We start from the raw sequence: 144,179 nt of genomic DNA on the forward strand, positions 1-144,179 counted from the left end.
TAAGAATGACCAGAGTCATGGGACTTGGGGGGAACCCCCAGAAGAACCGTGGGTCTGAACCTGGTCTTTCCACCAGCTGCAACGCCATCATCCTGGGGTAGTCAACCGTCACCTTTCGCTGAGGTCCCTCCCTACAGTGGCTGCCTTGGTCAGAACTGGCCTTCCTTCTATGCACGCTCTGTACACACAGCAGCCAGAATGGTTCTCAAAATGTACAGATTAGACCATGCCTCCCTTGGAGAATATTCTTCAGCAACTTCCTCTCTGCTTAGCGAGTAGCCCCCATTCTTACCATGCAGTCCACACTTGTCAAAGCTCAGCCCATTGTCCTGGAATTACATAGGCCTTATCCCACAGCTCCACTAGGTTTCCAACCTGTGTGAAAACCTTATCCTATCCTGATCTACTTAGAGATACTCTCTAGACCCATCCCTCTTTCCAGGGTCTCTCCTCTCTTGACTCAAGCATGGCTTCTTCACGGGTCACTTCCCGATCATCCTACTTAAAAAAGACTTCTGTTTTTGAAACAGAGTCTTGCTAGGCAGCCCAGGATGGCCTTTAGCCAGACACCTCTTCGTGTCATTCATCTCTCCTTTTTTTTGTTCTTCTTGTTTCTTTGACATTAAGTCTCATGATGACCTCAAACTGCCTATGCAAAGATGAGCGTGAACTCCAGAACTGCCTGCCTAGGGTGACCTTAAGTTCCTGATGCTCCTGCCTCCACTTCCCAAGTGATGCTGTCACGTTTTAATTAATTTATTTTAAAATATTTATTTACATACTCTCTCTCTCTCTCTCTCTCTCTCTCTCTCTCTCTCTCTCTCTCTCTCTCTCTCTGTGTGTGTGTGTGTGTGTGTGTGTGTGTATACATATGCTATGACACACGTACAGAGATCAGAGGACAACTTACTGGGGGTCAGTTCTCCTCTTCTATCATACGGGTTTGGAGCTCAACTTCAGGTCATCGGTTTTGGTGACAAGCACCTTTACCTACTGAACAATCTTGCTAGTCCTCAAATTTCAATTTTATTAAACTGTGTATGACATGCTGAAGTGTAAAAATCATCTACTTTCAGAATGACTTGCTTTTTTTTCCTCATCCACTTCCTTGTATCCACTGGGGATGGGGAGTCAATTCCTCATACTTCGTTGTCTTGTCCTTTATGAGTTCCGTGGACATGAACGTATGCTTCATCTCATCTGTTCTGATACTGCTGTCTCTTCAGTGCTTAGCATATGGCAGGTGTTCCCTGAGTTTTAGCCGCCATGGCAAAGCTTCCCAGGTAGAAATTTCTAAGTTGACTCAGCGCTCTGACTACAAACCCCGGCACGGTGGTTCCTCCAGAGTTTGCGAAGTCTCAGGCTGTCAGTTCCAAGTGTCTCACAGAGGTGTCCTGTTTAACCTCGGGGATGGTAGAACTTGTCTTAAACCACTTTCCAGGATTTGAAGCTTAAAGGGTTCATATAAAAATCCCAGTGCCCACTTTCCTCAAGAAGTCGGGGTCTAGCTGGGTCAAGGCCGTGCTGCCGTGTGATCTGGTGGACTAGGGCTCCAAACAAGCCCTCCCTGTTGTTCTTTGCTTTTGCTTTCTTTCCTTCCTCCCTCTCCCTTCCCCTCCCCTCCCCTTTCTCTTTCCCTCCTTCTTTCCCTCTCTCCCTTCTTTTCCTCCTCTTTATCTCTTTTACTTTATTTTGATGCTGGAGTTCAAACTCAGGGCCTTGTATATCCTAAACAAGCGCTCTACCGCTGAGCTACTTTCCAGCTTCCATTGACTTCTAACACATAGTGTTGCGGGGATAACACCATCCTACTACAGCCATCCTGAAAATTTTAGTGGAAAATGGTTTTTTGTTTCTTTGTTTGTTTTTGTTTTTGTTTTTGTTTTTTTTTTGCAAATGGGTCTTATTATGTAGCCCTGGCTGTCCTGGAACTCACAATGTAGAGCAGGCTGACCTCGAACTCACGGAGACCCATCTGCCTCTGTCTCTCGAGTGCTGGAATTAAAGGCTTGCACCACTGTGCTCTGTTAGTGGGGGCGGAGGGGGGGGTTAAAAGCTAGATGAGTAAAGAATCCTATCTAAAAGGATCTCATAGATGAAGAATGAACTCAGAAAATGTTTATGCAAGACTGAGATGGCTCCAGGCTGGAGATGTCCTTCAGAAACTCGTTAAAAATCTCTCTGCAAGTGGTGCCCTCAAGTAGCGTCAGGAATGAAAATGACTAACCCTCGATATCGTCTATATTGAAGTCTGGACATAGAGCAAGACACATAAGTAAGTTGATTTCTTCCTCTCAGGACCAAGCTAACTTGGTTCATAATTATTCAGCAACATCACACTGTTAATTTCCAAAGAAAAGTGTGAACAGAACAAAGGCAATGTTTAAATCGTACCCTGGACTGTATCCTTGAAAGTTAGCAAACAACTGATACCTGATGAGGAACTTCAAGCAGCTGAGGAATGGTCGGGGTGTCATGGCAGCTTATGTAGCATCCCCATCATCATCTCCCCCATCCTTCCCATCGTATCTATCATCAGAAATCATCACCCCCACCATTATCCCAATCAAGCCCATCATCCCCACCATCATCTGCATCATCCCCCACCATCATCAACATTCCTGCCACACTCCCTCCATCACCCCAATCAAGTCCGTATCCCCACCATCAACCACGTCATTCTTGTTATCATCCTCCTCAACCCCATCACTATCCCTGCCGTTATCCCCACCGTCACCATTGTACCCCCATCATCATCATAGACATTTTAATAGGAATGTTTGACAACACCCCCCCCCCAATGTAAAAGCATATTGTTTATGTTTGCTAGAGAAGGGTTAGCGTTATATGTCATCAGAAAATACTCTAGCTATGTGGATAACAGGGTGGAAATCAGAAGAAATGAGTTTGCTCCCAGGCAAATCTGCATCAATTTCAAAATGATAATTAAGTTTATTGTAAGCGTTTGCCTTTTGCCTCTATTCACTTGTTTTGGTCACTGTGGGGGAAAAAATAGATCTGATGGGGATAAAAACATCCAGTGCTACTGAGTTTGATTTAGCCTAGCAATTAGATACATTTTTATAAGTACTAATTGTCCCTTAAAATAAACTGGAATGCTGTGAAAGTGGATGGCACACTCTAAAATTACTCATCTATTTTGAAATCTAATTCATAGCTTCCACTTAAATGTTTACAAATTATAGCAAAAAAAATAAGAACTATCAAAATTATAAAAATGTTTAAGTATAATTTATGAGGAATTTGTCATTCACGATTTAATTGAGTAGTTCTCTGCAGCTGTTCAGGTTCATGCCTGAATAAAAATATCTCCTCCTCAGTTCTACTGAAAACCAGAAGTTTCACCTCAACATACTTTGCTCACTATTTTTTTTAAATCTTTTATTTTTTTAAATTACATTTGTGTGTGTGTGTGTGTGACGGGAGCCATAAGCCTAAGTGACCCTTGACACACATGCCACCATATTTGGGCTTCTCTCCTCTCTTCTTAGATCTAGGTCTTGCTTAAGTCTCCATAGCACCAGAACCTCTTCCCACAGATACCAGAACCTCTTCTCAGAAATCAGGTGACCGAGCTGCAGTTAGGCAGTTAGGCAATTAGGCAAGAGTAGATAACCCCCAAAGCAACATTCCCTGCTGGCCAAACAACCCATGATTAAAGTCCCCTCCCTGCTTGCACCCCCCTTTGCCCCTGCCTACATATGCCTTAAGAGGAAAATAAAATTTTGGAGCTTGATCAGACATCCTGGCTTGCTCTCATTCTTTGTGTCTCTTGTCCCTCTCATTCACCAGCCCTCCCTTCAGGTCCCCGTTGAAGACCCCGCTGGCCGAGGCGTGTGTGTGTGTGTGTGTGTGTGTGTGTGTGTGTGTGTGTGTGTATTCGAGAAAAGGGAACTCCTGTGGCATGGCATGCACATAGGGTCCCAGGACAGTTTGCAGGAGTCAGTGCTCTCATTTCACCATGGGGATCCTGGGGATTGAACTCAGGTCATCAGGCTTGGCAGCAAGCACCTTTGCCCACTGAGCCATCTCATTGGCCCAATTTTTTTTTTCTTTAAAAATATGGGATATTGGAAAAACTCATTTCCTTTTCTTCCTTTTTTTGGTTTTTGTTTTTGTTTGTTTGTTTAAAGGCAGGGTCTCACTATAGACATGGTGATATTTTATTTGTGCTGAAATGTGATTTTATTCATATGTTAATAAATAAAGTTTCCTAGGGGTCAGAGCTAATAGCAAGCCATAGCAGAAGTCTGGCAGTGGTAGCACATGCCCTTAATCCCAATCACATGACAGGCAGATCTCTGTGTGTTCAAGGATACAGCCAGCATGGAGACACACGCCTTTAATCTCAATACCATAGAGGACCTGGAGGTCTGTATAGACAGGCAGTGACGAGGAGGTCATGTGGTTGGGTTTACAACCAATGAGAAGGCAGAACAGAAAGTCAATAAAAAGACAGATACACAGGAAGTAGGTCTCTTTCTCAGGGGAAGGACTGCAGCGGCAGCGAAGGGTAAGAAGGCAGTTTTAAGTCTCAGCTCTTAGCTACTGCTCTGACCTCTTGGGCTTTTAACTCTGCATTTGGCTCTGTGTTTCTTATTTAAAAGACCATTACATCTACATATAGAGCTCTGGCTGGCTGGCCTAGAACTCAGTAGTACATAGACCAGACTCCTTTCAAATTCACAGAGATCCAACTGCCTCTACCTTGCAAGTGTTGAGATTAAAGTTGTGTGCCATCACCTGTGGATGTTATGTATCCCAGGTTATCCTTAACTTGGTTATGTAGCCTAGGATGACTTTGAACTATTAATTTTCCTGCTTCCACCTCCCAAGTGCTAGCATTACAGGCATACATCACAACCATTACTACCGACCTCTTGTGGTATTAGGGATGAAATCCAGGGCTTCCTGCAAGTTAAGCAAGCTCTCTACCAACTGAACTACATCCCCAGCCCATGGGAAATAATCAATTTTTGTTGTTTGTAGCTCTGGCTGTCCTGGAACTTACTATGTAGAACAGACTGGCCTCGAACACAGAGATCTGCCTGCCTCTGCCTCCCCGGTGTTGGGGTTAAAGGCGTGCACCACCACTGCCTGGCTAAAGAATTATTTTTAAAAGATAAAAAACTTAACAAGTGGTTTCTTACTGGGACAAGCACACAACTTGGATGGGGGTTAATCTGAGGTTTGGACATTTTCTTCCCAGCCTGGAGTGGCCACGCTTCAAGGTGGCTTGTAGGAATTTGCCTATTTATTTCTTTAGAAATGGGATCTTGCTATGCTTCCTAAACTGTCCCTGAACTGCTGGGCTGAAGTCTCCTAGGGAGCTGGCACTACAGGTATTACCACCAAGCCAGGCTGACAAGTGTTCCCTATTGATGTCCTTGGTGATTCTGATTCCTTGGTTCTCATTTGGATTCTAGACGTCCGTATATTGTAAAGCTCCTTGGGTATATCTGATCAGTAAAACTAGGGAACCAGTTGTCTTATTCTTGATAATTTTAGGCACATGATATCTACCCATAATGGAACTGTCATTTTGTTTTCCCACTCAGGTGAGACTAGAATCTATGAATACCCTGAAAGAGCTTCCCATCCGCAGGCTGATTTGGTCCTACTATTCCAATCATCTCAGACTCTGCACCTAATCTAGGGTGTGTGGTCTTAAGAGGGACTGGCTGTCATGGAATATTATTTTAACTATGTAAAATGTGTTGAATGTGTTCATGCTGTGGAATATCACTTGAACTGTGTAAAGTTGTGTTACTTTTGTTTATGCTGCATTTCTTTAGTTATGTAAAGATGTGTTGCATTTGTTCACCCTGTCTGCCTAAGGCACTTGATTGGTCTAATGAAGAGCTGAATGGCCAATAGCTAGGCAGAAGAAAGGATAGGCAGGCAGAGAGAATAAAGAGGAGGAGAAATCTCGGCTCAAGAAGAGAGAGAAGAAAAAGAAGAGAATGAGGAGAAAGAGAGGGAGACGCCTGGGGTAAGAAGCAAGGCAGCTGCCAGCCAGACACAAGAAGCAGTGAAAGTAAGATAAACAGAAGGAAAGAAAAGTAAAAAGCCCTGAGGCAAAAGGTAGATAAAGAGAAACAGACTAATTTAAGTTAAAAGAGCTAGCCAGAAATGAGCCTAAGCTAGGCCAAGCATTCATAACTAATAAGTCTCCATGTCATGATTTGGGAGCTGGTTGGTAGCCTAAAAGAAAAAGCCTGGTACAACTGGCAATCAGAAGACTTGGGCTCCAGGTACCATCTTGTAACTGGCCGAGTGAAATCAATTTCATCATTGTGTTGTGTCCATAAAATGATGACAATGAGACAAATAAAATAGCTCATACAAAGATTACAAACTGGTGACCCTAGGTCCCATCCAACATGCCAACTGGTTTTACCTGGTTTTGTATGACGTTTGAATGTAAATTATAATTAGGTACAAAACTAGGATATTTTACTATTGAAATTCCAGATGTTTCATCTTTTCTCAGAAAGTTGTAAATTCTTATCAACACTTGGCATCCCATTCTTTCAGTAACTGTCACTTGGGTAGAGCAGCATTCATGCCTTTAAAAAGGACCATGAGTGGGGTTCTTATATCGAAATGCCCACAAGCCTGCTCATACATCCATGTTTTCTGCTTGGTGTCTGAAATTGCTGGAGCTGTTGACTCTTGTTCCAAGGTCATTTTCAGGGCTACCATCTCTTGGTTCTCTGGGTTGTGTAGAGGGCTGAGATCTTTTTAACCAAGCTGGTACCAGCTGTGCATCCTCTGTGGCTTCAGTTCCTGCTCAATCTTTGATCAGGAAAGCCAGTTCTGCTGGAGTAGAGAGAAGGGATATGATGTCTACTTCTTCAGAAAGGACCCAGGCACTGAAATCTCAATGTTTACAAATCCCTGATACAATAGTGGGTCATCATGCATCTTTGTACAACCGGTTACATGCAGTTCCAGCAAGAGAAACAACATGACTAAATTGCCAGGTTTGTGCAGGCTATAATGAAAATTATATAGCACCAAGTCCAATATCTTTGTACCAATATAATAATTACTGTGTGGCTAGCGTTATGAAAATAAGTGGCTTTTCAGGTAAAACAAACAGGGAATTTTTCAGAAGCACTATAGGTCTTGGGGTGGGGTGGCTAAGGATGAGGGATTTGAGTTCTGGATGCCCGAGAACTGAGAAAGCTGTTTGTGAATGAATCCAGCCTCACAGCTATCAGAGGGATGGATAGTCTTAGTTCCATTCTGTGGAAAAACAACAACAACAACAACAACAACAAACAAAAAAACCCAACTATGACCTAAAGCAACTTGGGGAGGAAAGGGTTTATTTACTTTTACACTTCCAGACCACAATCAGTCATTGAAAAAAGCCAGGGTAGGAAATCAAGGCAGGAGCATGGAGGCAGGAAACGTAGAGGGATGCTGCTCACTGGCTTGCTTTCTGGCTCATTAACTGGTTCATGCTTAGCTAGCTTTCTTATACAACTCAGGACCACCCGCCATGGGATGGTGGTGCTCACAGTGGGCTGGGCCTCCCCCTCACCCCAAGACAGGTTTCTCTGTGTAGCTTTGGAGTCTGTCCCTAAACTCGCTCTGTAGACCAGGCTGACCTCATACTCACAGAGATCTGCCTGCCTCTGCCTCCCAAGTACTGGGATTAAAGATGTTTGTCACCACCCCCCAGCTGAGCCCTCTTATATTAATTAATAATCAAGATAATCTCTCATAGATATGTCCACACAGACTAATCTGATCTACACAATTTCTCAAATGACTCTTGGCTGTGTTTCGTTAACAATTAAGACTAACCAGAACACTGACCAAGTCAGAATGGATTTATCATACCACTTCAGTCCGAATTCCCTCAACATATGCAACATGCCAAGAGTGGCCAGTACAGACAATATTATGAGCTTCCCAAGGTTAGTGTGTCAAAAGCATATTCCCAATGATCACTGAGTCAAACCAAAATATTTGTGGATCTACAATTACAGGTTTTGGTTTGGTTTGGTTTGGATTTTTTTTTTTTTTTGAGACAGGGTTTCTCTATGTAACTCTGGCTGTCCTGGAACTCACTTTGTAGACCAGGCTGGGCTTGAACTCAGAGATCCACCTGCCTCTGCCTCTCAATTGCTAGGATTAAATGCGTGTGCCACTGCTGTTAGGCTGTTACGTTTTTTAAAAATTCTTATTTTATGTGTGTGGGTATTTGCCTGCATGTATGTCTGTGCACCACTGTGTGTCTAGTGCTCATGGAGGCCAGAAGAAAGAAGACATTGAATCCCCTGGAACTGGAGTTACACATGCTGTGTGGGTGCTGGGAATTGAACTCAGGTTCTCTGGAAGAACAGTTCATATGCTTAACCACCAACCCACCTCTCCAGCTTCTATTTTTTAAAAAATTCATTTATACTTACATGGGTATGTGTGTTTGTATATATGTGTATGACATGCATGTATAAGTGCCCATAGGAGCCTGAAGAAGGCATTAGATCCCTTGGAGCTGGAGTCACAGGAGGTTATGAGCTACCTGGTGTGAGAGCTGGGAACCAAACTCTGATCTTCTGGGAGAACAGCAAGTGTTCTTAACTGCTGATCCACTTTTCTCGCCCCATGATTCTGTGTTGGAAAAGAAAGATAATATTTTAGCCTATAAAATAGCAAAGGATATTTAAAGGATATCTATGTGTGAGGAAAATATCCACTCTGTGCAAGTGTGGTGATTTGAAAGAAAATGCCCCTGAAGGGAGTGGCATTTTTAGGAGATGTGGCCTTGTTGGAGTGGGTGTGGTCTTGTTGGAGGAAGTATGTCATTGTGGAGGCGGGCTTTGAGGACTCAAATATGCTCAAGCCATGCCCAGTGAGACAGACCACTTCCTGCCTGCATAAGATGTAGAACTCTCAGCTACCTCTCCAGTACCATGTCTGCCTGCACACTGCCGGGTCCTACCATGATAATGGACTGAACCTCTGGACTGTAGTTCACCCAGTTAAATGATTTCCTTTATAAATGTTGCTGCTGTGGACATAGTGTCTCTTCACAGCAATAGAAACCCTAAGACTGTGTGTGTGTGTGTGTGTGTGTGTGTGTGTGTGTGTGTGTGTGTGTGTGTGTGCGCACGTACATACACATAGATGTAAGCACACCACATATGTGTGAAGTCAGAAGGCAACTTTCTGGATGGTTCCCACTTCCATGCTGAGGCACGGTCTCTCTTGTTTCTGCTGCTGTGCTGTGCACTCCAGTCTAGCTGGCCCGTGAGCTTCCAGGTGATTCTCTCTCCATTTCACATCTCTCATTAGAAGTGTTGGGATTACAGATGTGCACCACTGGGTCCAGCTCTTTACCTAGGTTCAAGGAGTCAAACTCAAGTAGTCAGGCTTGAGGTATTAGCATGGTTACCCACTGAGCCATCTCCTGGGCCACATCTGGATGTTTTAAAGTAGCCTATTGTTGAGAGATAAGCAATGTGCTGTGGGAAATTGGGTGTGGTACCATTGTGACTGGACCTGGAAAGCTGATTTAGTTGAGGGGTGAAATAGTGAAGAACATTTACGCAGAAGAGTTTAGCAATGCTCACCACATGATCCAGGTCTGCTGTGACTGGCGTTAATGCTTCATGGGAGCTGAGAGAAGCGAAAGGAAGCAGGAATTGGCAAGAAATGAGGCTAGAAAGCTACGCTCCAGCCAAATCAGAACGGTCCCGAGTGCCAAGGGCCCCACGCGGTCAGATAGTATTTTTAGATAAGAGTGAACTGTTTAAGGCTTTTGCATAAGGCATCAGAATAATCACATTTTTATTTTAGTCAGATAACTGTCACCACAATGTCCAGCATTCACTAGAGAGGTGAGGAAGATTGGGATAGAGAGAGCGAGAGCGAGAGCGAGAGCGAGAGCGAGAGCGAGAGCGAGAGCGAGAGAGAGAGAGAGAGAGAGAGAGAGAGAGAGAGAGAGAGAGAGAGAGAAGAATCGGTTATTTTGAGGTTTCTAACCTGGGTTTGTCTTCATCTTTCATCTTACAAAATGCAAAATATTAATTAATTTATATTTTGTTTAATGGTCTTCTTGAATGTTAACTTAGGGGTAGGCTTCAACAACACACCTCCCAGTAAAGTGATTTGTCTTTGTTCTTTAATTGAAGGGGTAGATATTCTGTGTCGGGGGAGGAGGGGGTGGCTGTGTGCCCATGGATTGAACTTGGGGCCTGGGTCATGCTAGGAAGTGCTTAGCCACTCTGCTCTAATCCTAATTCTCAAATTATTATTATTTTCCATTAGAATTTATAGGGTTGGGGTAGACTTGCCTCCCTTCCATGCATGGGTTCATCACTAGCATTGTATAAAACTAGATGTGTTGGTGCACATCTGTAATCCTAGCACTGGGGAGGTAAATGGAGATAGCTAAGAAGTCTACAGAAAAAAAGAAAGAAAAAAAAAAAGCCAGGCAGTGGTGGAACCTTTAATCCCAGCACTCTGGAGGCAGAGGCAGGCAGATCTCTGTGAGTTCGAGGTCAGCCTGGGCTACAGAGTGAGTTCCAGGATAGCTGGGACTTTATAGAGAAACCCTGTCTCAAAAAACAAAAACAAAAACAAACAAACAAAAAAGAAATCTGAAGTATGCTGGGGACACTGTGGCTAAAGCCTTTAATCTTAGCATCTGGTAAGGGAGGCAGAGGCAGATGGGTGGGTGCGAGTTTGAGACCAGTCTTTTCTCAAAAGCAAAAACAAGAAAAGAAAAGACTGTTCAAGGTCATTTTCAGCTACATAAAGAGTTCAAGGACCCCTAGGTTGCACTGACTCTGTCTTAAAAAGAGAGAGAAGAAAAAGAAGTGTATTATTTTACCCTAATATACTTCATTGTTAAACCACATATCAAAAACTAACCACATTTGATTAAGGATTGCGTGAGACACATGAGATGGAAAGGACATAATCTTTCTTTCTCTCTTCCTTCGTTCCTTCGTTCTTTCCTTCCTTCCTTCCTTCCTTCCTTCCTTTCTTTCTTTCTTTCTTTCTTTCTTTCTTTCTTTCTTTCTTTCTTTCTTTCTTTCTTTCTTTCTTTCGACAAGGTCTTGCTATGTAGCCCTGGCTGTACTGGAAACGTCTGTGTAGACCAGGCTGGCTTCAAACTTAGAAAGATCTACCTGCCTCTGTCTCCTGAGTGCAGAATGGAAACTATTAAGTAAAATGTAGTACTAAGTAAGAAATCCAATTAGGACAGGCTATGGGAAAGTAAATGAAGCATGACTCATTGAGATAACAACAGAGTGTGTTCACGTCCTGATATATTCTCTGTACTGCTCACGCTGGCTCATTATATACAGAACCTGTTTCAGCCTGACAGAAAACAGGTGATTGGGGGTAATGACTACGGATGACTATCCTTTGGGGCCTTTGAAGGGAAAAGAGAGATCCTCAGTAGAAAATAAAATCACAATTGTGTGAAGGATCTTTTTGCCGAGACTGAGGTTAGTATACTGCTCTGGCAGAGACATCACTTAGTGTCCAATGCCTACGAACATGCAAAGTGACAGTTGAAAAGGGATATAGGACTGTTTCATGAATGTCACATAACGTGGGACCCGTTCTGGTACCAGTAGGAATAGCTGGAGAAAAAGCAGTGGAATTTGACAATGCCCTGGGACATTTTGAATTGTCAGGGCTTGGAGAGAAGGGGATATGGGGAAGTGATAGAGGTAGTGAATGAATGGGCCAGGCTTGTGGGCACTGCTCAACTTTCCACGAAACACAGGACAGCCACAAAACACCCACAGCAAAGGCAAGGCTGAACCTGATATTTCATTATCTTGCTAATACTTTTATTATTTTGGGGAACTACTCACAAACTCCTTTATGAATATTTTCATTAAATATGACTATTTCTAATTATAGATCAATATTATCTTAATAAAAATAATCCAATGTCAGGATGCTTTAGTTGGGAAAGGTGACACAGAGTTGGCGTTTTTATTTTAAAGTTTAATTTTTACTTATTTATTTTTCACAGGGGTGGAAAAAATGTATTTTGATCAAAAGAAGGCAGAGATGAAGCCATCTGCTTCCAAGTCCCTAGAACGGGACATTGGTGGACATAAAGAATGTTTTGTGAACAGGCCAGTTATTTAATGTGACAAGCAAGGGCTTGGTCATGGACCACCTTCCTCATGGTCACTCACAGTCCGTCCCTAGGGTAAGAGCTCTGGACCCAGACAGGTTTGGGCTGGAAAATAGTCACTGCTATGAGGTTCAGAGTAAGTTACTGATCTTGTGCCTCGCTTTCCATATCTGCAAATGAAAGCAAGAATCTTCAAGGCATGTGTACGTGTGTGTGTGTGTGTGTGTGTGTGTGTGTGTGTGTGTGTGTGTGTGTGAGAGAGAGAGAGAGAGAGAGAGAGAGAGAGAGAGGAGGTAATTCACCAACAACAGGCTTCATTACCTCTTGAACTGATGGTGTTGGGACCAGTCTTTGCAATAGGTGTCTGTTCTGTGCTTTGGAGAAAGTTGAACAGTGTCCCTGACTTATCCACTCAATGCCTGTATCAGTTCCCAATTTCCCTCTCTCCTAGCCCTGACAATTCAAAAGGCCCCAGATATATTTGCCAAATGTCCCCCTGGTGGACAAAACCACCCCCCAACCAAACCTCTGACTTTAAGAATTGATCTGGTGAGCCAGGAAGCAGAGGCAGGTGGATCTCTGTGAGTTCAAGGCCGGCTTGGTCTACAGAGTAAGATCCAGGACAGCCAGCCAGGGCTACAAAGAGAAACTCTTTCAAATAACCAAAAAAAAAAAAAAAGAAAGAAAGAAAGAAAGAGAGAAAGAAAGAAAGGAAGGAAGGAAGGATGGAAGAAAGAAAAGAAAAGAGAAAGAATTTTCTGGTGCATAATAAATGCTCAAAAAAGAGATTAGCTGTTGCTATCATCATCATCATCATCTTCATCATCATTGGTACTGCTTTCAGGAGCAGCAATTTTGTACTCACAAAAACCTTTGTTCCTTTTGTTGGACTTCATAAGAATGTGAAAAAAAAATGGTCAAATACAAGCAGGACAGAAAGAATGGCCTGAAAAGTGTAATCATCTCCCAAACACTTCTCTAAACACAGTGATTTTCTCTCCTTCTTTTGTGAGAAGACAGTGACCTGTGTGCAACCTTTTGGATGCTTCTCAATATTTCCCAAATTTCACCAGGTCCCGCAGCTGCCTGAGTAAAGAGAATGTTGTCCCCGCACGGAGCTTGCTCTGCGAGGAAGGGGGAAAGACAGCCTGGTTAAATCACTGGCTTGCTATTATACAAGTTTCGCTCTGGTGAGCCAAGCCGTCCTCGAATGTAATTTCCGTGTATTTCTTCACCTCTCACCTTCCTCCACAGTTATTACTTAACCCACTGACCCAGATAGCTGCTTATTAACATTTAATACATGTCGAAGTGTTAGTGGGCTTTGAACAAAACACGAGGAAGTTTCTGATTTGCTTTCAGCTCGCTGCCCTTGAACCATTACGTGAGTACATCTGTACAACTCTGCCCTGCCATGGCTCTAAGCAGGGCGTATATTACGAAGAAGACTCAGGCCCTCCCCCACTCGTGCAAGCTTTCATTCATTTACCAGATAGTGATGAGCTTCTATTGTCATGGCCATGTGGCAGAAAGGAGGTCACAGTGCAGAGTCACAGCGCAGAACAGAGTTGATTCTCCTGTTGCTGCTAATGGGGGAAGGCAGGAGAGTGGGAGACCAAAGGAGCCAAAGACATATACATTCAGAAAGATCCTAGGAGCCCCTAATCCTGTCTTCAGGGCTCAGCAATATTTTTGTGCTGGTTTTGTGTCAACTTGACACAAACCTAGACATATCTGGGAAGAAGGAATCTCAACTCAGGGATTGCCTCCATCAGATTGGCCCGTAGGCAAGTCTGTGGGGGCATTTTCTTGGTTAATGACTAATGTGGGTGGGCCCAGCTCACTGTGGGTGGTGCCACCGTTTAGACATGTGGTTCTGGGTGGTATTAGAAAGCAGGCTGAAAGCAGGGCGGTGGTGGTGCATGCCTTGAATTCCAGCACTCGGGAGGCAGAGGCAGGAGGATCTCTGTGAGTTCAAGGCCAACCTGGTCTACAGAGGGAGTTCCAGAATAGCCAAGGCTACACAAAGAAACCCTGTGTGTCGGGAGAGGAGGCGGGGGAGTAACAAAGAAAACTGAGCAAGCCATAGTATTTGGTGTTCCTGTATGGCATTTGCTTCAGTTTGCCTCTAGGTTCTGCCTTGAGTTCCTGTCCTGACTACTCAAAGATAGACTGTAATTTTTGAGGTAAAATAAGCTCTTTTCTCCCCAAGTTGTTTATGATTATGGTATTTATCATAGCAACCGAAACCCCGACTAAGACAGTTTCCTGCATTTAAAAATCAAGAGAAAGGTGACTGTGGTGATACTCACCTGTAAACCTAGCACTCAGGAGGCTGAGGCAGGAGTATGGAGGGCTGAAATATAGCCTGGTAAATTACGTAGTAAATTCAAGGCAAGGTGCACACTAGAAAAGAACTTCCTTACCTGCTCTCCGTTCCCCAGTTTCACCCTACCATCCGAAGAGGAGCAATGAGTGTTTCTTTCATGCACATTCTTTCAATGACCACGTAGAACTGTGGGATTCTTCCTATTCCCAGTCAAAGCTTGTTGACTCATCCACAGCTCTGCAGTGTTCAATTTAACATCTGAGCCCATTTAAATCACCCTGCACGTACTTATGTGCACTCCTTTTAGCTTATAACAACTCCTGCCAGTAAACATACTTAGTGTTCATGTGGACAAACAGATCATTCTTATTTACCAGGCACAGACAATCTCTAAACATACTAATAAAATGAATCTTGAGAGGGTAGATGAAGGCTAGAAAGAAGAGGAGATTCTGCCTTGATGGAGATAGGGAAAAAAATCTTCACCACAAGCTACGTTAAAAAAAAAAAAAGATAGTGCCTGGTCACCTGAGGTCAGTGTATTGAAAAGGTAGAGATTGTCCCAAGGAGCCAGTGTGCTCAGTTACAAAGCTTCTCAGTGTGCAAACAAAAGAACACCGGAGTCCCCTTTCCTGAGCTGGGCTGGCTCTTGCTGGCTGGTGTAATTTACCGCCCAGTCACCCAGTGCTCTCCAACTGCTCTGAGCTGGGCTCCAAGCTGTCTGGGAGAGAGGCCGGCTGGCTCCACGACCATAGAGCTGCAGTCTGTGATGCAGACTGAGTTTTTGTGTTAATAACAAACATTAACTTATTTTTTGGTGTTGTTGGACTCTTTGGGCACTACCAGATCCTCCAAGATCACTGCCTAGCTTAATCTGTCACCTTTACTGCTTTTCATAACAATGCCCTCAGAGGACAATTGGAGTGGAAACAAGCCTGGATTTACGGCCAGAAACTTGCATTTAAATGTCTGCGTAGCTGTTTATTAAAACAGATAGACTTTAGCCAAACCACTTATCCTCACTGAGCCACAATTAGTTTTCATAGCCATTAAATGGAGTTAGGAAAAGATATATCTGCCATGGACGGGGTGCTGAGTATACGCTGGACACAGCTAGCTCTCTGCACTCCATATGAATTATTTTACTCATGAGATTGTCGTCATAGCCTTTGGGGGTGGTTAATGCCCTATTCATACCCCATTTTACAGAGCAGAAAACTGACAGGTAGTAGAGAGGTTAAATAAGGACCCAAAATTATGTTGCTATCAGAGCAAAGAAATACAAGCCAGTGGTCCAACTATGAAGAGGGATAGACAGAGGAAGGGGTGGTTTCCACAGCTCTTCTTAAAAATCACTTTCTCATGACGAACTCACAAATAAAAAGACCATGCAGCTAGACTAAGGTAGCCACTCAAGCACACTCTTGCCACATCCTAAACTCTATGTGTCTACACAGTGAACTTCTGTGTAGTTCAAATGACCATTCTGAAGCCGGGGAGCGTTCCTAGGGTTTTACACTTTCCCTATCAATTACATTTTTATAGAGTTATCCAACATACACAGAAGGAAGGAAAGAAGGATGGAAGGAAGGAAGGGAGGGAGAGAGACAGGGAGGGAGGGAGGGAGGGAGGGAGGAAGGAAAGAAGGAAGGAAGGAAGGAAGGAAGGAAGGAAGGAAGGAAAGAAAGAAGGGAGGGAGGGAAGGAGGGAGGAAGGGAGGAAGGAAGGAAGGAAGGAAGGAAAAAGGGAAGGAAAGAAAAAAAAACTACTAACATACTCACCTACCTTACTCCTGGGTGTATACGCAGAGAACTCCATATCTACCCATAGAGATTATTTGCATATCCATATTTATTGCTGCTCTACTTATGACAGCAAGAAAATGGAGCCAGCCTGGATATCTCTCAACAGACGAATGGATCATGAAAGCACGGTACATGTACAGAATGGGGTATTATTCAGCTGTATAGAAAAATGAAGTCTACAAAAAATGGATAGATTTAAAATGTGAGATTACCCAGACAATCAGAAGAAGAAAAAAAAACATTTTCTCTTCATATGTGTATCCTCCACTATGGTGTACACGTGCTTATATATAAACAAGACGGAAGGAAGCATGGGTTTACTGTGGCATTTAGAAAAGAGACCCAGAAAGGGTAAGATGACGAGGAAGCACACAGTGTAGGCAGAGATGTGAGTCATGAAGGACGATATAAAGTCAATTGTTTTTCTAGGTTCCATTCTCTCATAATTTTTTCTTCTCTTTTTCTTAGCAGATAAGGCTTACTGTTTTTTTAAGGACTGGTCCATGTGATCTATCCCTGAGGCCACTAAGTACAGACGTGACAGAGATACTTTAAAAATATGGAACGTAATAAATTTGAACGCCATGCTTGCTCCGAGACCACACTAACTTTCTCTGTGTTGTTCCAACTGTAGTATGTATGCTGCTGGAGCAAGCAGGCTCATTTCGTCTCCTTCCTTCTTTCCTTTCTTTCTTCCCTCCTTCCTTCCCTCCTTCCCTTCTTTCTTCCTCTATGGATAAACCCACAACTCCTCTTAAGACAGAGCTGGCCAGCGCAGAGGTGGTTGGTCAACACTTCTCCTCCTCAGCTGTTTTCCCTTAGGTGAGGACTACTAAAATTCTAGAGCTGGATGGAACCTCAGGGAGTGTCAAGGACAAACCTCTCATCTTCAGACAGGTTGATTCTAGACCCAGGATATCCAGGGGGCTTGAGTGCCAAGCATAGATTTTTAGCTGCCCACATCTGGTTGTTCCCATGATTTTCTCCATTTGGTCAAAAACCACAATTTTAAAATTCCCCAAACCGTTTATTTCGGATAAAGGTAAACATCCACAGTAATATAATGTCCCCCAGGGCCTCCCACACAGCTTCAACAACCACTTGGCTAATCCTGCTTCATCCACATTCCCCCCATTCTGCACCTCCTTCTCCTGACTCCCTCCCACCGGAAAATTTTCAAGTGATTCTCCGGCATCAAAATACTTTGTCATAAAAACAGTACACATCTTTAAACTGTAAGCTCTCTAGGTTTTGATGTTAGTACCACACTGTTATCACACCAGGTAGTCAATCTTGACTTTAAATTTGACAGGATTTAAAATAACCTAGGAGACAAATCCCTGGGGCAGGTATTTGAGGGAGTTCCCAGGGAGATTTGACTGATGTGGGCTGGGGTCCAGGACTGAACAAGGAGCAAGTAAACCAAGCACCAGCCTCCACCTCTCCCTGCTTCTTGACTGATGATCCAATATGACCAATCTCCTCAAGGCCTTCTGCCTTGACATCCCCGCTACAATGGACTGCATCTTCAAACTGTGAGCCAACACCAACTCTTTCTCTCATAAGGTGATTTTGTTCATGATCCAACACCTTAAAAACAACAAAGTTTTGTTTCAAGGACTGTTAAGAGCATTTGTTAGTCTTGGAGAGGACCCAGGTTCAATTCCCAGGACACACATAGGGGTCATAGCCATCTGTAATTTCAATTCCAGTGGCTCTGACACCTTCTTCTGACCTCCTTGGGCATCGGGTGCACATGTGGTATTTAGACATACATCCAGGCAAAACACTCATACACATAAAGTAATAATCTAAAACCAAAAATAACTAAAAAGAGCTGGGAGTGTGGTGGCTCACGCCTTTGACTTCAGCACCGGGAGGCAGAGGCCGGTGGATCTCTGTGAGTTTGAGGCCAGCTTGCTCTATGCAGTGAGTTTCAGGACAGCCATAGCTACATAGGGAGACCCTGTCTCAAAACAAACAAATAATAGGACAGCCATAGCTACATAGGGAGACCCTGTCTCAAAACAAACAAATAATGTACAACTTTGTTCAAAATCATCAAACATGATTTCAAGGTTCAAATTGTTTCATTTGTCACAGATTAAAAAAAAAATAGTTGTTTTGTAGTAAGAGAATACTGAACTTTTCTCCTTCAGCATATGATACTGTGGGGGTTACAGGGGTGATGCTTTAAAGTGGTCCTGCCCTTTGGTTCTAAGCAGTTACATATGAAGCTGGAAACATAATCAATGTGCAGAGCCGGGCAGCCCACATAGAGGCTATTTAGGCTGTCAGGGTCCCAAGACTGCTCTGTTACTTCCTAGTCATGTGACCTGTGAATGAGTGTCTTCCTTTTCTTGTTGACCTGGGCTACTAACAGACCTGTCTGAAAGAGCTGTGTGAAGAACTCTTGTAATACAGGCAGTTGGATCCATACATGGAACTTCATAATTACTCAGGAAATATCAGCAGGGTTATGTCCATAACAGGTTTTGACCTGTTAATAAGTCCTATGGGTGATGGTAATAGGTGAGCCTCTCCAGTGATTATGTCACAAAGAATAACCATTACTATACGCCATTTAATAATAATGATGATCTGGACCAGGAACTGATTTTTGGTTGTCATTTTTTGAAAACAGCCTTTCTATGAAGCCCAGGCTGGCCTGGTATTTCCTATGTATCCCAGGAAGGTGTGTGTATTCATCTTAAGCTAAGCTAAAGAGGTGGGAGGCATAATTAGCCTGCTAAATAAGACAATATTCTTTTCCTTTCCAAAATTCCCTTAGAGCCAGAGTCACACTGGTTTGTATAACTTTTTCTTTCCTTATTTCTTATAGACGAATTTTTATTTTATGTGCATTGGTGTTTTGCCTGCAGATATGTCTATATGAGGGCATCAGGTCCCCTGGAACAGAAGTTACAGACAGCTGTGAGCTGCCACGTGGGTGCTGGGAATTGAACTCAGGTCTTCTGGAAGAACAGCCAGTGCTCTTAACTGCTGAGCCATCTCTCCAGCACTGCCCCGCCCCAATTACTAAGCACACTTTCCCTAACACTTGGGATTCACTTTCTCCAAAACTCGCACCCCTACTATGTGGATGCTTTTCTGCCCTGTGACTAACTTCCTTGCCTGGCTAACTCATCCCATGCCCTTTTCTCTTTCTCCTCTCCATTTTCCTCTTCTGGGAAGCTTACCGCTTGCTTACTCTGGGGTGTTTTTTGTTTCTAAGCTCAAAGAAGATTGTCCTCGACTTTCCATTTGAATTTGTCCTTAAATTCTTTTATTAATAAAACTAAGAACCGAAGAGGGAATCCTGATTTTCCTAGTGACACTGTCTCAGCCTTCGTAGTGCTGGGATTACAGCCCCTCCACTCTGAGCTTTGATAGGATGCCCCTTTCTTCCTTCCTTCCTTCCTTTCTTCCTTCCTTCCTTCCTTCCTTCCTTCCTTCCTTCCTTCCTTCCTTCCTTCTTTCTTTCTTTCTTTCTTTCTTTCTTTCTTTCTTTCTCTCTTTCTCTCTCTGTTTCTGTCTCTCTCCCTCGCTCCCTCTTTTCCTTCCTTTTTTTCTTTTTCTTTCCTTTTTCATTTTCTCTTTTTCCTTTTGGACGTGATTTCATGTATCCCAAGATGGCCTTGAACTTGTCTGCAAAGAATGACCTTGAACTTCCAACTCTCCACTTCTTTCTACCATCTGTCAGTGCTTAGGATTACAGGCGTGTGCCATGCCAGGTTTATGCCAGGGTGGGTGTCAAGCCCAGTGTTTACCTGAGACAGTTAAGTACTCTACTGACTGAGCTAGAACTGCCTCTGTCGAGTTTTTTAAACTGTGTGCGTGCGGGTTTGTGAATGATATATGGGAGAGGTGGAGGAGGCTGTCTAGCTCAGAGGTCAACTTTCTGGAACTGGTTCTCTCCTCTCACCTTTACACAAGTTCCAAGCATCAAACTCAGGTTGCCAGGTTTTGGGGGCAAATGTCTTTGGCTGCTGAGCCATCTTTCAGGTTCTGAAATTGCTTTCCTTGTACAAGCCAATGCTATTGGTGTCTCTGCAGAGGTTGGATGGAGCATTTGGATCCCCTCCCCACCCCACCCCCAGCCTCCCCCAGGCAGAATTCAGAAGCATTCAGCCTGTTTAGTCACAGTTCTGAGGTGTTTGTTCCCACAGAGGCTCAAATCTCAGAAGAGAGCTCATGATTGACACAGGAATTCTAGGTTGTCTCTGTCTATAAACTCAGGAGGCTGAGGCAGGGGGATCTTGAGTTGTAAACCAGCCTGGACTGGAAAATGGGTTCAAGACTACGTAGTGAGATCCTGTCTCAAGATAAAAGAGAACAGATAAACAGTCCTCATAGCAATGAAAAGCAGCAGAGGCATCCTGTTATTGGGGGGGACACCCCCAGAAATGTCCCAGGATGGACGATAAATTATGTAACCCCCCCACCCACAGCCAATGCAAAACATCAGACTTGTTTTTAAAGAGCACAAAGTTTATTCATCTTTCCCCCATTTATCTCCATTCTCTTGCCTCTCTTCCCCGGGGCCATAAATAACCCCACCCCCAGGCACTTAGCCTCCCAAGCCTGGGGACAAGCCATGAGCTGAATGGTTGCATCTGGCAATGGTCTAAGCTACCCTACAGCATAGACTTTTCCTTGGTAGAAATAGTGTGTGCCAATTAAGAATGAGAGGTAGACCCTAGCGTGAGTTGTTCACTTGCAAGGTTTAGGAACTGCTCAAAGTGTGCAGACAATTGTGCCTCCCTGTCTCCCACCCCTCAGGGAACCAGTTGATCTGAACTCTTTCTTAGTTAAATGCATATTTACTTCTCGTATTTACTCAACCATTTGAGACTTGCAAACTTAAAATGTTTCTAACTCCTGTGGCAGCAGCGTGACTTCTTTATTGGATGAGAAGGAGAATATAAAATGATGAAGAGGTTATGATATTTATGGTGCAATTAACATAGATTTAGTCTGCATACATTTATCAAAATAATAATGATGGTAATAACATTGGATTTTTTGGGTACAAAGCAAACCCTGATGAAATTTTTTAAAAGTCAAAGAAAGAGCACTAAGATGCATGGTCATGAATTCAGTTTTGCACACAGGCGGTGCCTACTAGGTACACAGGCTTTGTCTGAGTAAGCCTTCTTGTGAGACCCACAGTTGAATTATAGTGCAGTTTCCCCAAAGAATTGTTATTTAGTGGAGAGACTATGACAAGGTTACAGATAATTCTCACACAAGCCAAAGAAAAATGTGTGACTTAAGAGGCGTCCCAGCCATGTTCTGAGGGGATTTATGAACTCCGAATGTCTCTCTTCTCTGCAGGAGACAACAAGGATTTAGATAATAGGCCTACTCTTGTTTATTTACTTTCCTGCAGTGCTTGGGATCAAATCCAGGCCATACACATGGCAGGCAAGAGCTCTTCCACTGAAATAAGTCCCCAGCCTCATTTTTACTTTTAAAAAATACTGAAGACAGCATTTCACTAAATGGTTCGGGCTGTAACACAGATCAGCCTTAATTTTGTGGTCTTCCTCACTCAGTTTCCTAAGTAGCTGGGATCACAGGCCTGCGCTACTAGGTCTGCAGGAAGTGAGATGCAATGGCGCGCACCTTTAATCCCAGCACTAGTGGGGCAGAGGCAGGCAGATCTCTGTGAGTTCGAGGCCAGTGCAGTTTACATAGGGAGTTCCAGTTCCGGGTCAGCCAGGGGTTACAAGGTAAGACTTCATCTCAAAAATAACTAAGTAAGTAATAAGAGATGGATCCAGGAAGCTCCCAGGAATGACCAAGGTTTGTTAAGGTGACAGCACTACCTCAGTGTGTGGGTGTGACTCCAGGGTTGTTTGTGTTTTCCAGAGACAGCGCCTTACTAAGTAGCGCAGGTTTCTCTAGAGTTCACAGTCCTCCTGCCTGCTTCAAACCTTTTGAGTGTGGGTGGGAGAGGCTTGTGCCGCTTAGCCTGGGTCTGACTCTAGGCTTTCTGATATTAGACATCTGGTGGGTGGCAGTGCTAGGGATGGAATTTAGGGCCTTGCTCATGCTACATCCTTGGGCCTCCCTTTTCATTTTTGCCCCATTGCTCAATCCCCTGTGGTAGAAATTCTGTCTCCACAAACTCAGTGTGGAACAGGTATATAGATTCACCTCAAACTTCCACGTTGGGCTGGGGGTGTTAGTAGGTTAATGGAGGACTTGTCTAGCTAGCATACATGAAGCCCTGGGTTTGATACCAGCGGGCCATAAAACCAGGCATGATGGCATACACCTGGAAGATGAGGCAGGGGGCTAGAAGTTGTCAAAACAAACAGCCCCCTCCAATTTCCCTGGGGTTACAGCAATTGAGCACAGGGTAGTCAGTCTCTCCAGGGGTCCAATTCTGCTTCAAATTTTCTGCAAGTTATTGGGTTACTTTGGGCCTCAGTTCCCTCATCTGCACCATAAGGAGAACAAGAGTGTCTGCCCCAAGGGTTTAAATGAGTCAATGGTAGTGGTGATGAGTTTTAGGAGTTCGTGAGGAGCGGCAGGGATTGTCAAAGCTTGTCAAGTTTTCTGTTGTTGTCTTGTGTGACCTTCCTCAGGGGTATGGCACTGTTGACACTCCTATGCTCCTGGAGGTCTCCTCGTGTTACAGCTCCTTAGTGTTTCTGATCCACTCCTAATTATTGGGTTACTTTTCAGGGCTCTTCTTTTCTACCTGCCAAAGGACAGAATTACAATAATTTATTTTAAAGTTATTATTATTATTATTATTATTATTATTATTTCTTTCAGATTCTTTGAGACAGGGTTTCTCTGTGTAGCCCTGGCTGTCCTGGAATTCTGTAGAACAGGCTGGCCTTGAACTCAGAGATCTGCCTGTCTGCTTGGCTTAAAAGTTATTTTTTTAAAAAAATATTTATTTATTTATTATGTATACAGCGTTCTATCTGCATGCATGTCTGCATGCCAGAAGAAGATCTCATTACAGATGGTTGTGAGCCACCATGTGGTTGCTGGGAATTGAACTCAGGACCTCTGGGAGAACAGGCAGTGCTCTTAACCTCTGTGCCATCTCTCCAGCCTCTAAAGTTATTTTTATTTTAGAATGTTTGCACGTGTGAGAGTGTATGATGTGTATGTGTGTGGGACAGAGAGGCGGGGGAGGGGAGAGGTTGGTTATATGCAGGCATGCGTAAGCCAGAGTGTACATATGGAGGTCAGAGGACAACTTCAGCGAGTCAGTTCTCTCTGCATTTTCGTGGCAAGGTCTCTTTGTGTCCACTGTGGTTTGTTTTCCAGGCCAGCTGGTCCGTGAGCTTTGGGGGACTCCCCTGTCTCCACCTTTTATCTCACTTTAGGAGTCCTGGGATTACAGATGCATGCCACTTTTTCCAGCTTCCTTCTGTGGGTTCTGTCAGGCTCCCGTGGAAATGCTGTGCCCGCTCTGGCATCTTGCTGGCCCCTGTTTTTATTTTTATTCTTGGCTGGGGAGCAGATGCAGGTTTTGAGAGAGTATAGAGGTTTCCATTGGCTTTACCTTCAATGCTAGACTGGGGGCAACACAGAGGTCCGTAAAAATCAAAGACGTGTTCTGAAGAGCTAAGCCAAGGGGGCTTTGTTTTCTAGACAGAAAAAGACTGAAGAAAGTGAAAAATAAAAATCAGGTTTGTCAACCCAGTGTGACTGTTCTTGCAAGGTAAGGACAGGAAGTCAGAATGGCAGAAAACATGGCGAGCGGTAGGTTGCTTCAGGTTATCTTTGTATGATGGGAGTAGAGGGTACTTTGTTAACATGGCTGAAACAACCGGTATGAAACTTAGATGGTCACCTCTCTACGCTTTTCCTACGGGTCACTCAAACAGCCTAGCTTAAGTCCGGTAATGCTGGATTTTAGCATGAGTGGCTCCATTTTGATTTCTTTAGTCTGGTCTGTCAGCAGAGTCTGATTCAAAGCAATGGTTTCCTGTGATTTTCATTTAATATGCCTGTCCTTTCCATGTGGGTAACTCCCTAAGGAGACAACATCTGCCCTCTGCTCTCCTTGTCACACACTCTCAATGGAGTGAGCTCAGCCAGATCCAGGCTGCAGCTGTCTCTCTGTGGCTACTCTCATGCTGAGCCCCAGGCCTGCGTGTCTGGCTGGATGCATTACACTCCTCACTACCGTCTTCCTACTGAGCTTGCCATCTTTGAACTCATCCTTCCCTGAGCTTCCTCACTCCCTTTTCAAAATCTTATCCCATCTGGCCACTTTAGAGTCTTTAGTAACTGTCCTCCAGAGGATGTGGGTCGTATTTCTTGGTTTGTAAAGAGTGTCACCCACAAGGCTCCATTTCCCTACCTGTGCTGTCTCTCCTGTTCTTCACCTTCCACAAGCTGTTTCTTGTCTCAAGCCCTTTACAGGGGTGCTTCCCACTGTTTGCCCAGTCTGCCTCTCTCCTCTCTTTTCCCCTTGCCTGCTTCCTGGTCCCGAAGAACCGAATGGCCGCTTCTTGAGGAAGTCTCTTGAGATCACTGCATGTATGGTTTAGATGCTCCTTTGGCTTCAAATGTCATCCAGTGAGTAACGATGAGAAGACATGTCGATGGCGTTCTTGCCACTCCCACGTGGTCGTCTTCTTCTGCTGGAAGTTTCCCGGGGTCAGCCTCTGAGGTTCATCTAACTTTGTTTTCCGTGTAACCAACACAGTACATTTGGCACACCAAAGTTGTTCAGTACGTACTGAGTGAAAGCTGCGTCCGAGACCATCCTCACAAACCATGAGGTGTTCGGTTAACAGGTGTCTCACAGTGAGGGTCATCTATGCATGTCCTTAACTCATGGCCAGAAGACTTTCAGATGACCGTTGACAAAACAAGGAATATTAAGTAACAAAGTCAGAAAGGCTTATCCTGTTGGTGGAGGGGGCACAGCAGCGTTCAAGGTCCCTTAGGGAAATGTTCTTGTCTTGAAGATGAAATCGCTGGCCTGGGTAGAGACCTAACATTCCAGTTGGGCATGGTCAATGACCTGGCTAAGGGGCCACCACACAGGAATGTGGAACTGCTCCTAGGAAAGCAGGACCATCGCCAGGAAGGTAGGAACATCTCCAAGAAGGCAGGACCAGCCCTAGGAAGGAGGGTTCTTCCTAAGCCATGCTAAGGAGATAGATAGAATAATTATCCCTTTAGTGAGATAATGTACTTTTCCTTCCTAGAATTCTCACCCCCTAGCTCAGTCCCTACAGGGTCAGAGACATGTAGCTTTGTAAGTCTGCCAGAAAAACATTTTTTGTTGTTGTTGTTGGCTTGTTCTTCCTTCCTTTCTTTCTTTCTTTCTTTCTTTCTTTCTTTCTTTCTTTCTTTCTTCCTTCCTTCCTTCCTTCCTTCCTTCCTTCCTTCCTTCCTTCCTTCCTTTCTTTCTTTTTTTTTTAAGCTATCCTGTAACTCTCTGTAGACCAGGCTGGCCTTGAACTCACAGAGATCTGCCTGCCTCTGCCTCCGGAGTGCTGGGATTAAAGGCGTGCGCCACCACCGCCCAGTCACCACTTTTATAGAAGAGGCTGATGGGGCAGAAAAGCTGTGTCTCCATTGGCAGTAGGAAGCTGTAAGTCTAGCTGCCTTCTACACACAACACCAACTTGAGCAACACAGAAAAGTATCCGATGGAGGTGAAGGGGGGGACAACCATTTCCATCCAACACATGTACATCACTGTCACTACCACTTTTCAAATCCTGACAACTTTGAGCCCTTGGATGCGAGAAAGTCTGGAGTGCAAGCATCCCGGAGCCTTTCAGGTACAAGCACCAATAAATTCCGTTTCTTTGTTTGCTTAAGTCGGTTTGAAATGTATTCCCACAGGCTGCAGTCAATAGCCCCTCACTAAAATAATGACCAAGACAGTAAAATATATAAAAACACAATCATAATAGCAGCTATGGCTATCACAAAATACACTATAAAACTGACCCATCTCCTCTCTCTGAGCAATAGAACAGTTCCATCTTTGAAAATGATCAGTTGGACAGTGCTCATCTATAATATGCTTCATTCCCATAGCCCTGGGCTAATGGCACCTTACACACACATCTTCTTGCAGTACAGAACAGGCAGGGGGTACTATTGAAAATAGCTAACCACCCTAAAAGCACAGATACTGGAGGCTCTCTGCTGTGCTCAGCATTCAACCTGTAATTGCTGGATCTAAGAAGACGTGAGACGTCTCAGGAGTAGGTTGGAATAGGGCGGCACTTAGGATGTGTTTCGGGAATGACTTTTTTTTTTAAATCAGAACAGTAAGATTTCAATATTCTACCAGCCAGCCAATATGGCCTTGTTGGGGTGTACTGGCCCAATGGGAGCTCTGTTCTCAGATGTTATTGTTTCTTATTTGAGAGACTGTTTTCACAGTTGCACTGTGAATTCCTATAGGTAGGGATTTTGTCTTATTAATTTGTGCATAGGTCTTGGTGCCTACAGGCAAGTCCTGGCCATTCGAAAATGTTTGCTGAGTGACAAATAGGAATGACAGTTCAGAGTTGTATAATTCTCCATTCTGCTTTTATTTTTTTTTTTTCTGATAGAAATTTCTTGCTGGGATTAAATTGCAATATGTCTTCTTTTCACCATACTTCTGAGATGTTATCCTCTCTAATGTCAGGTGATTGAAGAAGAAAATTGTAATTTTTCTCTCTCAGGCATAATGCTGATATTTTAACTCATAGTGGCTTTTTTTTCCCCTCAACACAGGATGGATTTAGAAATAAATCAAGATCCCAGAAATTTAGGATTGTTTGAGTGGTATTGCTTACCTCTGCCATCCTAAGAATAAAGTGTAGCTTGATGCCTCTCTGCAAATGTGTGACCGGAACTATCCACTAGGACATTGGGCATGGGATTCTACCTGGACACTAAGAATTGTGAGAATAAGGCCATGTCTACTAATAGTGCCTAGCTCCTCCTTGCTGCCCAGTAGGCGCTTCAAACAATGCTTTGGCTGGCGGTGGTGGCACACGCCTTTAATCTCAGCACTCTGGAGGCAGATCCAGGTGGATTTCTGTGAGTTCGAGGCCAGCCTGGTCTACAGAGAGATCCAGGACAGGCACCAAAACTACCTAGAGAAACCAACCAAACAAGAAAAAACCGCTTTGAATGAAGGGACAACTGAAATGGTTTCAGGACAGGCAGTTATACCTGGATGACTTGATCGTCCTCTAGTACTGATAAGTTTTTAAGTGAATAGCTTTGAAATATATTTTCTTAAGCCAACATAGGTCCTGTCAATATCCAAAAGCACAGCTTCAATATTAAATGAAGTCAGAGAGCTGGGAAGTGACATATTATTCTTGATTACTCAGAGTAAGTGATTACTCAAAGAGGCCACATGTATTTAAATTGTTATCTTTCCTGATGATCACCTCCCTTTTATTTTCCTGCTTGTGGGCATGTGTCCACCCTATTTTACTCTCTTAAACTCTCTGTAGGGGTGTTTTATCCACTTATCAGAACGCCAGTGAGACCACTCTGGGCCCTTGCCACCAAGCTAGATGACTTGAGTTTGACCCAGGATCTACACAGTGGAAAGAGAGAACACACTCTCCAAAGTTGTTCTCTGACATACACACGTGGCACCTTCAATAAGTAAATTAGCAAACAAATAAACATTATAAAAGTAATAAAGGGTATGTGGGGAAAGCACAATACCCAGAGGAAGTCTTAGAAGGAGGCCTCAGACTCTAAGTCTCCCACTACTAGGTATGTAACCTTGGGTCACTTTAAGAAGTAAAATAATAAACGTTTACTCTCCCTATTTCACAAGTTAATTGTAAGCCTGGATAATGGGGTACAGAACTATGAAAACCCTGTACAGGGGGATTGTTACCATCCACCCACGGATAGCCACAGTGACCGTAAAATGCTCCCAAGTAGATGTTGTCTTAACAGCATCACTTTAGGAGCTGGAGAGATGGGTCAGTGGTTAAGAACAAGAGTTCAGAGCAGTCGGGCTCCTAGCACCCACAAGGTGATCCACAACCATCTGTAACTCCAGTTTCAGGGGATCTGACGCCTTCTTCTGCCCTCCCTGGGCACTAGTCACACACGGGGTGCACAGATATACATGTAGGCCACGCATTCATACACATTAAAAAAGAATCTTTAAAAGAAAAGAGAATGATTTTACTTTTATCTTGCCCCTAAGGCTGGCCAGAACAGGAGAGAGGTTGCGGGGGAGTGTGGGGGTGGGGTGCGGGGTGGGGTGGTGGTGGGTTAGATTAAAAAAAAAAAACCCACAAGAGAAAAGGCACCCAAATTCGAGTGGGCTTTTAAAACCGTATTTCCAAAGCTAACTACTTTACAAGGAGCCTCTCCACACTCCACTGGCCCAGTTTCCACAAGTCTCAGCAGGAGCTTGGTTGGGCGGAGGTCCACGCTGGCCAATAGAAATCATCTGTGTTCTTACAGGTTTCGCAGCAGGTGGAGAAACTGAGCAAGAAAAATTACTTAAACGTGGACTCAGCCTTTTCACCGCGGTGCGGGGCGCCACAATTGGTCCCCCTCTACTAGCAGGAACGGAGAACCATGTTGGGGACTCAATTTCCTAATCCTTTCGCCCATCAATCCCGACTCCTATCAGTTCCACTGCGGGCTGAGTCGAGCCTTCCCGAGCCACAGCGTGCTGGGGGATGGCGGGGGGGGGGGGAACCCCTGGGGTTGTCCTTTATTGTCTAGGGAGCACCTGCCAGGTGGCTGGCCGGTGCTTAATGCGCTCGTGGCGCCAGGCAGGCTTCACAAAGCGCGGGCAGCACCTGCGTGGCCAGCGAGTCGCCTGGGGCTGGAGGACCACCGCTGTCGGGAGAGGGCCGGGAGGAAGAGGACCCAAGGATGGAGGGCCTAGGGGTGCTCCAGGTCTCGGAGGGCACAGCGCCCCCGGGATCAGCATATCCCGAGAGTCCCGGGCACCAGGCAGCGGGAGGGAGTGCGACCCGGGAGGGAGGAGGGAGGGGCGTGGCCGCGCGCTGGGGGAGGGCTGGAGGAGGGGCTGTCGCGCGCCGCTAGTGGCTCTGGGGGCTCGGCTTTGCCGCGCTCGGTGCACTTGGGCGAGAGCTGTAGCCGAGAGAGGAGCGTCGGGTCTAGCGCAGCCACCGCGATGAGAGGCGCTCGCGGCGCCTGGGATCTGCTCTGCGTCCTGTTTGTCCTGCTCCGGGGCCAGACAGGTGGGAGAGCGCGGCAGACAAGAGGAGGGCACCCTCCACCCGGTGGGCGCAGTCCTGGGTCCGGGAGGGGTGCCACCAGCCGGGCTGCGTCCAGAGTGGTGGCTGTTGGCTTTGCCTCAGCCTGTGCGTTACCGCCAGTGCGAAGGTGGCGGGCGGCGGCGGGACTCTGTTGGCCCGCCTCGCTCACCTGCGCCAGGAGCCGGCGGCAGCGGCGGGCGGTGGAGACCCGGAGCCGGGAGTCTTCCGGGGAGCCGGGGCCGCGGGGCTGCAGGCTGCGGGCGAGTTTGGCGATGCTTTTGTGCCGGCTGAGCCCGGGTGGCAGTGGCGGCGGCCTCGGGCTTCGCACCGAGAGCGTCCCCTTTCCGTGCGAGGCGCGGCCGCGGCTTCCTTTTGTTAAAAGTTGCGTGTGGGTGACCGGCACCCGCGAGGACCAGCCCACGGGTCCCCGGACGCGCGCCGGGCAAAGTTGGAGAGCCTTTTTCTCTGCTCTGCAGACGCTGCTTCCCCTCCGCGGGCGCTCTTTGTGCCTAGGGCTGGGGATCCAGCCGCAGTTGCACTGGTCGTGCGCGGCGCCACCCGCGGAGACGAATCTCGGGCTTGCTTGTGCTCCCCCCCCCTTTTTTTTTTTTTTTTTGCACGGGGAGCACGCGGCGTGCGGCTCTGGGGCAGGACCCCGCGAGCCTGTAGGTGGCGGCTACGGGGACAACTTGAGCCAGGCGTGTGGCGAGCAGCCGCTAGGTTGCAGACTTTTTCCTTTTGTAAATCTCGTGCTAAAGGCTCGCCCCTCTCTGCAGTCGCTCGGTGTTCATTGCTGCCACGCGCCGGGGAGCTGCTGCAGCCTACGTTGGCCGCCAGCTCCTGGGAAGCAGGGACCTCGTGCGGGGACGCAGCTGTTCCTTGCCACCTCGTGCGCGCAGTATGAGAGAAGAGCCAGGCCGTCCTGGCTTTGGAACCCCCGGGTCTCAGTGTATGAGACTTGTAATCGCAGGTGGCCGCTTTCTTTGGGAATCCCGAGATCTAGACACCCCCTCCCACGTGATAGCCACCCTCTGGCCGCCTGGGGTGGGGTAGGGGAAGAAGGGGTGAACTTCCTGCAAATCCCATTTGTTTCTTCAAGCTGTTAGAGAAACCGTGGTACCTCTCTCTGCACGGGAACTTGGGTCTCAAGGTGGAGGAGGATCTGCAGGCTCCTGGTGCTCCTTAGCCCTGCCCCTTTCTGCCAGGTGTCGCTGGTGCGCTGCCTGTGCGGGTCGCCTGGCTAGTCCCTGAATCCTTGGTCTCTCCCGGGTCGTTTCCAAAACAAAACCCAGAAACCCCTTAAGGTTACCCTGATGCTGTGGGCTAGAGAGTCTGCTCTCTGGAATGAAGCGTCCAATGGCCAGCAACGCCGTGTGACCTGTTTGGACAGCCCACCGCTGTTTGCATTTCCCAGATCCCACTCCCCCCTGATGCTTTTGAAAGGACTGGGAGGGCTTTCCTGTGGGGAAGGCCTTGCATCTGGAGTCCACCCTTGTGCCGGAGGAGGGGTCACCAGGGATCACAAATGAGTGTCCAGATTCCTAGGCGTATTTGACCGCTTAGCTGAAACTGACTCCAGCGATTTTTATATTTTCCACCTTGTTCTGCTTTAGACCAAGGTGGAACACCAGAAAGATCATAGTTCCTCATTAAAAAACTGAAACGAATCAATGGTTTGCATCTTCCTCCTGATTAGTGTGCTCTGACCAATAACTTTTTGGCAAAGGGAATTGGAAGTCTGTTTCCTGCCTGGCAGGCAGAGTGTTGTAATGACAAACCCTTGCTCTGCCCCTCCAGTTTCAGGCCCCAGTTTGAGGCCCCCCTTTCAGACCTACAGCCTCCTTGGTTATGTGCCCTTGGGCGGGTCGTTTAAATTTGGAGTGTGTGTGTGTGGGGGGGGGCTTCAGTTTCTCTGAAGGTACTAGAAGACATTGCATCATGAAGGATGGGGGGGGGGCATGTTTCAGAATTCCAGAAAGCTGCTTTCTTGTTTAAGGGTCTCTTGGGTGTGTGTGTGTGTGTGTGTGTGTGTGTGTGTGTGTGTGTGTGTGTGTCTGTTCTGCTCCCGGCTTAGCAGGAAGCGGTTGTGTGTTTTTGTTTATGTTGTGATCTCCTTTTGGAGGGCTAGCAAGTGCCTGCTCTGTAGTAACCCCTCCTCCTTCCCGGGGCATTCACAGCATCGACAGCTCAACAGGATGGTCCCCAAACAGTGAATCAGATCTTCCCCCTGTTCCTGCAGGTGCAAGACCCTAGTCATTCATGCACCTGGCATTCTGGCTTATGATCCTACTGGCAATAATCTGATAGTTCTGTACTAAAGAGATCCCAGATAATTTCACTTCCCCCACCCATCCACACATTCTTTTTTCTTGTGACGTTTTAAATCATGCACGCCTTGCTTTTGCAACACGCTTTCTAGTGTGCCTTAAATATATCATGGATGTGCTTTGTGCGTCCGTGGGGCTTTATAATGAGCAAATGTCTGCCAGGCCCCGAACTGAGGGCTTTCCCCTGCCTTTCACTACTCAGAGGACCCAGGAGATTGGACCACTACAGCCAGCCTCTAGTATTTTCCTATTGGAGAACAAGTCACTTGCCCAAAATAATCCGTGAAGGAGCCTGAGCTCAGCTCCATATGCCCACTGTGTATCCATTTATACAACTCGCCAGAATCTGTTGTAAAGTAAGACACATACAAAAATATTTAATGAGTGCTTACTATAAGCCCAGCCCTGTTCTGAGATTCTGAGGCTACAGGACTGCTGATTTGGGTAAAAGGGCTTCAGGCTACCTGCCTTAGAACATTTGGGTTAGTTTTTTTTTTTTTTTTTTTTTTTTTTTCAATTTAAGTGAATTAATCCGCCAGGAGGATTCACTGCTGTGTAGCTTGGGCAGGGGCATTTGAGCCTATCATATGAGGTTTTGGGGGGCGGTTAGCTGGATCCATCCAGTCAGGCTTCCTCAGAAAGGAAGATAAGTTATCTCTAAAACGAAGTTGAAAACCATTCCCGGCCCCCCCTCAAATGAAGATGATTATGAGTGTTAGGTATTTGTCCCTGTTAACTGGCGGATCTCAGAAGTGGTTTACTCTGGCCGAGCACGGTGAAATACAGTGACCATTTACCGAACTCCCAGAAGAAATTCTCATCAGAAATGTGCCAAGTGTTCTGTGGGCTTCCCTTGTCCTGCACCGAGGTTGCAGATGTTGTTTTGGTGATGGATTTTGCCACTGTTGTTGACTGACGGCCCTGAGAAGCTACTCCTAGGGTTTTGACTCATTTCCTCCAGCCGATTAAAGGACACAAGGAAATGAGGCAAACCAGCCCGGGTGTCCAGAGCAGCATTCTTAGCTGGATCTAGGTGTGGGGTTACCCCATGGAAGCAGGGGGCCACGGTCTCATTTCTCCAGAATGAATTAGGTTCAAGAGTTGGCGGGCGGGCGGGCAGGGTTGTGGGAAGTGCTGTAGTCATGTGTGGTAACTTTTCCAAAAGTGGGATTAAAAGACATTTGTAGGGATCCAAATATGCAAAATTTCATATGCAGCCTCAGCAGCACCCGTCGCTATTTTCACGGTTACAGCTCTGGGGTGAGCGGAGCTTGGAAGGGAGTCAGTGGTAGGAAAGTGTTTGAATCAAGGACAAATCCAGCATGGATCTTGCTGAAAGTAGGAGAGACCTGGGTGCAAGCCTGGCCTCCTGGCTCGGATTGCTGCCGTTATGGGGGCATGGGTGGGTATGTGGTTCATCTTTGGACTTCAGTCTCCAATAAATGAGTAGTTTTAAGCCAGTAGCCAGCTCGTGGGCATGCTTGATTGGCTGGCTGGATGCTTCTAGGAAACATGGAAGATGGTACCAACTAAAATGCTCCAGCCTGATCATTTCCCATCCGTCTTAGGGTTCGGCTTCCATTTTGGCCGCGAGAGACACCTTGACAGAATGTAACGTTTAAGTTCAGTTATTATTTAGGGCGGATGGCATCAGAGTTCAGAGCTTGGTGTCTGGAACTGACATCTCATTCTGCCACTCACTCACCCGCCACTATGAGATCAGGTACCAGATGCTTACCCTCTGTGTGTGGGAGGGGTAACGGGGTCAAGGTGCAGAGGCTCGGGGATTGAGTGCAGGAGGTTCTGTACATGGTGCGCTAAGCATGGAGCCGTGGTCTCCACTGTGCTGGGATTTTACAGCCCCCCTTTCAACTTAGTCTCTTAGGGGAAAAAAAATGCAGCTGGTATAAAACCAGATTGCACTGGTTGTTTTACCTTTTTGATTAAGATGAAGTTCATTCATTGAATGACTAGGCTTTGCTGCCAGTGGTGATACGTGCTGCTTTTCCTGGCTCTGTAGTTGACCTCACCTGACTTCCCCGCCAAAGGGCATACAGAGTTGGGGATAAAAGTTTCGGGAGCGAGAATCCAGGTGAATAAGCCCCTCCTCTGGTCTCAGGAGCCCCTTTCTCTACTCAAAGGGGCTGTGCAAACACAGGACCATAGGGGCTTTCTGGAGGGGCTTTCCTGGACTCACTTCCCCGGAGTACCCTCTGGATGGGTGGCGGGGTAACGGGGGTCTTGTAAACCTGCCCTTGGCTGGGTTCCGACCCACAGCAGCCTGGAAAGCACTGCTTTAACAGCCGGACCACGCTTTGAGCACAGGCAAGGCTGGCGAACGCTGGATCAGTTGAACGAAGTTTATCAGTCCCTCGCTGTGTCCTCACAGGGACAGCAGATAGGGGCCCCGGTGGGAGGGACATGCTCAGAGTCAAACTGGGGGTGCAGAGGCGTGGTGGGTGGGCAGTGCTTTCAAAGAGAGGCACCTCAAGTCTCATCGGGAGGGTGGGTGTTAGCAGAGACCGGGGGACTGTGGGTGTCCACAGAGATCTTACTTTGAGATAAGATTGAACACCACAGAAGGGGAGCAGAATATCTGTAGTTGTGTTAGTTAGGAGAATCAAGAGGAGCGTGAAGCAGGATATTCAGATCTTACTTGAGGCCCATCCAATCTTTGGTCAGATGGCTGAGGGTAAGGAAGTGCAGGATACGAAGGTAGAAATATTAGATAAGTCTCAAGGAAGAGGGGAAGGAGGGGGAAGGACAGACGGACGGACGGACGGACGGATGGAGGGAGGGAGGGAGGGAAGGAAGGGAGGAGGGAGTGTATTTAATGTTGAGCTTGGTCCAGATTGTGAAGAAGGCCTTGAAGGCCAGGCCAAGGTGGACGTGACAGGGAACAAGGTCACCAGTCCAGGGCCACCTGCTTTACCTTCTGTTCCGTTAAGCACAGCACGGAAACCAGTGTCCCCTCCTGCCCCCAGACGTGGGATAGCCTTACTCTAGGCAGTCAAGAAGAAGGGAGAGTCTTCATTTATTTTTAAAGTAAAATTGTATATCCTAAAACTGACCGCTTTACCACTTTGGAATGCACAGTTCAAGGGTATTAAGTACATTCACATTGTTATGAAACCAGCCTTATCGCTTCATCTTGCAAAACTGGAACCCTGTACCCATTAGAGAACTTCTCCCCACCCCATCCCTTGGCTGTTACTGCCTCTGGACTGTTCTCTGTGTCTGCTGTGAGTAGACCCCACAATGTTTACCTTCTTCTGGTTGGCTTATTTTAGTTACCATAATGTCCCCAGGGGTCTTCTGTGTTGTGTAGGGCCAGAATTTCATGTTTGCTTGTTTGTATTTTTGAGACAGATCTTGCCATGTAGACCAAACTGACTTCTTAACTCTTGATCACCTTGCCTCTGACCCTCTGTCTGTCTGGTGCCACCATACCTGGCAGGATTTCCCCCTTTTAGGGCTGGCTAGTATTTGTCCCATTGTATGTATACTTTGCTTGTTGTTTCTCCAGTCACCACTGATGGGCAAGGGTGTCTCACCTCAGAATGAGAGCCCTGTGTTAGTGGAGAGCTGTAGAGAAGTACAATTCATTTAGGCTCTTCAGCAGTACTGGACAAAGGGGTGGGAAGCCCTACAGGCTAGGTATATTCTGGAGACAAGGGAGAGTGCCCAAGAGACCAAGGTGGATAAAGATGGCATGCATTTGGCACCACCTGCCAGGCATAAAGCTTTGGAAAGGAGAGTTGGAGCTCTGCTGGGTGTAGGTGCCTGGGAGTAATGGTGGGTGTGGGATTCACAGGACAGGCTGGGAGTGGGCTCTTGGTGGGAATGAGCATGGTGTCCGGCTTGTTCATTCATCACCTCTGGGTTGCATTTACGGGAAACTCAATTTCACAGACACGAAGCTCTGTATCAATGAAGTTCTTTTTTCGGGTCAGGTCCATGTAAGAAATAAAATTAAACCCCAAAGTCTCAAACTCTGGCTCAGCACCATTATGAAAGGATTTGGGGGATTATAAAGGATTCTGTGTTAAGTGTGCACCAGCCATACGATGAAGAGAAAGATGTCGTGAAAGGAACTGTCCGGTGGAAAGGTGAATAAAATGGATGTTTTGGGGTGGAGGCGCAGACACAGCTGATGAGCACTTTGGGGAAACAAGGACTTTGAAAGCAACTTAAAGAAATTGGATTTATTAGACCTGGAGACGATAAGGTAAGGGAGGCTGAGTGACTGTCAGTCTTCAAGTATTTGTAGTCTGTGACAGGAATGGGCAAGTTGTCAGTGGGCATGTAGTGCTCTGGAAGGAAACTGGGATTTTTGTTTTGTTTTGGTTTTTTTTAGAAAAAAAAATTCTTTAATTGTGGGCTGAAAAAGACTACCACGGCTGGCTAATGGATCTCTGCAGGAGATATGAGAAAAGCCAAGTGCCATTTTGATATGGTCCCATCCCACCTAACTCAGTTGGCTTGATGTCCCTTTTATGGTCAGCAGCCCTTGTGATGTTAATTTGGAAATGAGAAAATAACTGGCCATGCTTGTTTCCTCCCTCTGTTGGTGTGGAGTGGAGTACTTCTCATATGTGCCGTGTGGCCTCATAGGTTTGGGCTCTATGGAAAACAGCCAGTGAGGAAGCCACAGCCTAAAAATAGGTTATTGATCTGTTGGGGTAGGTCATCTAACCACAGAGCAAATTGTGCTGTGCAGTGAATGGAGTGCCAAGATAAGAGAACTGAGGAAGTCTGAGGTCTAGAGAGATCCATCCTCACCTAAGGGTGGTTGGTGTGCTGTGGGGTCCCATGTGCTATGGGACCACCCTGCCCTGTGGCTAGGTAGAAAGCTTAAATGGGATGCAGAATGCTCAGCGGAGATGAAGGATGCAACACCGCCCTCCTTTCTCCTTGACTACTCAGGGTGGATTGCTCCTTCTGTGGCTCACCCACCACTCTTCCTTCCCATCTGCCCATTCCCTGTGGGCATTTCACAGTCCTGGTTCAAAGGCACCCATCAGACCAGCCAGGGATCTGGAGGAAGGTGGTAGAAACCGCGGGGTGGCTCACCAGCTTCTGTCGGTCAGTAATGTCATGTAAGAGAGGATGGTGTGAGCCGGGCGGTGGTGGCGCACGCCTTTAATCCCAGCACTCAGGAGGCAGAGCCAGGTGGATCTCTGTGAGTTCAAGGCCAGCCTGGTCTACAGAGCAAGATCCAGGAAAGGGGCAAAGCTACACAGAGAAACCCTGTCTCGAAAAACAAAAACAAAAAAAAAAAGGAAAAAAGAACAAATAAAGAGAGAGGATGACGTATAAGGTGGGATTCCTGGCTCCAGGAGCTAAACTCTATAGGAAGGTCAGCGCTAGCAGACCCGCTGGAATGTCATGTGTCATGAGATTTAGTTGACAGTCTGGTCATGTGTCTTACATTGGGGTTGGAGGACGAGGCATCAGTCCTTGAGTAGAATGGTGGGTTCAAAGGCATTTTGGGGACCAGAAATAAATCTTGAAGAGTGGGCTGTGATTCAGTCAGGGTCTGAAGAGCAAAAGTGAAGCGGTGAGTGAGCCCAAAGGCTCCCATAGAAAGAGGCTCTGGAGAGTGGAGTACAAGGTGACATGGGCTAATCTTTAGGGCACCTGGATTCTTCAGAATTCTTCAGAAATTGAAGCGTTTCCCCCAATGCCATATGTGATGAGATTTTTGTAAATGAAATCCGGTCAAGTAATTGCCTATTCAGAGAAATAGCTTTAAAAAATGGAAAAGCATGCATCTCACTTTTGTGTGTGATTATGTCTGTGTGTGCATCATGCAAATCCAGTTCAGGTATGAACCGAGTTGTTTTGAAGTCCAAGGCTAATTACACTACTCCTTTTCCCTCCCTGGCACCCTCCGCAAGCCACTCCCAGCCATGATTCCAAATATCTGAACATCTTTCAAGTGGCAAGAGATGACTTCCCATTCTTCACTCGTTGACAATTTAAATCTTCAGTGAAATGAGAAGCAGGGTATTCAACAGGCTCCCAAAGCCCCCCCCCTTTTTATGTAAATTCTCTTGATCTAGCAAAACCAGGGATGAGCAAGACCTCGGCGAGGTCTCTGCTTGGGCTGGGACACACAGGTTCTTTCCAGATTCTGTGGCCACTGCTGCGTTAAAGGCTCTTAGATCTACTGGTGGGCCCCAGTATAGGAACAATATTGAAAGAGCATCAGGTAGCCCATATATTCAAGAACGAACTCATTTCTGGATATATGGACTACGCTTATGGAGCTCGGGAAATCAGAGTTTCCTTTGGCCCTCACAAGGAGCAGGTGGCTGTGGTGGGCAGAGTACTGTCACCTAAGGGGAGGCGTAGGTCCTTGACCAAATGGGGGAAAGACTCACCTCCTTTGCCTGTGTGAGGCAAAATATTCAGCCTGCCTCAAGTGACTTGGGGTGTTTCAAAGGATTAGGAAGGGGGGACTCCCTGATGTTCTGAAACGACCAGTAATTTGAAAATAATAGTCTACTCTGAAGCGGTTTCTCTATGTGTTGAGAACAAAGGAATGGTGGTCACAGTGGATTGGGCAGGGACTCTGTCTCTTTGGGGAGGAAGTACTCACACAGCGGAATCCAACGCCTGTATCAGATTCAGGGGGAAAGATGTCCTGGAGATATTAGAAGTGTTCAGGGTGGTGGCACTGGCTGTCATTCGACAAGGCCAGCGTATGCTTAAAAAGGGAGCAGAACTGTATTTTCAAAGCAGAGAAACGAGACGGGGATTTTTAAGGTGGTCCTTAGGTCGTAGAATATTTTAAATGCATTTCCACTTGCATCCTAATTGTCCCGGAGTAGATTGCCTTCATGGTTTGGATCCACAAGAGCTCACTGTGGAGCTCAGGCTAGCCTGGTACTTACTGTGCTGCCCAGGTGGACCTCAAACGCTTGATCTTCCTGCCTCACCCTCCCCAGGTCTGGGATTGCAGGCATGCACCACAGCTTTGTTTTTCTTAATGTGCAGGCCTTAGAGTAGCTAGTAACAAATTTGTCCTTGAACGTTCTTGTATTTATTTTCTTTTCATATGTATGTTTATTGCAGGGAAACAGTAGGTGCGTTTTCAGCTGAACCAGACCCAGAAAGCACCATTTTGATAGGAGAGGACCCCCCCCCAAATCCCCGTCCCAGTTTTAAAATAAGCTAGCATATGTAGAAAGGGTTGTGAGTTTTTTTTCTTCAGATCCGAATGTGTTGCCTAATTTACATTTCAGCATTTTTAAGGGACATTATTTCAAATGATCATCCAGTTTAGAACCACTGTCTCCTGAAGGGGCTGGGCGAGTGAGGTGCCCGTGGGCGAGGGGCCCCTCCTGACATGGGATGCCTGGTGGGAGCGGGGTCTCTCCGTTGGACTGTGCTTAACTGAGCCTGTATGAGGAGCTGTTAAGTGTCGGGTGGCGGTGTAGCAGTGAACATCCTTGACCTGGGGCTTATGTCCTGGTGAATTCTTTTCTTCTCCAGAGCCCAGAAAAGCAGAGAAGGAAAGAGAGTTGAGAAAGAAGTTTGAAGGCCTGTTTTACAAAAATCCATTGATTTTTTTAGACTTAATGACCAGCGGCTTCTGGCCAATGAAGGGATAAGCAGAGAAAGGTCAGAGAAGGTAGCCGGGAGGGCAGGAAAAAGAGATGGGGAGGGGACAGGATAGGAACCAGGTCAGCGGGACGTTTTGGGTGATTGGGGGCCATTGCCTTCCCAGGAAGGACTGACCGTGGGCTGTGGTCCCAGTGGATCAGGGTTCTTAATTCAGCTGGCGCTCATTTGACGGGGACCAAATCAGAACTGAAACACTGGGTCAGCCCTCAGCTTCAGGATTTGGGGGCATCTTTACTGTGCCAGGGTGCCTTGCCAGTCTGAAGGTTTGGAACCCTTTGTTGGAGAACATTCCAGAGTGTTCTTCTTTCACAGCCGAGGGAGGTGTTTCAGGGGCCTAAACACACTGCTCTTTGGATCTCTCAGAGGCTGGAGGGACTGGTTCTGTACCACAGTTAAAAACCCTTTTTTTCGCCGGGCGGTGGTGGCGCACGCCTTTAATCCCAGCACTCGGGAGGCAGAGCCAGGCGGATCTCTGTGAGTTCGAGGCCAGCCTGGGCTACCAAGTGAGTCCCAGGAAAGGCGCAAAGCTGCACAGAGAAACCCTGTCTCGAAAAACCAAAAAAAAAAAAAAAACAAAAAAAACAAAAAAACCCTTTTTTTCATCTTTTTATTAAGAACTTTGGCATAACCATATTAAAACCTGTAAGACTGTACTTGGACGATGTACGGGTTAGGCATGACAGCCCTGAAGTTCCACTCTTGTGGCTGTGTCTGGTTTGGGTGCAGTTACCTGCAAGGAGATGACGCAGGAGGGAACAGAGTGTGCTTGATTGATTGATTGATTTTTTTTTTTTTTTTTTTTTTGCATCCTAGCCTTTAGAGTGAGTGGCCTTTCCGACATCCAGAAAGTGATCGTCTCTGAGCTAGCTCTTCAGTTTTAGAAATGGGACCCAGTGAACAGAGAATCGAGACTGGGAAATGAGGACTAGCAGCTCTTCTCTGTCTGCCCTTGGATGGTGGATATGTGGTCCTCATGGAGGGATCTAGGGACAGATAATGCCCCACCCCCTGCTGGAACTGGGAAGGACACCCCTGAGTTGATGGACCTAGTTGAAGGTTTTAGGGAGGAAGTCTGAGGCACTTGACCTGTGGCATCCAGCAGTGTTGATAAAAGTCACTGGCTTCGGACATGCACGCATGGGCTTTTACTGGTTCACAACAACATTTGTTCGAAACGCTTGTTCCTTTTGATCCAGCATAATCATCATGGGTTAGACTACTGTTTGGGGTGAGAATTCCAGGCCCTGTGTTTAACCTGACCTTTCTTCTCGCTTTCTCTTGTGATAAACTTGGGGAGGAACGGGACAGGTTAACAGTCCGTCATCCAGGGAAGTCAAGGCAGGAACCTGGAGACAGGAACGGAAGCAGGGACTGGGGAGGGATGCTGCTTCCTGGCTTGCTCAGCCTGCTTTCCTTACATCTCAGACCCACCTGCCTAGGAATGGCACCACTCACATACAGCTCCTGGGCCTTCCACATCAATTGCCAATTAAGAAAAGCCTTGCAGACACATCCACAAAGACAATTCCTCTGTCTAGGTTTCCTCTCCCCAGGTGACCACCCTAGGTTGTGGCAAGTGGGTAATAAAAACTAGCCAGTATAACCATGTTTACATTTATTGTCTCTTGACTGGGAGAGAGCAAAGACATTTTAAAAAGCAGCAGGGAGTCAGCCTCCGATTTGTACTGTTCCCTGGCCTGTTTGAAAACCTCTTGGCAACCATTTTTCTTTCAACACGGAGGAGCAGGCATTATCTTTATGGTTGCATTGTTGCTGGCATTTTAAGACGTTGTTTTGTGTAACCCAGGCTGGCTTCAAACTCAGTAGGTAGCCAAGGATACCTCAAACTCCTCATCTTCCTGCCCTCACCCCTCTCAAATGTTGGGAGCACAGGTGTGTGTCACCATACCTGGGTAACGTGTTTTTTTATCAAAGGGACATCTCAAGGACGACATGGAGCCGTGAGCTCTCAGATCCACAAGACCAGTCTTGGATCTTTGCTCCCTCCCAGCTCACCTGCTCATTCCTATAAAGCACGATTTCATCTATAAATATTCTCAGTATGTAGCTCTAAAATCCCGATTCCCTCTTCTGAACAATAACAGTGCCATGCCATCTCTGACCATTGCACTGCCACCCCAAGCCTTCAAGACATGGGGGAGGGACACTTTATTCAGACTGGAACACAAGCCATATCTCTACCCTGCTGTGGAGTATTCAGTACCCACCTTTGTCCGGTTGGAAATAAGTAAGATTAAAAATATAAACAAGTGTGTGAATGTTTGACTGAATTGAAGCGCAAGCCTCGGTTGGGAGGTTCGCGCCATTGCTTCTTGGTAGGGTTGAGCCTTGCGCGCCTGCCGAAGGGGTTGTATGTTTGCCCTGTCACCGTCTGTCAGTGGGAATTATGCTGATTGCATTCCTGCAACAATTAGCGTGTTTCAGTCCCTGCATTTCCGCAAATTGATGATTGAGTGGTTCGAGCATGATCAGACTTTGTTTTTAAAGAGAATGCTGGATAGATAGTGTGTTAGTGTTTTCGATGACAATAATGTTCTTCTAATAGGTACCTTTAGACAGATACCTTAGGTAGCCTTCTTGTCTGCTTTTTCTGGGAGCTGTTTTCTATTCGTTTCCTACCATGAGTGACATTTAAATTAGCAACTAGTCTGCTCGCGTTCCTTTTGTGCCAGGAGCCGGGGATTTGAAGGAGTAAGTACCCATTTTGCCCTCAGCTAATATCTGTTTGCAGAACTTGCTCTCTCCCGTTTTCCAATCAACTCCGTCAGTGACAAGGACTCACCTCTTCTCCACCATCACTTACTTTTGGTTCTGCAGGGGCCCGTGTGCACCTGGCGCTGGTGGAGATGTTCTGTTGAGCTCCTCTCTTTCTGAAGGGATGCCCCGGCAGCCATCCCCATGGTATGTTCATGGCAGCTTGCCTGCAGTCTTTATTCTAAAGGTCAGATGTCTGATAGGAAGCCTCGGCCATCCCGTCTTTGCTCAGTGTTTTTGCTGTATTGTCATTTTTGGCCACAAAGTGCTGTCGAAGTCAGGTGCACTAATGTCCTTGCCTGTGACTTGGCCACACCTTTACCTAGACACCCACGGGAATGCTTTATTTTACCCTTTGCAGCCCAGTAGTTCTGAGTGGTGGCCTCTCCCGAGATGTGATTGCTGCCTTGAGGAAGAATCCCAAGCGAGGCTTTCGTTTTCCCTCACTGGAGAGTTGTTGAAGATCAGAGGTTTCTATTCGTTCTATTCTCCACTGGCTTCGGAGCCTCCAGCGTGTGTATGTTGGATCTTCTTTGTCTGTCTTCTAGACCTACTATCTTCTTGGAAATTCTTTTAGTTCCTTTATAATTTGTTTAGATTCAAATCATTCAGTTTGTTTGAGGTACCCTGCCACCCTGCTCCTGCTGCTTCCTCAGTATTTAAAACACACACACACACATACACACACACCTTACCACACACACCGCACATATACACACATACACCAAACACACACACACACGCACACTGCCACACACATACACATACACCACACACACATACCGCACATACCGCACACATTCCCTGCCACACACACACACACACACACACACACACACACACACACACACAGACACACGCATACACCTTGCCACACACACACTGCACATATACACACATACCCTGCCCCCCATACACACTGCCACATACATACACCACACACACACACACACACACACACACACACACACACACACACACAGACACACGCACACACCTTGCCACACACACACTGCACATATACACATATACCCTGCCCCCCCACATACACCTTGCCACACACATACACCATACATACACACACACACCCTGCCACACATACACACACCACACACATTCACACTGCCACACACAAACATACACATTGCCACACACCACACACACACACACACACACACACACACACACACACACACACACACAGCCCCTGCCACTACTATTTTGCTGCCACCATCACCACCACCACCAAAACAAAACAAAAAACCCCAGGGTCTTTCTGTGTAGTCCAGGATGGCCTCAAATTCTGGGATTACAGGAAGGGCCACACTGTACTCTGTGACACATTCACTTTTATTTGTTCTTGTGTTTTGTATTTTATTTCTGATTTTTTTTTTTAGTTCTTTCATGTCCACTTTTTAAATTTTCATTTTTCTCAATAACCTTCCAAGTTTTAAAGTTATTTGCTTGTGTGTGTCTGTGAGTATATGCACACCTACATGTGTGCACATGCACATGTATGCTTGTGAGTGAGATCAGATGATGGCACCGGGTGTTCTCTATTGTTCTTCATCTGTTTATTCCTTTGAGGCAGGGTCTCTCCCTGAGTGCATAGCTTGGGTTTTCTCAGCTGGACTGCAGTAAGCCTCAGTGATCCTGTCTCCTTCCATCCCCCGTTAGGCTGGGATTACAGGTGTGTGCTGGATGGCAACTGTTACTTCTCTAGAGGTGGTGGGACCTGGGAGTGTGGAGCTGATATGAAATGAGGCAGACCAGAGTCACATGCAATAGTCAGCTTGCTTCAGAGCCTCGGTGACATGGGTAAAGTTCTCATAAGTTCAAGCTGTATCAATCACAGGACAAGATCTGGCTTTCCTTACCTCCTGAGTGCTAGGATTAAAACCACGCTCTACTATGCCAGCCGTGTGTGTGTGTGTGTGTGTGTGTGTGTGTGTGTGTGTGTGTGTGTGTGTGTGTTTTAAAGATAGGGTCTTATGTTTCCGTGGCTGGCCTCAAACCCACTATTTAGACGTGGCTGGCTTTGAACTCTCGATTCTTCTCCCCTCACCTGCTGCATACTGGGATTACAGGGGTGTGCCGCCAGCTGAAAGACTTTATTTTCTACACTAGAGATGTTACTCTGCTTTTCAGTTTTTCTCTCTCCCGCTCTTTGAAACGGGCAGGCCAGTACTGTGTCCTAAGTATTGCGGGCCCAGCTATCCGCTCTTGTCACTCAACAGTAACCTTACTGCCCTCCGTGCCTGTCCCCAGCTGCTCTGTCCAGGCCTCTCTTTCTATTTCTTGTCCCTCTTCTGTTAGATCCCATCCCCACCACTGCCTCTCTTGTTGGGCTTCATCTGGGGTTGTTAGTTCGTAGGGATGGAACCTCCCTCCCTCCGGAATACCCCGGCGCATTGGACATGGCTTCCCAGTCTTCTCCCTGCGCTCACTGTGTCTTCTCAGAATGAGCTGTGTGGTGAGCTACGTTTGCTGCTGGTAGTTCATCCCCACTCTGCACACTCTGGGCACCACACACCAGATCACACAGGGCTGTGATGTCATACTCTGGGCACCACACACCAGATCACAAGGGCTGTGATGTCACACTCTGGGTGCCCTGTCCACCGGGTCACGCAGGGCTGTGATGTCATACTCTGGGCATCACACACCAAATCACACAGGGCTGTGATGTCACACTCTGGGTGCCCTGCCCACCGGGTCACACAGGGCTGTGATGTCATCTGAAGTCTTGGCTTCTGCTCTCTACCCAGTTTTGTGATTACCACCCCTGAAGCCGACTCTGGGGCCCCCTTTTACCCTACGGCTTGTTAATTTATGGATTTGCCAGGCCTGGACCAAAGTGAAACATTAAAAGACTGGCTGATGCCTTTGAAAACACAATCTCCTTTTTAAAGTACAATTTAAAAACATTTGTTGTGGAGACAAGAGTTGCGTTTGTTAAACTATCTGAAAACAGATTAGTGTGGAAACAAATACTTCCTGGCCTCCTGACATCAGCTGTCTAAGCTTATTGTTTACGACAAAACATGGCAGTGGAACCCATCAAGGACCAGGAAGCTCATTACGGAGCTGTTGTCTTTGAGGAACATTTGTAAGAACTGACACGCTGTGCTGTTTGTTGGTCTGTCTGGGAGCTCTGAAGGAGACAGAGTCATTTTATAGTCTTGAAAGCATTAATGCCACATCTATACTTTTAATGCCATCGAATACAGCTATCACTGCTACCTAATTGGGTGCATTTTTCTCTCCCCCTCCCCCCCCCCCAGTGGAAAATATTTGTGTATTTCTAATTATAGTCATTTGAAAAAAATTGTTGCCAGGACTTGAAATATTAATTTATATTTCAAAAAAATCACCAAATTTTCTCCTTCCAACGTGAGTTTCTCCTAATTGTCAATTGATTTCAATCATCATATGAACAGGTAACTAGCCAGGCATCGGGGGATTGGTGCATGCACCCTTGCACGCCTTTAACCCCAGCACTTGAGAGGCAGAGTCAGGAGGATCTCTGTGAGTTGGAGGCCAGCCTGGTCTACACAGGGAGTGGCAGGACTGAATAGAGAGTCTATATCTCAAACAAACAAAAGCTTGCTGTTTCAGAATTGGCCTCTCTTCCCAACCCTCAGTCTATAAACAGCCATAGTCCGAAGCAGTGTAGGAAGTGAAACTTTCTCAGTGGACATACTGGAAGGTTTTGTTGTTGTTTATTGTTGTTTTTCTCGATTCTGGAAAACAGTAGGACCAGTTTCAGGCATTTGCTCTTGTTTCCTGCAGGCGCTGAGATCATTTTACACAAGGGACCCACCCATTAAGAATCCCTTCCAGAAGGGAAGCAGGCTTTAATGCGTTGCTCCGAGAGAATGTCACCCCAGAAAATTTAAGAGAAAAGTGAACACTCATTAAGCAAATTGACCGGCAAGCCTCCCTGATGAATGTTGAATCAAATTTGAATACACCAATTTTGTCCATTAGTGTGCTTTTAAACCAATGCAATTGTTTGGGTCTAATTATTTTCTATTTTGTGTATTTGAATGTAGACTGGCTGTAGAATTAACTGTTGCAGGAGAGTTATCTGATTAGCAGTGGAGGAAAGCAGTGACGGGTATCTGCCTAACCAAGAAACGCTTGCTAGGTGATGAAAGGTGTCGGAGTAGAGTTCTGAATGGACAGAGACAGATTGTTGTGGGCAAGAAGTTTATTAGAAAGGCTAGCAATGCTACGGACAGACAGACAACCACTTGGCAAGGGCTCTGAGGAGAGTTCAGGCCCCGGTGTTATAGACCAGCACGATGGGGCTCTGAAAAGAGATGAGTTCCACATGGCAGCCAGGGTCCCTCTGAGGAAAGCGGCAACTCGGGTTCTGCTTTTCCAGCAGGTAGCAATCGTTCCTATTTGCAAGAGGTAATGGTCCTGTTCAAGAGCATGGTCTATGTAAGGGACCCCCTGTCCTCCTTGATGCACGAGAATGGGCTCGGAGGTCCCCGGGGCGGGGGGTGGGGCATGGGAGGATTGAGTGCCAGGCCCTCTGACTCACTGAGCCAGATTGAGGTCTGATGCGCTGCAGAAGTTGTCTTCGTCACCAGTGGCACTGTTCTGGAGTCCTGTAGCTGTGACTGGTGCATTCTGCAACATTTCCCACTTGAAAGCTTGGGGATTTGAGAAATCTGTGCACGGCTGGCTGCCAAGGCTTGTCAGGGGGACCCAGCGCGAGGCCGATTTCTAGGTGTAAAAGCCAGGCAGATTCGCTCACTCAAGAAAATCTGTTTCTGCAGGTTTGACTTGAGCTCCAAGATAGAGATCCTGGTACAGTTTCTTGCTTCGCTCATGTCCCGAGTCTGGGTTGCTTCTTCTGCTAGCTGTCTTGACTACTGTGTAGGGCAGGGGGCTACCAGTTCTCCAGCTGCCGTCAGGACCGGCCACATTAGTAGCCCCTTGGCACCAGGTAAAGATGCCAGCATCCCCCACCCCCAAAGCTGCTGCATTGGAAATGTGAGAGCATGGCTCCCCAGGCCCTTCAACAAGGCCATGGGGGAAGCTGTTGCAGGCTGAAGGCTGAGAACCGCTGACGACGGGTGTCAGGATGGCTGGACTTCATCGCAGCACGAAGCTCCGGGCCTCTTGAGTCCCTTGAAGTTCAGACAGGGTGCGACTCTCAGTTCTTCTTCTGTCAGCCTAAGAAAGATAGATAGGAGTTTCAGTTTGTCCAGACAGGAAGACAGAAAACTGCAGCACTGAGCACCGTGTACGCACAGGTTCCAGAAGCATGCATGTGCGGTGCCGGAGAAGCCAAGACCTTTCTAGCAGTGATATTTTCAGAGGATAAATAAGATTGACACCTGCCTTGATTACAAGCTTTCGGAGACCCCTCCCTCCCCCCCAGAACTGCTCACATACATGGGAGACTACAGACATCCTCTTGGGTAGCCTGGTTCTATACTGCCACACCTGCCTCCTGCTTTACACTCAGAGGTCCCTTGGCTTCCTCTAAGGTATGCGGCTTCCTGCCCTCTGCTCACGGCCTGGGGCACAGAGGGCACAGGGCTTCTCCCTGGCCTCCTGGTGCACCCCAGTTTCCATCCCATGCATCTCATCTCCCCTTGCTCTTCCACCCCTAGGGTGGGTCAGGCCAGCTCACTTGTGCTGCCTGATTCTTCACACTTTATCGCAGAGTAATTATACAAACGTGTAATTATCGGTCCATTGCCCAACCAGGAGCTCAGTGTAACCTGCACTGGCGGGGGTGGCGAGGGCTTGGGCACTGTTGTTCCACGGGCCTAGCCCGTAGCAAGACTTCAGTGTGGTATTTTTGCAGGATTGAATGATGGGAATGGAGGTGAAGTACAGTCTTCACAGTTATTTCAAGGACACCTGAATTTAAGGCTATGTGATAACCATCTGATTTTGCTGAGTTTCTTAGGAAAGCTGGTCTAGCTTAACTGGCAGCTGGCCCCACTGCAGTAGCATTTTTTTGCTTGGTTTTAACCTTGGTTCTGGCCGTGGAATACCCAAGAGAGCAGGTTCTGGAGTGTTAGTCTTCCAGGGAGAGGCTACTCTTGAGGATGACAGAGCAAGTTCCAGGTCAGCCAGGTCAGCCAGGGCTGTTACACAGAGGAACCCTGTCTCCAACAACAACAACCCCCCCCCCCCCCAAATCCCACTGAACAAGCCACTGGAATAAGTTAGAGGTGTGCTGGTGTTTGCCCAGTATGTGCTGGCCACAACTACATGTTCCTCTTGTGCAGCTAAAAGCACAGAGGCAGAGAGTTACAGCCTAAGGGAGAGCCGTACCTGGACACACCTGCAGTTCCACCAACACCAGAGCTTTAAGAAACAGTCATGACACAGGGTCAGAGGCCAGCAGTCTGCCCCGGAAAAGGTGTGGGGCAAGTTTTCATAGAAATGAGTGCTGTCTTGTCTCTCCCAGGGCTTCTGAGCACCGCTTCCTCCTTTGTGCACAGAAGTGGGGTGTTGGGGTGTCCTGTTCTTCCCACACAGCAATAGAAGAGACATGCAGGGGCTGGAGAGATGGCTCAATGGTTAAAAGTACATAATGCTTTCCCAGAGGACTCAGCTGGATCCCAGCAACCAGCTCTGGTGCTCACAACCACCTTAGCTTCAGGGGATCCAATGCCCTCTTCTGGCTTCTGAGGGTGCCTGCACACAGACACAGACACAGACACACACACACAGACAGATACACACATACACCAGAGACAGACAGATACACACACAGACACACACAAACTATACACAGACAGACAGGCACACACACACACACACACACACACACACACACACACACACACACACACACACACACACACAAATAAAAATGAAAAGAAGAAAGATACACTTCCTGGCCTTAGTTTGTTTTGCCCTGGCCAAAGCTTTGTGTTCCCTTCCTAGAAGGTGAAAACTTGTGAGCTACATCCCAGCAACAGCAGCAGCTCGAGATGGGGGCATTTGTCTAAAATAAGAGACTCAGCTTCATTGGTCTTCTTTATGCGAAGAGTTGCAGTAACATTCATACGCATCATTTACAAAAACAGTGTAGCCTTAAGCCTGTTTTTTGAAGATTTGGTATTTCAAGACCTATAGAGTAAAAATGCTCATGTGCTTGTGGGAATCTTGCTTTGGGTAGAGAAACTAGGAATCTGTTGACTATTTGAAAATGACTGGAGTGTGTGTATACGCGTGCATTTTACATTGCGGCTTCTGTATACTCTGTTTTTGCAATGCTGAGGATCGAACCAAGGGCCTTTAGAGTGCTAGCCAAGCCCTCTGCCACTGACTTACACATCATAGTCACCTCACCACACTTTCTTATACCTGTTGTAAACCTCTGCTTGATTGAGTAAATTTAGGAACGAAAGCTCAAGTTTTTAAGAATTGTGTGAGAATAACTGTAGCATACATCGCTGACTAGGGACATTGTTACCCCAGAGGCATGTGATTTTGGTTCCTGTGTCCTTTGTTTTAGTGGCTTCGTCGTCAGGTACCATTTCCCGCCTGACCTCAGTGCACTCTGAACCACCGTTCCCTCCCCCTGTCTTCCTGCTTGTCCTGGACTCCGGGTTTTCAGGTTTTCTTGGTGCTTTTTGTGAGACTTCAGGTCCCTTAGGTCCTTAGCCTCTGGCTGCCACATTAGTGATCCCAGCAGCAAGAGCAGGGAGCTTTATCAAGAATAGGTTCTTAAAGGACTTAGGGATGATGGAAGGATCCTGAACAGCCCCATGCGTGACTCCCAGACATCGCCATTGAGGCCGGGAGAGGCCAGTGGGCTTCCCCAAAGCTTCATTGCCTTGGCTTGGGACCCCTGTGTTTGGCTTGAAAACCCTCCTACCCTGAGTCACACTATATTTCTGTGGTGTCACCTGCCATCCCAAGCTTAGGGCAGCACCTGTCACTTAGACCCTCTGGTCTAGACTTTAAAACGTGCTGTATAAAGTTACACAGTTGGACCCCGCCCCCACCCCCACCCAACGGTCTTTACTTAGGTGGGGTGAGGTGGATAATTGCAAACGTGCAGAGAAGCTGCAAGATGAGTGCAGAGAACCCCAGGCTACGACTGCTACCGTCTGATACTTGCTTTTCTTTTTCCCCGGGTGTCACGGGCACATGCAGGCCACCCAGGCTGACCCATCCCCGCCCTCGACTAGAGGGCTGCTTTTCTTCTCTCTGGGAAGGACCAAGAAGGGGGCTTCCCGTTTCCTTCGGGAGCCCCTTAACTTCTGTAGGTTCTGATCAGGCTCACTGTCTTCCTAGAAATCTCTCTAGCACCGACAAAACAGATTCTCCTCCTTGGCAAGATAACAGGAAGGAAGAGTAGAGAGGGGCTGCCCAATGGGTTCCCCGGGGAGTCGCCCCAGCCTGTTAGCCGGCTCCGCAGGACACTGTTGCCCTTCCAGGAACTGAAGTCTGGTGGCAGAGCAGCCGCCACGGCCTCTGCCCTCCTCTTCAGCAGCTGCCTCAGATAAAATTTCTTGTCGAAAACATTACCGCTTTCTCCCCCGCTTCTGGAGAGATGACATCTTGACGGTAGCAGTAGAAGGGAAATTTCCTGTTTGCTGTAGTGTGCAGGAACAGGGAAGACGCACTTTTCCTTATTTGACAGGTCCCTTAAAAGTAGATTTCAGAGTACGTTTGTGAGTCAAATGTATTGACTTACCCCTTATGAAGAAAATTAGCATATTCATCTAGTTAAGTCAAGTATAATTAATTCCTAGCATCTTTTCGAAAGCTAGAAAAATCAGAGAGGCGTTTCCAAAGTGTTGATCATAGTTGAAAATGCCTCGGGGAAACCGTCCAAACGTCAGGATGAGTAGGAAGGAAGAAGCGTGGCACTTACATACATACGCGCAACGGAACATTATTCGGCCTTGAACAGGGATAGAGTTCTGACACGCCACAGTGTAACCACTAGGGAAACGTGTAAGTCCCACAAGGACAAGTAGTGTAGGAGTACTCTTCCTCAGGGTCCCTGGAATGCCAAATTCATGGAGATGGAAAGTGGCCTCATGAAGCTAGGGGAGAAAGGAGTTGGGAGTTAGTGGTTAGTGGTTAGCGGGCAGTGTTTCTGTGTGAGAAGATGAAAATTTGTAAAAATGAACGATGATAACTGCCCAGCAATGGGAATGCACTTAATGCCCCTCAACCTCATGCTTACAAATGGTTAAACACCATTAATCAGTACGCATATTTTATCTAATAAATTTCTGAAATGCCCCAGCTGCCATATGCATGTGCATATGCATGTGTGCACACACATACACACGGATGTGTGAAAATGTTAATCGTTTCTTCCCTAATGTCTCCTTGGACACCATTAGAACTTGATGCCGTAGGACTGGAACTAGAGCCTGGGGTCTCCAAAGCTTTATTTGCAAAAGTTTTTGTTTGTCACGGTCACCACCCTTGCTTTTTCCCTCCTGGGCCTGCAGAATTGGAATTGAGCAGGGTTCTAAGACTCCCGAGAGAGCGCAGCATGCCGGGAGGATACGAGCAGTGCTGTGTCCGTGTGCACAGGCCACTCCTGCCACAGTGAAGACAGAGCGAGCACTCCTGACCTGGATCTGTGGCAGCGGCTACATAGATCCCTGCGGGCGAGTTTGTGCTGCTTGGGAGGCCGCCGGCAGCAGGGCTGTGCTGAGCTGCCTGTGGCTTGGAGTCCCACTGTCCTGCCACTGTCCTGCTCTTGAGTGTGGCCGACCCTTGCCTCTCTTCTTGACCTGTCTCCTGCTTTGCACTTTAAGTTAAGGAAGTTAATGTTGAAAGAAGTGGACAGCCCCGGACGCCACCCCCAGCTCTGGCTGAGCAGATGGCTGGGTCTCTTTTTTCGGGTGTTTACTAGAGACCGCTCCTAGTGCTTCTTATCTGGTTCACGTTTCAGTGAGTGCTTTCCAGAAATCAAAACACGGAAACCTCCATATTTACAGCAGGAGCTGGGCTGGATGGGGGGGAAACCCAGTGGAAGTGAGAAAGTTCCTCCTCGTCGCTCTGTGATACAGCCACACATGTCGTCCTTGTCAAACCCGGGGCTTATCTGACTCCCCAAAGACCACGCTCATAATGACTGAGGAAGCTTCCTCTCTTTGAGTCTTTAAGATGGGGGTGGGGGGGATCCTGCTTCCTCAGACGCTCAGTTGGATTTTTCTTAGGATGAGTGAGCAGGGACTATTTTAAAGGAAAATATTTTCCTAGGAAAGCCTGTACTTCTGGTAACTGTATATTTGGAAGGAGTTCTAAAAAAAACAATTAAGAATCTTCGCTGAAGTGTGGGTGTGGACCAGGAATTACTGACCTGTGGCCTTTAGCTGTGCCACAAGGCATTTGAGGACCTTCTGTGTCCAGCCCCTAAGTCTTTAAGGAGAGTTCTTTACCTTTACCCCTTAGGTTCTAAGTATTTGATTATAGGTCCTGGACTTTCCAAAAAAAAATTTTTAAATTATACTTATTTTAAATTTTTATTTATTTACTTTGTGTGTGGTGTAAGGGCATGTGTGCGCCACAGCACACACGTGTGGAGGTCAGAAGAGAATTTCCAGAGTTGATCCCTTCCATCATGTGGGTCCCAGGACTGGATTCAGCTCACCAGGTTCCTGCAAAGTTCCTTACCTGCTGAGCTGTCTTGCTAGCCCCTGGAATTTTAGGCAAACACCTCAAGAGCAACGATCTAAGTTTTCTGTAGTGGTGGGAGTGTTGAGACAAGCCCTCAACAAGCCCAAGGTGGGCCAAGGGCTGGTTGAGGTCAGGGATGACCTTGAACTCCTGACTCTCCTGCTCAGCCTATTGGAGGGACTGGGATTACAGACTTCTCTGCCCCGCTCTAGTATAAGAGGTACTCAGGAGTCGAACCCAGGACCTTTGGCGAACTAGACTGACTTTACCCACCGAGCTGTGTCCCCAGCAGGCCCCGGACTTTCCTTAGTGCTCCTGAGACTTTTGAACTTTTAATTCTCAGGTGAGGAGACTTCCGGTCAGGAAAGTTCAGAACGTCTGTATGTCTCTCTACCTGGTGCGCTCCCCTTTATCCTTCGCTAGTTGCTTGAAAACAGACAGAGGCAGTTATGTGTTTTATTTAAAATGTACAAATGTTAAATCACAGCGAGACCAAGCAGTTCACATTTTTTGCCCATGTCCTTCAGTCAGCGCGAAGCTGTGCTGAATGCCACAGATTGTAGAAACCTCCTCCCCGGGCGTCCTTGTCGTCCCTGGGTAGCAGCAGAACATGTGACGTCGCTTTGATCTCGGGTCTGCTTTTCAGAAGGCGCAGGCGGCCCCAGGGCGGCGTCTTTGCCACCAGATAGCTCACTTAGGATTTTGGGGTGGGGCACATCCCGCTCGCTCGGATGAAGCGCTGCTCCACAGGGCTCTGCAGAGGAATCTGAGTGCAGAAATACTTAGCAGCAGAGTAGGCGGTCACTCTGCCCGGGGATCAGGGATGTCATAGCCAGGAGCTCGGCCCAGTGGTGCCCGCCTGTAGTCAGTCCCTGTTGCTCAAGACCAGCCTGAGCAACATAGCGAGATTTCCTCTCAAAAGATTGAAACAACAACAGAAACAAAGCCCCAGATCCCCCAGAACCAGAGATGCAAGACTACATGAACCTTACAGGAAAGGCGATTTATTAGCCCCGGGCTTGTTCATGTGGTTGAAACTGGGGGGTGGGGAGGGGGCTGCTGAAGCCGAGTTCCTTCCCTCAGCAGCCGAGGCAGGAAGGGCCCAAGCTGCAGGTGGACCCACCTGGCTGAACCCCATGCAGCCGAGCGGGTAGGAGGGAGGGTGGAGAAGGTAGCCTCCTAGCCCTACCTCCCCAGAGCAAGGGCACTCCTGTTTGTCCGTGTATGGGGTGGGGGGCTTCCTTTTCTAGCCCTGGGGAAACTATGCTTCTTCCAAGATCCTTGGGTTCCCCCATCTCAGCCTCTTAAGCAGTGGGACAGCAGGCTGGCCCCACTGGGCCCACCAGCTCCCCGCTATTTTATGAAATCTGGGTACAGCAGCCAGGCCTCATTCTCCACTGTTATTTCTCCACCTGGACTCCTCTGTGGGACCCGGCAGAGAGCCTCACCTCCCTTGTACCACAGATATTTTCCTGAAAAGACTGGGTCTAAACGGTGGGAGGCTTGACACAGTGTCGCACCCTGACTTTGGTGTCCTTGAGCCGTTATGGGCTCCTGTACCACTGGGCCTCATGCGGCAGCCCGGGAACCACTCTTTCCCAGCTGCCCCTGGAGTGTCTCCTCCATGTGCACCATCCACCCGAAATGTCCCATCCTCAGTCTCTTCCCGCCTTCAGTGACCTTGGGTCCTGTCCTTGATAGCTTGGGCCTTTGTAGTCCACCCCCTCACCCCCGGTGATTTCACAGATACCAATACCCCTAGTTACTATGTGGGCCAGTAAGAATGAGTGTGTCCCTGGCCCTCACCTCTCCTGTGCTCGAATCTCTAGGGCCTGGCCATCACACTGGTTCAAATGTCCTTAAGTCTGTTTTGTTTTTTTTTTCTAATCACTTGGCACAGCCATCATCCCATCACAGAGGCCTAAAACATGAGTCTCGTCTTGTTTCTTCACCGTCCAGGGCCAGCCCGCCTGGAGTCCCCTCAAGCACCCAGAAATACCCACCTCACCTGGCTGTCCTCCTATGGCCTGCTCATGTCTCACCGGCTGTTGGCTAGGCCCTTTCTTGTTTCTAAGCTGGCTTTGTTCTAGTCCTGATCCTGGCGTGGCAGCCAGGCTTGCCTCCCTACCCCTCCTGTGGAGAGAGGCAGGCCCTGGGCTGGTCTTGCCAGCCCTAACCTCCAGCGGAAGCGCTCTTCTTCTCGAGGCTCACACTCGAGCCCACCGTTGCCCTCTCTCATCCCACCCGCAGCCTGGCCATTTGCTTTCTTCACCTTGAACCCTGAACGCCAGGGACCCCTTTCTGATTGTTGCTGACACTCCGTTTCTCAGATCAGTTCTCCTGAGTGTAGCTGTTCCTCAAGTTACAGTAGTATCAGCACTTACAAAACTGTGAGAAGTTTCAAATGTACCTGATTAATAGGCTCAACCTCTCATACGTCTAGCTTAGCCCATCCTATTTGAGACTAAGAACGCTGTTAGCCCACAGTTGGGCAAAATGATCTAATACAAAGCCTGTTTGATTTTCAACAAAAAAATGGTTTGTCTGTGTCAGGTGAGTCCCTGTAGGACAGTACCCTACTAAAATCCAAGGCTCGGTTTCCACCGAGGATTGCTTCTGACCCCTCCTAAGGTGAACCACCGACCACGCACAATCCTTTGGCCAGCACTAGCTTCGTGGTACGGTAATGATCTCTGGCTGGTGAGTCTGCCTCCTGCCGGGTGGGGTGTGGGCGGGGGTGTTCTTGGCCCTCAGCATTCCCCTAGTTAAACAGAGTCACTGTGGGTCTGTGGAGACACAGCTCACACCTGGTGCGTTAATGACCGACGTGCCCATTTTATTATGTTTAATTTCTCCCCCTTCAGTTCTCTTCTGCAAACAGGCTCGTCTTTAGGCCAACCTTGACGTAGGAGCTGCTTTTAAAAGTATCCTGCCAAGATGCCTTGTCGTTTTTTGTGAGGTTTAAGCCGACTTGCAAGTGGTTGCATTTCTATTGCTTGAAACATCAATTTGGCTCATAAATCTGACAGACTTGGGTACAGACTCTAAATATCCCACCTCTAAAAGCTAAACAGAAATTTGCTTTAAACAAAAGGGGTTGTTTTCAGGGCCTGGGCCTAGGAGATGATGTCAAAGTTTGTTTACAGTATTGTCTAAACCTGTGTGACCTTAACGATGATTCTGCCAGTTATCACTATTATCTTTGTATGACGGGGTTGAATATTACTCAGAAAGTCCTTTGGGGATCTTGGAGTGGGTGTGTCCGTGTGTAATGCCTGTGTGAGTGTGTTCTGACTTGACCGGGAAGATACTTTGAAAGGTGACTGACTAGTCCTAGGAGTTTGGGCATAAAGTAGTTTGTTCTCTTTCAAAGTGCAAGCTACCCCCAAGTACATTTGATTTTTTTAAATCTTTTATTGCATAATATGTACAACAAGATAAAAGAATAAAGTTATTCACCACAAATTGGAGCTGACCTTCAATAAAACGTGAGCAAACACACGCACTGTGATGTGGTTAGAGATGGTGTTCTCAGTTAACAGCCCTTCTCCTGGATGGGGCGCCTTCTCATTCCCTACCCCCCCTCGCATTTATTGAGCACATTCTTGTCCCCGATCTCTAAGAATCTTGAGGCTGCAGAGGCAGATCTTGAGAGGCTGATCTTGAGAGGCTGAGGGCTAATTGCTGAGGGGTGCTGCCCGTTCAGGCCCTCGTAGGAGTAGCTGACCCTGAGTCCCTGATGTCATCTACTTTGAGAAGTTACTCTTTTCCTCACACATATGTGCCGATTCCCCGGACTCAGGTGTCATGGCCCCTCCCCCTGGAGCCTTTCTTGGCCTATCTGGGACAGCGTAATAGTCTTCATTCAGTGTGTGACATGTAGCTCATTTACCTCCCCCACTGTCTTGATTTCATTCATATTGTCTGGCTCCCCACAAGCCTCTGGGGTCCCCATCGGCACCGAGTTTTAGTTATGCGGCAGATCTGTGCCGAAGGAGTTGGCCTCTGCATAGCGCATGCGGAGTCTAGGCCTTGTGTGGCCTGGGTTCCCTGAGTGTGTGGGTGAACCAGAGTCCCCCTACCCCTGGGAGTGGATGGAAGGTCCGGGTGACATTCGCTGAGCCCTTTCTCACCGCCCCCAGCTTTGTTCTATTCCCAGTATGGACTTTGTAAGGTCTCCAGGGTGTTGTGGGCAATTACTAGGATCCTTCCATCTCGGTTCTTATCATGATATTCCTATGGGGCCGTAAAAGTATGTCAGAAACAGTATGACACACACACATCATTAGTGTTTCTTTTTATCATAAATTGTAACCAAACAGTACAGAAACTGAGGGGCAGTTGAACTACAAGGTAGAGGCTCTGTCTTCTCTTGGCCTACTTCCCCAAAACCAGACTGGGCCCCTCTGCGTGGGTTTCCTTCCAAACCATGGTTTTACCTGGTTCCTTATATTCACCTCCAAAGGTGGAAAGGCTTTGAAATGACTTCCCCACTTTTAACCCCAGCTAGAAATCCAGGCTTTGCAGGGATGGTCCTTTGTCCACGAATAAGGCCCTAGAAGTCAAGGCTAGTAGGAGCCAATCACTACTGTAGGGGCCGGACCGGGGACCAGCAGGCTTGGTCAGCCCATGCGGACAGTCTGGACTCGGTTTGGTTAACTGACACATTGTAGCAAATGCAGCTATGCCTTAGGCATTTTGTTTTTCTTAAGGAAAGAAAAAATGAAAGTTGGTGTCCGACATACTGTATCTTCAATAGAGGACGCAATAGAGGAACAATTTCTTTTCTTTGAGATTTGGGTTGCTTTCGAGTTCCAGAGGAGTCCTCAGGAGCATTCTGAGTGAATAGCCATCCTCACTGTACACACACCAGGCTCTGGATTTTAATTTCGTTCCCCCAAGTCCTCTGCAGACACGCTGAATGCAGGCTGCAAGTTGGAGGCCCCTCTAATCGTAATCTAATCTAAACGTTTCACCCACATTAAATCCAACAGTAGATCTGCTAATAGAGGCGCCTCTGACAGTTTCTACTAATCACGAGCCTTCAGCTGTTTCCCCCTTACACGCATGCCCGTGTGTGTGTGTGTGTGTGTGTGTGTGTGTGTGTGTGTGTGTGTGTGTGTTTTCACAGCACGTATGTCGTACACGTAATTGATACACTATCAATACACATCCTAAGGAGTTTGGGGATAAAGAGCAAGTGACTCGGGCAGTGTGAGTAGCAGTTGGCTACCTTGGGGCACAAACGCTTTGGGCTCCAGCCTGTTGCAGGGTCCTCAGCTCAGAGGATCAACACTGGCTGCTTCCTGGAAGGTGCAGTGTGGACATATCTGGGCAGAACAGCAGGCTATGGGCAATGTTTTTTGCTTTTGTTTTTAATGACACAATGGAAGCCACACTGGGGGCCTCATCAGGCTCCACCAGAGGTGGCAATGTCATGGAGGAAAGAGGCAGGGCCGCCGGAGAAGGCTTAGGTGGTGCTTGTCGAGGGTTTTTTCTTGTTTTGTTTTTTATTTTAATTTTATGTTTTTGTTTGTTTTTCAAGACAAGATTTCCCTGTGTAACCCTGGCTGTCCTGAAACTGACTGTAGACCAGGCTGGCCTCGAACTCAGAGATCTGCCTGCCTCTGCCTCCTAAGTGCTGGGATTTAAGGTGTGTGCCACCACCACCCGGCTTGATTTTAGGGTTTTAAAAGAGCGAGGATACACTATTTATGACGTAGAGTGTGCTACTTTAAGTTATCTAGTTCAGCGATGATGAGAGCGAGTACACAGTGTGGGAGAGTCACCATTCCATCTCATTTCCAGAGCCTCTTCAACCTCTGAACAGAGCTGCCGTCTGTTAAATGGTCTCTTCATCCCCCAAACCAACTCCATGCTACGGTCTGTCTCTGAACTGCCCTGCTCCGTGTGCATCACATAAGGGAGGTCAGGCATCCATTTGTGTCCTCTCCTGTGTTGTAGCGTGCGTCAGAGCTGTGTTCTTTTTTACGGCTTACTAATATTTCGTTGCGCCAACACCCAACATTTTACCTGTTGGTAGACAATTGTGGTCTTTTTTGCCTTTTGGCTCTGCTGAATAATAGTGATAGGGATGTTGCCGTGGGGCACGTTTGAGCCCCTGCCTTCAGCTGCTGCCTTGATTTTGGACAAATTTGACACAGGTAACAGGGAAGACACCGGAAGCACTTGAAGAGGCTGTGAGCAGAGGAGGTGCTGACCTTCCTTTTGCACTGGTGTCTTTTCATGGCTGTCTGTTTATGTACAAACCCCACCCCCCACCCCCACCCCCCGTCGGCCCCTAGGGTGGTGAGTTTTATCATCGTAGGTCATTTTCTTTTGGTTCATTAACATGTTCCAGGACAAGAGCATAACTCCTACTCCTATTCACAGCCACATAAAACTAAGGAAGTATCACATTTGGTGATACAAAAAATCGCAGTGTAGACAAAAGATGGCCAAGTCGACAAGGCATACATTTGAAAATGTGTATTTCAGAGTGGTTTCACCGCTCAGTTGAAATTGTGTGTGTGTGTGTGTGTGTGTGTGCGCGCGCGCGCGCGCGTGTGTGTGTGTGTGCGCGCGCGCGCGTGTGTGTGTGTGTGTGTGTGTGTGTGTGTGTGTGTGTGTGTGTGTGTGTAAATGGGCACACACACCCCTGTGCACAGAGGTCAGAGGAGGACCTCAGGTGTTGCCTTTGCTGTTTGTCATCCACTCCCCTGAGACGGGTCTCTCACTGACCTGGAGCGGCTGCCTGGGCTAGGCCAGCCGAAGAGTGAGCTCCTGGGTGGGATCTCTCTGCCTGCCCGGCTGGAGCTACAGGGCACTCTTTCATGCCTGGCTTTTTATGTTGTGCCGAGGACCCAAACTCGGGCTCTCAGGCTTGTTCTACAAGCCCTCTTATCCCTGAGCATCCCTATAACCCTGGAGTACCTTTCTGAGGGATGCTCCTTTAATGTGAATCTCTATTTCTCTAAATCTGAATCTCTGTTACTACTATTATTATTTTTGGAGAGGCCATGATAACAACATGGAAGATAGTTTGGAAACAAGGCCGTAAATATTACCTTCGCTTGTACCCTAATAAAACTATTTTTGTTTTATATTGTTTATGCAGGTTGAACTTACAAGTCATTTTTGGAAATAAAGCCCGAATACTTCTAGTGGCAATGATTTTTAAATTTCACAAAAGGATGTAAGGCATCAACTAAATTTCTGGATTAAATTTGGTGTCAGCGTCTGAAGCATGCATATTCCATTCACTAGAACTAGTTCCTCCCTCCCTCCCTCTTTTCCTCCCTTCCTCCCTCCCTCCCTCCCTTCCTCCAGAGACTACATAAATTGGGATATAAGTAACGGAAACCAATAGTTTGTGGCTACCTCCACTTTTCTTTTTGAACGCTCCCCAGGCCTCTGAAAACCATCCCCACTGCCCCATGTCCTTAAGCAGGCTGCGCCCCATTGAGGTGTGAAGCCTGGTGGCCCAGGTAGGCTTTGTCACCCTAGAACAGCTCTCTGGTTGCTGATGCTTAGTGACATTTGATGGCTGTAATCCCTGTCATTGTTGTTCTGTGCAGAGTCTTTTGCTCTGGGGTGACCCGGGCTTGACACAATGGGACCCACAGTTGCTCTTCCAGGTGAACCGCTGGCCTGGATTTAGACAGGGATTGAAGCTGATCATGCATTCATAAGCCCGTGGAGTACAATTTGAGCCTTTCTCTACAGTGCCTTCCTTCCTTCTGCCCCATTCTCCCGGCCCTCCGCCTTCTGTGTGCACATGTGCATAGCTCCCCTGCGTTCCTTACTTTACAGACTTCTTTGCCTGTTCATTTATTTTTTTTCTCCCATCTCCTGCCATAAGGAGAGCTCCACACTTGAAGCTGCCTGCCCCGGAACAGGCAGAAATTCCCACTCCACGGAAATTGTGCCCTTGAATTCCAGGAGTGTCAGGTTGTGTGTGTGTGTGTGTGTGTGTGTGTGTGTGTGTGTGTGGTGTATTTATTTTTGTTGTTCTGTTGTTCTATGTAGACCAGGCAGGCCTCAAATTTACAGACATCCTCCTGCCCCTGCCTCCCAAGTGCTGGGATGAAAGGTGTGTGCCTGGCCAGCTCCCAGGAGTCTCTGTAACTGTCTTAGAGGATGAGTCTCTTGTCTGTGGTCTCACCATGGGGTATCTGCCTCAACCCCACCCTTTTTTTTTTTTTCTGGCACTTTCTAAAGCACAATCTTGCCTTGGCCTCTCTTCTCTTCTTTGCTTCTCTTCCCCACCTCCTTCCCTCCCTCCCTCTTCCCCCCTCCTTCCTTCCTCCTTCTACCCCCCCCCCCATCCTTGGTGATTTAAAAACAGTGACAACAAAACCAGCCTTTTCATGACTTTCCCCCCTGTTTTTGTCTGGTAGAACCCTTGCTGTTAGGGGTTCCATCCTGAAGTCATGCCTGTCCAGTGAGCGATCGTCCTGCAGGTTGGACCAGGCTTATGCCAAGGTGTGGCTCTTCCAAGCTCTTCAGCCTTCCCTGTCAGGGACTGTTTTCCAGCCAGGTGCCTCACACATTGGCTGCCTTGCGGCTTTTCCCTTGCAGCCTCGTCCTCTGCAGTCTCGTCCTCCACCTCATCCAATGCGGTCAAGGTCCAGTCCACCTCCTTTTCTTCAGTCTGAACTTACAGCTGAATTTCACTTAGTCTGGGCTTGAGCAGAGTCCTTTTAAAACATTTTTATTCATTATTACTGTGTGTGTGTGTGTGTGTGTGTGTGTGTGTGTGTGTGTGTGTGTGTGTGTATGTATGTGTGTATGTGTACATGCATGTACCTTCAGAGGTCAGAGAGCAACTTTTAGGGATTGGTTCTACCCCACCACTTTCAGTTCCGATGGCCAGGGTTGCTTGACGGTGCTTCTCACCCTGGCTTCTGGAGCGGAGAGTTTTTTCCTTAACTCTGAAATGTGTGTCAAAATCGTGTGCCGCACCGATGTGGCCTTCCTGGGCATTGGGTGGATCAGATTGGAAGCCAACATATGAGGTAAACTGTCTCAGGGTCTAATCCGCAAGGTGCGGTCATCATTTTTTTACCTTGACATTTGGAGATATGTGGATATTTACTTCTGTGAGCATTGTCACATGAGGAGTGTTGTATGAAAATAGGTGAATTCCAAAGCTTGAAAAACAGAAGGATGTCTTCCTGTCATGTACGCTCTTATTTTTAATGTACTTTTTCACAGATGCAAATGCACACACACACACACATGTGTCTTTGGTGACCCACTGACTTTAATGAGGACTGCCTGCATGAGCAGCGCTCGCTCGTGGCTCATCTCCTTGAGTGAGGGCCGCGTACCAGCGGTTATACCACTGAGGACGAAGTCATGCCCATGCCACCCAGGAGGTGGGCGACGGATCATTTTTGTTTCTGGTTCCCACTGTGTGAGATGTTGCTGTGTTTTCTAAGGTGAGCGTTAGCGTAGCAGCGCCATGAGGACAGACCGTCAGAAGTGCGAGGCCTGTGCGTGATTGACCCAAAGAAAGCACGTCCAGCTCGGCAGCTTGTACACCAGATATGACCCGCAGGACTAATTGAAGGCTGCAGAAAATAGCTTTATAGATGAATTTAAACTTTAGACAGAATTTCCTTTTCAGCCACAAATAGCAGGGCTATTTTTATTGTGGCGTATACAGAAGATGGAACTCAATATTAGAAGAACTGCTTTATTTCGCCAAGACAGCTCACACTCAACACAGTCCTTGTTTTTCTTGGCAGGGACTTCCCAGCCATCTGTGAGTCCAGGGGAGCCGTCTCCACCATCCATCCATCCAGCACAACCAGAGTTAATCGTCGAAGCTGGCGACACAGTCAGGCTGATGTGTGTTGATCCCGCCTTCATCAAATGGACTTTCGAGACCATCAAACGAATGAGTGAGAGTCAGCACCATGAGTGGGTTCAGGAAAAAGCCGAGGCCACTCACACGGGCAAATACACGTGTATCAACAGCGCTGGACTCCGAAACTCTATTTATGTGTTTGTTAGAGGTAAGTGCAGGGCTTCCTGGGCCGCTGTGTCGTAGAGTGTCCGGTACCCTGTTCCTACTTTAAGGTGACAGGTTCTAGAAGGCTCAACGTAAATGTTTTCCTTGGCTGGCTTCCCCCATCTTTAGATTCACAGTGGCTTTGAGTGTGACCCCAGCTGGGGGTCTGCAAGGCCATAACTGGATTACAATCTGGTTAGCCCATTTGTCCTGGTGCTTGGAGTCAACCCTAAGAATAAATTAGGCCCTTTGGGAAAACTGCATTTTAATGCCTTGAGATACTAAATATTCCCGCTTTAGTAAAAACACTTCAGGGAACCAAAGGCCTCCAAAGGCCTAAACAGACTAGCACTTCAAAAGACTTGGCCCACTCTTCAGGGAGTAAACCCCAGAAAAACAATTCAGACAACTAAGCGTCCTTTATCAGCCGTAAGTTCTTCTGGGGTCGGTTCTTAACAGTTACAACCTCTCAGAAACAGAAGACAAAGAGACGTGACAGTTATGTTGCTCTACCTCATTTTCTAGACCAGTTCAGCAATTTGTGTGTGTGCTTTTGCCGGGATGTCAAGAACCCCTGGCAGGGCCGTCTCCTTCGGGTGATGTAAAAACGAAGCTAATGACAGTTTAAGGGAGACATGAGAAGGCAGGAAATGGAAGTCCTGGTTCCAGCACCGGTTGAATTGGGACTGGGCCTGCCATTTATAACATGCTCTCGGTTCTGTGAGCATAGAGCAGATGTATTTCCTGTGCCTGGGAGATGTGCTGCCTAGTGAGCGCCGCCCCCATTTCTCACTGTGGTCTTTAGATAAGATGAGCAGCCTCCCTTAGGGAATTGTTAGGGAGACACAATTATACAAATCTTTGCACGCTCCAACAGGGGTTAATAAAGCTGCCTCGGAAGATTGCCATGAAATTGACTGTGCCTCTGCCTGCTTTATCACTTGTCCTTCCATAAGTGGGCAGCTGAGGAGACATGCTCCGCTGAGAAGCCCCAGTTGAGCTTCTGGGTTCAGCTCCGGAGTTGTTAAGCCCACCCCCCGAGCTGCTGGTGACATTGGAGAAGGTGGTCCGTAATTTCCAGGTGGTAATGGGAGCACCATTAGGCTTAATGATGGGCCGCACAGACACTCACACCCTCCCTTCATGTTTAGACCCTTAACTAGTCTATGCCACTGTGAGGAAAGAAAAATGGCACCGTGTTGGAGGCCCTCCACCCTGGTGATAAAGTGTAAGCAGAAAACCAGCTGTGGCTTCTGATCATAGTTCGGTCACGATGGTTTGATTTTTTTTTCCCCTCTTAATTAAATGATTAAACAAATATATTTCAGTGGCAACAGAGTCATCTGTGTGTTTGTAACATTTGATTTCCAGGTGGACAGGATAATTTTTCAACAGTAGTTCAGGGGGCTGGCTGGGATGGTGATAGCTTGCTTAGTCAAATGAGTGCTTGCCACATAAGCTTAAGGACCTGCCTTTGATCCATAGGACCCACAGCAAAGGCCAGTGTGTTGGAGGCCGGAGAGGAAGCTCCGTCTTTAAGAGCACACGCTGGTTTTTACTGGGCACGCAGTTTGGGTCTCAGCACCCACACTGGGCAACTCACACCACTGACCACAGCTCTAGGAGATCTGACACCCCCTTCCAGGCTTCAGTCTGTGTGCACATGGTCCACACACAGACAAGCTACCACATACTCCTACACGTAAATTAAAGTTAAAAAAAAAAATTGAAAGCCATTGTGTTAACATAAGCTTGTAGTGCTTTAAAAGTCTTTTAAGCCGGGCGGTGGTGGCGCACGCCTTTAATCCCAGCACTCGGGAGGCAGAGCCAGGCGGATCTCTGTGAGTTCGAGGCCAGCCTGGGCTACCAAGTGAGTTCCAGGAAAGGCGCAAAGCTACACAGAGAAACCCTGTCTCAAAAAACCAAAAAAAAAAAAAAAAAAAAAAAAAAAAAAGTCTTTTAAAAAATGTTTTCCCGTGGTGGCGCCTGCCTTCAATCCCAGCCGAGTCAGGTAGATCTCTGTGATTTCGAAGCCGCCCTGGTCTACATACAAGTTCCAGGCCAGCATAGTAAGGCCCTGCCTAACGAACAAACGTGTCCACGTGCAGCCATGCCACGGCTGACTTTCTGTTCTGCTGCTTCACAGACCCTGCCGTTCTTTTCCTGGTCGACCCGCCCTTGTACGGTAAAGAAGACAACGACGCGCTGGTCCGCTGCCCTCTGACAGACCCGCAGGTGTCCAACTATTCCCTCAGGGAGTGTGACGGGAAACCTCTCCCCAAGGACCTGACATTCGCCCCCAACCCCAAGGCTGGCATCACCATCAAAAACGTGAAGCGGGCCTACCACCGGCTCTGCCTCCGCTGTGCCGCCCAGAGAGAAGGCCGATGGGTGATGTCGGACAAATTCATCCTGAAAGTGAGGGCAGGTATGGCGCCTTGCTTACATCTTGTGGGAGATGGAGAACCCTGTTCACGGGGCCAACCTCTCTCCTCCCCCTTAGCCTATCGCCGCATCAGGACACAAGCGACTAGTAAGATTACCAGTTTCCAAAGTCATGCCGGACATTGGTGGGTTCCCCCCGCGGAGTAACAGGTCCATGGCTGTTGCTGGCTAAGATGGTCACTAAACTTGCTGGTTTAGGGCATCCCAAAGCGACATCCTTGCCCTAAGTGTCGGACTCAATGGGAAGATTTAATTTGCGATTAGTCTACAAGGGGTTTATTTTTTAATTTGCTGTGGACAAATGACTGATTTTTTTTTTTTTTCCTTTAGCTGATTGATTCTAATGCATTCCCAAGCCATTCAAGCTCTGGGAAAGAAAGTGCCCACAACCCGTGGAACTTTAGTGTGGCGTCACATGAACCTCTCAGTAGCTGGAAGATAAACTAGGCCTTGTATTTGAGATTATCTAATTCAGCCTCACTTTGGGATTCAACTGATGAGCATTTTTAATCTGCTTTTGAAAAACTGTATTCATTAAAATGAAGGGAATTTTCATTATTTAAAACCTGGAGTTTTCAGAAATAAGCAAGGTGTGATTGTATAATATATGGGAAAGAGACTCATTGGCTAGGAGAATATTTGTAGTTGTAGGCTAGGGCCTCAAGAAATCATCAAGTGTGTTCCAGGTAAAGGATTCAGTCTGCTTCACTGTGTTAACGTCTTCCACCTGATTGGAAAAGCCACAAGTATTTATAATCTCCTAGTGGACACTCCTATCTTTTTTCACTCAGCGTGGATGAATATACTTGTGAGATGAATGACTTAATTGATGGTATACTTAGATATGTAAGCAATACAGATAGGTTAGTATGTATTGTGTTTGGTATGTTATTTAATGATATAATGTGAGCTATGCACAGTCAAGAAAAAGCAAGTTTGGGCCTAGAGAGGTGACGCAGAAATTAAAGGGCTTGCTGCTCTTCCAAAAGATCAGTTCAAATCCCAACACTGACCTTGAGTGGCTTACATCTGTCTATCACTCTAGCTCCAGGGTATTCTATACCCTCCTTTTGGCTTTCTCAGACACCCACACATGGCATACATTTACACACACACACAGACACACACACACACACACACAGACACACACACACACACACAGACACACAGACACACGTTAAACCAAAAGAAGTTAAAATTCATGCTGTAACAGATCAACTGACTCCAGGTACATATTTCTTTTAATTCTAGCCATCAAAGCTATTCCAGCTGTGTCTGTGTCCGAAACAAGTCATCTCCTTAGGGAAGGGGACAAATTTACAGTGACATGCACCATCAAAGATGTGTCTAGTTCCGTGGGCTCAATGTGGATAAAGGGGAACACTCAGGTAAGGAGCTCTGTTCATTCCTCATGGTTTGTGGCTGTCCCCATGTGGGAGATTGTATAGGTTCTCTACAAAACTGGCCTGTGGATAACTCTGCTGGTAGACATGGCTATTAGCAGCTGGCTAGAGTGTGTTTCCATGCTATTTGCCCAAATATATATTACAACATAGGCATTTATTATTAGTGGCAAATAATGGCCACATCCTCACTGTATTTTGAGAAAAGAGTGGGCACTAGCCTCGGGTTATTACTTAACACTTTTTTTTTATTAAAATGACGTTAGTAAGGAGATTTAAAAAAACAACAAAACAGAGGAATAACTGTATAACCTTCAGGTGAATATTGTCTGTGTAAGGCCAGATGATAGCAAGGGTGGTCAGCAACCTTCTCCCCTCTTCTTGCGAAGAATAAATGTGTCATGTGTGGCCCACAAGACTCTTCTGATCCCCAAAAGAATGACTGGGGATGGGGTTCTCTTTTTGTGCAGCTCAGATTTCCTCCTTTGAGGCTGGTTACCTGAGAACAAGTTGGTAATGGTTTTCTGTTTGTTTTGCTTGCTATTAATGTACTGGTTATCTTGAATGTGAAACATTTAGACATGATTGTGTTCTCATTCGGTTGACAAATATATATTGAATGCCCACTATATATCAGATGCTGTGTGGGGCATATCTTAAATAAATTTTAGCCAGGTACTCCACCCCCCACCCCCCAATCTCTTTTCTTCCCATGCTAAGGCTTGAACCCAAAGGTGTCATGCTAAGCAAGGGCACTGTCTAACCAATTTTAGACAGTTTTATGTGGCTACTTTATTTTGGCTTTTTTTTTGTCTCAATAACTTAATAACAAGGGTTTTAAAATGCTTAATTTTCCTAATATTTTGCATTAAAATTCCCATTGACTGAGTTCCTTTTCTATTTTTAAGTAATTTTAGTGAGATGATTACCTAGCCATCAGCAGCTCCTCTTCACTTCACATATGGGAATGTGAGGTGAAAAAAAAAAGAAAAGCATTTTATTCCTCCTCTTCCTCCTCCTCTTGGCCAATGTTCAACATTGGCAATTTCATGCCTGCATAAAGAGCCTTGTGCTAAACGCATAACCATGGTGATCCGCATAATGATGGTGTTTGTGCAGACCTTGATGGATGATATCTTTCTTCGTCTATGAAGCCTGCCACTGGTCTGGAGAATGGATTGTACTGGAGGCTCATTCTTTTAAACCAATGTCTCAGAGATACAAGTTTTAGTTTTTAGATCATCTAATGTAATAAAAATAATAGCTTCTGTATGGATTTTGGGCTAACCTTACAGAGCACAATCCCATATTAATTGGCTTTCTATAATCCTTGATTTCAGATGAGAGAACCATTTAGACTGTGTGTGTGTATTTGAGCCTGTGTATACTTGAAAATTACCCCTTTTAAGATGAGAAATTCAATTGCCCCAGGTGGTTTTGTTCTGAGCTGGGGTTCCCAGGAGCCCTGCATGCCATTCCCAATTAACCCACTGGCGATGGTAGCTAAGTCTTTAGTGTTAGGAACTCTTTGGGGAGATCCCAGTGTGTGCCTCCAAGGGTTAAAGAAAACTAAATCATGTGCAGACAGCATGCAATGTGTGACTTGCAGATGGGACTCTTGGCCCTCCGCCAGGGTTCACCATGAATCTTTTATTGATCCTTTTGCATAATTTGGAATGCTGTTAGCACTATCAGATTATTTAAAAAAAAATCTATAATGTTTGATCCTGACCATTTAGAGGAAGTTTCACTCATGAGAAATTAGATCCAATGAGATCTTCAGAATGACTGTGATTATTTGTTCAAGCCTAAGTCTTAGGCTTTCTATAATGGTTTTCATCTCGGCTGGCTCTCCCAGTGTTTCCAAACGCTAACATTTCTATTCACTTTCACTTCTGAGCTTGGTGGGATGCTAATTATGATCTTTGACTTAGGGCATTGTTAGAACATCATTTTTGACCAAGCTGTTTTGTTTTGCCCTGACCATCTCAGAGTTTGTGCTGAGCACCCTTTTGGGGACTCTCTGGCCCTAGTAGGAAGTGGTGTTCCATCTGTTTGTTGTTATCGTGGCTTTGGAGAGAAGTCAGAAAGAGTTTTGTTTTGATAGTGTTCCTGTACAGGGAAATGACAGATTTTTACCACTTAGAAACATCTAGAAGGAATTGTTTGGGATCTGTAGCATCCATATGGGGAAGGTCTTCAAAGCCCTCTTGTTAGCTCACACCTTTTAGAAACAGAGGCCAAGGCCAGCTGTGTCTTTGACTTGATCAAGAGCTCACAGCCAGTTAATGGCCACAGAGATTCTCTTCCTTTTGTTAGACTTGGGCCATCAACTTTTCTGTATGCTCGTTTTAATGGAACAGGATTCCAAACATGGTGGGCTGGTGTTAGCTCTGTAACAGAGCACCTGCTTTGCCTCTGTAAGGCCTGCAGTCGCCAGCCCTGAAGACAAATTCTTAAACTAAATTATACGAGGAAAAAAAAAAAAGAAAGAAAGAAAAGAAAGGCATTGTCTGTGTTTGTAGTTAGCAATGTTGTAGATAGGATAGAAATATAATGGGACCATCACAGGCCGTTTAAAACTTCTAGTAGGCACATTTCCAAAAATAAGGGATTTTTAACGTCGTATTTGACCCAGTAGTGTGAAATACTATCATTTCTTACTAAAATTAACATAAAAGTTGTTAATGATGTATTCTGCATCTTAGATAACTCTGAGTAACCAGAATCTGGGATGTATTTTATGTGGACTCACAACTGCCACATTTGAAATGCTCCATGGCCACGCGTGGCTAGTCCTTATTGATGCAGGTGGCTCACATGCTTTCCATGTTCGTTTCGCTTGTCTTTTCCCTGCATGCATGCTCTTTCACTTGGTGGCAGTTTTAAGACTGATGCTTGGTGATAGCTCCTCACTATTGTAGCCCAAGCTGGCCTTGAACCTGTAGCCGTCGGCCTGTCTCAGCTCCCAAGTGCTGGCACTAAAGATGTGAGCTACCTTGTCCCCTTCTGGGCTTTCTAAGTAAAAGAAGCATTTCTCCCATTCCCTACCTAGTCATAATCTTTATTGTGACATTGACCCGATGGATGCTCATGTTGTTTCAGGGGTGATGGCGGTCATCACATCCTGGAACTTTTGTCCTGTTGTCTCTTAGACACAGCTGATCTGAGGACCCGAGTGTCCTGCCCAGCTCCCTTCCAGCATCATTCCCCGGTACCAGCACCGGTTGCTGGGCTCGCCCTGCTGGGGCCGTGTAGCCGGCCAGCGCCCTCGCCCTTGGTGGTTGCCGGTATCACCTCCTGCTTGCTTGTTTTCTTTGGTGGATGCTGTTTCCTCTTTTGTAACGGGAATGTGTGCACGCTGCAGCAAATTTGGAGTAGCGGTTGCCTATGTTAAAGTGTTCCCATGAGACTTCCTCTGCAAGCATCTCCCCATGAGTGGTCTGCAGACAGATCACCAGAGTGCGGTCACAAGGGCAAGAGCCATGGTCCTCTCCGGTCGGCCTGCTCCATCGCTGCTTTGTGATGTGGTCTTGTACGTGTCACGTGCCTCATCCCTTCAGTAGTTAAGAAAATGTGACTGGGCTGATGACTGTGGTGGTGAACCTCTCAGTCAGCTGTCTTGATTCCGATTCTCATTTCACTTTTGAAGATACTAAATGTTCAGAAGGAGATTATATGTTTTCTTTCAGTCACTAGATGCACACATAAAAAAGGTTAACAGGAGGGATGGTAGCTGGAACTCAGCTGAGCCTGCTTGCCTAGCATGCATGAAACCCTGGGTTCAATCCACAGCACAACGTAAACTGCGCTTGAGGGTGGCCTGGGCCTGTGATCCCAGCACTCAGACAGAGGGAGGCATGTTGCTCAGAAGTTCGAGCTCATCCTTGGCTACATAGGGAATTAGAAGCTCTCCTGGGCTACATGGAGATCCTGTCTCAAAGGGGGGGCAGGGTAGGAAATGTTCATATGACGTAAGTGTGCTGACTCATTATGAAATGTCAGTATTCTGTAATATTTCTTCCAGGGTGACTCCTAAAATCTAATACTGTGGAGAACTTGGAATGAATTTCCTCATTTTTCCTCCAATCATTCATAATGACTATCTTTCAATATAATCCTGAGATATGAAGGGGTCTAGTGACAGCCTTGTCACGACGCCTTATTATTCCTCCTCAGTAGTGTATAATGAATGCTAATATGGAGAAGTTAATTGCTGCTATTTTTAATTTAGGAAAGATCCTGAATATAAATTATATGGTAATCTTTGATGTTTTTTTTTTCCCTCCCCTTCTGAAAACCACAGACCAAAGCCCAGGTGAAGCGCAGTAGCTGGCACCAGGGGGACTTCGATTACGAACGCCAGGAGATGCTGACTATCAGCTCCGTAAGAGTTAATGATTCCGGAGTGTTCATGTGTTATGCCAATAATACTTTTGGATCAGCAAATGTCACAACAACCTTGAAAGTAGTAGGTAAATATCTCCATGGGAATGTATAAATTACCGGCAATAGCGAAAGGAGAAATTACTAGATAGTTTCCTTTTTATGCAAATGGGATTCTAAGAACTGATTCGTAGAATTTATTATCAGCGAATGAATGAATGAATGAATGAAGGAAGGAATGAATGATTATTATTCCTGGAGCTTCTTGCCAGAAGAACACCAAACCAGAGCCCACCAGTTTACCCCAGAGGACAGTAGAGAGAACTGTCACTCAAGTGCAGACCTGTCACTTTGCCCTCCCACCTTCCCCTCCCCCTCCTCACCTTTCAGCCCTAGCTGAGAGATTGGAGCTTGGAAATGACCGTAGATGCTCTTTGTCAGGCATCTGAGATGCCTGGAGTATTTCTCTGTCTTTCTGGTGACTTGTGTTGGTCATGGCCTTCAGTCCCTTTGTGGTTTGTGCTGAATTGGACTTCTCCAACCCTTTTGCTCCTCGATGCTCTGTAGCTTCATCGCTCAGGCCTTCAGGAGGCAGCGCTGGTCCTGGAGAGCCTCTGTGAGAGCAGGGTCCTACAGTGTCCTGCGGGTGCGCTCTCTGCCCCCAGGTCCTCCACGTCTGCTCTGCTCTGCTCTGCTCTTCCCAATGCTGAGAATTCCACAAGTGTTGATTTCACAGGCAGCACATAGTGGGTTCCTTGTTGTTTTTGTTTTACTCAGACTAATAATAATTATCCCAAAATTATTTTATTCATAGGTTTTGGTTTTGTGGGTTTTTTGTTTTTTTTGGTTCTTGTGTGTGTATTTAAAAACTTTGCATCTTTATTGTAATTAATATATAAAGTTATATATCTCTTCATGCCTTTTTAATGCAACCATTTTCCTGCTGCTTGCTTTGGATAACACACATGTAGCGTGGTGAAACTCCTCTTTGTAAGGGATAATAAAGCAACGCATTGTTTGTTTTCATCTCCCCCGCCCCCCCAGATTTCAGTAATTTAGGGAACAGAGCTCTGTGATTTTTTTTTTAAATCCCTTCAGTAACATCATAAAAAATGTGTGTTTCTGCCCAAGTTCTAATGGAAAGTCTCTCAACAGAGAAGACACTTCGCTTATAATTATAGAGTCCTCACACAGAAAGTGTACTCCTCTGTCCCCAAATGTGATCGTGAGCCATTTATTAATTTGAATAGAGGGCTATGCTTTTAAAATATTAAACTCCATAAGCACTAATTTGCTAAGTTGATTAGGGAGCATGTTGATATATCCTCTTCAGCTCCAGAAAGCTATTAGTAAGGATGTTTTGAACATATTGTTGTATGTAATCGGATTTCAAAAATCCATTCATCAGTTTCCAAGAATTAGAAATGTGTGACTGGAAAGCCAGCCCTGTGGCTGTGAAATCCGAATCTGGTTTTGTCGTGGGTTAGGAGTGACTTGTGGTGGGACAGGAACAGGAAAAGACAGTGGGAGGGTAATTCTGTCGATGCTAGGAGTGGGCTTTGGAGCCAACATGGGATGGGCATTAGAGTAAGACTCTGGGACTCTGCTAACTTTGATTTTTTTTTTTTTTTAATATTTAGAATTGTGTACAGCGAAGGCTCACAACATGATGTTACAGGGCTGCATATAGATCATAAAAAGTTTACTGTGGTTGAAGTGAGTGAACATACCCGCCATTTTCCACAGTTACCTTTTGGTGTTTTTTTTTGTGGCACGAGCTGATGGACTCTGACCTGGTTTGGGGTTAGGGGCCTGCTACTTCGCTTTTTCTACCCCAGTTTTTCTCTTCATTTCCTCTCAGAAGAAACAGCCTCCAGCTCCCCACATCATTGGAGATGAGAAGAGGCAGATTTTTATGGGAATGTCAGACATAGAGTTTGAACCTGATTAAAAGTTAATGTACCACCAGTTTCTTAATGCAGAAGTACTTGGGAAAAAAATTAAACATAGCAGCTTGTTTAGAGTTCCTTCTTTATGTTGTGGTACTTAAGGCAGAGTCTTAATAATTCTTACATTATAGAAACTTAAGCTTTATTCCACTACACAACATAATCCTGTTGTGTTAAGTCAGCCTTTTGTTACTATGACAAGACACCCGACACAAACAGTTCCAAGGAGCAAAGAGTCGTGCCTCGTGGTTCCAGGTTAGGTTCCAGGTCTGGAGACTTGAGGCAAGTCTGGAACAGCATGATAGGAGCAGGTGTCCGAAGAGAGATGCTTACCTTATGGCAGTCAGGAAGCAGAGAGCAAGCCAACAAAGGCCAGACACAAGACAGACTCTTCAGGGGCATACCCCTGCTGACCTATTGCCCACTAACCTCCCCGCCCCAGCCCCCCTTCCCCCATTCCATTCATCAGTAGAGTTAGCAATGGATACCCACTAATGAACTTAGAATCGTCATGATCCAATCACTTCCCACAAGCCCATTTGCTAGCAACCAAGCCTTTAATACATGGGCCTTTTAGGGGTATATTCTTTATAGTCAAATCATAAAACCTATATTGAGCAAGGTAGACTACAGAAAAACCAGGACCCCTTACATCTTTGCTCTGTGGTATCGGTGGCATTTTTTTTCATTGTGCGGTATCTGGATATATGACCTTGTGATGAAGCGTTTATTCGTTTAACATAGCAAGATCTAACAAACAATCAACCCCTCCTTGTCATAAAGAGTGGCGGGGTGATGTTGTTTGTGATTCTGACCTTAGGAAAGGATCAGCTCCAACTCCAGTTTTTTATTTTGGAATATTTTTTCATTCCACACTGAAAACAATCCCTTTTGAATTGATTCAGTAGTGAGAGGACATGGGATTGTGTTTTTGATCCTGAACCTTTCGGCAACCAGAGAGCATTAAAAACTGCAGTGACAACCTCTTGTGTATATGTAGATAACTACAAAGTTAGTGAAATTTTACTATTAATTTTAAGCATTTGAAAATGAAATAGAATAAAATTTAAACTTTAACTTGATGTAGCTGTTTTTAAAGATTTGAGTATTTTGCTTATTTTTGTATATGAGTTTTCATTATACATACAATTTTATTCATGTTCTTATTCTCTCTGACTTAAAATGGATAGAGACTAAAAAAAGAGGCCATTCTTGGCTTCTCTTAGACCTGTGTTCAAAGCTAGACTTTGCTATATGGCTTTGGATCCAAATATAAAGCATCTATTTCATCTATAAATTAGAGATTACAAGTATTACCTATAAATTGGAGTGATCACAAATCTTTAACCTGGGGCTGGGGAATGACTTACTGGGTAAGAACACTTGCTCTGCAAACCTCAGGAGGTGAGTTCAAATCCTCAGTACCTACATAAAAAAGCTAAGCATGATTGTAGCCCCCGATACTGGGGTACAGAGACGGGGAATCCTGAGAGCTTCCCGGCCAGCCAGTTTGGCTGAAATGGTGAGTCTCTGACTTAGTGGGAGAACCTGTCTCAAGGCAGTAGGGTGGACCGTGATGAGTGAGCACCTGGAGTGCTCTTCTAGCCTGGTAGGCATCTATCTCCACACTCTGGATGTGCATGTCCCATCCCCACAGACGCCAAACACGACACACATACATACACAGAAAATCCATAACCCGCTTTTCATCTATAAATTAGAGGCTACAGCTCTGTGTTCCCAAATGATTGTAAGCATAAATGTCGTAATTATTAAATAAAATGTGTGCTAAAGTGCCTGGGGCAGTTCTTGGCGCGTAGTAAGCGTTCCCTAAATGGTGGCTATAAAAATAATACTGGGCAATTAGTTTATTGCTCTTTTTCAGGTGCTCTTGGATTATTATGTAACCATTTCTAAGACTGCATTATTTACTTCACCCATGTTCTGTCATTTCAAGAGTTATTGTAACCTGTGCAAATAGCACTTTGTACATCTCTAACCCATTTTAAGAAGAGTTCTCAAATGGAAATGATAGGATTTAGACTTAAAATAGATCATTTAAAAAAAGAAAAATCTCGATTGCTAACTGGTTCTGAGAAGGAGTGTGCCAGTTTGTCATGTGTGGCTCGCCGGGCTTCTTTGAACGCACTTGAGATTCTTGGGTTTATTTTAAATTAGTTTAGCTATTTTTAATAAATGGAAAGTGCCATCCACATTTTAATTACTGGTTTAGCTAAACATTCTCCCCCCTCCCTGGTTTTAGTTTATGTCCTCTTTCCCATTACCTTAATTCAGATTTGCCCTTTCCTGTGTTTTCCTTTAGTTGCTTCCAAAAACTATCCACCCCATCTCCCCGTTAGAGGTAACAGTCCGGTTTTCATGTTAAGATGCTGTCTGATTGGTGACCCAGGGTGTGATAGCACGTGATCTGAAAGGGGCCAACTCTCCTCTTCTTCAGATACACAATGATACTTTCTGTAGCATTTTTATCACACATTAGAGCTCACAATAGCCTTGATTCCATGGTACTTTCTTACTATATCTGTAACTCTTCTGGATCTAGATAGGGGCTATTTTAGTAAAATACCCTAAAACTTGCACCCCACAAGCATGGAGGTGAGTGGTTGGAGAGGCCCTTCTAGGGAATTGCTAGTGATAACAGCAGTATACAAGGCAGGGACTTTGGTGTGTGCCCTTCTCATCCAAGGATGTGGTGACGGGCAAAGGGAGGTCAATGCATGGCTTACTCACAAATCTCACTCGGTGCTCGTCAACACTGGAAGCCACCATTTTTTGGGGATCCTAAGGTGACGTTGTGTGTTCTTGCCGGTTGTCGGGATATTGATTGTTGTTTTATTCTGTTACAAACAGATAAAGGATTCATTAATATCTTCCCCGTGAAGAATACTACAGTGTTTGTAAACGAGGGAGAAAATGTAGATTTGGTTGTTGAATATGAGGCCTACCCCAAACCTGAACACCAACAGTGGATATACATGAACACGACCTCCGCTAACAAGGGGGAAGATTATCTCAAGTCGGATAACAAAAGTAACATCAGGTAAGAAAGGAACTTGTGCCCTTCTCTCTCTCTCCCAACCACCTTCCCAGGTCCTGTTCTGATGACCCAGCAACGCACGGAAAGATGCCCCATGAAGAAGCATACCTAGAGCTACCTCTGCATCCTCAGCTGAGAATTCCATTTTGTTGTGGGTTTAGAATGTTCACGCCACACATGCGGATGTATGCTGACTCAGTTTCTCATTTGGAAAGTGGGGGTTACTTTTCTCTTAGTTTTAAGGGTAACCCAAAGCAATGACTGGCCTATCTTCAGGACACAATAATTCTCTTTGGAAGCTAGGAAAATTAGTATTGTTACAACTTTATTAAAACTCTGAAGGCAACTTTGGGCTAGGTGATCGATTATTTTTCTTTACTATCAGATCTCTTATTAGATCTTCAAAACATCATAGTTCCAATAGGAGCAGTACTAATTAATACCTAATTATGCGCTCACATTTGTATATACCTTACATATATCAGCACAAACCTTAGATGTAGCACTTAATCTTTTAAAATTTAGTTTGTTATGGTGTGGGTATGTAATGATGCAGTAATGTAATGCACCCCAAAGTACGTGTGAAGGTCAGAGACCACCTTTGGGAGTCAGTTCTCTCCTTCCACCTTTTACATGCATCCCAGGGATCAAACTCGGGTACTTGGGTTGGAAGCATCTTTACCCACTCACCCCACTGGCTCTGGAGCACTCTCAATCCCCCCATTTTTGTGCATGAGGACACCAAGGCACAGAAGGGTGGAGTGATGTGACCGAGATCAGATGACCAATAGGGGGCTGGGAACTGGGTAGAGTTTCTGTGACTCCATTCAGGAGCAGCTGACGGTTGGATGAACACAAGTGAATTGATGAGCTAGCCTGGATTGTTGAGGGTTGGGCCGAAGAGGGAGGAGTTGGGAAGTACCCAGGTAGGGGAGGAGTGGCCGAGGTAGACGCTTGTAGGCTGGGATCTTGTGTGTGTTTGTTTAAAAAGGAATTACCATAGGCCCAGTTCCCTAGAAGCTGAACTGAGACAGGAGTTCAGTGGCATGGGATTTATGCAGAGAGAAAACTGTGAGGGAGCAGGCAAGCTGCTGAGTAAGGACCTTGGGGAACTCGGCACTGAGCTTCTGTACCTGGCCATTCAAGGTGACCTTTGGGTGAAGGTTACAGATGTGAGGTGTGCTGAACTGCACCCACAACGTGGGTCCAAGGGCACATGGAAATAGGCCTGTAGAAGAGGCACAGGGACACACAGAGGCACCTGCATGGGAGGTTGAGATTAGAAAGTTTGCTTTAGCAGCAGGCTGTGAGGTGAGTGGTGAGAGGAAAATGACTAAGGCCACTGAGCGTGGTAAGTTGGTCACAGCCTGCCCTGCTGATTATCCATCTAGAGCTCACACCAACTCGAGGGTTACATGATATTCCGTCTTCACAGCCATCCTGCAGGTCCCCAAGTAGAGCAGATGCTTGAATAACAAATATTGCAGGGGACTCTGGGAAAAGAAGTCTGGGAGTAAAAAGAATACCAAGAGATAGCATTATTGACAGAAGCAAGGTCGGCTGACAATGGGTGGAGCGGAGTCATTATTATGTGGAGCCCGAGGGCCCGAAGAGTGGACATGAAAATAGAGGGTGTGTGCAGGCCACTGAGCCAGGGTTCCCCAGGACAGAGCTCAAGGTACTGCTACAGTGTGGGCAGAATAGGAAGTGGTCATGAGGGTAGCCTGCGACAGTGACCCCAAAAGTTTGGCTGGCCTAGTTCTGTGTCTTCACATGCAGGGTTTTGTCCCAAATAGTGTGTTATGTGTGTGTATTTTGTTAACACTGAATTAAATGATTCATTGATATTTTCCCCCCAAATAGGCATTTCTTTCCAAGTAGAAACAGTGACAGGGACTTGGATTTTAGGACAGACTATATATCCACAGGGGGTTGATACATTGTCCTTCCCTTGTAGATATGTGAGTGAACTTCATCTGACCAGATTAAAAGGCACAGAAGGAGGCACCTACACCTTCCTGGTGTCCAACTCTGATGTCAGCGCTTCCGTGACATTTAATGTTTATGTGCACAGTAAGTAAATTGCAGGACTCCTTATCTTTTTATTTTGTGTTATTGCACGCTGCAGCTCGCGCGTGTAACAGCTGCAGAGCTGCGTTTCTTGTGTACTCTGTAAATAATGTTTCATGATAATTTTGACCTTAACTAAGACCTCGTGGTTTGGTGGTTGGAAGAGAAACCGACTCGCTGTCCGACATTTCACTGGCCACATGACCTTGTAGAAGTGTGAATTTCTGAGGGCAGCCTCTGAAGTAAACAGGGGAGCCGGGGAGGCTGAGATTACGAGTTAAGAGAAAGTGTATTATTATTGATTGTTGAACTGGAAAGCCAGATGTTGAGCGGGAGCTGGGGTTTGCCGTTGGGTGGGGGAGAGATACTGTCAAGCCCTGCCGACGGGAGTTTCCTCTTCTCAGAGCTTTTGCTCTTCAGGTTGTGATATACCATTTGTGTTTAGATTGCTCTCCCACTAAGATCAATGCGATATTGACCCAGCTCCATGGGTTACTACTCCTGAGTACTTTAGGAGTACCGAGGGAGCGCACAGCAAGTGGTTTGGTGGGGGTGGGGAGGGTGGGGGGGGAGAATTGTCTGTAGTCGTGGGAACCTCAACACCAAAGTCCTGCATGACTGTGGTTCTTAGAGAAATCCCTAAGCAGAGGTGGAGGCCAAGCAGTCAGGAGCCTATCCTTGCTGCTGCTGCTGCTGCTGCTTCTGCCAAGTGAAGGGCTTCTCCTTGGCTCTGTTCTGGGTCCAGCCTGCATTGATAAGGAAGAGTAACAACATGGTACCTACTAGAGTGTTCCAGAAGATGGCCCAGTGAACAAGTGACCTTAGAGTTATCCATCCTCGGTGTGTGGGGTCTGGGGAAGCAACAGGGGAGCGTTCCTATGTTAGCTACTTGTTGCAAGAGAGTGCAGAACAAGTAGCTTGAGGGAAGGGGGTTGGGGTTTGTGCTTGCAGGAAAAGTAGCCCATCTTGGCGGGGAGGGCATGTCTGTGGGCTTAGGTCTGTGGCCGTAGGAGCTTGCGACTTAACATGTTCACCTTATGACTAATCAGGAAGAAGAGAACTGAGGCCAGAAGCCAGTCTACAACCCTCAGTGGCCTGCCTCAGTGACCTCCTCTGCCAGCCATACCTCCTGTCCCAAAGGTTCCACAGTCTCCCCCAAAAGAGCATCAGCGGGGGCGGAATCAACCATTCAGATATATGAGCCTGTTGGGGATGTTTCAGATCAAACCAGAATAATTCCCCACAAAAACAACTCAGGAACTGGGCAGCGTGCTGCCCTGTAAGGGGGCTGTAGGTGGGTGGGAGAGGGGCGGCGTGGCCAGGGGAGCTTCTTCCCGCCCCTGGAGCAGCTTACCCGCCGCCATGGTTTCACATCTGTTTATCCCACATATCTTTGTCCCTGCCTTTCTGTGACAGCAGGTTGGGTGGGGTCAGAGCCATTTGTTATTGAAGGAGAAATAACTAGTAAAGGTCTTCTCTGGACTGCTTTTTTATTGCAGTCTAGAGTTGCTCGGCTGTATCCGCATTTCTAGAATTGTGGTTCCTGGTGAAGATGCTGTATCAATCAGGGTGCTAGGTATAGACCTGCTAGAAAACACACACACACACATACATACACACACACACACACACACACACACACACACACACACACACACACACACAATTATTAGATTGGCTTACAGCATGTTTTCAGTGTAGTCAAGCCATGGCGGTCTCATTCAGTCCACCAGGCTGAATGTCTCAGTGGTCCCAGTCTGGCGCCGAGGGCCAGGAGGATTCCTGGAATCCTGAAGAAAACCCAGATTTAAGGTGGATCTTCCTGCTTCAAATAATCTGGTCAAGAAAAATCCCTCTCAGGAGTGCACAGCAGCTTTGGGTTTTAGTTGATTCCTGAGGCAGTCAGGTGGACAACCAAGATGAGCCACCCACCACAGGCATCAGGATGTATTTAAACTGGGTGTCATGGTTGCCTGTCTTTGATCTCAGCATTCTGGGAGGTGGAGGCTGGTAGATCTCTGTGAATTCAGGGCCAGCCTGGTTTAGACAATGAGACCCTGTCTCAAGGGGGGAAAGGGTCACATGCCTACAATGTGTACTTTTATGTGGCTGACCCTCCCAGCATTCTGAATCTGTTGATGATGCTATACCTCCTTGGGCGTGGGGGGATGGTTTGTGGGATGCAGCTAATGATCCCAAACTCTGGACCACAGAGCTCCTCCTTTCCAAAGGAAATGTTAATTAATATTTCTGTTCCTCAGAACAGTTTTTGATTATTTGCTATCTCATTGGCCCTCAATTCAAATATTTCTAGATTAATTCAGATGTTAATCAAGGGAGCTTAATATATTACACATGGGCAAAATTACCTACTTCTGAAAACCTTAATATTCAACTAATTTAAGAGACGACAGTAGGCAAATCAGTATTTTTGCAAGCATAATGTGCAAATTGTTCATGCAAAACTTGATTCCGAGTGTAGTAGGCCTCTCCCACTTACCTGCTCCAAGACACCCAATCCATTGTAGATCAGTATTCCCCAAAATACAGTAAGAGCCAGTTAACAGAAAAGCAAAGTAAAGAAACCAGTGGACAGTGCATAAGGCTTTGTCAGGTTTCACAGGTATAAGAAACATTTTACTAGATTGCTCCTTCCGAATGCCACTCATGTGTTCCTGTGCCTTTCCCCTGTGGACCAGTGACAGCAGATCATAGGGAAGCATGCTCTGTGGAACACATCGAGAAGCTCATCATGTCTTTTTTTTGCCTGGGCCTCTCAGCCAGAGGGGGCATTTAGATACCTTTTTCCCAGAGTGCCATCTGCCACTGGGGCATGAGACACTGACTACCGCAGTACTGACCACTGCCGTACTGACCACTGTGGTACATTTCTGACTTTTCTCTCTGGGGGCAGAATGGCTGCCGATTGATTTATGAGGCTGCCCTGCCCCACCAGGCAGGGTCAGTTACAACCACATCTGCTAGGGAACACCACCAACTTCCAACATGATCTCCCCCTGTCAGGGGAGGCCTTGTCTAGGGCTGGACTCTCCAGCAAGCACCTTACCATGGATGGAGTGCCCGCTTCATCGCGCTGGGTGTGTGGAGGACACGCAGTGGGCTCTGCCTCCGAGGTTAAACTCTTCAGGAAGCCTTTTCATTCATGTCAGTTTCTTGCAAATGCTAAGTTGACAAAAGCCATTCATTTCATTCACAAGGTGCATTGAATTTACAAATGGCTTTGACAGTGAGCATATTTGTTCAAACTGTCCACCTCTTGTGAGGCATGTCACAATTGCTCTGGACTGTTACAGTTGACAGTACTATGGGTTAGGTTTCTTTCTTTTATTTTTTGATTTTTGGCAGTGGACTTAAAATCAAAAGCTAAAATCAAGGGCTGAGGATGTCGTTCAATTGGTAAAATGCATCCCTATCATGCTTCAGTCCCAGTATTGCATAAAGCCAAGCCTAAGTGTGGTGGTACATACTTATACTTCCAAGCAGGAAGGTCAGAAGTTCAAGGTCATTCAGAGCTATGTGGTGAGTTGAGGCCAGCCTGAGCTGTGTTTTAACCTGTCTCCAACAAACAACCAAACAAAACTGTTTTAAAAATCGAAACCCTGGGAATCATTGTGTCCATTTTGACATCCTAGGGTAATGATGACAGTTATGGGTAATTCTATGCATGGTTTATTCTGTAAATAAGCTTAGCCTCCAGGGGGAAAGGAATTATGTACTGCAAAAATTAGAATTAATGAAAGTCAAGATAATAAATGCACCGGGTTAGCACAGAAATTCAGGCTACTTAGTGACACTGATGTGTAATTGCTTACAAGATGCAGTGCTAAGAAATGCTAATGTAAGTCCTTGATTTGCAGTGGTCTAAATTCTTGAAAAGTCCATTCGTTCTGAAATTTTCTCATGTAGATTTCAGTATAGTTAGTGGTGGGGGGTAGGGAGCCAATCCCTTATATAGGAGACGTGGAGTTTTCGTTAAAACAAAACAAAGCCACACTCCCCCGCCCCCATTGAATTTGCATTACTGTGATTCCTCTTGGGAGTGCTTGCCCAAGGTGTATGTAGAAGTCAAATTCTTAGTTCTGAAAAGTTAGATGCCCTTGGGGGGAAATGGTGATGTATTTCTCTTGCAAATGAAAATTGAGGAGAAGTGTATAATTATAAAAACTCCAAACTTTATTCCAAAGACACTACTCTTTCCCAGAGTCCTTTTGATATTGGGAAAAAATTCTATCGGCCAGCTGTGTGGGCAGCCTGCATCGCTTATCAGGAGCTCCTGGCTGTATAAAAGGGTCCTGGGTAGCTTTCTCCAGTCTTAAGGGTATTCCCTTCAGTGACAGACCTCAGCCATGAGGGAGGGCTGCTGAGGTCCACAGGGAGCGGGAAGGGCAAGGACTCACCTTCCTCAGGGTGCTTCTGTAGAGCCGACTTGTGTTAAGTTCGCGCGACTGGAGTCCACAGTGATGGCTGGACCACACCACATTGACTCTCAGTGCCACCAACAGCTTCACTCCATTTATGGAAGGGTGTTAACCGGGCACCAGAAACAATTTAAAAAAATGCTCTTTAATGGATTAATTCTAAATCACTGCATCAAATAATTAACATCCTGCTTGGTGCTCACATGATCATTTATATACCCAAATCAGCCAAAGTAATAAATCACCCGTAATGACGCTAATTCTTGATGAGAAAGTTCCCCTTTGACCACATTCGCAAAGTCCAGACTGCTTTGCCTGTGTTTTGGGTTATCAATCGACAAATCCAGTTACAGATGGCTAGAGCCTCGCTAGGTAGAAGCAGCTATATGTGGACAGCCTGCCAGCCCATTTGCCAATGACGAAGGTGGGCCTGTCAAGCCAGCCATGGAGATGGCTTCAGACCGCCTGCCAGCCATCTGGGTTGTCCACCTGGCTGGAATCTCAGGGTCTTTTTTACCAGTGTGAAAACAAGAATGGCTGCCTGCCTTCACGGACTGCTCCATTTGGGGGCTTGGAGCAAGCCTGCCCTTGAAGAAAATCCTCAAGGAACAGCAAAGCTAAGAGAACACTTTCCATAACTGGAGAGATCCTCCCACCTCCTAGCACTTAGAGTCTATGTCTGTCTTCCTCTGGCTCCTTATTGGTTGATTTTTGGATACTGGGATTGAAGCCTAAGGCTTGCCTCTTGAGTTGGACGCCCAGCACCCCTGTTTTCTATTAAAAAGGGTGGGGGTGGAAGATGTTCCAAACAAGTGGGTGTCCAAACAAACCATCATGCATTTCTCTGTGGGGTTTTGTTTTAAAAGGATTTTGCCTTTTAGTGCTGCTAGGAGGCTTGCTCCTGGACTTAGTAGCTGGGATTCTGAAACCATAAATAGAGTGGTCCTTTGTGGATGTCCTTACCATTGACTTGCTTCTTGGAAGCTGTGGGGCTTCCAAGGTGACTGGAACGCACCTGATGCTTGTAACCTTGCTATCTTGTTCCATGAGGAACTTCTTTGCTATCTTGTTCCATGAGGAACTTCTTCAGGCGCAGACTCCAAGCCCCACACTGAACTGTCCCTGAAGGCAAGACTTCTTGCTTTCACACTGGCAAAGGACCCTGAGATTCCAACCAGGTGGGCGACCCAGATGGCTGGCAGGTGGTCTGAAGCGGTCTAGATGGCTGGCTTGCCAGGTCCTTCCACCTTCACTGTTGGCAAATGGGTGTGCTGTATGATTTACATGCAGGCCGTCCTGCAGTGTAGTTGAATGTATCTACTTACATATTTTTAAATTCAAGCTTTTCTTACCTCAGAAGTTAGGTTCAGTAAACCCAGAAAATGTATCAAGAAGCAAAAATGAAAAACAAATTTTATGTTTACCATTTAAAAGTTTTTGTTTTTATATTTCATTACTTCCCATTGTTAATATCCCTTATTTTTTAGTCATCTTCTAGACCGTGTGTGTGTGTGTGTGTGTGTGTGTGTGTGTGTGTGTGTGTGTGTGTGTGTGTGTATTTATTTATATGAGGCTGTCAGCTGGATGCTCTTGTAGAGAACACAGGTTTGGTTCCCAGTAGTCACATAATGGCTCACAATCATCCATTACTCTAGTTGCAGGGGATCAGTTTCCCTTTTCTGCCCTGCACAGGCACACACTTGGTACACATACATACATATAGGCAAAACAGTCATATTAAATATGAAATAAATAAATAAATCTTAGCAGAGATGAGGTTGTGTTATTTCATATCCTGGCTTTTTAGTGTCGAGTATAGATGTATTGAGAATATCTTTTCAAGTCATAAAATATTCTTCCACAGCCTCCCCTTGGTATCTCTTTGTACAGATCTTTCAAAACTCCTTTAAGCCCACGTCTGATACGATTTTGAGACATTATAGAGTAAGACAGTTCTAAAATGATGTGGCTGAGTTTTTAAAAGGAACCTGTCAGGAGTTTATAATCATCTTGTTTAATCTTGAAGGAGTGACCTTGCCCGAGTGCCTGGAAGTTAGGAAGTTGCCATCTGTCATTGTGTTTCATGCTCTATGTCTTCCACACACTGCCAGTCCTTAGGACCATTCTAAATTAAGGACTAATTCTCAGGTTGTCTTCAGTGTGGTAGTTAATCTATGTAAAAAATAGTTGCTGGTCTTCACATTAATCCATTAGGAGACTTCATACATTTATTTGAGATCTGGCAGGACTTGAATCTGTTTTTATTGCCTCTTAAACTCAGACTGAGCATTGTTTTGATGTGACTTTTTTCTTTTAAACGGTTGTTTTTCCATTGTGCCCAGGCGCTCACACACATCCATCCATGCCACGCTGTGCACGTACAAGTCAGAGAACATTTTAAGGGAGTACATTCTCTCCTTCCACCGTGTGGCTTCTAGGGATTGGACTCAGGATGTCAGGCTTGGAGGCAAGTGCCTTTACCCATGGAGCCATCTCACTGGCCCCTTGATGTGACCTTATAAAATCTCTCCAGAGAAAGAGAGTCTCTAGATACTAGAATGGCTAGAGATGTTGAAGTTGGAGGGAAACATGTACGGAAACGAGCCATTAACATAGAACTTGACTCTTTGACTCTGAAAAAAGACAGCAGTAGATGTACTTCTAAACATCTTTCTCGGCTCCAATGTCGCCAGCATTCCTTTCCTTCCTCTCTCATAAGATAATCGGTCTTGGGGTGTGTGTGACAGTACTGCCAGTGTCTATGTGAACACCAGACCGCTGGAGAATGCAGCCACCTTCCTGGGTCCCTGGGCCCTGTGTTACCTAGGTTCCTCATGTGGTCTAATTTTTTTTTTTTTTAAATTAAATGTGGGAAAGCCAAGAAGTAGGTTGAGTGTGTGACTGTAAACTTTGATGACGTTGCCCCCTGACTCTTCCCGACAGGAGCATGAGTAGTCCTTTTAGATCGTGGACCTTCTGCTGTGTGGAAATTTCCTTTTCATTTGAGCCAGGTGTGTTTTCACATCAAATTAGCCTTGTTCGTTTATAAATGGATGCAGGGTCGCCTCTGTTTCAGTGGGAATTTAAATTAATCCAAGAATAGGGACATAATTTTTCTGTGGGCATTATGTCAATATCCTCTGAATTATGTGGCAAAATGAATTACCTACTTTGCAGAGTAGAAAAATGACATTTCAACCTGTGCCTGTGCGTCTTGGCAGCCCGCATAGCTTTGTGATGGGTGTTCAGGGCCCCGGCCCGCATCTGGACTACACGGCACTGAGGGTCCGGGAATTGAGCTTAAGGAGTCTGACTGAAGAAGGCTTCCTTCGAGTAGAGACGTTATTTGGGGACTCCATCTTGAAACTAGGAGGGTTTTGATGTTTGTTTCTTTAGTTGTCTATGTGGCATTGGGCATGTGTGTTTACATGTTCCCGTCTGTATGCACATGCAGGTGGACAAGTGTGTGTAGAGGCTGGAGGTTGAACATTGACTTACTAAAGCAAGGCCTCTCCCTTGAACCGTGAGCTTGCTGACTCAGCTAGCCTAGGTAACCAGCAAGCCCTGTCTCGGCTTCTGTACTGAGGTTATCGGTGGGGCTGCCAGTAGGTGCTGGGGCTCCCAACTCTAGTCACATTTTCCTTTCTCTTGCACAGCAAGTGCTTTTGACCCCTGAGCCATCTCCCCAGCTCCTAGGGGCTCTTTCTGATGGCTTTTAGAACAGGGATTCAGAAAACTACACATGTGGTCACTGGGTTTGAGCAGCCAACGGATCAAGAAAAAAAAATTTAAGTAGTTAAAAAGGTCAGAAGATTTTTGAATAAAGTAAAAAATAAAACTCATCATCTAGTTGGGGATACCACTTCATTAAGGTGGCATTTTGTTGTTCAAACGGGTTCTGCGTTGAAAATATCTGGGTGTAGGAGACTCTAGTTGAAGTTTTTACTTTGTTTGTTGGACAAAGTTCTGATTTAAAATGCCTACTTGGGGGTTGGTGGTGTGTGTAGGTCAGTTTGTAGAGCTTGCTTAGGATGCATGGAGGTGCCGTGGGTTTGATCTCCCCAACATAAATGAGCATGGTGGTGTACTCCTGTAATTTCAGCACTCTGAAGGTGGAGGCAGGAGGATTAAAAGTTCAAGGTCATCCTTGGCTACATAGGGAGCTTGAAGTCAGCCTGGGCTAGATGAGACCAGGCCAAAGTACCCATTTGCCAGTTTTTAGATATCCTTAGGAAGGGACAAAATGCAATATATTTCCAAAATATCTATTCTAAGGATTTCTGTAACACATGCCTATAATATTTCTTTTAATTTTTTTTTTTAAATCAGCTACAGTTATTTTATACTGCTGTTTGAGGGTGGTTTACATTCCCTCTCGTTATAACAACACTGTGACAGGAATACAGCTTCTATCCAGACCCAACTAGAATGGTGACATAGTGTTAAAAATGGCCACTGCATCACCGTTCTGCCCCAGCAAACCCAGAGTTATAAAAACAAAAATCCATCCTCTGACCACTCCCATTTGGCCTTTTATTATTTGGAGTCTGCCCCTTCTCCTGCTGATTATAGAGTACGGGCAAATTGTATTGGGCATGGGAGCTGGTTAAGGTGGGCAGGGCCAGAGAGGATCTACTCAGAACCACTCCCCTGCAGGAGATGAATGGAAGGCGAGTCTCCCCAGCTTCCTTCTGTGTGCCTGAAGCCTCCCGGTGCTAGCCGCCAACTCTTGTTATATGTACCGCATTCTTAAAATTAATTTTGTTCTTGTTTTCCGTGTGGACCTGATGGTGCTGAGAAGAATATTTTTCAAAATCACCAATCTGTGGGGTAAATCAGTGTTTCGGATTTTAATTGCATGAGCAACAAATTCTCACATTACATTAACAAATTACTGCCTACAAGCTGATCATTGTTGAGGATACCGGATGGCTTAAGTCTACAATGCTTTTCAAATGGAAAAGGCTATTTTAAAAAAAAAAAATCTGCACAGGAAACATGTAACTTAGACACTTCTTAGGCTTATCAAAAACCCCAACTTGGGAGGAATTAGGGAATGTGTCATTTGATATCCTACTTATTTCAGAATGTCTAAGAAACTACAGCTCTGACTTAACCTGGAGAATTGCAGAGTTATGTATCTTTAGCAGTGGAATGCATATTTAATGCCGTACATGGTGCATTGAGCCACTTATAAAATGCAGATAAGCTCAGATTTTCATTTTAGGAATCAGTTCTACCTAGCTCATTCTTTATGCATTAAACATTTTCCTAATACAACCTGCCATGGACAGCCCACACTGGACCAGTGTGACTTAGCCTTTTCAGAATGAGGTATCACACCACCAGTACTGAGGGCAGGGCTGGGACTAAGTAAATAAGAGGACAGAATCGGAGGAGGCCCTCACTCATAGGTCCCCACATGCACCTTCAGGGTTAGTGTTTCTGAACTGTGGGCGGCTTCTCTGGGCCCTTCTAGTCCTGGCCTCCGTTGGGTTCCTTTAAGATACTTTGTTTAAAATCAGCAACAACAACAACAAAAACCACACAAAGTGCTGGGTCAGCCCTTTAGCTTACAGAAGTGGGGGTTGGAGCAGGAATCTTCATTTGGTGTCTCAGAAAGTCTAATGCCTATCTAAGGTTTAGGGCCCTCCGAGGCCCAACAGGACAAAAGCAATTCAGCTAGCCTCAGGTAATGACCCACCTGGGATAGCAGCTTTAAAAACCACCACCAAAACCTCCTCAGTTAACCAACCCAGGAGCAAGTAGGCCAGTGAGACCACATCGCCGGCCGCGGCCAGCCATTATGTAACCGCTACCAGGTGTCACGCTAGAAGGCTTGTCACTAAAGCAAAGAATAATTGATAATGCATGTTTGAGCTCTTCCAATTTTTTAATTAAAAACGTTTTATACATTCATTTTTGGCTCCATGCTCACTGTATGATTAAAAAAAAGTTGGAAGAAGAAAGTAGAAACAATCCCTACAACAACAACGCCCTTTCAGCGTTTAGGAATTCTTTCTCTGTGGTCCATCTTAGGACATGATGGCCCTAAGCAAGGGTGAGGGACAAAATCAGTGGACCCAGCTGATGAGCTTGAGATGTTTGCGTCCTGCCATCTCCGCCACCTCTTTGTGGACTTCCCTACTCATCGTTAATGTCAGTATTTTTTTTAGACTCTACCTGTCTAAGGTGTACATGTAGATTTCCTGCCTCTTGCTTCTCTGTTTTGAGAGTAAGAGGACTAGGTCTCCTGGCCAGGAAAGCCACAGTTAGACTCCAGTTAACCCCTTAGAACATTGATCACTTGTTCCCTTGGGTGGTCTCATATCCATTCCCCAGCTCTTACTGGGTGTCTGCTGCCACCAGACCTACACCATTAGTCTAACCTGTGGCTCTTGCCATTGAAAGTCTGATGAAGGAGGCAAAGCGTGAGCTTGAATAACAAAGTCAGGTGTTCCTCGGGGCCCCAGGAACGGGGATAGAGCTTGACTTGGAAGAAGTGTGGGGTGGCTTAGAAAAGGAGGGTGACTCTTGAGCTGAGTCCAGAGGGACCCACCGTATGGCTGCTGCGGTCTCCAGCAAAATGGCATTCTCCTCAGAGTCCACTATTGTTTTGTGTCCTACTTTTCAGCCTGATCCCACAGTTGCTCGTGATAATTAAATGAAACTTGCCAGATGGATGCTTTCACAAGATGATGGCTCGTCTTCTTGCTCTATTTGTGAAAGCTGGCATTAGATCCAAATTCTCAAGGATGCTACTACCTTGAGGATGGCTTTGGAGAGTAGTGGTTCTTTTGTGGTGTTTGCCAAATGGCCTGCCATCAGCAGGACCAGGTTGAGTGACAGGTGGGTGTGTCATGCATGTGGACACCGACCCCTGCCAACCCATATTGCTTCCGAGGAGGTGGGGTGCTCTGCAGAGGAGCAGTGGTCCTGCAGAGATGTCATTTATCATTGTTACTTCCCTGGGGGAAACAAACTCCTTAAGCTTCTGACCCGCCAGTCTTTCCGTCTCTCATCTGTTGCTCTTATTAGTTCATGTGTAATTGATGTTGAAATCCCAGCCTTCAGGTTAAAACACACTGTCACGCTGTCTTAAAGAAGCGATTTTCAGAGCATTAAAGGGAGAATGAAGGGTGGTAAATATTGTCCATTTAATCTGTAGCCAACTTGCTTAATTGGGGGGGGGGGAGCATAGCATTCCAATAGAAAACAACTAAATCAGTAATAATAGTAAAAATAACAAAGGCATCATTATACATCTGTGAGTCATTCTTGGTTCTTTTTAAAGATGTTTATCACATTTACTTACTTGCGTGCCATATGCCCCAGCATGCTTGTGAAAATATAAGCAAGCTTGTGTGAATACCATAGCATGCACGTGGAGGTCAAAGGGCAGCTAGTGGGAGTCTGTCCTTCCACCGTGTGGGTCCCGGGAATCAAACTCAGATAGTCGGGATTGGTGGCAATCTTCTTTACCTGCTGGGACATCGCAACAGCCCTCATCCTTGCTTCTTTATATGTTCCGTCACATTTACTCACCACCCTGCAGGATGGTCGCCATTATGCCCTTTCTATAGATGAAGAAACAGAGTTAAGAGAAGGATTCGGACGGAAGCTTGATCAGTTTGGATTGTCCACTACACCCCTGCCTTGCTGGTTCTTATAGCCTGGGCTTGTCTCCAGTGACACAGGGGACCATCTCTACCTGCAGGATGTTGACTGTTAACCGCATTCATCCTCAAAGGGTTAGAAGCCCTCGAGGATATTGCCATCAGAATCATACAGTAGGAGTTCATCTTCCTTTCACTTGAGAAATAATTTTAAGAATTTGAAATTGTTGAATATCAATTGATTATTGTAGTTACACAGGACTGCCAAATTAGAGTCTTCCTGCTGGTACAATTTATGTTTTTGCTGATTATACTCAGGCTGTAGATAATATATATGAACAAAACCATGGGACTAGTTTCCTTTTCCCATTTTCTGTCTGTGTTTTTTGTGAAATAAAGGTTTAGATGCTCACACTGTCATTCACTATCGCTTTTTAACTTTCCTGTAAGGATAGCAATCCAACTCTTTCATCAGCACCACCTCTTGCACATCCTTAAAGGACAGGATAGCTTCTGTTTTTCTGCAACAACTCCTAATTTTATCTATTCCATTGCCCGTCATTTAACATGAAGTGTCCAGGCAGGTAGAGTGGCTTGAACTCCTATTATCAAAGAGTCTAAGTTGAGAATGCTGATTTTTGACCTGAAGCAGAAACCAACCAGGTTGATCTTGGCAGCCTCTGCCATATAGAGTTCCTCAGGATCCCTATGCCTTCGGTGGATGGGGAGGGTCCATGCTGGGCTGGACAGCATCCCCACTGAACCCTCGTGCCACCCTGGGTATCTCCCACCCCTGGTGTTTGGGAGAGCAGCAAGTCAGGTTCCTTGGCTGCCTCCTGAAGGACCTAGGGATGGGATAAGAAAGAATGGAGAGAATCATCCGGGGTTGTTTAGCAGACTGACATATGGCTATTTCTCTTCCTGCAGCAAAACCAGAGATCCTGACGTCTGAAAGGAGCAAGAATGGCATGCTCCAGTGTGTGGCAGCGGGATTCCCGGAGCCCACAATAGACTGGTATTTTTGTACGGGAGCAGAGCAAAGGTAAGAGGATTATTTTTGGCACTGCTTAAAATTCAGAAGGGAAGGGCTATAATTCAGTTGCATTTTAAATGTGTTTTCAGCCTTACTATTTATTTTTTAGAATAAAAAGCTGCGTTTCGATTATTTCTTTTTCTCCTGTATCTTTGTGGCTTTTTAAGAAGGGATAATGGCTATATTTTTCCTGGTCGACATTAATTTTGTTTGCTGAAAAATGATTACTGAATGACTTCTCTATTTTGGTGGTTATCTTTTTGGGTTTATCATGCAATTTCTAGCCTGCAGGTAGATAAAGCAATTTCCCAGGACAGAGTAATTAGATTTCCATTCTATACACAGGAGGTAATGTGTGTGGGAAATGTGGCTGCAGTTATCATGAAAAAAATTACCTCAGAAGTTAATTGCCAAGTAACCAAAAAGTAATGATCGCACAATTACAACATACATATGGCGTTTGTGAGCAATGGGTTTGAAAAAGTATTTCTCCTTGATTAGGTGCCCAGCCCCCGAAACAAGGAACATCTGCCATTGTGTGGCTTTCCCTCAATGTCCGCACTTAAGCCTTAAATTGTCCTCTCACATTACCTGAAGATGAAAATGGGGTCAGTGTGCCACTTTTACACATCAAACACCACGTTGTACTCCAGCTTCCAAAGCTCAGTTTGGCCTCATGAATAGTCAGAATAGTGGTGGACATTTTATTTTTCATGGGAGACGTTGTATGACCACACATCAGGATTGGTTATGTTGGATTGCTGTTTTGGTGTGGGTTTTAGCAGAATGTTTTGTTTGGGGTTGCATAAAACCTCTGAACGTTGTGCCCTCCATGACACAGCCTGCATAGATAATCTTGTGCTCAGCAACACATTTACATGGAAGCTAACCACCCTGTGTAAATGCTGGTCCAGCGTACACCGTGCTCGGCTGCACCCACACCTCTGCCTTGGTGTATCTGAATTCTAGAGGGTGGGGAGAGAGAGGAGACAAGATGAGCACCTGACATGTGTCGGCCTTTAGAATGCAATGGAAAAGAGGTGTCAGGGATGTCTTCCTGAAGAGAAGATCCTTGCAGACACAGTGGTCATCCCACACATGGGATGTGCTTCCGATTCTGGACCTCAGGCTCCTCCCTACTGCGCTTTCTGAGTCTTTCTTGTTTTCGTTTTTGTTGATTTCTTCTAATCTCCTCTTTTCCACTCTTTACCTTCAAACACCACTCCCCCTTTCCAAATTTGTTTCTTTCTAAGAGTCTGTGGTGTGGCGGGATCTGATGCTGGGGGCCCTTTGAGTCCATCTCTTTCGGCCGCCCTTGAGATGGTACGGCCATAGAAACCTAACAGTGGAGAATTGACGAAACCTGGCAAAACTCAGCGGGTCAGGCACTTGGAGGAGTCAGGGCACAGGTCCTTGTCCAACCTCTGAACCTTCACTCCCTCTTTCGGCTCTTCCATAGTATTTTCCACACTCATAGGGCCCCAAGGGATTCCTTCTCCTCAGGCCATCCCGGCCTTGACGGCTGGGAAAGGGTGTTTTCATTGGGTCTGAGTTTCTAGTCAGACAAGTGTGCCAGACCGAGGTGTCACATGCTTTTATTTGGTTTCCTGGTGGAAGCCCCCCTGACACACTGTTGCTCTCTTTTGTTGTAGGTGTGCCGTTCCTGTCCCACCAGTGGATGTACAGATCCAGAACAGATCTGTGTCACCATTTGGAAAACTGGTGGTTCAGAGTTCCATAGACTCCAGTGTCTTCCGGCACAATGGCACGGTGGAATGTAAGGCCTACAACGACGTGGGCAAGAGTTCCGCCTTCTTTAACTTTGCATTTAAAGGTAACAACAAAGGTATACTTCCTTTTAATCCAATCTAAGGGGATGCTTAGGCTCTGTGTACCATACCATGATCTTAACTCCATTCCAATATTGGTCATATCATTTCTGGTAATGCCTACGTCATACCATGCTGTCATCAAACTCACAGGCTCTCACTCCATACTAGTCTGCTGATGAAGCTTATGCTTTTACCAATGTAATCTTAACCATTTTGCTTTACCTGTTCTTTTTGTGTTTGTGTGAGCTTCTTGACAAGTTATATATATGCAGTTAAGTTGAGTATTGGGAACCTTCCTGCCTTATGCATAAAGAGTATAATTAGGAGACTTTAAAAATTTAAACTCACTGGATGTGGTGGCACATGCCTTTAAGCCCAGCACTTGGGAGGTAGAGGCAGGTGGATTTCCGTGAGTTTAAGTCCAGCCTGGTCTACAAAGCAAGTTCCAGGACAGCCAGGGTTACACAGAGGAAACCCTGTCCCAAGTATCCAATTAACTAACTAACTAACTAACTAAATGATTAAATTCAATTAAAAATTTTAGATGAGTCACACTTTGTTAAATATCTGTCTCAAAATATTAACAGTATCCTTTATATGATTTTGTCAGCAAATGATTTTTCCCCAATTTTATTTGTGTGTGTGTTTATGTTTATACATGCTTGCCAGTCTGCACTGTCAGAATCTATAGAGCTTTGTGCATGCTGTGTAGATGGCCTTCTGTGAGTTACACGCCTCGTCCAGCCAGTTCTTTCTTTACATTGTGCTTCCCGAGTGACTAACAGGCCACATGACCGAATGCCCACATATAAGACGAGGGTACTGGGCACCTGAATTTCCTTTAGTGCCCAGTTTCTGTGATATTTAGTAGTGGCTGTAGGGCTCATGCCAAAAAGCTGCATGTCCTCAGCTTTTGGAGAAGGAGGGGCAGAGTCAGAACACTGCTCTCTATGTTGTTACTTTTCTCAGACAGAGCAAGGAAAAGGATGCTTCAAAAATACCTTTCTTCTCTGTCAAAGACATTTATGCTCAGTGTAGAACATTTAGAAAGCATAAGATAGCAGAAAGAAGAGAACCAGAAAGGAAGTCCATTCAGATGGTGCTTCTCATTACAAACAGCGTAACCTTCTGTGTGTGCTACGGAAAGTTCCTTTTCTCCGTAATCTGGTTTCCACGTAGATCTTGAAAGATGCCCATGCCCATGCATTCATTACACCATGGGGGTGTGGGTATAGTGCAACGTCAGATCACTTACCCAGGTCCATCCCTAGCACAAAGTAACAACAACAACAAAAACAACAATAGAATAAAATAAAAAAGAGGGAAAGGAAGAGAGGAAGGGATGATGTATTTGAACCCCAAGAGTAGGATGTGTTCCCTGCATGCGCCATGAGAGAAGTGGTTCAGTTTGCGACAGGTGGTGGCGGCGGCCGGGCTGTTGTCCTGCCAACGGCTGACAGTCACAATTCTCTTCCCTTGCAGAGCAAATCCAGGCCCACACCCTGTTCACACCACTGCTCATTGGTTTTGTGATCACAGCCGGCCTGATGGGCATTATTGTGATGGTTCTCGCCTACAAATATTTACAGGTGACCGATCATTGATTTGCTCTCTCTCCCGGATGCCTGCCTGCCGCCATGGCCGAGGCATGGATGGTTAAACAGTGACGTGTGTCTTTCTCTTTCTCCTCCAGAAACCCATGTATGAAGTACAGTGGAAGGTTGTCGAGGAGATAAATGGAAACAATTATGTTTACATAGACCCGACACAACTTCCTTATGATCACAAATGGGAGTTTCCCAGAAACAGGCTGAGTTTTGGTCAGTATGAAGCAGGGGCTTTCCACGCAGCTTTCTTGTGTGTACATAACCGTGGTTTTTAAGGAACCTGCCGTGGCTTCCTTTGTCTTGTTTCACCTGAAACAAGAAGTGCTTTGTCAAACCGTACCGGAGCTTGGCTGGGTTAGCAAAAAGAGCATGATAGTGAAGTGTCTCCAGACACATTCGCCTTCAATTGCCTTGTTGACTTTGGAACCTCGCAATTTGTCCACCGGGTCCCTCCCGCTGACCTTGTCTTCCTTTCTAAAGGGAAGACGTTGGGTGCTGGTGCCTTCGGGAAGGTGGTTGAGGCCACTGCATATGGCTTGATTAAGTCAGATGCTGCCATGACGGTCGCCGTGAAGATGCTCAAGCGTAAGTGTCCGCGGGCCATTCGCTACCTGTGCCCACCACCAGTTTGCCTCACGGGGTTGTTTTTCTTCTATTCGTTTTGCTAAGATACAGTGTTTTCCATTTTAGCAAGTGCCCATTTAACAGAAAGAGAGGCCCTCATGTCAGAGCTGAAGGTCCTAAGCTACCTGGGCAATCACATGAATATTGTGAATCTCCTTGGAGCGTGCACCGTGGGAGGTGAGTCTTGTCTACAGCACCTGTTGCCATCTGTCAGGCTATCAAAATAGGATTTGGACAGTGCTTAATTATAAGCTTTTTGGGAGACTTTTTTTTTAACCTAGTGTTTTGTTTGGTTTTGTTTTTCCTAAGAATGTAGTTGGTTTTTTGTTGTTGTTGTTTTTTGTTTGTTTGTTTGTTTTTGTTTTATCATTTCTGTGTATTGGGAGCCTTCAGACTTCCTGTCATCTCGTTATTTTGAGATGTAAGCTATAGTTTTCTATGCACTGTGTTGTAGAGCATTGGAACCACTCCCCACAACTGTATTTTGGGGCCCATTACTCAGCCTCTCGTTCCCCCTCCCCTTCGTTAGTCTTAGGGACCTCTATCCATCTCTCTGCAGATCAACATTTTAACTTCCACAAATGTGTGAGAACACACAGGATTTTTATTTGTGCGGAGCCGCTCACACTCTCCTTTGCTCATTAAACATTGCACGCATGTATTGAATTGGGAAACAGCCAGGATATATGCAACGTACTCTCATGGATGCTACATCAACATAGGCCCTTCACTGGCTCGGCTCACCCAGAAAGAAGGCTTTTCTGATCTTAAAGCTTTCCATATTGCTGGGTCGTAATTAGTCACTCAGGAGTTAATGTTCATTTGCCTTCCATAACTGAAAGTAGCCCCGAGCCTCCCACTTCTCAAATGCATACCAAATAGAGCAAGCTTTTCACTTCTGTTAAAAAGAAGCTTCCAATTCTAACCCCTTAGTCAATGTTCCCCTCAAGGATGTCTTGACGTTTGCAGAAGGCATTTTGTTCTAGAGGAACAAAGGTGTGTAGAGTGAGCCGTGGCGGTCTGTCTACAGAGAGCCACGGGACAGTAGACAGGTTTAGATAGTGTCTCAAAACAGCCCCCATAACATTCATCACGCCACGAATTGTTCATGAGACGGTTTCTACCCACGGTAATTAGTTGCCTGTTAACTTCAGAACTGTGCTTTTAAACATTCAGAGCACCAACCCTCCTTACAACCAGTAATGCTCAGCAAAACGGGTCGTTTCAGGTTCTTCGCCCACTTTTCCATGGAGTCTGGGCTTAGCTGACCGTTCCATGTGGTTACTTCCCTACCGGGCTACAGCTCGGGTTCTTCATTTTCATAATAACATTACAGCAAGGACACAAAAACCTGTCGTACTCAGAAGTGCATCAAAGGGTCCTGGCAGGAAGCTTGATCACAGTTGAACCTTGGAAAGTCATCAGTTGTGGCCTCGAAAGCCGGCAGTCACGTCTGGCCCCTAATGTTCATGCCACTTAGACATCTAGATAGAAAGGGGCTGGCTTGTTTTATTTCACTGGACACAATGCTGCTCTTTTGATAAGTGATGTTAATAGATAGAATTATGTTGGGACTAAGAAGGCTTAGCCACTGAAGCTGAATGTTAATAGCCACGGTCACCCTTGGGATTTCTTCGGGAGGCAGGATTATCTATCGTGTTTCTTGCATCTTGCTAACATTTTATTATATCCTCATAGGGCCCACCCTGGTCATTACAGAATATTGTTGCTATGGTGATCTTCTGAATTTTTTGAGAAGAAAACGTGATTCATTTATTTTCTCAAAGCAAGAAGATCAGGCAGAGGCGGCACTTTATAAGAACCTTCTGCATTCAAAGGAGACTTCCTGGTAAGGCTGATTTGCATAAATAGTCAGCTGTAGACAGGCAGTTCGTGGGGTCATGAGGGTTTGCAATCAAGGCTGATTCTTTAAAAAATGAACTGAGGTACTCTGAGGTGTGAAATCAGAATTATTAAATTATTTACACGTGACTCACTCTTTCAGAAGTTGAAGATTCAAATTGAGATTGTTACTGATTTCTTTTATTGCGTGTTTCTGTTCTTCCCTAACCAAATGCCTGTTCTACCTGTTTCTTTTTACCGTGGTTCCGCTCTTGTGTTTCCATTTATGTTCCTGACCTTGGGTTTGTAGGTACCCTCATAGTGGAGTTATTTACAGGGAAGAAGCCATGCAGTCATAGTAAGTCTTTGGGGCTGAGCTGAATGGCCAAGAGCAGTGAGCATGTTTCCATGTGTAGAATTCTGGTCGTCGGTACTGTTATTGTGTCCCTGGCCTGCTCCCTCACTCTATTGTGTTATGAAGACAACGTTATTAAAGACCATTGTTTGAATTCTGGACCCCTTTGACATTGGTCTGAAGGATGATGATGTAAAGAGTGATGTATATGCAGCTTCAAATTCCTTGGAGAAAAATGAATTGGATGTACAAACAGAGTAGAGATCTCTATTGTGGCTTGTGTCTCCTTTCTTCTCAAGAGTGCTTGAGATCCACCATAGAAGAAGCCTTCCAAGGTCCTCCAGGCCGATGGAAATCATATTCGCACCTTTAGCCCTTGCATTTCTGCAGTTATGTGGTAGATCTTACCTCTTTTCATGTTTCCTCTCAGCCCTGGGTTCAAATCCTTGCACCAGAAACTAAAATAATGAAATTCCATAGGAAGTGCACTCTGTTTTTAGACGGCAGGCTTTTAAGACTTTTAAGACTTTTAAGGAGACCTCAGTAAATGCGGATGGACAGTTATCTTGTGAAGCCTTTTCCCACCACTGAAGTTGAAAGTATCAAGTGAAGCTTTGTCTTTTCATTTTAGTCCTGTAAGCTTTAGTCGTTTATCATGGTAGCGAATGCCACAAACCCCATCTTTCGTTAGTTTCTCTTGAACACGGACTCTTCATAAAGAGGCAGGAGCCACTTTACCTTGAGTCTGGAGCCTGGGCGGGCCCTGCGTGTGTTTTTTAACTTGCTGAAATAATGGCCTGAACTGTTCTGTCCTGTGTGGTGTTCTTTGCGCTTTGGGATCCCATATGGGGTTGGAGCCACCAGCATACTCTGAAGGAGGTTGTTGTCATGGTGTTTCCATGCTAATCAGAGGCAGGAAGTACTAGAAATCTTGAAGAGTCTCCAGCCAAATGTTGCAGATTCAAGAGGTCCAGATGGTCTAGAAAATCATCCAAATTATTGGTGTTTATCTGAACCAAACTTGGTTTTCTAAAACCTCTTCCCTCAGTCGCTGTGTGCTAACCATCTCCCCCCTCACATGTCTTGGAAGTGCCTTGTTAACTTCCCACTTGTCTGACTAGGGGCTAATTTAGAGTCTGAAGTAATGTGAGGTAACGGTTTTTGGCTCCTTTTCCCCCATTAAATCCACTATAGCTGGAGATGGGTCTCTTCTAACCTGATCCCCCTCATCCCCAAAAAAAGACATTCCTGAGGATTGGACCTTAATAGTGAATGGTAAATTAGACCTTCATATCGAAGGGTAAATACTCGTATCTCACAGAACCCATTTGAAACTTTTCCTTCAATGGTTGCATTACCTTTCTTGACATAAAAGCAGTCTGCTGTCAGATGTAGCAGGGAAGAGCTGTCTCGCCTAACCCAACAGTGTCAGGGCTGTGTCCCCTTTCCAGTTCTGTTGAGTTCCGACTTCGGTGTTTCATCTCTCCAGCAGTGACAGTACCAATGAGTACATGGACATGAAGCCCGGAGTTTCCTACGTTGTACCAACCAAGACAGACAAAAGGAGATCCGCACGAATAGGTGGGTCCCTATCAAGCAGCAAAAACAACCCGGCATGCAGGGACTGTAGTCAGACCACGTTTTCATCTTGTCTTGGGGATAGGGGCTGGGGGTCAGGCGCTGAGTTTCAAGAAATGTGGTACGAGGATTTCTGCCTCTTTCCCACTAAGTGGAATGGCTACATCATTCCCAGGGATAACCTTCTGTGGCCAAGCAGGTGGTCAGTGGCACTTAGAGCTCACAAGTAGATGTTTCAGACAAATGCATGTTTTTATATCTAATATCTTACTGTTATATTTGAGGTTTTGAAAATGGACCCACCATTGTCCTAAGGATTCTGAAACCCTATCGGGGATTATTGGCTAGCTGTTGGCTTTGTGACTCTGTGTCCACCTTTCCTTCTCCCTGAGGAGGTGATTGGCCCAGGAGTTCACTCTGTTCATTCATTGCTAGTCTTTGGTACCGTGACTGCTCTTGGCCTCTCCTTTTTATTGCTAAGAAACCCCTGCCTTCCTCATAGACTCGTATATAGAAAGAGACGTGACTCCCGCCATCATGGAAGATGATGAGCTGGCTCTGGACCTGGATGATTTGCTGAGCTTCTCCTACCAGGTGGCCAAGGGCATGGCGTTCCTAGCCTCCAAGAATGTGAGTGGCAGTGAGTCTCAAAAGAGGCACAGAGTCCCCCCGCCCCCCCCTTTTTTTTTAACCTGAACATTTCGTAGTCCTAGTTAGAATGCAGAGTGTCATTTTGAAGTGTGGTAACCAAAAGCAGAGGAAATTTCGTTTCTTCACATTCCAACTGCTGTCTCTTTGGAGTCCCTGCTCTAATTTATAAGCTTGAAAGTGCAAACCTGTCTAAATGAGCTTCCATGAATATTCTTTTATATGCAGTGAATTCATTTAAAACTTTGGCTTCAAGATGTGGGATACACTTCTAGAAAATGGAAAGATAATGGTTTTATCAGCCAATGTGGGAGTCCGGAGTGGGCCTCGCTGTTACTACGGTACACAGCTGGGCTCCCTGAGGGTGAGCCCCACAGATTGTGTGTATGGGGTACCAGGAAGTAAGAGGTCGGAGAGAGCAAAGAGCAGTGAAGAAAAGGATGGTGGTGGGAAGAGAAGGCTGGAACGTGATCCTGGTAGGGACAGAAGTATCCCCCAGGGGAAAGGAATCACCCAAGAGTGACATTTCCAGGCAACTACCAAACTAAGAGACTGGCTGAAATGAAGACCTCCTTCCTTATGTCCTTGGGAGATATCAAGTTGAAGCTGTGAAATTTTTTTTTTTTTTTTTTTAAGGAGAAGACATTCAAAGAGATGCATACCAAATGAACTTTCAGCTTAGAAATGCAGTTTGACTATTTATAATACATTTTCGTATGAATGAAAGCAGTCGGAGGGGGAGAAAGACATTTATTAGAATTGGGTTGGGAAGCAATTATAGTAATTAGAGTCCCGATCGTGTGAAACACAAAATGTGCATATCATTTGCAGCATACTTTTTATTTTTGGTGTACTAAATACTTTAAAACAAAAGTTTTTTTTTCTTATGTAAACAGCATTGTAGTATTAAAAATAGTTTTCTCTTGGAGAGCTGATGAGAATGGCTGTCATTTTCTTTCTACCCAATAGTGTATTCACAGAGACTTGGCGGCCAGGAATATTCTCCTCACTCACGGTCGGATCACAAAGATTTGTGATTTTGGTCTAGCCAGAGACATCCGGAATGATTCGAATTATGTGGTTAAAGGAAACGTGAGTACCTTTCTCTGTTCTATGGGACTACACAGAGCGTTTTGGTATCCTGTATCCAGTTTTGAGGCAAAATTGTTTTCTATGATCGCCATAATCCCCAACCCCTACCTTGTAATGCCAGCTTTTTAGCAAAATTTAAACGGAATGCTGAACATTACTACCACTAACATTTGATAATAGAATTCTTAGTTATAATTATGTAATTAGGGGGCATGTGAAGGCAACAGAAATAGCCTTAATTTTCATTATAGTCTGAGAATAGCAATGAATTTGATTTTGCTCAACTGTAACAAATGTAGACCTGAAGGTCACAGTAGGCAATTTTTTCTTTCTTTTTTTTTTTTTTTTGAGGTTGAAATACTATGTGAAAATGACTACAGTCTAAGATGGTATCAGAGTTAGCTGTATGGAATGCTGGGTCTCGTAGTCAGTGTAGGGCTGTTAGGTAGACTCATAAATAATGGTTGGTTTGTGGAACATAGTGAATTTTTCAAAGTGCTATATTTCACCACTGGCCTTTTCTGTAACCTCAAGCATACCCGTGCCTTAGAACACATTGTCTTCCAATTTTTATAGCAGGAGAAACTAAGGTGCTGTATATTTCAGTGATTTATATCTGAGATAGCATAGTCAATGGGAGCCAATGGGTATGGAAGGCCATAACCTTCTAGATATATATTCTTCGGTGCCTGCTTTTCCCAGGACCATTTGAACAGTCCATATTTATTCCTGGAGGTCAAGTTTTGTGTCTGTCATAATGATGCAATGCCTTCTCTTTCATCACCATGGTACTCTGTTGGTAGGCTGTGCACAGCTTGGTTTTGTAAAGGTATTGCTGGCTTTATATCCTAGCTCAATCATACAGTTCTGAAAAGGCTCTAGCAAGGTCAGATTATTTTGTTTTTTGTTTTTTCCAGAAGAATTGATAAAACCAAATTCTACCCATCCTGGCTTAATACTTGAAGGAAGATGGAAAATACTTCAGTATTTCAGTCTCTGAATGTTGATATAGGGGCAAATGATAAGGAAATGGAGTGTCTCGGCCCAGGCTGGCTGAGTTCTGACCTGGTCCCATTTGTAGGGTGTGTCACTGACAAGAGGTAATTCCTCAGTTGTTAAAGGAGTTGGCACTTGGCAGAGGTCTCAGAACAGGCCCAGGCCCCTTCTCATTCCTCTTGGTGGTTTGGAAACCAAACCATCAGGATAGAGCTTGGGTCCCAGCGCCTCCCTGGCTAACTCTGCAGGTGACAGGTTAGTTGAACTAATCAATTGTCTGAGGGAGTTGAAAGCAAGGAAATGTGCATGACATGGTGCTGCATGGGAGCTGAAGCTGTAGTCGTTGTGAAGTCTCTTTGTTCTCTGAAAATTCTTTCAGTTCTTGAGAATTCTTAATTATTTTTCCACCCTGGGCTCTGAGTCCAGGGTAGCTTATGGGCCCCTTGTCAGAATACCATTTCAGATGAACAAAATACTTAGATTTAAGCAAGAAAAGCTTTTTAAAAGAGAATTTATGGTAGACAACATATATGCTTCTTTATTGTATGGAGCAACATATCAGAAAAGCTATTGTAATTTCAAAATGATAGTGAAAGTTTTGTTTTGAGATTCCAGTAAATATTGAGATTGAATGTGAAGGTGTCTGGTGGCTGCAGAGGACGAGACATGAGTCCTTTTTTTTTTTTTAACTGCTTTTTTATAGTTTTAGAAAATGCTAGACTTCACTTAGAAGTTAATTTTTTTAGATACCCAGCACCCTTGAGACACTCATCAATCCTAAATTAACAGTCCTGTTCGGAATTGCAGCATAAAATCTGAGGATAGATAGTAGATGAGTTTTATAGTTTGTATGTGTATCATTCCCTACCCCAACCCCACACTAAAATAACCTTAACCCTCGAAGAGGCTCTCTGCCTAGTGTTCAGTCCTAAATGGATTTAAAGGATTGATTTAGTTTCATGTGGCAGATTAACATCCAGAAATCCCGTCAGACACTAAGAGGCACAGTCATGGTGAGTTCGGTTTGACCGAGTGGAAGGGTCCTGAGTGTCTCCTGATGGAAGCAACAATTCCGCCACTTCCCACCTCAGAACAGCCACAGCTCCTCTCCTGTGTTAGTCTGGGTGCCTGTTAGCGAGTCGGACACCGTCAGGCGTTTTTACCTGCGTTGCCTCATTTATCATCCCGTGCAACAACTCCCGGCGTTTGAAGTGTTATTTTTGTTTTGCAAGGTGATTCTGAGGCTGGCTTATCTGTATTTAGATAGCTTCTCCAGCAGGCGAGTGAGGGGTAGTTTGGATTGCGGGTGGCAGACGTCCAAGAGTAAAGAAAGGAAGGGATCGAGGCCAAGGGTTGGCAGAGAAGTTCTGCAACAAAAAGTTCAGCGCTGGATCCTTTTCTCTTTCTCTGTGTTTTGGTTTTTCGAGACAGGGTTTCTCTGTGTAGCTTTGCGCCTGTCCTGGAACTCACTTGGTAGCCCAGGCTGGCCTCGAACTCACAGTGATCCGCCTGGCTCTGCCTCCCGAGTGCTGGGATTAAAGGCGTGCGCCACCACCGCCCGGCTCTTTCTCTGTTTTATCTTTCCTGTGCCTAGCCCTCCTCATCCTGGTCAAAGATGACCGATAGCTAGCAGTCATGTCTATAAGGCAGAGGCATGAAGGGGTGCCGCCCCAACTGCATGAACCTAGGTATTTTAAGGTTGTTTTTTTTTTTTTTTTCCCTCATGCCTCTGCATAGAACTTGGATCTTAGCAGCTAAAACTAAGTGGTCTGGCTCTAGCTAGCTGCAGAGGAGGCTGAGAAATGTAGTTCTAATTGGGAGAGGCCATATATTTTGTTGGCAGAGGAAGAGTGAAACTCTACGTCTTTTCGTTGTTCGAGGCCATTATTGGGGGAAGGTTAGAACCCGTGAACTTCTATGTTCTTAGTTTATTTACTACACTGACTCAATGCCCCCATTTTCAAAGGGCGTTATTAGAACCCTAAGTCATAAGTGGAAGAGGGTGGCTGGGGGTCATGGAGCTTCAAGGTCTTGTTAGGTAGTACTTCCCCCTGCCTTCCAGCCAGGTCTGCACCAGCACAGCTGTCTGTCGTCTGGTCATTTGGGCCTCTTCATTAACTGGTTGGATCTCTGTGTTTCCTCCTAGGCCCGATTGCCCGTCAAGTGGATGGCACCGGAAAGCATTTTCAACTGCGTGTACACATTTGAAAGTGATGTCTGGTCCTATGGGATTTTCCTGTGGGAGCTGTTCTCTTTAGGTAAAATGTTCCTTGCTAAAGACTACCTCATTGACCAACAGTTTCTGGGAGGTTTCCTCCGTATCCTACCAACTCAGGATTAACACTGATTTGCCACCTCTCTGTGCTCCAGGAAGCAGCCCCTACCCAGGGATGCCGGTCGATTCCAAGTTTTATAAGATGATCAAGGAAGGCTTTCGGATGCTGAGTCCAGAGCATGCACCTGCAGAAATGTAAGGACCCGTGGGCCTTTTTCTCAGATAATTTCACAGATTGAAATGTCGCTTGGTTCCTTTGGTGGCTACCCAGGCTCAAATGTCATGGCTGTGGTTCTTTTCATATTCTCTTGTCACCAGTAGTACAGAAACTTTTGACAGTATCTCACACGCACAGGGTTTTATTCTGTGTATATATGGTACTGCACACATCCTGGTGCATAGCCCAGATTTGTTATTGAAGTTGTTGTTGTTGTGTGTGTGTCTGTGTGTGGGGGGGGGGTGGACAGGCAGACAGCAGGTTAAGGCATCGTGATGGACATCGGACCCCTATTTTGCAGGTATGACGTAATGAAGACTTGCTGGGATGCTGATCCCCTGAAAAGGCCAACGTTCAAGCAGGTCGTGCAGCTCATTGAAAAGCAGATCTCAGAGAGCACCAAGCATGTGAGTGACAGGCCAGGCTGGAAATCCTCTTCCTCCTTGCCCTAGAGTCGTGGTCCCCAGGCTTCCAGGATAAGGACTGATCTCCCCCATCTCCCTGGCCTTCAGAGGGTGGAAATAAAACAACGGAAGCCCCTTCTTTCTGCTCACACCCTCCCCGACTTCCACTTCCATTCAGATCCAGGGAGATGTGAGATGGGGGAGGGGGGCTTGTGTTCAGATCTATGGAATTAGATGTTATCATAAGGCCAGGCCATGCTTCCTCCCTGTCCTGGAATGTCGATCATGGGACTGTCTGGTCTCCTCCTCACACGGCAGGGCCATTCATCCTGGGTGGGTTGGGGTGAGCTAGAATGGAAGTCAAGTGAGCTCACAGTCAAGTGAGCTTTCAACAGCCAGAACCAGCCCATGGCAATGGCTGAGATGCCCACAGCCATATAGAAGGGTTGTTTGAAGTTAGGACATCCCTCCCGGTGATTTTGAGGAGTGTGGAATGAAACAAATCCATTATTTCCTGTTTGGCTTTTAAGGAAGAATTAGCCATCTTTCCTGGGAGTAGATTTCTGTTGTAGCTCCCCCCCGCCACACACACACCCCTCGGAGCTATCTGCTGGGAGCTATCTTTTCTAATAGAGCACCACTGACCCTTTTGGGTTAATGCTTGCTCTGTGGGGCATCAAAGCACATTCCAGATGAGACATCATTTTCCACCCAAGTGCTTTGATTCCTGACAAATGGCCTCTGGAAGATCATGGGTGTCGCGGCAAATCACACCAGCAAGCTGGGCTGCAGTTGGCTCTAGGGATCGGGAAGCCTTCTTCTTCGTAGGATAGCCGGTGCTCGCTCTCAGATGTGTCCTGTGAGGAGAGAGGGCAGCATCGCAGACACTGTGCACTTCCAGTGTAAAATGATTTCCTTGTGTGTGGGGAGGACGGAGGCCGTGGAAACCCACTCTGGGTTTTGGTCACACTGTCTCTCGCCGAGCCCTTGGCTTCAGCTGCTCTGCAGCCCCGAGTGCCTCCCTCGGCGTGCTGGGCTTATTTGACGGTGGGCTCTTCCTCGACAGATTTACTCCAACTTAGCCAACTGCAACCCCAACCCGGAGAACCCCGTGCTGGCGGACCACTCCGTGAGGGTCAACTCCGTCGGCAGCAGCGCTTCCTCCACCCAGCCTCTGCTCGTGCACGAAGACGCCTGAGGGGCAGTCAGACCCATTCTTTTGGCTTCCACGATGGTTGCTTTGTTTTTCCTTTGACTTGTGTCCCACTTCAGGGTAGCCGGTCCCCCGACCCCAACCCCACTGTGATCCTGTCTTTATGAGCACACTTTAGTGGCTGATCGACCTTGCTTTTCTGCCGTCAGCCGCCACCGTCCCACTGCGAAGGTCCAAACTGTATGTATATATTTTTCCCAATAGCAAAGCAGCTCCTACTGTAAACAGGACTCCTGCTTTAGAGGAGGGTGGGTGGGGTGAAGGTAGGTGCCCAGAGTTCTTTGCAATGCTCCTCTGAGTCTGTCTGAAAAGTATGGCCAGTAGTTCATCTGCAGAATAGAAGTAGTCCTGTTTGGCCTAGAGAAGCCCCTCCAAGATGATGGGGAAATTGTAGTGAGACTAGAAAGCGAAACCCAGGCCCTTTGTGTGGAAAGTAGACCATTATTAGAACAGAGGACACGTGAAAACATCTGGGCTTAAGAAATCTAGTAGTTCATGCTGAGAAGGAGACCTAGGCTGTGAAAGAAAGTGCCCCGGAAGCGCGAACAAAGATGCTTTGCTGTGGGCTGCCGAACAGGCTTTTGTACAACTGACCTGGTTTTTAAATGGAGTTCGCTGTTAGGGAGTGGAATTGGAGACAAGGCCTCCCTAGCCGGCATTTGTATATACTCATCGATACGTTGTATGTGTTCATGCATTGGAGGGGGGAACCCCACAAGCTTTAGCTTCTGTGTACAACCCTGGCATTAGGTCTGCTGTGTGTAAGAATAGATTAAGAGCCATACAAATTTGAAGGAAACAGTTAATGCATTTTTTTTAAAGGAAAAATGTTAACTGCTAAGCACAATCTTTATAAAGCCCCTTAGCCAACGTACTTGCTCTGTAGATTGCCGAGAACAAGCCTCCCAGCTTGAGAGTTGCATTGCAGCCCAGGGAACTCAGGCTGTTTGGAAAAGGGTGCCATTGTACCCCATGATTCCCACAGGAGTGAGAAAACAGTACGGTCCTGGTTTGGATTCTCACGTAGCAGGGAGTGAAAGTTAGATTCAGCCTTTTTTATAGGCACATCCTGGACATCGGGCCAGTATCTAAGTGTGTGTGTGTGTGTGTGTGTGTGTGCGCATGCGTGTGTATATGCGTGTGTATATGCGTGTGGGTGAGATATTTTGGGGACCTTGTTGTCCTGAGTCTTTGAGGTCCTCCAGTACCCAAGAGGTAACAGCTTTCTCCACCACTGTTTCCCTGCACATCGCTCCCTGTCCAGAAGAGTTTACCCAAAGCCACCACAGAAGCTTAGCAGAATGGAGTGCTTAAGGACCTATTTATTTGTAATCCACCTGCACTTAGGACACTCTTATCTATATTCAGCATACTGTACCCATTCCTTAGACCTTACATAGTGCAGCCGTTCTAGGAAAACGTAGACTGGAAGCCTGGATCTTACCTTGTAGTTCTCATCCCCCCACCCCCATCATCACTGTCCAGTATAAGTGATAAGTGTGTACATGGCAAGATGTCCGTGTTGTCTTGCAGGGTTCAGGTATGTTGCCTTCATGGTTTCCCCCAGTTCTTTCCTCCTTAGACTACATTGAGAGACATGCGGCCGTTACCCTGGAAGTGACCATTTGCACTGGAGTTCTACACTCTAGCACCTTTCCAAAGTGAGCTGGTTTGGAGGTTGGGTCGTCTGTCACGTACAAGATTGTCACTGTTTGCCCTACAATGTCTGCAACATTCCTTTGCATTCCTATTGACTTCGATTATAGTAAGGAAAGTAGCTGTTCATTATGGATGTCTAGGTACTTCAGGGGCACACCATTTTGAGAATTTGTCTTGGATATTCTTGAAAGTTTATATTTTTATAATTTTTTTTTTTACATCAGATGTCAGATGTTTCTTTCGGTTGCTTAATGTTTGGAATTATTTTGTGGCTTTTTTTTGTAAATATTGAAATGTAGCAATAATGTCTTTTGAATATTCCTAAGCCCCATGAGTCCCTGAAAATATTTTTTATATATACAGTAACTTTATGTGTAAATATATAAGCTGTGCAAGTTTAAACATGTTATGGTTCATGTGTTTTTTTTCTGATATGTTGTCCAATTGTTGACAGTTCTGAAGAATTCTAATAAAAATGTAAATATATAAATCGAATAAGTTTTTCTGTTTGATTTTTAAGTACATTCACCCGGTTAGAAAGTTCTGTACACAATTTGCATGAAATACATGTAGGACTCTCATATCACACTAGGATTTATGTACTTGAAAATTGAATAGACATTTATTAGTAATTTTAGTGTGTTCTATTTATTTTTATCCTTACAACCCGGGGTCTCTATTTAAATTGAGAAATGTAGAAAACATTTGGAGAGTTTTCCACATAGCTATGATTAACATTAGGTTGATTCATGGGAAGTGACTATTTGTTGGCAAAATAACTGTAAATAATAGCAGTTTCATGTGGTCCAAGCTAATCCACCCAGCATGTTTTCTCCTAAAACAGATTGACTAAAAATTAGCTTCAGTGGTAATGTACAAGGTTGTATCAGGGATCTGAAGAAAGCAGTTTATGTTCTTGTTGGTGTAGGGTTTGAGGTGAGGTGACCTCGTCATGAGTCAAGGTAGATTCTCTTGCTCTACTATCAGGCTTCTAATGACAGAGTTCTGGTCTTGCTGGCTTCTGGGACCGAGTTCAGTGCCCTCACTTGGAACCCTGTGGCATGTGAGGAGGCTACTTTCCTGTGGCTGGATCATTCTTTGGTACCAGAAGGAACCAACCAGACCATTGGAACCAACTGGGATGAAGAACTTCCATGTACCATATAGCGTATTAGGAATGGGTTATGGAGACTCAATCAGTAAAGGCAGGTGTTGGACCTGAGTTCTATGACCAGAACTCATTTTTTAAAAAGGGAAAATGTAGCAGGAATCTTAAAAGTTCTTATTAATAAAACAAACCCGGAGCCAGGTATTGGGGTGAACACTGGATGATCAGAGAAACAGAACAAGCCACAGCTAACCTCACCTGGCCAACTTCTCAGCTGGTCTTGTTTCCTCAAACTGGAAACCACTGTGTTCTCATATCCGAATGGCTCTCAGCTGAACTGTGCTGCTCAAAACCTAAAAGCTTAACCAGCCAAATGCTTAACCAGCCAAATGCTTCTAGTTTCTGGTCCTCACGCCTTCTATACCTTTCTGCTTTCTACCCCTATTCCCTGAGATTAAAGGCTCGCTTTCTGGGATTAAAGGTGTGAGTCACCATGCTTGGCTGAATCCTTGAACACATGGATTTCTGCCTCTGGAATGCTAGGATTAAAGGTGTGAGTGCCACCATTTTCTAGCCTTTGTATCTAGTGGCTGTTCTGTCTCTGACCCCAGATAAGTTTATTAGGGTGTACAATATTTTGGCGAACACAAAACCATCATAGGAAAACAAAAGCCTTGGTGTGGTGGCACACACTTATAAATCTGATACACACCTATAATCCTAGTGCTGGAGAGGTGGAGAAGGGAAAATGGGGTTACTGACCAGGCAGTCTAGCCCTTTGTAGTCAAGTCCTAACCTGAGGTTGGCCTCTGACCTCCATATCCATGTGCCTGCACACTCAACACACATGAACCTGCATGCACGCTAGAATGGGTTATATGCCCAAACACCATCTGTCTTGCCTTGCTGTATAGACATGTCATGCACACCTGCTAAAGTGTGTCCCCAAAGCGGAAGGAAAAGGGGGGAAGATGAGCTGGAATGAAGACAAACCTTCCAAATCAGGAGCGAATTTGTGGCTAGGAAGGCATCAGTATCAATATACTGAGAAGACAGATCCACATTTCAGTCAGGCGATGGCCACTGTCTTATTGCAAACAGGAATGAACGTTAACTGACCGTAGAGCAAAGAGGCCTTTTCTTTCCAAATGCTTTCACTCTCTTTATCCTTTTTGTGTTTGAAATCGTGAGTTGGAAGCAGTTAAGGAGCTCATGTTACCAGTCTGTACTTCTTTCCCCCACTGGCCCAGGCCCTTGTTGTCCAAGCTCAAATTGAATTCAAGTCTTGGTTTAGCCCTGTCTTCACCATTTATTGCTGTGTGAATTTGAGCCGATTGGACCTTGAAATGTAGGTTTCATAGTACTACAAGTACCATGATGCACTAACAGGAAACCTTTACTAGCACCTCCCTTTGTATGCCTAAACATACATAGGCATTCAGCATGGTAAATTGGGCATAGTAAGTAGAAAGCAGTGCTGTACTCCTGTGATGGTATACATCATAACCGCTTCCAATTTTATTACCTCCCTCCTAAATGCAAACAGCCTTGTCCTAGTGTAAGGCGACTTTGCAGTTGGAATTTCTATGTTCTCATCAAAATTCCATCATCTTAGCCAGTAGTTCAAGACTCCTTCCCCTTCTGGACTTCACTAGCCCATACGTATGCCCCACTCTCCTTTCTGCTTCCAATCTCACACTTCATGTCTCCTGTTTCCTAACAAGCCCCCATCTTTCAAGGCCAGCAAAAATCATCTCAGTTGGAAGTTGCCTCTCAATTCCTACAACAGTCCGTGCTTCTGGGCTCTTACCATCAGCTCTGTCTTGAACTAGAGTTATTCTGGCTCTGATCTCTCCCGTCTCCCTTCGTCTAGTCTTAATTAACAGAATACCGGTATGCCCACTGGGATGTTCTTGCCTAGTGTTGAATCATGCAGTCATTTGGAGATTGTTCTAGTATGGTTTTCTATTGCTGTGGTAACATGCTATGACGAAAAACGACTTGGGGAAGAAAGAGTATTTCAGCTTTCAGTTGTCCATTGTGACGGGAAGACTAGGCAGGAACCTGGAGGAAGGAACTGAATCAGAGACCATGAAGGAATACTGCTTAGTGGCTTGCTCCCCATGGCTTGCTCAGTTTGCTTTCTTATACCCCCCAGGGTCACCTGTCCACAATAGGTTGGGTCCTTTTGTGTCAATCATCGACCAAGAAAATGTCCCACACACTTGCCTACAGACTCATATGATGGAGACATTTTCTCAGTTGACATTCCCTCTTCTCTATGACTCTCACTTGTGTCAAGTTGACCAGAAAAAAAAAAAAATCTAGCGAGCACAGAGATTACATTGCCCAAAAGGTTATGGGTTCCTGAAGACTTCTCCTTTGGCAGTCTATGGAACTATAATCTGCATCCAGATCTGAATCTTCACTTCAGTCATGGCAAATGTCCAGTCTTCCTGTGCTGACATCTCTTGCTTTCCCGTCTTTGGAAGACATCACTCATCCATCCTAGCCCTTTTCTGGTCCAACCAAGGTGCCTTGGGAATTCCAGGCTTATCCAGGTGGACTGTGCTTTGTCCCGAGGGAGACTGGGCTGCCTCTCCTTGACCCTCACCCCACCCCAAAATGGTCAACAAGTCCCTATGTTCTTGAGGCATGTCCCTGAAGTACAGGTGGTCCCCCCTTACAGACCCCAAAGCTGTAAGTACAAATGCTCCACAAATGGCTAATTAATAGTTCTCAAATAAATAAACATCCCATCAGTTGGGAATGAAGGGGAGCCATCTGGGAAAAAATGGCCCCAGGAAAACCAAGACAAAACTGGTTAGAGTGGGACCCGGGGAAGCAGCTTCTGGGCAGTGGGCAGGGAGGAAGGAATGTTGAGAACTCCTTTGGGCGCCTTACCAAGACCTGGTCAACAGCTCCACAGAGGGTGTGGGGGTGGGGGCGCTACAGGGATGTCAAGGGCAGAAAGGAAAGGAATGTGGCATGGAGGGAAAAGCAGAGAGAAAGGAAAGGGATTTAAATTCTCTTCTACAAAAGTCGGGAGAGGAGGTCGGTAGCCAAGCATTCTGGAAGCTGGAAAGTTCAGGACCAGGGTGTGGCAAGAGCGGAGGGTCTGCTCTACTCTGCTGTCTTCTGGAAGATGACTGGTGATTCTTAGCTTCTGTATCTTTGTCCCTCTCGCCCCTGCCCGCATGTGTGTGTCCCCAAGCCCCCCTTATATAAGGACACACTTTCACTATGTCAGTGCCATCTCAGGTCATCTTCCTCAGTTGTTTATGTATTGCTTATCTGAAATTCACATTGAACTTGGTGCCCTTTAGTTTGCATGCTAAATCTGGTAGCCCTTGTCTGGGTGTTGAATCTCTACATTTTGATTTGGGTACTGCACTTGATTAACCATTGGATATTCAAGATTCAGCACACAGGAGAAACAGTTTCAGTTGTTTGTATTAAATACAGAGGAGCGATTATTTTCTTTTTAGTAAAGGCCTGAAGGTGGCGAAGCTCCTTAGTCTAAGTGGCTTCATCTTCCATCTTGACATTCTCACCAACATGGAATTCAAGAGCAGTGACTGTACTTTATAGCACATTTGCCTTCGCCCTCTTCCGGTTTTCATCGTGACTGTTGAGAAGTTAGCTCATGGGGCTGGGAAGATCACCCTGAAGTAAGAAGTGTTTGCTGGAGAAGCATGAGGACCTGAGTTCAATCCCCAGCACCTGCATAAAAGCCAGGTGAGACATTGTATGCCTGTAATTTCAACACTGGGGAGGTGGAGACAGAAGGGTTTCTGGGGTTTAGTGGCTAGCCAATTTGGCCGAATTGGTGAGCACCGGGTTCATTGATAGACACTGTATTAAAAAAAGTAGAGATTGACAGACATCAATATCAACCTTGGGCCTTCATACTTATGTGTGCACACATGCATGGGCATTAAGTGTACACACACACACACACAAACACACACACACACACACACACACACACCCCACATGCTTAGAAGTCAGCCCAGTCTATTCTAAGGATACTTACATTTTTATTTTGATATTTCTCTTTGTCTTTGGATTTTAATACTTTATTATGGTTTATCTAAACTCGAGTTTCTTTTTATATAACGGACTTCTTGAATCTATGTGCACTTTATTGGCTTGCTTTTAATCAGTCCTGGAAAACGATCAGTTCTTTTTAAATTGTCTGTGCCCCGTCCTGTCTCTTTCCTTCTGGGACTCACCTGCATCTTAGATAGTCTCACTCTGTGTGCCATGCCCCTGAACTCCTAATATGTTTTTCACATTTACTTTCTCCTTGTCATTCTATGCTGAATGCAACATGCTTTCTATTCTTCTTGTTTTCTTAATTCTCTTTCAAAGAGAATTGAATTATTTGGAAAATATTTTTAATTCTTTCATTGAGAAATAACTAATAAACCATAAATTCTAACCAATGGCAAGTGTATATTTAATGGTTTTATTGTCCAGTTCTAAATTACTGTCATTCCAAAATTTTCCATGATACAGTTAGTAGGGATTGAGGTCATTTTAACCAGTTAATTTTCAGTTATTCTTGCCTTCTGAAATGAAGGCACAGCTTCGGTTCTCCTTGCATGGATTCACTCACCGATGGTCTTTGGGCTCTTTCTAGGTTGTTGGCCATTTACACAGCAATGACAATTGAGAGATTGACTTGTTCATATAGTTATCGGCGACGATGACAATTTATGTAGTGCCTCCATGCACTGCAATCTGTGTTCTGTTTTGCACTCCCACACTTAAACAATCCTGTAGGAGAAGTATTGCTCATCTCTACAGAGATTTTGTTTCTAAGAGCTTTGCTGTCTTATCCTAAACCTGATGGCTATGGTAATGTAGTTGGAAAGAATGCTCTGGTGTTTCACCCTTAAATCCTAAAAATTTATTTATTTTATGGTTATTATCATTATGCTAGGCATAACGCTATGACCATGCTATGCCCAGGCCCCCACATACGCCAGGCAAGCACTGTAGCATTGAGCGACGCCCCTACCCCATCCTAAGATTTTTGGCAACATCAGTTCAGTTTGGCATATGGGCAAGCCCTCTATTGTCTTTTTCTCAGCCACAGGTGACCATTTTGCCATTTCCTTTCACCTTCAACCATCTAAAAAAAAGGTAAAGAAATCAGAACGGCTGCTCGGCTGTCTCCTGCTAACTCATCTAAGATAATGGTGAGAATGCGGTTGGACTTGAACGTTCACATGAGCGAGGTCCCGGGATTACCGGCTTTTCACTCATGGGTCTCATGAACGTCTCGTGCCCTACAGGAACCCTTCTTCCTCTGCGTTTCAAAGAACTCTCTTGTTCATTTGAGCCTCAGGAGAAAATAAATGTGCTGGATTCCCCGAGGGGTGTGGGACTGACAGGGAGGACGGAGCAGGAATCGCAGCTTCCATGCTTGCTGCGAAAGCACCGCTTTCCCCTAAAAGCAGCCGTCAACTCTGTCATTACCGATCAACAAGCTGCCCCCCATATGTCTCCTCCACTGTTGATTATACTCTTATTGGTTGAATGCAGCTTTTATGATGTGGGTTTTCTCTGAAGGGTTTGACCTCACGAGGGCTGGGTCCTCGGCAGAGATCCTCCTGGGCGAAATGAGTGTTCTTGAGTGGTGGCTCATCCGCGTGTCTCCCTCCATGGCTGGCTTTGAAGTGTGCGTGCTTTTCTGAGCGCTTCAGTGGGACTGTGGTGTGTTTTTATGAGAATGACCTTTTTCTTTGTGGTCTGTGGCTTAGCAGTTGCTCTTGTTCCGTAGCAGATGAAGAATGAGGACAGGCAAATGCCTTCCCTCATGGCTGCTTGTTTTTGTATGCATAGGCATTCTGGGGCAGCTGAAAACCCTGTGTCTATGCAACAGGATGCCTGGACTGAGTGCTAAACTTCCCATTAAGGCATTGCTGCTTCTTATCAAGCTATGTGTTACTCCTACAGAGTGGTATAGAAAACAGGTATGAAGGAAATGACTTTCTCTGTTACTTCAGCCAGATTTTCTAGTGGACCCAATGTAATATAAAAATAGTTTCCATTTGGTGAGCCAATCAATTAGCAACTACATGTAGTAGCTTTGTTAGGGGTACAGATTTCGCCGGGCGGCGGTAGTGCATGCCTTTAATCCCAGCACCCGGGAGGCAGAGCCAGAGCCAGGTGGATCTCTGTGAGTTCGAGGCCAGCCTGGTCTACAGAGCGAGATCCAGGACAGGCACCAAAACTACACAGAGAAGCAGGTATGGCTACAATGCCATACCTGTTTGCAATCAACCATGATGATAATGGACTAACCCTCTGAAACTGTGAGCAAGTCCCCAATTAAATGCCTTCTTTTGTAAGACTTTCCTTGGTCATGGTGTCTCTTCACAGCAATAGAACAGTAATTAAGACATTCCCTATAATAAAATACTTCTCTCTAAAACTCACCTGTTGTGGATGGCCATACACTCATACACATAGGAACAGCACTAAATGGATTTAGTAGGTTATCAAACAATCAAAAAGAGAGAAAATGAAGTTGGGAGGGACCATATTGGGAGTATTTGGCAGGGGGTGGGGTGGGGTAGAGGAGTGATTATAGTCATGTTTCATTGAATACATGTATGACATTCTCAAGAACAAAGAAAAATTAATATAAAACGCCCTCTGGTCTCTGAAATGCAGGAGAGAGAAGTTTAAAGACAATGGGATAGCCAGGGACTTCTGAGTCCGCCATCTTGCCTCTTCATGTCACTACTTATCTTGAAGGCATCTCTTCAGCCCCCTTTCTTCAAGGGACTATTTATAAGCATTTAAAGCACATTTTGGTCTTAATCCTCACAACAATCCCAGGAGACAGGAATTATGTGGGTTGCGAAGATGAGGAAAGTAAGGTCAAGTGAATTTTACCAGACTTCCAAGTCTATCTCAGTAGAATCTGAAAATGTGGGCTTCAGGTTGTTCCTGTGGCTGATGAATCCCAGGGTCCCGTCCCTTCCCACAGCGACCCTCAGACTCTGGTCTTTTGTAGGTAACCTTTGGGAAACTGCTAGTCTAGCAGTTGAACAACCCATCCTCCCACTGCGTGCTTCGCTGGAAGTGACTAACCTCTCCTGTTATTGTAAGACTTCCTGTCTTTGGGGTGTTTGAGGGATAGTCCCTAGCTACTTAAACACAGACTGCTGAGCTGACTCAGACAGGAAGATGCAGAAGGATGTCACTTGTGTCTACCAGGTTTTCAGACATCTCTAGCACAAAGGCTCTTATGTCCAAATTTCTATTTAATTTTTTTTTTATTAAATATATACTTGTTTCTTCAGGACGGCAGGGAGTTAATTCCATGACCCCCTGCAGGAAGGAAAATCTAATGATGCTCAAGCCCCTTATTTAAAATGGGTTATTTGCATATAACACATGCACACCCTTCCATATGCTTTAAATCGTTTATCTAGATTACTTATGATACCTAATACAATGCAAATGCTATGCAAATGGTTGATATGCTGTATTGTTTAGGGATTAACAAGGAGAACAGTCTGTACAAGCTCTCTGTACAGGAACAGTGTGTGTATGTGTGCGTGTGCGTGTGCGTGTGTGTGTGTGTTTTGCACTCTCACCAACTTGCATATATGTATGCAGGTATGTGTGCAGCGTGTCTCTGTGTGTGTATGTGGAGACCAGAGGTGGACATTATACTTTCCACCTTATTTTTTTAAAGACAGAATCACTCACTGTACCTGAGGCTTACTGATTGGCCGGACTAGCTCTCCAGCAATCTCTGGGAATTCTCCTGTCTCCCTCTCCCTGTAATCTCTCCCTGTATACTACCGTGCCTGACTACTTTTATGTGGGACCTAGGAATCTAAACTCACTTCTTCATGCTCGTTCAGCAAGCACTCTACGCCCTGAGCCATCTTCCCAGACTGACAGGTACAACTTAAAATTCTCTCGATCCTTGTTGGCTGGATTTGTTTAGATATAGAACCTGCAAACTTACAGGTCTACAATATTTGCTCAAATCACTCACCCCTGTAGGTGTCAATGATAACTTTGAAATGGTTTCTCCCATCCTATTTTTATGTGTGTATTACTTAAAGAAATGGAATCATCAACTTATATTTTTTAAATTTATTTTTATTTTATGTGCATTAATATTTTGCCTATATGTATAAGAGTGCCAGATCCCCTGGAATTGGAATTATAGATAGTCGTGAGTGCCCATGTGGGTGCTGGGAATTGAACCTGGGTCCTCTGGAAGAGCAGCCAATGCTCTCAACATCTGAGCCATCTCTCCAGCCTCTCAACTTACATTTTTAACCCAGAATGGCTCATAGTAATTATTCCATATCACCATAAGTCACTGTAATTGCCCATACCATGCTCACACAGAAAAATCCAATGTTTTCAGGTAAGAGCTTACTAATTGGCTATGGGAAATGTAAGATCTGTTTTTTAGTCCACTTCTCCCCAACACAGAGGCTGGCACATATCTGGGTTAAAAGCTACATCAGGAGATGTAAGTAAAATTTGACTTTAGTCGTTTATTAAATAAAGATAATCCACATGAGAGAGCCTAGCGCTGTGCTGGGAGACGTGTTTGTGCTCATTAAAAGTTAATTAAATCTGAAAGTATAATCTGCTTTAGGAAGTAAAAATGTCTTGAGAAAGGAGTAGGGATACTGGGGTTTCTGGGTCGATTTTTTTATTGAATGGGTTTGAAAAGAAAATGACTGGCTGTTTTTGGGGTGTGTAAAGGGAACTGGAAGAAAAGGAGTCGTTTTCCAATCACACTCGTACTTCTACAGTTCAGCTGCCTGTGATTAAAATACAGGCAAACCACACAGGGTAGCATTAGGTATTCACCCTTCTGATAACAATAGGCTATCACTTTTTTCTCCTTTGAATTGCTCTCCAATGCACACCCCCCCCCCCCCCATGCCAATCAATCCTTCCGTGCTCCTGTTTGGACTGCTTGGGAAAGCTTTAGCCTCCTCTTGATGGACAATGAAAATAGCCGTCCTCCGGGTACTTGTCAGGCCGAGTAAGCTCTAACTCCCTGGTATCAGAGCCCTTCAGATGCCTCCTTGATAAAAACGGTGCTTCTGTACAGTTGTCTGAAGAACCACATCCATCTGACTTCTCCTTTGAAATCCCAGTTCTGTCCATGAACATAACAAGCTGTGTGTGTGATTAGGGTGTGTGATACTGTCATAGCGGAAGTGCTTCACCAGATTATATTTGGGGGAATCCATCAACTTCCACGTTAGATTAAGGAAATGATAAGAAAGGAATTACTGTGATCAAGGTTCCGTGCGTGGAGACAAGAAGTCTTTAGTTTTCACTCTGCTCTGCTGTGGGGACCTGAGAGGAATTTTACACAGTCTCTGAGCCCAGGTTGTTTCCTGCTCTGGGACTGGCTGTAGAACTCAGAGATACCGTGTTAAGGATGGGCAGTTTGGTCCTTAGTTCACACCACCTTCCTGGAGCCACCATTGATTCAACCATTGTCTTCTAGTTCTCCTACCTTTCAACCTCATGGGATGTTCTGGGTCGATTAATTTAGTCTGTAGTTTGCCCGCCCACTCGATCACAGCAGCAAAACTGTATGCTTACCAAAGTCTATTGTGGTCTCAAACACATTTATTCCAGTTGAACTTGCCATTGTCATAACATATTATTTACATTAAAATATTCCAAAAATAAGATTGACTTTCCTAGTTCAATAAATTCAAGGGGAATATTTGGAAAGACTTCATGAAGGTGAGCATGAGCATATCTACATATAAATGTAGATATGACGAGAACAACTGTACTGTAGATGTGTTGTGTAGATGTGGCTATAGCAATTACAACTGGGAAAAGATTATTTTTAAAAATTCTAGAAAGAAATGCACTCAGAATTCTCCATGAGTTGTCAGATTTTGTGTCCCAGTTTAAACAAATGGAAAGCTCCAAATCACAAATGATGTATTGTGGATATAATTTATATAGGAAAGATGGCACTATAATTCAAATCAGAGGACTCTTAATCAGAGAAAGAAAGCTTCACCCTGCTCTGAGAGATTGGGGGATTAATGCATACTCATGGCATTAACTCAAATACAAGTTCTCAGGTACGCCTGTATCATGGTGCTGTTGGTAAACGGCCCACTTTATCCAGCATTCTGTTTTTGTTTTTCATTAAAAACAAACGTTAACAACCCAGATCACTTCTACTGACTTAGCACAAGCCGTACTTTCTAGATTCCTAAAGGTTGTTTTTTTTTTTCTCATCCTAGAACAAATGGTACTTTTCCATGAATGAAATGTTTTTGCTTAGGATTTTGTCAATCAAACACTTGCTTCTTGCCTTTGTAAAGTCGCTCCTGGAAAGCTTACAGACAATCTAGCTTCTTCTCCTTGCAGAAGGAGAAAATGGATGACATGCGTTTTGTCTACTCTTGTGCTTATTTTTCTGGTCATGTCATTTTCTTTTGTGGTTGTTTAAGGTTTGTACTGTTTTGTGTAAGTCTGTGTATCATTCAGAGTATACATGCAAAGTCCAAGGACCTTACTGATTCCTTCAGGCAGAGAAGGGTTTAATGCAGAGAACTGTGTGCATAGCTGAAGGAGCTGGGTGGTCCAGCCTGGGCTACCTCCTCATCACTGAGACAAAAGCAGCTTCAGGAACGAATGGGGTTATTTTAGCTCAGGCATCATGGCGGAGGGTGGATGAAGTGGCTGCTCACATTCACGATGAATCTTCCTTGCTCAGCTAAAGCTCTTCAGAAACACCCTCCAGACACCGATTGAGGTGGTTTCCCAGGTTATTTCTAAATGCAGTCAAGCTGACAATCTAGACTAATCATCCATTACAGGTGGGTTCTAGACTGGCATCCAAGAATTTAACCTGAGAAACACGGCCAAACAGACCCAGAAGGGACAACCAGGAAGTGAAAACCAGAGGAGCCCACTGGAGCTGTTGACTTCTCAAGCTCACCTCGGAGCTGCAGCTTGAAAGGAGGAAGCTGCTCTCCTGAGGTTTGCCTGTCACCGTTGTTTTGTTCCTTTGAAACTAGGGCTGGCAGCGCAGTGCAGAAGCACACATCCCCATGTCCACAGGTGCTGACAGCCGCTGAAGCAGGAGGAAAAAGATGGCCTCCCTTGTGGGCATCATGGGAGTTCTCCTGATCCATGGACTCAAATACACAACAAGAAGCTGGCTGCCTCCTGAGAGCCCAGGGAATGCTTCTCCGCCAAGCACTATTCAGTGTTGTACTTAAACCTGAAGACTGCAATGGACACTTAGGGTCACTTAAACCACCTGTGTGCTCATGAGTTGCCATAAATCCTTCTCTGTCTGAGGCATGAAGAATCTGATTAGAGCTACCCCCTCCCTGAGACCCTTTAGTATAAAAATGCTCTGGGGCGATAGCTCAGTCAGTAAAGTTGAAGGTTTCCATTTGGTCCTAACAAGCATGGTGTTGGGGCTGGAGGCCTCCGAGACTGCCCTGAAGTTATGCACACTGGAGAAGAATCGACGGCACTGTGCTAACCTCCTTTAGATCTGTCACATGCCATCCATAGGCTGAGCTAAGCGGCCCGTGACTCTGCAGGGTGCGGAAGCTCTGTGGAGTTGGATTCACCTTTGAAATGATGTGGTTGTGGCACACTAATGGTTTTCAATGCACTCGGTGGGCATGAGGGTGGCGGTGGAGGAGACCCCGGTTCTCCAATTTAGTTTTAACCATTACTCCCTGGTATTTACATAGTTTATGTATCTAGTTAAAAGAAAAGAGCTCTGCTACTTAAGTCAAGAAAAAAGGGTTTGCAAACTTCTGCCTTGGTGTATTCATAGGGTCTGAGATGCATGTGTGCAGCTGGATCTGCTGAGAAGGGGTGGTGGCCTCTTTCTAGCATGTTGTCTCATGAGAGCTCCCCTCTTAGAAACAAGCAAAAGATGGTCATGAGGGGTCATGGCTATTAGAATGTAACCCAGAGATGAAGCAGCGGAAAGAATCCCCCTGGACTTGGAAACTAGAGCCGAGAGTGCCAGGCCTCCTGTCCATTCAGCCCCCTCCCTTGCTTTTAAAAATGTTTACAACACCCCCACCCCCATCCTGATCTTGCTTTGAGCTACATAAGTTTGAGGTGGATGAATCAGGATCCTAATAGGCAATCTTACAACCTCTCTACCATCTGCCTTAACTGCTGCTTGGGTGCCGGTACTGTCTACGTTAGTCAAGTGACGCCCACGGTCCTAGAAGCCGAGACATTGTCTCTGAAGTCAGAGCAGATGGTGGGAAATAATCGTTGAATCCCTACAGTCTTCCATCTAACGCTTCTCCGAGCACCTGCTCTGTGTGAGGCACACAATAGGTGCCAGGCACAGTGACAAAGTAAGGCATACATAGAGAGTGTCCTTAAGGAGCATATGGGCTCATGGGACAGACGGATCATGAATATACAACTTGCTTTGATGGAATCTGGTGTGCATGCAATGCCTTGGGAGCACAGAGAGGAGTCCAATTGGCTTTGATATGAAGAGATTTCAAGGTCAATGGGATACAGACACTATTCAATAAAGTGATGGTTGAGATGACAGACTTTAGGTGTAGGCTGTGTAGGCTGTATAGAGCTGAATCTAGCCCCCATCTTATCAAATAGGTGACTGTGAGCAAAATCTTCTGTCTCAGTTTTTCTCTCTGAACATGGGGCTGCCTGTCCTGACCTCACCTCCGTGGTAAGGATTAAGTATTGATAGAGGTGTGATGCTTACCACAGAGTTTGCTGTATAGAAAAGGTGCCACATGGCCTACAGGTGACTGTGGCCAATGAACAGGAGCTGCAGGGTGGAGCAGAGAAATGACGGCACTTTAAATACAGCTAAGAAAAAGGAGGAAAGTTCCAGAAGTACTGAAGGAATTTGCTCTGATGAGACTTTATAAACTGCATAAACAGCAGTGGGTAATGGTTGAAACAAAAGGGCAGAGCTGGTGTGTCATTCACTTCCACCCTCTCGCACCCCAAGCTCCTGACATTCAGAAGTGGGCATGAAGAAGAAGCCACAGCAGAAGGCTTCTGAGAAATCTGGCTTGGTGTCTCTCAAGAGAGGCCGTGGTTCTTCATCCTGCAAATGATGCTCCTTCCCTCTTCTCAGAACGGAAGTAGAGAGCTGTGATCCTTATTATTCAAGCCTGGTCCTCACCTGAGATAGCTTCCGAGGGGAAGGTGGACCATAAACAAGCAAGACTGCAAACGACACTTTAAGATAGTTATCGGTGCTGTAAGGAAAAGAAAATAGAGTTGTTAATGAAGACTGGGTAGAAAGGCAGTTGGCTTTAAGTCTCATGGTCAGCAAAGTCTACCTACGGAGCTGCCTTTTGAGCAGGGTCCTCAATAAGAGAAGCAGTAGCCACAGAGGGACCTGGGTAGGGCACTCCATACCAGTGCCAAAGATCCAAGGTGGGTTTAGAGAGCAAAGACCCCAGGAAAGGATTGCAGCAATCTCAGGTGGAAGGTGGTAGACAACGGAGTTGGGAAAGTGATGGTGACTTTAATACGTAGTGTCTTGAAAGCTATGTCCCCAGATCTGTGTTGGGAGTGACAGAGATGGAATGCAGGATTCTATTAGCAAAGGAATTCATTCGGAGGTGCTCGGTCCCATGGGACTGTGAGGGACAGATGCAGAAAAGAGAAGAACACATAGCCACAGCTGGCCTTAGCTGTAACTGGCCCTCCTGCTGCCATCCCTGTAAGCACTGACCCCTGAGCACCAGACAGCAGCCCCACCCCTGCTTATGCTCCATGTGAGTGACTGTCATCTCCTCTGACTGCAGGTCAAACCTTGAGTCAACTGCAGGTCCATTAGACAGGGCTGTCCTGAGATTTGCCAGGAGGAATTGGCTCTATGTTTATAGAGACTGAGAATCCCCCCAAATCTTCATCTGGGCAGCTGAAGTACCAGGAACACAGATAGCATAGTTCTGGCCCAAACCTTACAACTCCAGGTCTAAGGGCAGGAGACAACTGACATCCTAGCTTGAGGTTAGGCAAGCAGACAGAGGATTCTTTCATTCTAAGACTTTTGTTTTTATCCTAGGCTTTCAACTGTTTGGATGAGACCCACCCATATTGAGAGGTGGGTAATCTACTTGACTCATTCTGTCTATTCAAGGGTTAAACTCACTCAAAAACACCTTCCCAGACACACCTAGGATAAAGTGTAACTATAATGTGGAGATGACACATAGCAGGGGCCCCCACAGTGGGAGAGTGCAGCTGATTAGCTCCGAGTCCCGTATTTACTTTCTGGGGATGAGGGAGCTCAGAAAAGAGGGAATGTGGGATGTTCTAGAGAGGGGAGTGGACAACCACCCATCAAAACTCCAAAGGCAAGCTGGAGCTTGTAGAAGCTGATTAGGATTCTGGGTAACCAAGAAAACGACAAATGTCTTCTGTATCACGGCAAACGTCACCTCTTCTTTGAAGTGCAATGGCAAGTCACAGGTGGATTTGAACAGAGAGTGGTATGAACTACTTCATTGTTTTGCTTGTTTGTGATGGTGCTGCGGTTTGAACCTAGGGCCTCGGGCATGCTGGACAAACACCACTACTGAGCTATATCCCCAGCTCCAATTCACAGTTTTAGGTCACCCTGGGAGGGAAGGCTCAGCTGGTAAAGCGCATGATACACAAATGTGAGTACCTGATTCTGACTCCTGGAACCTACATAATGGTTCCTCTGATCTTCATACATGTGCTATGGCATTTGTATGTCCTCCCAGGCACATCATATGCACACAATAATAATAGATTTCAGGAAACAAAAGCCTATGCTCTCAGAGGATGACGGCCAGGGCCAAGGCTGAAAAAGAATATAGGTGTGACCACCACGTCTACAGTGAGGGCTATGAGACATGGTGATGAGGCAAGTATTTTGCAAAGATGCCTTACCAAGCTTGGACACCTACATGCATCAGTCTATACATGCCTGCATCAATCTACCTATGCCTGCATCAATCTACCTATGCCTGCATCAATCTACACATGCCTGTACCAATCTGCATATACCTGCACCAATCTACATATGCCTGTATCAATCTACACATGCCTGCACCAATCTTCTACACAGGCCTGCATCAATCTACACATGCCTGCATCAATCTACCTATGCCTGCATCAATCTACATATGCCTGTACCAATCTGCATATACCTGCACCAATCTACATATGCCTGTATCAATCTACACATGCCTGCATCAATCTACACATGCCTGCATCAATCTGCACATGCCTGCACCAATCTTCTACACAGGCCTGCATCAATCTACACATGCCTGCATCAATCTACACATGCCTGCATCAATCTACACATGCCTGCATCAATCTACACATGCCTGCATCAATCTACACATGCCTGCACCAATCTCCACATGCCTGCATCAATCTCCACATGCCTGCATCAATCTCCACATGCCTGCACCAATCTACACATGCCTGCATCAATCTTCACATGCCTGCATCAATCTCCACATGCCTGCATCAATTTCCACATGCCTGCATCAATCTACACATACCTGCATCAATCTACACATGCCTGCATCAATCTACACATGCACCTCTCTGAACAAAGCAACTGATCGCTTCTCCCCAGCAATCCCTAGCGACTCCTACTGATTCCCTCTTGTGATCAGACACATCCTGGGTACAGAGGCATTGTGTCCATCCAATCTGAACTGGCTTTAGGTGCCTGTGACACAAAGCAAACTGTGTCCTATGAGTGAACTTTTTAGGGAAAGACTTCATAGTACGGCTATACATGCTTAGATGTGTATATGATTAAAATCGGGTGCATCATGGGAAAGGAGAGGCACAGCTAACCAACGTGTATATAATTCAAGCCTGCAGTCAAGATAGAAAATCACCTATAACGTGCCCTTAGCAACCAACCTCGCTACAACTTGCATAAGGAAGCCCCAGGCAGTTACCAGGGCTCCTGGGAGCAAATCTCCCTCAGAGCCTGCTGCCATCCTGCAGCATATCCATTTTGTGCTTCCACTTTGCCTTTGGACAACACCTTTTGCTCCTTTGCTATTGGCTGGTGCCTTCATTCTTTGAACAAGTCTGTCTCCAACAACCCGGAAAAGCCCCTGGTTCAGAGGGCCAGTACAGTGACAGTCAGGATTTACTTGGAGGTGAAACTAATGGGATTTGCTGATGGATTAAAGTAGTTTAGAGAATGGGGGTTAATCAAGGATGACTTCTAATATTTTCAATTAAAATTATTTTGGTGGGTGGCAATACATGTTACGGGGATGAAACAGGGACTCCGGAGGAAAGAAGGAACACTGGACTGTTGGTTTTGACATGTGAATTTCAACACATGTGAAATGCCTATTAGCGATCCAAGGGACAACATAAAGGAGACGTTTAGTTATAGGTGTGGCTCAGGAGAAAGGTCAAGGTCAGAAACTAGCAAAATGGGCTGTGAACCAGGTAGCTTTGCTTTGACCTCAGGGTCTCAGAAATTCTGGTTTTTTGTTTGTTTGTTTTGTTTTGTTTTTGTGAGACAGGCTGGGCTAGAACTATGTAGACCAGGCTGGCTTCAAACTCCCAGAGATCTGCCTGCCCCTGCCTCCTGAGTGTGGGAATTAAAGGCGTGCATCACCACGCTCTGTGGTTCCCAAGTCTTGGAGGCCCAAACCAAGGCTTCCCCAATGTCAGGATCCCACCGGAGGGTCAAAAGCAGGAACTTACCCTGCCTTTCCCCAGATTCTGGCAGCAGCTGGCGAGGACTGACTTTCAGCAGCCGGAAGCGCTAGACTCTGCCATCCATGAATTCTTTCCGCACCTCTCTGTGCTTGTATATATATATATATATAAAATCTGTCTAGAACAGGGGCCAGTCTTAGTTCCTCTGGCCAACAAAAGAACTGGGCAATGTTTCCATGGCTCCTCTTTGGTTTTTCTTTGTTCACTTCTCTTTGTTGTTATTTGTTTTGCTTTTTTGTTTTCTCCAGTCTCACTCTGTAACTGCCATCTCTCTCATGCCGGGTTCACAAGTGGGAGCTGCCATGCCTGTATCGGACGCTGCCATTCTTGAAGACTATGATTTTCCTTTCCCATTTCTAGTAGATAGTTCCTCTATTGAGGTTTGATGCTTACCCATGATCGAACTCAGAGTTTTCCCTGGGCTCTGGAGGGAGGTGCTGTCCAGAAACAACGGGTACTCCCCTCAAGTAGCACCCCTGTAGCAGGCCAGCCATCTGTCCCACCCTGGCCCAGTGGTTTTTACTACACGTTTTCACTAAAGTATGGTATATGTCCAAAACATTGCGCAAATGACATTTGGGCAGCTGTGTTATTACCACAAAATGCTCGTCCACATGTTCTCACCACTCAGCTCTGTACAGAGCACAGCTGTGCCCTCAGTCTCCCCTTGGTGCTGCTCTAGACTCCTGTCTCCCCAAAGTATCATAGTCTGGCTTCTAGCATCATGGGATAATGCTGTCTTAAAACTTTATGTCGTGGTGGCTGTGTTCTCTGGGAGACTCCCTGATATGAATGCTTCCATAACATTCACCCTCACTACTATATAATATTCCATTTTAAATTACTATTACTATTAGCTAGGTGTGGTGGTTCATGCCTTTAATCCCAGTACTTGAGAAGCAGAAGCAGACGGATCTCTGTGAGTTCAAGGCCAGCCTGGTTACAGAACTAGTTCCAGGACAGCCAGGGGCTATACAGAGAAACCCTCTGTTGTTGTTGTTGTTGTTGTTAATTAGCAGGATGAGGCATTGAAACCAAGTCTCATTATATAGCCCAAGCTATCCTGGAACCCACTCCCTTCCAGTCTCCACCCCCCAAGTCTATGGATCACAACCCATTCAGTTTTTCTTTCTTTCTTTCTTTCTTTCTTTCTTTCTTTTTTAGATCACCACAACTTGCTCATCTTATAATCAATTGATATTTGATGGCTGATGGTTTGGGGCTGATAAGAACACTTGTTCTGGACCACATAATAATTCTCCCCATGTTCGTATGTTGAAACTTCAACCCCCTCGTGGGCTGGTATTGGGTGCTGAGGCCTTTGGAACGTAGGTTTGGGCAAGGTTGTGAGGGTAAGCTCCTTTGAGATTAGAGAAGATTCTTGGCTATAACAGCTGCATTGGGAGGTGAAGCCTTTCCGCTTACTTGGGGGTAGGTTGTGGGATTTACGGTCTGGCCTCATTTCCTGTTCATATTCTGTTTCCTGATTGCTGGCATAATGTAACCAACTGGCTTTCTGTTCCTATGCCTTTCCTGCCGTGGCAGAATCTCTCCCCTCAGACTGTAAACAGAGTAAATCCTTCTTCCTGGAAGGACATAAGTAAATAAGAAGAGAGGAGGAAGAGGCTGGCCCTCTCCCTCCCTCATGTGAAGACGTGTACCACAGAAAAGTACCCTTCCTAGGATCTGAGGATTAAGAACGAAACTTCACCGTGATGGTGATCCACCTGAAATTAACTTCCGTCTGTGGTGTCAGGCAGAACTGAACGGTTCTTCCCTGTGAGCATCTTCAACTGGCGGGGCTCTAATTATTTCAAAGCACAGTCTCCCCCTCTGCTCTCCTCTGCCGCTTCTACTGTCGATAGGTGTGACATCATGAAGGGTTTTCCGATCACTAAACACATGTGTAGATCTACTTTGGGTTTTTCGATGATGTTTCTTTAGCTTGTGTTCGTGCCTGCGCAAACATAGTGTTTTTGTTTCCAGGGGTGGCGATCTGGCTATACAGCTTTCTAAGATGGACTGTGTAAATTATTGGGGAGAGGAAGAAGTTCTTGATTCTTTATGTTTTACATAAAAATCTAAAATTGTCTTGTTGGGTTTTATATCATCTGCTGGGATTGTAATTATTGTTACATTAAACCCATAGATCAATTTGAGGACTGACATCTTCATCACACTGATCCTTTGGCTCATGAAAACTAACCTATCTGTGACTTTGCTTAAAATTTCTTTACTCTCTCTGCCTGGCATTGTATGCTCTCCAGGCTGTAGCTATTGAAGAACTTTTATTAAATGTAGTCTTAGGTATTTGATTGAGACTACTGTATATGGTCTATTTCATTTAAAACGTATCTGTAGCCTGTCAGATAAAGATACACATGACCTTTGTCCATCTTTCACCTAGATATTTTATTAAATTAACTCATTATTTATAAAACATGGAGATTTTCTTGAGTATGTGCACAATCATGCCAGCTGTAAATAATGACAGCTTCATTCCATGCTTCCCAGTTCTTGCACCCTTTATGCCTTTTGAGTCCTTTATTACATCAATCCTATCCAATAGCCGGGACCTTCCTGTACATCCTGGGCTGTAAGAGGGAAAGAATTTTCATTGCCTCATGCCAGATCCCAAGACTATTGCTCTGCAGGCTTGCTGTCAGGACTCTTTTCCAGGTGAAGAAAGTGTCCTCTTTCTAGGTCCCTAAGAGTTTTTACCCTGTGTGGTGCTAAATTTCTTGAGGTGCTTTTTTTTCTCTGCCTCTGTTAAGATGATTCTGTGATTTTTCCCCCTCTGTTCTGTTACTCTGCTAAATCACATCTATTGATTCTCAAATGTTAAATCAACTTTGAATCTTTGAATAGGATAGATCTCTGTGAGTTTGAGGCCAGCCTGGTCTACAAATCGTGTTCCAGGATAGCCAGAGCTGAGCTGTTACACAAAGAAACCTGTTTTGAAAAACAAAACAAAACAACAAAAAGAATTTAGTTTCATTTCTGTTGGTCAAACAAACAACGCCACCATAAAAAAAACTGTTGAGAAGTGTTTTTCTCTTTTTCTTTCTTCAGGAAGAATTTGATAGTTTCTCTCTTTTTCCTGTTCCTTAAATAGCTTAGATATGCAGGGAGGAAGCAAAGACCCTGATGGTGCTGTTTGTGTTTGAGTTTTCTCTGCCAGGAGGGTAGAACATATTCACACACGTGGCAGATACAGGCCTGTTCGGATGATCTGTTTACTCCGTGGGTATTGTTGGTAGATTTCTTTTCTACCTGTTTACCCAAGTGATGAGACAGAAGAGAGAGAGAGAGAGAGAGAGAGAGAGAGAGAGAGAGAGAGAGAGAGAGAGAGAGACAGAGAGAGACAGAGAGAGAGAGAGACAGAGAGACAGAGAGAGAGACAGAGAGAGAGAGAGAGACAGACAAAGAGAGAGAGAGAGAGAGAGAGAGAGAGAGAGAGAGAGAGAGACAGAGAGAGAGAAAGAGAGAGAGAAAGAGAGAGACAGAGAGAGATATCAAGTACGGTGGTGCACTTTTAATCCCAGCACCCAGCTCAGCACTCAGAATACAGAGGCAGGTGGATCTCCATGAGTGAGGTCAACCTACTCTAAATAGCGAGTTCCAGGCCAACCAAGGCTACAAAGTGAGGCCCTGACTCAAAACAAAACAAAACAACAAATCACTTTTTTACTCCCAGGCAGGGTCTCACTATGTCACTGAGGCTGAACTTGAACTTTCAATCCTCTTTTTACAGCCTACAGACTAATGGGCTGCAAGGATGTGCCACTATGCTTGGCTTCCGTTCATCTCAACTGTAAACCTTAATTGGCAAAAACAGTATTCCTAACATCTTTTCATTATATTTTCAATGTCTGTAAGATTCACGGTGAGAGGAACATTTTCACTACCCCCAAGATTTTTTTCTTCTTTTAATTTCTTGAGTTAGCATAAGAATAATGGTGTTATATAATGGTAACCACAACCAATCAAACAAATAAATAAATAGCAGGTCAGTTTGTATCCATTTATATTACTATTTATAGCTATTTATATTTATAAATTATCAACCTTATTAGTAATAGTCAAATCTTTTATTTCTGCATTTATAGTTTTGTCTGGTTGTTATATTAAAAATAAGAGAAATACGCTAAATCTTACGAGTATGTTTTCTTTCGTTTCCTCTTTTAGGTGGGTGGATACATATTTTATTCTGAATTTATTGAGGGTTTGCCTTTTCTTCCTCAGGCCATTTGAGGGGCATTAAATCATCTCAATCTAGTGAGCTGTTTCAGAGCTGACTCTTCAGGAGAACTGCTCTATCCCTGTGTATCTGTTGTGGGGTAACCACCAGAAGAGACTGCTTGGACATGGATTTAAGCCAATAGAAAGTCTTTATTAGCCAGCAGGTGTTCAGAAGCCCAGTGTAGCCCCCAAGCCTTTCTCAGGGTGAGGTTTTAAAGCACAAAAACCATGTCCTGGGTTGGCATACTTCAGTTAATAAGAACAGTTTACCAGTAGCAGAACTATAGAAGCCACAAAACAAGGTTAGTACATTTAGAGACTTTCCCAGAACCATAGACTTTGATGGATTAGGTCTTTGTTTTCATTTTGGCAAGTGGTGCTGTCTGCGTGCTGAGTTTTACAGCCTGAATAGTTCTTCCATCATGGAGTCAGTTGTGCTAAGGTCTGTGGCCCTGATACAGCCTCCTCTGGGTTACTCTTCTGAAATATTTTGAGTTGCTCACATATTAGTTCATTTGATGGCATGTCTTGCCTGCCTGATGTGTGTTGGTCACTAGAATCAGTCGTGAGCCTCCAAGTCTCCAAAGTGCTGCTACGCAGTGCAGTGTCTTCAAGATGGCATGAGCAGAGCCAAGGTGGGCATTTATCTGGCCTCCTAGTGTCCCAGGGTTGTCCTCTCTGACCTCATTTCACATTCCGTTGTCAGATGGATTTCCGTGAAGCATTTCTCTGTCTCCTCATGTCTCAAATTCTTGTCTTTGTTTCCTAGTTCCTCAGGAGTAGAACAGAGTTTGTCTGTTTCAGGTTGTTTGGTTCAATGGAGAGTGTGTGTGTGGGTTGCTACCTTGGATTTTTCCTGAAGGTTTTAACTAGTCTTTCAACCCCACAGCCATTTTTAACTAGTAGGAAGGGTTCTGCTGCTGTTCTTGAAGAACATTGCTCAATTTAAGAAACTTTTTGAAGCTTAAAACTTTGTTTGGGTCTTTCCCCCAACCCTTGTGTGTGTGTGTGTGTGTGTGTGTGTGTGTGTGTGTGTGTGTGTGTGTATGTGTGTGTGTGTGTGTGTGTACACATACATGTTCATGTGTGTACAAAGGTATATGTAGAGACCTGAAGCCAGTATCAGGTGCTCTCCCCAGTCTCTTACGGAGCAGGGAGCTCACTGATCAGCTAGACTGACAGGTCAGTGAGCTCCAGGGAGCCTCCCGTCCTTGTCTCCCCAGCCCTGAAATCACAAACCCGAGTCGGCACACGTTCAGGTCCTCACGCCCAGCTTTTGAAGGTGAGTTCTGGGGCGTTGAACCCACATCTTCATGCTTACAAGGCAAGCACTTTACTGACTGAGCCGTTGCTCAAACCCCCTGTTTGGGGATCTCTATATTTCCTTTCCATTCCTGCTTGAAAATGGAGTCACTCTTTCTTTAGTAGCTCTCTTCTCAAGTATCACAGAAAGCTGCACAGAACAAACTAGACACTCTCCGCATCCTCTGGGGATTTTCCCAGCCACATCACTAACTAGCTAACTACTCTATGTGTTCCCTATAACTAGAGGTGACAACCTACCAAACTTTCTACAACTACATGGCACAGGTGGCCTTTTCCTTAGACAACAACACATGAGTTCTTATTCTTAGCCTTGGTGCAGCTGTTCAGGCAGTCTTGTATAGACCCCCTACCAGCCATTTGGTTCCAAAGCCACAGATTTTTAGCTTTTTTTTTTATTGAAACATTCCATTCCTTGTAGCAATTGCTACTTTGATTGTTCGTTGCTGCATAACAAATTATTCCACCAATTTGAGGTTTAAAAACAACAATTTATTATTTCTCATGACTCCGTGGGTTGACTTGGCCTGTTTCCTGCCTTGCATTCAGCGTCAGCTGGGTCTAGCGTCCCAGAGGGGGTGGAAGGAACTGAGTCTCCAATACTGGTTGGCTCACATGCCCTGTGCCTGGGTGGGGGGTGGCAGAGGAACTGGTCTCGCTAGGTTGTTGGCACGCTTGACCATGCTCCCCGCTGCATGCAGTTCCTGGGCCACCTCCTTCCCACAAGGTCTTCCCATCAGGGTGGCAGGGCGCCTTTCATCTGGCTCCCTTGCATTCCCATGGCCCGCGGATTCCCTGGGAGGCTTTTTATTGGGTCCAATCTCTCTTGGCCACCAATAAAAGCAGCAGCAGGCAGAGAACAGCGGCCTCGGCCTTTGCAGGCTTTGCTTTAGATGTGCTCCACAGGGTTTTTTGAGAATGGCTTGAGTCTCTCTTGGTGACTGGTGTTGGAGACATATTCGGTACTCTTCCCACTTCCTCAAGTGAGTGAGCAAAGGGTGAGGGGAGGGAGATGGGAATCTGCAGAGGTGAGTTCATTCGGAATGCCAAGAAAAGCTTTGAGGGTATGATTATGACTACCAACTAGATGGTAGTTTGGGTTTTTCATCCCTCTGGATTTAAAAACGCCAAGTACTTAAATGTTTTACTTTTAAATTGATACATCACTTTATCTTTAACATGCCCTAAATGTTGAGAAGATATTTTAATTTAATAAATAACATTCCTCCAAATGATCCAGGTTATATAGCTGTTCATCTCTCTCTTCTTTTAAAAAAGTCTTTTATTATGCCTATGTATGTGTGTCTTTGTATGGGTATGGGCACATGAGTGCAGATGCCCATGGAAGCCAGAAGGGGCATTGGGTCTCCTGGAGCTGGAGTTACAGGTGGTTCACATGGGTTCTGGGGACCAAACCTGATTCCTTTAAAAGAGCAGCACATGCTCTTAACCGCTGATCTATCTCTCCAGCCTTCTTGTCTTTTCTTTCTTTCTTTTTTTTTTTTTAAATACATTAATTCATTCAGTACTGTGATAGCTGTTCTTGGTTGTCAACTTGACTACATCTGGAATTAACTAACATCTAAGCATCTGGGCACATCAGTGAAGGCTGTTTGTTTTGTTGTTTTAATTAAATACTTTGAAGTGGGAAGACCACCTTTACTTCAGATCTTTTGAGGTGGGAAGATCCACCTTTAATCTGGGTCCCACCTTCTAATGGAAGATTATATGAAAGTCATGGAAGAAGGAAGCTTGCTCCCTTTGCCTGCTTGCCCTCATTCTCGCTGGCAAGTTCATTCTTTCCCTGGCATTAGAGCCTACTTCTTTGGGCTACACATACTGAAGACCAGCTGAGACATCCAGCCTCATGGACTGAACAACGGCTGGATTCTTGGGCCTTCCATTGGTAGACAGACAGCCATTGTTGGACAAACTGGACCACAGTCTGTAAGCCACTCCAATAAATCCTATCTATATCTATATATCTATATCTATATCTATATATATTCATTCTATCAGTTGTTTCTCTAGAGAACCCTGACCAATACAAATATACATTCACTGATTACCACTATCAATTACCACTATCATCATTTATGTCCTGATTACCCATTTATTGCCTGATTACCACTTATGAGGCTTTTATTATGGTTTGTGGATAAGTAGAAAGTAATACAGCCTATTTCTTCAAATTTGATCACGACACATAACACAGGAAGGAACTATGATCACAGGCTTCAGAGACACATGAAGCTATGGTCCCATTAGTGTCCTCCAAAGATTCATGTGTTAGAGTCAGGGTCACCAGGTTGTGGAGCTGTGGGGAGGTGGTGGAATTTTAAGGAAATAAGTGGGCCTGGTTGGAGGTAGCTATATTATGGAGGGCATGTCCTAGAAGGGAATATTGAGATCCCAATTCCTTCCTCCCTCTCTGCTTCCTGGCCAACATGAAGTGGAAGGTGTCCTCTGCCACCTGCCTCACCATGAAGTGTGCCTTACCACTGGTCACCAGGCAATGGGCCAGCTCTGGACTAAAACCTCCACAACCATGAATCAAAAGAAATGTCTCTTTTTAAGGTAAGTATCTCAGGTACTTTGTTACAGTAATGGCAAGTCAACTAACATGCGTGTTCTACCTCAGGGGTTGAGAACAAGCTTTCATGAGAAGTTGTAAATGTCAATATAGAAAACCATGATATTGTCTAGGTGGAGGCTAAATTGTGCGTGAGGCCCTGAGGCAGACTCTGAGAAAGTGGATGTGATTGGAAGGTGAACAGTACAGGTCCAGGAGTGGTGGGTGAGGATGGGAAGACAAAGAGATTATGTGATGGGAGCCTTAAGGGCTTACATGTAAACTGTGTGAACCTCAGCAAACCCCTTCACATGTTGAAACATCAACTTTCCTCAAGAGGGGAGAATTTTCCACATGCTGAAATTCTAACCTTGACTTCTCTTCCAAGCCCTAGGTCCTTCGGTGACATGCTGGCTCATTCATATTCAGCAGGCACACTTAACTAACTTGGAAAGCTGAATTTTGGATCTTGCTCTTCCAATCCCTCGTCTCCCTTCACTTCACCCTGTGCCTCCCTCACCTGCTCAGCTCAACAGTCAGGAGCCATCCTCCATGAATCACTCTTCCTTGTTTCTCCAGGAAGGAAGGCTTGTTGCCTCCGATGCCAGATCAGACCCCAAACCCAGTCACTTCTGACCTTCCCCACCATCGTGACTACATCTTCTCCGTCTCAGTTGTGACAATAGTCAGTCCACTGGCACCCCAAGGTCTACACTTGTTCTCCTGCACTCATGACACACCCAGGAGCTAGAACGCGTTATCCATTGTCATGCCGCTCCTCTACTTGAAATTCTCCTAAGAAATCTCCTGCTGCACTTGTAATGAAATGTGGGCTCTTCACATATTAAAAGTCCCTAGATGAGGCGGTCTCCACGCACTTCTCTGTGGTCATCTTGTACCTCTTCATGCTCCAGTCAGGCTGGCCTTCCATCTGTTTGCCAAACCTGGCAAGGTCATCGACAATCTTCATGGTATTGGACCCTTCTGATAAAGTGCATCTTCAGCTTAAAAAAAAAACAACTCACATTCTTAGAGAAGTCTTCTGTGACCATTTGTCTAAATGAGTCCATCTCTAGAGAGACTATCTGGACTAAAAGCACTACTTAGTAGTAGTTATTACTGCTTTTAGATTTCAATTGCAACTCCCAATCTCTGGAAGAATAAGTCCACTGATATGTTGCCCACCTCCACAGAAGCAGGCCTGCCCATTCCAGTCCTTCTTGCTTATCAGAGTGCTCCCTGGTGTTGGATGACAATTTAAATATCATCTTCATAAGTAATGGATGTGTAGATGAAACCACCTCACAGGGGACTCGCTCTGCTTAAGAGCCGGAAGATGTTCTCCTAAATGGCACATTCTGGCATCATACACGAGATACACTGAAAGCTGGCCATCAGTGAATTAGGACCAGTTTATAAGCATGGGCTCAAGTTCAGGTTGTAAGGTCCAAATTCATTGTCTTTGATACAACCTTTGATATAACTATTCTCAACATCATGGTCCATGTCAACAAACTCACATAGTTTATGTTTTTCACCCAAATGTAAGTTCTGCAACAACTGGATACTCATTTTACACTCACTCACACTCACACACACACACACACACACACACACACACACACACACACACACACAATTATATGTATATACAAACACATACATACATATATATAGACAAGCACACACATATGTTTCAGCTTAAAAACATGAAAGGATTCAGAAAAATAATCTGTCCTAGACGCACATAAACTTTCATATAATGGTTTTAAGCAACTATGGATTGCTCAACAGATAATATGTAATTACAGATTACGTGCCTGGTAAGTGGGTCTTTGTGGGTCCTTTGAAACTTGTTTTATTGGGCTAACAGATAATTAAGGCCCTTTATGCAGACACACCATAACTGTTCCTTAGGAGCAATTCAAGTCTGCAGGATGGATCTCCAGTTCCAGTCTTGTTTGGATGCTGCACTCTGTCTTCTGTTAGCACCAGGAAGGACAGCGTGGAGGCTCAGACGACGATAGTGTAGCGAGAGCAAGCCAGTTTGCATTCAAGGCAGCCTCTGGATCCCACAGCAGCAGCCTGGGCAGACCAGGGAAGGGAAGACAGCAGCCTTCCTAGTCCTAGAGATGTGCTGGCCTGGCTGCCTCCAGCCAGCCTGGAGCACAGTGTACCAGGTGTGGACCACCAGCCTGCTCTTGCTCAGCCCCAGCACTTTCTCCTCTGGGCAGGATGCAGCGTTTTTCAGATTTCTTGACTGATGCTGTGACCACAGGGCCCTTTCTTTGCTTTCTGACTCTTACCCTGAGAAATAGTTTCAAAGGCACATCACAAAGTTTCTTTCCTTCATTGTTCAGACCCACTATTCAGAGGAACACCCTGGTTTGGAGGATGGGTTCTCAGGTGTGACAGTCCGGCTTGAGTTTGAATGCAGGCTCTTGCATTTGCTATCTGTGTGATCGTGGTGAAATTACCCACCTTTCTGTAAGCCAGTAAGAATATCAGTAGTAGCCAATTAAAAAAAATTACATTATTGTAAGGAACTCACAAAATTGACCACTTTTTAAAGGATGCTTGCTAAATACCAGGCACCATTCTAGGTATTTATATATATTTTCCTTTTTAAGAAAGCGTTAGAAATACTGAGTTTTTTTTTTTTTGGTTTTTCGAGACAGGGTTTCTCTGTGTAGCTTTGCGCCTTTCCTGGATCTCGCGCTGTAGACCAGGCTGGCCTCGAACTCACAGAGATCCGCCTGCCTCTGCCTCCCGAGTGCTGGGATTAAAGGCGTGCGCCACCACCGCCCGGCTTTAGAAATACTGAGTTTTAAAGCTGGATGTGGAGACACATGCCTGCAGTCCCAGCACTCGGGAGACGGAAGCTGAGGGACATCCTCAGCTTCTTCGAAAGTTCAAGGCTTGCTTGGGATACATGAGACTCTGTTTTGACACAAAACAACACGAGAGAAAGAAATACCGATCTACAACTAATTTTCGTCTCGACTTGGAAGAAGTTGGATCTGCCTCTGGAGTTAAACAACTTGCCCAAGAATGGAAAGGCTGTAAGCAGAAGTGAAGGGCTAGAGCTGAGGCCCCAGTGCGTGGGTTCAACCTCCCCACCCTCCCCTTCCCTTATGGTGCTGGTTCTCAACCTTCCTAATGCTGTGATCCTCTAATACAGCTCCTCATGGTGTGGTGACCCCCCACCATAAATTTATTTTGTTGCTACTTCATAACTGTACTTTTGCTACTGTTATGAATCATAATGCAAATATCTGATTTGTGACGCCCCCCCCCCAAAAGGGATCGCAACCCACAGGTTGAAAACCGCTGCCCTATGTCATAGGGTTAAGTATTTGAAGGATGGGTATGGGTGGCACATTTCTGTAATCCCAGCACTTTGGGAGGTAGAGACAGGATTCTGCAAGTCTAAGGATAGCCTGATCTATATTGTGAGTTTCAGGTAAGTAAAGACTACATAGTATTATCCTTCCTTAAAAAATGGCACACACCTTTAATCGCAGCATTCGGGAGGCAGAGAGAGGCAGGTAGATCCCTGAGTTCGAGGCCATCCTGGTCTGCAAAGTGAGTTCCAGGATACCCAGCGCTACACAAAGAACCCCTGTCTTGGGAAGCAACAACAGCAGCAGCAACCACAACAACAAGCACCTAGCATAGAACCAAGGAGATGTTCAACATGAACGATCTGCCACTAATCTCCCCCATCCTGTGAGGCGTCTCTTGATGCAACCAAGGCCATTCTCTCATGTGTGGACATTTTCTTCTGTCCACCTCCAAACTGCATTTGCCTGCTCATCTTCTTACCTCCCTTCTCAAGGCAGGAAGCAACTTATTCATCACTAGGTTCAGTGTTAGGCTGGATAGGAAGCCAGGAGAGGGGGATGGAGAACCGGAGGCCAAAATTAGTGTATAAAAGAAATCAATGGCAGAAAGACTGGACAAGCAAGAGAAGGTGTGCAAAAGAAGATCTACAGAAGTCGTGTGTGTGTGTGTGTGTGTGTGTGTGTGTGTGTGTGTGTGTGTGTGCTGGAGGGATAGTGCCATTGAACTTCTGACATTTTTTCTCTGAGTTCTGGCTCACTTTCACTCTTGGAAGTGGATTTTTTATTTTCTTATTGAGTTATCTCTACTTCTACCACAGAACCTTATCTGATTGTGTTTGTTTGGGGACATAAGAACCTGGAAATCTCAGGCTGACTGGACCCTATATTTGTCTGTAACACTTAAAACTCAAGGAAAACACTTTGAATCTGTGTCACTGAGAAAGTCGAGTGTTCATGGGCACATGAAAATCTGCAGGAACCCCAGGACACTGTAGTCCCTTTGGGTCCTGATAGGAAAGGGGTGTGGCTGGATAGTAAGAGGTGGGCAGGGGTGAGTGGTGAGAAGAGGGAGAGCTCCACCCCGGGCCTGATTGACCATGTGACACTGTGGACATCGCACAGGAATGGCAGGGCCTGACGAGGAGCTTTAAGCCACTCTGGGCTAATTGTAGAGAACAGGCTAGGGATGATGAGGGAAACGCAGAAGCAGAGAGGCCACTTAGGAGTCTGTGGCAGTGGTCCAAGCAGACAGTGGCTGCCAACTGTGTTGTCACACTGGTAGAGAAGAGAGAGGGGCTACCCAGTGCCAGACAGATCCTGGAACTCTTTACCAACCTGAAGAAGTTCCTCCCACGCCTTCAGTACCAGAACCCCAAAGCTGAGGTTGGAATGTGAATTATTTTCTCATTTACTGCAGAGCCCAACCCACAGAACAGCAAAGGGCTGTGAATTTGTCTGCTTTGAGGTACCCTGTCTACCTCAACGTTCTGGAGGGGGTTAGAGAATTTCTAGAAGGTTCTAAGAAAGCTAATACCCAGGAGACCACTTGTTCACAGACACCACAAAGGAAGTCAAAAGGAAACATCTCTCCTAGACTTTGGATCCACAGGTGACCTTTCTCCTTACTGACCTTTTCCCTTTCGAGTGACCTGTGTCCATTCTGTCCTTTTCCCCGGAAGTGACAGATAGTACTTTTGCAGATCCTGATAAAGAAGAAAGAGAAGCATTACCCAAACTTCTGCGGGGGAAAGTTCTAGGCAGAATCAGAAACACCTCTTTCTTCTAAATATCTACAGCAGTTAAGGAAGCCCTGGCTCTCAGTGGGACAGATGAGAGCCATGCAGGACAGAGGTCTGCAGATGTTTTCTTTCCCCCCTTTAACACAACCAGGAGTCCTTGCAGTCCTCCAAGGACCTGTACTCTGTGGATGCCCAGCATCCCTGGGGCTTTCCCTTTGGCCTGGTGCTTTGGAGGAGAAGTCAGTTAATTAGGGAAGAGGACAAGGAACTTGGAAGTAAGCAAGACAAGGACCCAGGCTCAGCAGAGGAACTGCTCGGAGCCTTAGGGGACGGACTGGGTCTGTCTCACTCCTCGTGAGCCTAAGTGTCCTGAAGCCCAGTGGAGACCTTGTGCAAGTCGCCAGCAGGCTGTGGAAAGTTTACTCCTCCGCAAGTGGAGCCCGGTAGACTAGAGGTGCCCTTCACTTCATAAGGGTTAAGACACATTGAGCCCTTGAAGGTTGGTAATCTGAGGCTTCATGGCCCATGAAGCGCTTTATTGATTTGATCATGTATCTCCTCCGTGTAGATTTTTGTTGCTGCTCTTATTTAGGTCCCATAAGCCCCACTGAACAGATCAAAGGACTCAGAGGCGTCGGAGTTGAATATGTTTCTGAAGGTTGTAGAGCAGCTAGGAAGCGGATAAAGATTTAAACTGGTCGTCTCTCAACCTACCACGTGCTTTTCACTGGCATCTCATAGTCAGGATCTCGGGTGCTGGGGACACCACAATAGTGGGACTAAGAGAGAACTGTCAGTTATGGGAAATTCTCACCGGCTAGTTCAGTGGTTCTCAACCTGTGGGTCACGGCCCCTCTGGCAGACCTTTATCTCCAAGAATACTTACATTATGATTCATAACAATAGCAAAATTACAGTTAAAATTACAGTTATGAAGCAGCAATGAAATATTTTGTGGTTGGGGGGGTCACCACAACATGAAGAACTGTAGTAAAGGGTCCCAGCATGAGGAAGGTGGAGAACCACTGGTAGTTGGAAATATGTTCATTACCTCCCAAAGCACTGAAAGATGGGCTGGCGAGGTGGTTCAGGCAGTGAAGTGCTTGCCCTGCAAACAAGGGGGACTGAGTTAGACCTCCAGAACCCACCTAAAAATACCAAGCATGGTGGTGTACACTTGTAATAGCAGCCTGGGGGAGGCAGAAACAGGAGGATCTCTGGCCAGATTGTTTAACCATAATAGGGGACTTCCAGGCCAATGAGGAAAAAAAAAACCTGTCTCAAAGGAGTCAAACAAGTTCCTCAGGGTGAGACCTGCCTCAAGTTGTCCTCTAGCCTCGACACGCATGCGCCCCCGCCGCCCCGCCACACACAGAGTACCCCCCACACACACAGAGCACCCCCTACCACATGAACATGCATTAAAACGTAGCAAACGGTGAACTATAAATACAGATAAGCATTACAACAGAAAAGTAGGTTGCTAGGGGGAAATGCAGCCAATGAACCCAGTTTGGATGTGGTGTGTGTTTGTAGGTTTATGTGAATGATTGAACACCGGTGGTGAGTCGGGAGCCCTGAGAAGCAGAGGAAGAGATTGGGATTGGGAGCTGACAAAGGGTCAGAGGTGAGAGCAGGAAGGCGAGAAGAACTTGTGCCTTCGGGTCTGAGCGGGTGTGGCCAGGTTGGAGCAGGTCAACAAGAGTGTGGTGTTGGCTGACCTCAGATCTGTGACCTGCGTCTTGCAGAGCGCGCCGTCATGCGCTGTTGCAGTCTAAGTGACAGAAGCAATGGCGATTTTCAGCAGAGACATTGCCTTGGCTTTATGCTTTGACAATCATTCTAAATCTTCGGTCCATCGGACTACGGAAACAAGGAGACCAACTAGGAGCACACTGCAAAAATTCAGGGCAAAGATGACAGCCTCATGTCTTCAGGTCCGGGAATTTTGGACTGCAGTGCGTGTCCGTGACTATAACTCTAGATAAATGGCCAGTAATTGAGGTTTGTCATCATTTGGTGTCTTTCACATAGTCACTCTTGAGGTTGTTGTTTTGTTTTGTTTTAAATAAAGGTGTTAAGGGTAATGCAGCTCTTGACATATCCAACAATTATCAAAGATTCCAGTTACATGTTCCTAATCTCTTCATGATCTGATCTTTTCTCACTTCTTTTCTCACTCTAGATTACGGGTGTCAGGGGATCCAGTGGTCAGAAAGTGTGTCTCCACAGGGACCGAACATGTCACATCCCCCAAAGGACTAGATGTTTGGGGGTCTGTGATCTCCTGAGTGTGATGCTGGAGTGTGGTCAGTTTGCTATGGGTGCTATGGCTCGGGTCATTGGCACCTTATTGACTGTATTCAGTCATTTCCTTGTGGAAAATGAAGTGGAACAGGAAAGAGGAGGGGATTGCGAAATGGACTGAGGCCAGCTGTGTTCGTCCTGAGGGAGCTTGGAAGTGTGGGAAGCAGGGTCTCCTATCAGCTAAGTACCGGAGAAGGGAAAAATAGAGGGAGGAGGGATTCATTGAAGAGAACAGAGGTGTTGGAAGGGACTGGAGCAGGCTCCAGCAGGTGGAGCAGGAAGTAGAGAAGACACAGGATACAGACAGAGGTGATGGAATCCTTAGGGAATGGTCACTGGACCATTTCCGGTCTGGAGAACTGGATATAATGGCAGAGGGGATCTGCCAGGAGCAGATATTCTGAACAGTGACTTAAGGCTGTGGCCAAGAGACACTGAGATAATAATCAGAAATGTCTCTTGGCTGTGAATAGCTGGGGAGCCTGCAAGGGAGACATCCCAGATCCTGAGCAGATAATGCCACACTTCTGCGCTACGCATAGCCACCTCCACAGTTTCCAGTTCAGCTTCTCAGACATCCATGCAGAGAATCTCCACTGCCATGACTGAACTGACCGACCTGAAACAGCAGTTAATTTAGGAGAACCCTTAGAGACTGTCCATGTGTGCTTTCTATTACTGTGATAAAGACCATGACCAAAAGCAATTTGGAGCAGAAAGGGTTCATTTGGCTTCCATAGTCTGATTGCAGTCCATCACAGGCTGGAACTCAAGCAAGGCAGGAACTGGAGCAGAGACCATGGGGGAATGCTGCTTCCTGGCTAGCTCCTCCTGGCTGGCTCAGTTTGCTTTCTTATACCATCCAGGATTACATGTCCAGAGGTGAAACCACTTACGATGGGCTGGGTTTTCCCATATCAATCATCCATCAGGAAAATAATACCCTACAGTCTTGCCTACAGGCCAATCTGATGGAGGTGTTTCTCAACCAAATTTCTGTCTTTCCAGATTACTCATCAGCACAGAGATCATATAGAGAAACTTCCTTCTTTTAGATTTGGGGAAATGAAGACCAGAGTGGCCACTGAACAACACCCCACAAATCCTGCTTCTGAAGTTGGGTCCTCAGCTCCTGGTCTTCAAGAGAGGTGGAAGTGAATTCTGCAGTGTCTCCAGGTTGACAAACAGGACACCAGGACATGGTAGACAATGAAGACAGCATTTCTATCTATGCTCATTGTCTTTTTTAGTCCTTAGAAGAGGCAATGATAAGAATAGGGGGCTGCTCTGTTTTGCAGATGAAGACACAGAGTTCTGACCTTTTAGGACTCTGCAGATAATAGGGAGGGCACATCACTCTGCAGTGGTAAATGCTGTGCCACCCTGACAGGCTGACTCTCCTTGTGGGAATGGCTTAGCTGAGTGTGGGGGGACACGTGTATAGATCCAGCAGTTTGGAGGATGACCATGTCAATACCTGTGGTGCTGCCCAAGATGGGGCAGATGGAGTCCTGTTACCTCAACCGCTGTTGAGTTTTGGTATTGAAACCAGAGAGGTCCCTATGGCATCCACTATTTGTAGAACTATGCAAAAGGCAAAATGTATAGAAGGCCAAAGAGAAATGAAGAGAAGAATAAAAGTTATGATATCTTTCTTTACTCTTACCTTCTACCTGTGGTCACTTTTTCCCCAGGGTAGGCCTTTGGAATCCACAATGGTGGAGTACTAAGCTGTATAGGGCAGTACCCACCCACCTCAGGAGGCTGGCCATGAGTTAAATAGAGCAGAGCTGGAGTCTTAGGGATGCCTCTTCAGCACACACTGCCCTAGATATTTCACAAAGTCTGACCTCCAGAAGACAGGAGGGCTCTGGTCTCCATCTCAGCTTATAATATTTTATGTACATGTGACAAGGTAAAAGCATTAATAAGATGTGGATGGCTCAATGTGTCTCCCATCATCCTCCACTGTTTGATAGGGTACTGTCTTTGGCTGCTGGACCATGCAAGTATGTGCAAGTCCTTGATCTTGAAGCATGATACTGCCATCTACAAAATTCATTCTCCAAAACTACACTATTGAGTGACAGTCTTTCTCAACACTCCCCACAAATGCATAATGTTGTAAGTTAATTTATGGATTTTTGTTGGACTGTATTAGAAGTTGTCTGGGCCACACCAAATGGAGCATTCTACTTTATTCTGGATTGTCTAAAGCTCCACAGATGATTCTCCACTTAGATGATTAAAGATTTTTCTCTCACAACTCCCATGATTCTCCCCCATAGCTTACCTCTCCTAATCTTCCCATTCTCTTGTATGTGTTTTAGAGTACAGTCTTACTCTGTAGCTCAGGCAGGCCTTGACCTCCCAATTCTCCTGCCTCAGCCTCCCAAATGCTAGGATTATAAGCATGTACCACCATCACCACCTAAACTCCTATTCTAAGCTTTCATTAAAAACCATATTTTTTTCAATTATGAGATCAAAATTCACTTTTTTAAAAAATGAATAAGCACAGATGAGGAAAATAGTCTCCCCCCACCCAATAAGCCCAGTTTCAGGGGAGTTCAGCACTGACAGTGGAAAGTGTCCCAGAGAATGGCATTCTATCCACTAAAACCAGGCTGTTGTTTTTGGATCATATGCTGTGAACTAATTTATTGTTTGAAATGATGAAAAAGGTATTCAGGGTGGTGGTGGGGTGGGGTCCTATCCATTTGCCTGCTTAGAGCCTCTGAACCATCTCAAGCTAGGGAATGCCACTGTTTTGGTAGCTGTTAGCAGGAATTGGCTACAGTCTGTATGTTAAATAAATACAAACTGCCTATTATTTTATTTAACAACGAGGACAGGCGTCCCACTATTGGCAAGCAGAGAGCAGTCAACAGAGCCCTGCAGAATCCGGGCTGGTTCCCATGATACCATCTGACCGCTCGCACCCCAGTCCTCGCTGGCCCTGTGGGGTATCTTACCACAGCCTTGATGGAGTGGGGGCTTCGGCTGCAAAGGGAGTATGAATTTCCTTAAGCAAGACAATTGCGGAGGGTCAAGAGCCGCTTAAACTCCAGATGGGATCCAAGGCAACTGCTGCGTCGGAACTTCCCTTGACTCCACTGGTCTTTTCTTTTCGTTCTTCCTTTCCCCCCTCTACTTCTGCCAAATTGTTGA

At 45.7% G+C, this 144,179-nt stretch overlaps 1 protein-coding gene across 2 annotated transcripts; it reads left to right on the plus strand.

Moving 5' to 3' along the window:
• Positions 1-29,300: 29,300 nt before the first annotated feature.
• Positions 29,301-107,811, plus strand: Kit (KIT proto-oncogene, receptor tyrosine kinase). 2 transcript variants are annotated; one of them, XM_052735178.1, is made up of 21 exons: positions 29,301-29,472; positions 62,612-62,881; positions 65,024-65,305; positions 66,574-66,710; positions 71,032-71,200; positions 75,932-76,121; positions 78,076-78,191; positions 91,171-91,285; positions 92,929-93,122; positions 94,591-94,697; positions 94,802-94,928; positions 95,196-95,300; positions 95,406-95,516; positions 97,038-97,188; positions 99,026-99,117; positions 99,617-99,744; positions 100,732-100,854; positions 103,997-104,108; positions 104,221-104,320; positions 104,644-104,749; positions 105,813-107,811. In XM_052735178.1, the coding sequence occupies exons 1-21, from the start codon at positions 29,406-29,408 to the stop codon at positions 105,942-105,944; spliced, it is 2,934 nt and encodes a 977-aa protein (XP_052591138.1). In that variant the 5' UTR covers positions 29,301-29,405; the 3' UTR covers positions 105,945-107,811. The 2 variants fall into 2 exon arrangements, with proteins under 2 accessions (XP_052591138.1, XP_052591139.1); XM_052735179.1 differs by having other exon boundaries at positions 92,929-93,110.
• Positions 107,812-144,179: the final 36,368 nt, after the last annotated feature.

Source organism: Peromyscus californicus, unplaced genomic scaffold, assembly GCF_007827085.1.
Source record: "Peromyscus californicus insignis strain IS unplaced genomic scaffold, ASM782708v3 Scaffold_13__1_contigs__length_99412109, whole genome shotgun sequence".
Taxonomy (NCBI): domain Eukaryota; kingdom Metazoa; phylum Chordata; class Mammalia; order Rodentia; family Cricetidae; genus Peromyscus; species Peromyscus californicus.

Coding starts and splice junctions, on each gene's coding strand:
- Kit (XM_052735178.1), top strand. CDS start 29,406: ATGAGAGGCGCTCGCGGCGCCTGGGATCTGCTCTGCGTCCTGTTTGTC. Junction 91,286..92,928: donor TGTACGGGAGCAGAGCAAAG/GTAAGAGGATTA, acceptor CTTTTGTTGTAG/GTGTGCCGTTCCTGTCCCAC. Junction 94,929..95,195: donor CAGAAACAGGCTGAGTTTTG/GTCAGTATGAAG, acceptor TCCTTTCTAAAG/GGAAGACGTTGGGTGCTGGT.